Genomic DNA, 144,179 nt, shown 5'->3' on the forward strand with positions numbered 1-144,179 from the left:
TCAATTTTTTTTTCCAAGTCTTTTTCATCAAACATGATGTATCTTGCTGATTTGTGTTTCCTGGGTACATCCCAAAGTCAATAGTATTTCTTGAGTTTAAGAATGCCCTCTTGTGATAGGGCGTACATGTATGATTTATGACACTTTTTGGGTACAGAAAAAAGATTGTAAATGTATGATAATGGTGCTTTCGGAATACATAAAGTAGATCCTAAATTTACGACCTTGGTTCAACTGCAAGAGTTCAGAACTAATTCCTAGGAGATTTGTATTTTCTTTTTTTCATTTGCAGTTGAGTGTTCCGGTAGAAAAGTTTGATGCTTAGGAATAGATTTCTTTTATGGTGAACCCTTTTTTTCTTCTTCTAATAACAATATTTCAACCTGAAACTATGAGTTTCATTTGTTTTCTTTTTTTCCCTTAGAATTCCTTGTACAAGATTTTTATTTAGCTGATTTCATTTCATTCAAGTTTGAAACAATCAGGAATTACTAGCATCATGGAGCAATAGCCCTTAAACCATTGTGAAAGAAAAAATGTGAAAGTTTGCTCACTTATTTCTTTGCCGGCCTTTCACGTCTTTTGACCTTGGTTCAAATCCATCAGACTGGGCCCTTGCATGTGGATTGGGTTTTCAGTGTCTACCTGGCTGCATGGTTTTCCTTCATTTGGGCGTTCCTTCAATGTCTAAAACTGAACATTTCTTCTCGTGTCTTACTTGTCCTGTTTTTGGCAATTTTTGTGTTGTGGATGTATAATCAATAAATAAGTTGCATAAGTTGCAAATGAGAATGGCTTGTAGCCTTATGGTGCAACATTACACCATTGCACTGACTCCAGAATTCCCACCAATCAGAAGGCTACGTATTTTGTACATTATAGATTCTTGAAAAGGTTGTTACAAAACCATAAACCTTTCCGGGAACTACAGGTACTGCAGCTCCATTGTTTTTGCAGAAGTAAACATGTGCGACGATTAGTTGGTGATTGGTGACTGACATTTTATTGTGTAACCCTTTTGCTTGAAGGAACTCTAACAAGCTCAAACATCGACCAACCCAAACCCTCTCTTCTCTTCACCCAAATATTTCTACCTGGGCCTGTGCACATGGTGTGATGACAATAACTGAAGTGTCCTGCTGACCAGTCAAGGCTGTAGTGCATGCCACTAAAGCAAACAATGCCTGCCACCCAATTCCTGCCACCAAAGCCTGACAACTTAATACACTTTTTCCTACCACACAAGCTATCAATGCCTGCCACCCAAATCAACAATTGCTGTCACCCAAGTCAGCAACTTGACTGCCAGGCATACCAAATGTCTAGCCTACCACCCAAGCTATTAGCAAGACTTCGTGTCAACAAGGCTGTCACTTAAAAAAACCTAAGCAACCAAACAGTGCCCACAAGCATAAACTAGTACTTGAGCAAAAATTAACAGGACACCAGTCACAAACAGTATATTGGCTGGTAACCTGTTTCTGCTAAGCAAGATTTTTCTTAGCAATGTACGATTTTCTGTTAAACAGCCTTTAACACAACTGGGCCAAACATGCATGACTCCAAAAACCATAGCTAACATTTACCTATCATGTTCAGCATGCTCGCTCTCAAGAGCAATGCCGGCATTCTATTGGGAGCAATTTCTGCCAACCTCAACCTTAAATGCCAAGTTCCAAATTCTTCAACAAAATGTCATCATAATTGTGAACACATGTTGACTACTTTATTTAGTTTTTTTTGTCACAGCACACATAAACACTGATAATTAGGAAAAATTTCCTGTTTCCTTTTTTTGTCCGTCGTGGTGTGGAACTCAGGGCTGAGGACTTACTGCAATATTTAATGGACGTCATCAAGCAAAACGAAAACAAACCAGTTTCCCTTGACCCATTTACAAATGTAAAAAGTTCCTGGTTTCAATTTAGTATCGGCAAACTGCCCATGTTTTTGTTGCTTCTCTCTTTGTGTCGCTTTGGGGACCGGGAAAAACTGCTCACTGAACATTTGGCACACTAAAAAAAAAAAAAGTTGTTTCGTAGAATCGCTTAAAAACACCGTTAACTCCATAACAACCCAGCTCTTTTGAACTCTAAATGTCTTCATTTTTATCCTTGAAGTAAATTAGATTTAACAGTTATGGGCATTGACCTTGCCTCTCTAACTATAGATTGGCTCAACCCTCCCAAGCTGTCTAATTTTGGCACCTGACTGTGGAGTGGGTGTAACATCCATATTATTACCCGGCAGCTCTGCTTCTTAACTGTCATTCACAAAAATAAGTTGGAAGTGTCCCACGAGGCGTAACAGTATCCGTGGTTATACCACTCACAGCCCTGGGCAACCCCTGCGGCATGTACACCTACGAGTGAGGTACACACCACCACCACCGACCCAGCAAACCACCAGCTCCTATAAAAAGTGCCGTTGTGGAAGAGAGATCTCCAGAAACTATCCCCAAGACTGTTGATTCAGCGTGTCTGGTTTAAATCCCTCAAACCTGTTGCAAGCAGCTGTCCCTGTAGTGACACAGTCAGAAGCGGTGATCACTACCCAATGGTGCGTACCCCATCAAAAGCCAGAACCCATTAGTACTACAGATCTGATTGTGTGATCATCATCTGTGGACACAGGGCTGCTGATCAACAGACACACCGCTCTCTTGTGTTGTGAACTCTGTTACAAGCTTCAGTTTCTTAAGCTTGGCACAGGACCAAGGTGCTTTTTATTCATTCATCTGGAGAAATCTGATTAACATTTTGAAGTCAACTTTTTGCTGATTACTGATGCTACAAATCAAGATGAACGCGATTGTAAAGTGCCTGGCAATAATGTGAGTACATACTTTTCTCAGATCTTAAACAAAAATAATCTATGATTACTTGAGTTGAAACAAAATTGCTTACAATTTTAAGAGAAGATTGCTTTAAATTCCAAGGGAAGATGACCCTTTCTGCTCAAATTGGGCTTTGATTGAATTTTGCAAGATTGCATGAAGTGCAACAGACATATTTGTGTTAAAAGCTTAAGAAGTGTCTGTTGTCTATAGCAAGGTTTGCTTTAGCAAAATGTAATAAACTCTACTGTCAATTGTGAAATTTTCAATTTAAGATGCAAACAATTTATTTGCTTGATTAAAGTTAATTTTACTTCATATCTATGGGAAATGAAAGTGTTTGGTATTCTGAAGAGGAGAAAGCAGTTGTATAGACAATTTAAATTGAATAGCTGAGTTGTCTTTTCCTCTTTCAGTGACAAAAGTGGGTGTCATATATTATTTAATTTGTTTAACTTGATGAAACAAAATCTTGCTTGTGTCGGCCATCATTATGTACAGAAATAGACGGTGCGTGTGCTGGGCAACCCACTCCTTATGGGAATTAGTTCTTTTGAAAGTCACTTCTATTTGTAAAGGATCGATTTCAACGCAGATTGAAATGATCAATTCTAAAAAAGTTGATTCCTGTTTTGTACCCTTTTCATTCTCACAAAGTAATTCCCTCACATTCCCTCACATTCCCTCATTATGTTCACAGAGTTATTTAAAGGGTTCGAGTACAACACAAAATACAAATGTCCACAGGTTTACAATAAACTTACTCGACTTAAAGATAATTGTAGTTCAAAGCTTTCCTTCATATATTACTTGCTGACTTGCTGTAGTATTTGTGAAATTAGTAAATTATTTAAAAACAAATTATTTCAGCATTAACAACTGAGTTTATGGACTCTCCTGATAAAACATTGCTTGGTGGTTTTCACTTCCCCCCCCCTCTTAAATCCTTGATGGCTAATGAAGCTGAAACTTCAGGTAAATTATTCGTACATCTTCATTCACAGTGAGTAGCGATTCATGTCACGGCCAAAAACTTGATCTAAAACAAAGGTATCAAACCCTTTAAAGGAGTTCTGTTGGCTTGGGATAAAATCCATTTGTCCCTTTTTTTCTGACTAGGGACTTTCACTTTAACAAGGCATGGGTTCAGTGACCTTTATGGAACGAAGGTAGCATTGTAAACAAGGGAGGAGTGCACGTTGGGAAGGGGAAATCTCTAGTGTCTGGGTGTCTGAGTAACATGCACCGTTGGTGGAGTATTGTTAATAGACATGCTTCCCGGTGAAGCATGCTGGCAGGGTGTGAGCCAGGATTCAGAAATAGTGAGGAGGGGGGGGGGGGCAGAGGGAGAGATCTGCTGTTATTGAAATTATTGCTCAGCCATGTTTGTGAGTGGAAAGTAGAGTGTCTGATAAGAAGTTTCGAAAGACACCAAGATATTGTTTGCTGATAGCTTTCGGCTTATTAGTGTTATCAGGGTGAGCCAGGATTTTGAAATTGTGAGGGGAGATCTGCTGTAAAGTTCAAAACAGGGTGTTGAAATTATTGCTCAGCCATAATACTCCATTCAATGTAACACAAACCATAGAGCAAGGCTTGCACTATGCACAAACCATGCTGACTTGGTTGTGCCCCCCAATTCCTAAAATTGTTGTATCACACATATCACTGTTTACGATTTATTGATATTGATTGAGGAACTTGGAAATAAATATTGTTGAATTGAAGTTGAATGTAAAGTGAAACGTTCAGTCTGATAAGGGGTTAAAAAGACACTAAATATATTGCTTGCTGAAAGCTTTAGCTTACCGGTAGTATGCTAAATATCAGACCGAGTGGTTGTTTTAATAGGTTACTGCCTCCTTTGCCCCTTATGCTCCTTGAATTGGTCCAATAGAAATTTACAACTTCCTCAAAGAAAGTTTCCACCTACTGCATCTCTTTGGAACTTCTTGCCTGCTGTTCATGTTTCCCTCAATCCTGTACAATTTATACTTTTTTAAGAGAACATCAATTCTTTCGTCTCCCTAAGTTATCTTCATCTTAATGTTTGTATCCCCTTTCCAAAAGTAACTTTGAGCCTTGTCAAACCTGTCATGACTGCTTAATGAGTTTTATAAAGTTTTTGCAAGGTTTTTCAATGACTCACCAGACCTGGGCACTTCCTACCTTGAACAATGTTTGGTTAGCAACGTTGATATCATACAGTTTCATCTGGCAGGTATCACTAACAACAATCCCACTGGCGACAGTCCACATACTGTTAAGCGGTAGAGATTCTATCTGGCCGGTGAAATTTTGGTTATCTGTTGGATAGTTGTGGGGAACACATTGAAGGGTTGTACTTCGTTTAGGGGTCACTTCTCTGTACAAATTCTTTTGACTCACACGGCTGTAAATCAAGTAAAAGTCAGTCAGGAAAAGAGGGAGGTAAACTTTTGTCAATTAGATCAACAACAATATGATGTACAACTTTGGAGGCCTGGTACAGTTTTAAAGGGCAAGGTTACTTCTGAAAAGTAAGTAAAGGGCATATCCGTTAGAGATTTAGATTGTGTCTGAGAGCAGTTTAAGGGAGCGAAGGCAACGGCGGCAATGGCCTCTGATTATTTCTAGATTTAACTCTCAGTGAAAATACTTAGTTGTGTAAATTTACGGGAGCACCATTTGAATGGGATTGTTGTGGACTCTGAGATAAGCTGGAGGAATTTGTTGTGACGTTTGATATACTCTGACCATCTTTTTGTATAAGTGACTGTACCTGAATTTTCAAAATAATTGCTGGGAAAAAGTTTAAAGTGTTGACTTTGAGTCCGATAAATATATTATAATTCTGTTGTACTAAAGTGATACACCCATAACACAATGAGATTAGTCTTCCTTCAAAGAAGCAAAAGAAAAGTTCTCAATTTTGATTCTGGTCTTGTAAAATAAAATTCTGGTCCTCATAAAATGCTGGGGTGGATTTCACAAAGAGTTAAGACCTGTCTTGTCTTAAGTTATGACGAATTACTTGTCCTAACTTAAGACCAGCCTTAAGTTTTTAAATATCTCGTAGGACTTGTCCTAAGTTAGGACTAGTCCTAACTCTTTGTGAAATCGACCCCTGAGCCCATAGTGGTATTGTGGCTTTCCTCCATAAATGGAGCCCTGGATGACAGTGTTACCAAACATATCCCTTGAAATACCTGAAACCTTATCCTTGTGCAATTTTGACCAATATTTTCCCTGTTGTATCTCTGAAGTTGTAAGTTGACTTTTTAACCTTTGGTGTTCTCTCTCTAGCCTTTGATAAATACCATTTTGGTCACATAGCTCACCTTTGCTTCTGTCAATTTAAAAGCCATCTGTTCAGATTGTATTTTGCTACCTCCGGTGATCTGATCGATATTTTCCTCAAGTTGTTCTCACAGAGGATTGTTGTTTCAGGCTTGCTCTTAAGGTTCTGCTGGAACATGACCAGGGGCTCAGTTTCATAAAGCTTGTAGGCATGAAAATTTGCTTAACATGAAATTTCTTCCTTGATAAAAACAGGCTTAAGTAGGATTTGAAACTTTGCATGGTGGAAATACGATATAGAAAGGTTTGCGGTAACATCATGTAATGACTATCTCTAATGAGTTGGGGTGTTTCTGAAAAGAACCGTTGGTTTCAACTCGACGTTTCGATCAGTATGCTCTGATGGTCTTCTGGAGAAAGCTGGACTTTGATGCTGCATGCTGCCTAAAAACAGGCTTACCAACTAAATTTCCATTTGTAGCATATTGCTTGTTACTGGTATTCAGCTGTTGTTTGCTTATCCTTAAATTGATAAGGAAATTTGGTTGGCAATCCTGTTTTTATCAAGGAAGAAATTTCATGCTAAGCAAATGTTCGTGCTTACAGGCTTTATGAAATTGGGCCCAGGTGCTTGGAGGCAATTGGGGCAATTGCTTCCATTGCCTCAGTTAGGTGTCAGTTTTACTTCATTTTTCTTACCAAAAACTTGTATTATTGTTATTGGAGGAAAAACAAATTATAAGATAATACTCTAAAACACGGTTAGTGGTCAAACAAGCAAATATTTCCAAACTTGACCAACATTCCTTGTTTTGTTGTTGTAGTTTTATTTATTTATTTGTTTATTTATTTATAAAATATAGAAATTACAACTAGTTGTTATATAACCCATTTGACAATAACATATCAATGAGCTGAACATTGAGCCCAAGACATTGTGCCAATAATATTCCTGTATTTTTTACATTTTTTTCTCAGCAATTGTAGCTCATGCTCTATGGTCTAAACAGATAAAAACGTTTCAGGTGCCCATGAGATATTCTTTACTTACAAGTTTGAGGGTTAACGAATTCAAGGGTATACCTTCCGGTTTAAAAAGGATATCCTCATGGAAACAAATCAATCCAAAGTACACATTATTTGTCCAAAAACAAACTTCCACTTCGCTGCGTGGCACGCACATCGCTTCAATACCTTTAGGGGGGGGGGGGGTCTGTTGTAAAGAAGCTTTTGTTAGTGTTAGGGCAACATTAGTCAGAAATGTTACAACAACAGGCTGAAACCATTTGTTTCAAGCAAAAATAGATTACCTAGGAAAAAATGAGAAGGGCTGGCGTGTGATTTTCTCACCCGAGAAGCTGATTTCCTTTTTCTTTTTACGTCCATAGAAAAGTGAAAAACACCTTACAAAGTTGATGCTTGCAAGTTGCAACACATTTGTCCTTATAAAAAAAAAATTAAAAAAAACCATTTGTGGACCCCTGGTCCACAAATGGTTTTGTGGAAGTTTGTGGAAGTTTAAAATAACAACAACATTTTGTCTTGGTCACGAGAAGCAATTTTATGCAATATCCAGAAAGAAGTGATAAGTAAACCCAGAACACACAGGGTTGCTGACTGGTGTTCTTTTTGTTTCTCTTTCAAGAATGCTCAAGTTTACTTAAAGACGATGGCCGGAAACCTTTGGTAATTGTCAAAGACCACTCTTCCCACTTGGTGTATCTCAACATATGCACAAAATAACAAACCTGTGAAAATTTGAACTCAATTGGTCATCGAAGTTGCGAGATAATAATGGAAGAAAAAAACACCCTTGTCACAAGAAGATGTGTGCTTTCAGATGCTTGATTTCGAGACCTCAAATTCATGGAAAATTACTTCTTTCTCGAAAACTACGTCACTACAAAGAGAGCCGTTTCTTACAATGTTTTATATTATCAACCTCTCCCTATTACTTGTTACAAAGTAAGGTTTTATGCTAATAATTATTTTGAGTAATTACGAATAGTGTCCACTGCCTTTAGGGAAAAAAACATAACTGCAGACTTAAATACCACAGCAATTTCAAGAGGAAACAAACACCAGTATTTATTATAGACTGCTTTTCATAAAACAACATGAAGGGAACAGCGAACAGCATTATTTAGCAGTTGATCATTTGTGTACCTCTTTACTTGGACACTTTTGAGGCCTGTGACAGTGTCAACAGTCTCCCAGCAGAAAGTTTTGGCAAAGCTGTCATTTTCCTGTAAAAAGAAACTATTAATAGTTCCCACTTGACAGAAACCTGAGTACGTGTTTCTGGTTAACCACAAATATGATTGGCATCTGAAACTGCATGTTAGACTGGTTTAAAACAAGGAAGGGGCTCGCCATAATGCCAGTCTACACTATGTCATAAAACACGCAATTGATTTGATTTTATTTGTGTGGAATTTATGCAGATAAAACGCAGTAACAACAGAAAGGATAACAATGGAAATAAATAAATGAAAGTACAAAAAAAACAAGAGAGAAAACTGCACCAAATTTTCCAAGGATAGCCCCAAAGAAAAATTGTACAAATACAATGTAAAAAAAGATCAATTTACGATTGCCAAAAGCACAAGATTTACATAAAGAATGGATATGCTATCAACAAATTAATGCATACTGAATAGCGCCCAATCAGTGATGTCCACCATCTCTCAAAAAGGCTAATTGCAAAATCATATAGTCTATGACAAACTTTTGATTAGTGGGGCAGAAAGGCAAAACCAGGGCATGGAGGCTGAAGTCCATGTTAAGTTCCAGGTCTGGTGTAATCACATAATAAGGACCTGACTAGACTATGGTTGATCGAAGAAAAACTTAGCAGTACCTTTTGAAGGGGCAGAAAGGCAAAACCAGGGCAATGGAGGCTGGAGTCCATGTTAAGTTCCAGGGGTCGATTTCACAAAGAGTTAGGACTCGTCTTATCTCGAGTTAGGACGAGTAACTCGTCCTAACTTAGGATTAATCTTAAGATCTGCATGCTACAGTGCAGGGTTGGGAGCCGTCCTTAGTCCTAAGATAAGTCTTGAGTTAGGAAGAGTTTTGTGAAATCGACGCCTGGCCTGGTGTAATCACATAATAAGGACCTGGCTAGACTATGGTTGATCTAAAGAAAAACTTGCAAAAAAAAAAAAGGAAAACTTAGCAGTACCTTGAGGATTACTGTGCAAGTGTGTGATTCCTCACTCTACCAATTGAGACAGAGTAGAGACCCCAAGTCAAGGCTATGGGGTCCCTGAGAGTAGTCTTGATAATTTATCTCCACACACTCTATTTCATGTGCTCAGGACAGCCTCATGGAATGGGAACAAGCTGCGTTCCTTCAGTTAACATTCATGACGTGGGGTTGAATTATATGTCAGGATGAATTACATACAAGTGATCAAACTTCAATGCTACTATGTCACGCTGATACTTTGGGGGAGGTGGGAACAGTTATGTGTGTTTTCATAGTGTTAACAGCTATGTGTTCAAGCTGTATATTGGAGGCCTGGATTTTTCCATAGATCTTGCTTTTTCCTTTAAACTTTCTTGAAAGACATGAGATGAACCTAAAGGAAATCTTTTTATCACCTTTCGTTTAGCCTTTGAGAAAGACTTTGCTAGGGTCAGAGCTTTAGGGCATGTATTTTTGGTACCCTTCTCTTTTGGGCATCCAATTATAACTTCCACAGAATCTGTCTTTAAACTGTCTTGACAGATAAGAACTGACCCTCAAAGGAAATGTATTTCTTAATCACCTTTCCTTTAGCCTGAGAGAAAGACTCTGTTGTTAGGGTCAAAACATCAAGCCAATTAACCATTACTTTTCGCGTTTCTTTTGTGATGTCCCGACTTCCAATACAGTATCCACAGAATATGTTGTTAAACTTTCTTGACGGCCACAAAATTATCAAGGAAATGAATTTCTTCACACCTGTAGTTAAAGCCTTCAAGAAACACCTTGATAGGGTTGAAACATCAGGAAATTAACTCCATTAGGCACCTTTTTTTTGTGGCATCTCATTATAACTTTCACAGAATCTGTCGTTAAACTGTCTTGACAGATGTGAACTGACCCTTAAGGAAATGCATTTCTATATCACCTTTCATTGAGCCTGCGAGAGAAAGACTTGTTAGGGTCAAAACATCAGGCCATTAACTATTTGTTTTCATATTATCACAGAATCTGTCGTTAAAGGCAGTGGACACTATTGGTAATTGTCAAGACTAGCCTTCACAGTTGGTGTATCTCAACATATGCATAAAATAACAAACCTGTGAATATTTGAGCTCAATCGGTCATCGAACTTGCAAGATAATAATGAAAGAAAAAAACACCCTTGTCACACGAAGTTGTGTGCGTTTAGATGGTCGATTTCGAGACCTTCAGTTCTAAATCTGAGGTCTCAAAATCAAATTCGTGAAAAATTACTTCTTTCTCAAAAACTACGGCACTTCAGAGGGAGCCGTTTCTCACAATGTTTTATACCATCAATCTCTCCCCATTATTTGTCACCAAAAAAGGTTTAATGCTAATAATTATTTTGAGTAATTACCAATAGAGTCCACTGCCTTTAAACTTTCTGGACAGCCATGAACTGACCTTTAAGTAAATGTATTTCCTTGAAGGCCTGCACCTTTCGTTTAGCCTTTAGATCGAAACGTCAGGTAGTTAACTTACACACCATTCTTTTGCGGCATCCCATTCTCTTGTGGCATCCCAATTTAGTTTCCACAGAACCCTGTCGTTAAACTGTCTTGACAGGTATGAACTGACCCTTATTAAGGATTTTTTTATATACACCTACATTAGTCTTCAAATTGCTAGGGTCAAAACGTCGGGCCATTCAAGATTTTTGTGGCAACCTTCCGTGGTAGGAGCACCCAGAAATACTGTCAAAACTAAATAACGCTGTCAACAATTTAAAAGCATGTAGAGTTATGTTTAACATGGCTCAAGTACCTACTTGAAGTAGTTATTACTTCTAGTAGTTTGACATAAAATGATCTCAGAGTTCTCACACAGCCCCGGTGGTGAACTGATTTCAAAATAAGTACTGTTTATTGCAGTTATTGGTCCTAGTATGTCTTCACGGTATGTCCTGTGTTAACTTGTTTCAGCGATAAAACATTGTAAGATTACCATCAATTGTGTTCAATGCCAGGATGTGACAGCTTGCTGACACATGGCCAAATGTTACCATGTAACTATGGTAACAAAAGTTCCTCCCTTAACATAAGCGTAAACAAAACATGGGTTTTTGACCTGATTGTGTTTTTGTAAGACTCTGAAACCGCCGTATCCATGAAAGTCTTGTTTTGTTTAGGAAGTAGACGAAAAATGGGTCAAGCAAACCATAGCAAACCAAGGAGAGATTCTACTGTCAAAAAAAGGATGAGAGTTTACAACTTGCAGTTCCTGTTGGTGATTTTAAAATTTTATTGAACTAAAAAGTCACAGTAGCTGTTTTCAAAGCTAACAAACCTTGCTGAATGTAACAATAGAGAAAGATGTAACCTATTGTTTTGATCTACTTCAGCAGCTATTTTCATAAAGCCTGATTCTGCCTATTCCACGATCCATTAGGCTCCGCCCACGGCACACGTGTGAGCAAGAACACATGAGCCTCTCCAATGCCATTCTGCACAACTCTGCCGCGCACGCCAAGCATACGCGCACGCATGTCGGACTTTGTAGTGTCGGCTTTTGGTTGTGCTATGGGTTGTGATTGGTCAATACGCAATGTGGGGCGGCGCTTAAAGTCACCTGGAAGTGGTATTTTGTCAAAATAAAGCTTTTGCCACTAATGTGTTTTGATGGGTGGAATATGAATAAACAATAAAGTAAGGTTTTAAAAAATTAGTTTCCATGTTATTTACAAATGCTTGGCGCAAGCATGCCCTAAAAGTTGAAACACTGCCTGATTTTTTTCACATTAGGCAAATGCTCCTACAGGTTCGTAACGTCTTTCAGGTACCTTCGACTTAAAAAATTGTTGGGATGGCGTCATGTTTTAGAAAAAAACGTTTCTCTTTATGTCAAAATGTGTAGTGTATTCCGGATTCTCAAAGCACGACGGCTCAAAGTGTTTGCTGCACAGCGCTGGAAAAGACGTCAGACCAGACAACTTTGCAAACTGACCCCACCTTAAGTTGTTTTCCTGCATCCAGCATCAATACACCTGGTCGACATTGCCAGAAAAATGCAAGAAAAAAACCTTTTTTAAAATGTGCAAACTCACGACTAGGACTTGAATGTACTTGCACGTACATCTGTTCGGTGTTCGATCGAGGCAAAGTCTGCCTCGATTGACATCACAAAAGGGGTAGGCGGAGTCATCCCCATACAACTTTTTTTTTTTTTTTTTCTTAACATATAAATCGTTTAAAACAATTACTTAAACAAATTGTTTATTGTTTAGAAACATATTTAAAACAATTACTTAAAAAAATTGTTTATTGTTCAGAAACATATACACTAATGTTTGAAGAAAACAAAATTATACTTCCAGGTGACTTTAATGGATCGGTCTATTCTGCACCTGGGATCATCCTTGGTCAAACCATGGTCAAACTAACCCCCTCCATTGTTAGCAGAGTTTTGTGTACAAGTTATGTCACTACCTTGTCCTCAGATTATGGAAGCTTTTGCCAATCCCTGTCATGATACACATCCCCAACCCTCTGGTGTCACAGGGCCACTTACATCCTTATCCATCTCCCTTCCTCTACCCCCATACACCCTCCAACCTCTCACCACCCTCTCTCTACCCTCTCACCACCTGCACTAGCTCTATCACAGCCCTATCTTCACCACACTGTCCCCCCCCACCAGCCCCTCTCAAGCTCCCTTCCTGGACCCCCTGGACCCCCCCCCCCTATACACCCCATACTACACCTCAGCCTCTCCAGACCCTATCACTATACCTCTCAGCACCTTCGCTCTATCACAGCACTATCTTCACCACCCTGTCCCCCACCCTGCCCTCACCAATCCCTCTGGGCCCATGCCTCTTACATCCTCCTCATGCTCCCTTCCTCTATACCCTATACCCACAAACCTCTCTATACCATCTCACCACCTGTGCTCTATATCACAGCCCCACCTTGTGTCCCCCCCCCCCCCCCCCCCCCCCCCCCGCACCAATCCCTCTGGGCCCAGGCCGATCTTACATCCTCCTCAAGCTCCATTCCTCTTTACCCTACACTCCACCAACCCCTCTCACCCTCTCACCATGCACCCTTTCAGCACCTGCGCTCTATCACAGCCCTATCTTCAAATCATCATATTATCACTTCCTAAATGTATACTTGGGTGACCTCCAAGTGCCCCCAACAGATAAACAATTTCCTGCCTCACTATTAACAATCGCTCCAGGGACGTCTATAATCAATCACTTCAGCAGGTACTAAATATGAAATGATTGTATGATTATTAACCAGAGAGAGAACATTTTGGTTGCCCCCCTCCCCCACCCTCCCTCAACAAGAATACTAACAATTTGCGAAGAATGTCAACAATGGTCTCAACACAGAGAAAGGATGGTCTCACAGCTCAGTTATTTTAAACCAACTGAATATTGCATAATGGGGACATTTGGATTTTTTGGTCTAAAAGTGCTTCAAAAAAAATAATAATAATGTCATTGTAGGGCAAAACTTGATCATACCCAGACTGTACCTGAGCAGGCATCAATAAGAATGACTCGGCAGTCAAGAATGTACAAACCTTGCTTAATTTGTTTAGGCCTACTTCTTGATAGTCTAGAGTTACTCCACAAATAGAAGTATCATTCATCAAAGGTAACAATATGACTACAACAAAGTCATATCAAGTTTTACTACCAAGGAGAAATTTATCTCCAGGTCTTGAAAGCTGACATGAACTCCTTCATGCTTTGGTAGTTCTATCAACGCCACGTTTAAATACCAAAGGTATGATGTAAAGGTTGTTATGGTCGAGTTACTGCGTCAGACTCAAACTTTGGTGGCTGAGTCATCGAAGTGTGGGTTTGATTCCCAGTTATAACACTTGTGTCCTTGAGCGAGGCACGAAACCATAATTGCTTCCCTTAAACCAGGTCTATAAATACAGGTATATATGTAAATGAGAACGTGAGAGGGCTGAGACAGTATTGTGTTGGATTACCCTTCAGCCCCAAAACGAGCTGGGGGCTGCATGCTCTTTTGTGAGTTGAGAAAGTCCGAGAAAATTGCACTGCGGTATGTGTGCTAAACCATCTTTGTTAACCATTGATAATTATTATCTTCTCCATGTGTTTTTAATGAGACTCTCAGCAAGATGCAAGTCTTCATCCTTGAGAAGTTTGTAAATGGGTTGCGCTTGATGGAAAACAGAAGTTTAATTTGTGATCAGTACTGAGGCTGGGTTAGGAAGTAGGATAGAGTTTAAGAGGTCAACAATCACGGGGATTGGCATTTACTATTGAGCTTTGTTAGATTTAGTTTGTATGACCCTGCAGTTGTCCATGCACCAGGGCTCGAAAGATTTAACAAGTTAAACTATAGTCACAAGTTTAACTTGACCAAAGGTTTATTCATGAGATTTTTCACACTGTGCCCCTTTTCGAATCCACGTCTTTGGCTCTGGATTCGGCTTCAGGCTCGCTCGAACACATTCGCAAAGCGTGCACAAAACTGTAAAAACAACCGCGAGGCCAACATAGCCTGAGCCAAATCTGGAGCCGTGGTTTCGAAAAGGGCCATAGTTTAACGTTGAAAACAATAATATAAACAAAGAAAAAAACAAATAAATACATATAAATATGTAATAAAATAAAATACAATGAATAAATCATTTACTAAGCAAAATATACTTTCTGTTTGCATAACTTTTACTTTCATTGTTTCATTATTTATTTGCACAAAACAAAGGTTTTATAATAACCCATCCTTTGAAAGTCCAATAAAAGTTAAAATAATACTTATTATTTGACACAGTGTTTATCAGACTGGTAAGCCAACTTATTGCAGCAGCATTTTCCTTTTTGTGGTTTCTGACTTGGATCCCATTGTGTGGTAGAAAACTGGGCTTGTGCCAAACCACGCTAGGCCCCAGTTAAATGTTATGGCTCCTTTGATAAATTACACATTGTGTTGTGAATTTGTCAGAGATAAATTATTATGGGCTTAACAACAAGGGTGAGACCCCATGTCCTAAAATAAATCATGGGATTGTTTGGCAAAAAAAGGAAGTTGACATGGAATGCACAGGAATTTCAAACGAGACCCTTTGCCAAGATGATATGCAACTTGCATAAAAACAAGGAAGTGATGCCAATTTTCTTTAAAGGACAATGCTTAAATAGAGTTAACTTTGTCAGTGTACACATAATTTATTAATTATAATATCTTATTGGAAATTACACAGGTGAGTTATGGAAAATTTCTGTTTGTGTTATGCTACCCCTCAATCCAACTATGACATCTTTTTCTAAAATCAAAGGATATTTATCCCCCAAATTTATAGCTTTCATTGAGAAAGTAGCATTCTGTTCTACATCTTTTTACCTTTCTTTGGGTTAAGTTGAAAAACTGTTAAGTGTCAATTTGTCAACTAACAATCAACTGATCTGATTCTTTAAAAATAAATATCTGATCACAGTATTGAACGACAATAATGAAGTCAAGGAGATGTCCTTGAAGTTTTTGCAGTTTTTAAAAATGTCCATCTAAATTCAACATTATTCACAGTTGGTGAAAGCACAACATTTTTCACTGAACTGGTGACTTTGTCTAGTGTTTGTGTTCAAAGCATTGATAGAGTCATAGGCCTACCCTTTTAGATTACCATGATCGAGCAACTCTACCAACTTTTCAACTGTCTGTACTTTTTAAAGCCGCAAAAAGTCCTTGGAATCTTTTTGAGTTTTGCCAAGAAAATGTTGTGAGAGCCAATGGAAGTATTCAGTAAAAGGGATAGAGATCTCTACAAACTCCTCAAAGGTCCTAGGTGTGATGAGGGTGTATGACACCTTTGATAAATTAACAACAAGTCCATGCATGGAGATAAGCTTTATTTTCTACCTCCATGGTCTAAGTTACCTTTTCATCTTCAATCATAACACATGCATATTGTATTTTTTTGGATGAGTTATAAAACTCACGATGCAGTTTGCGGTAACGCCATGTGTGTATATAAACTCTGCTGTGTAGATTTGTTCTTGAGAATTTGTCTCGCTGTTTATTCTGCTGCCGGCAGAGTACATTTGGAAACTCAGGAGACTACTGAGCTCTGAAAGGAATCGTCCTGCTCATTCAGTGCTGCCTTGGGACAAGGTCTCAAGAACAATAAACCCAGCAAAGTATAAAAATACACATGGTGTTACCACAAACTGAAAACGTTTAAAGCCGCAAAACCTATATTGATTTCTTTTTGATCTTTTAGTGTTCAAATATACTTACCACACAACCAACCAGTAACAATTTCACCACGTTTGGTTGTAAGTTGTTCAGGAAACACCGAATAATGATCGATGCTTTTGTTTGGGATTTCCTGAACACCCATGCATTGTGTATGTTTTTTCCCCAATTAGCTGACTGAAGTAAATATTTGGTGTTTGATATATGACCAGGGGTCAGTTTCACAAAGAATAACTTAGGATAGTCCTAGGAGATATTAAGGCTTGTCCTAAGTTAGGAAGAGTAATTTGTCCTAACTCAAGATCCACCCAAGGCTTCCTATTGTGTCTTCCTTTTGGTACTGTGGTACTATAAGCTGCTATTGCTTTTGGAATAACACATTGGTTGCCTTGGGATTTCACATTATGTACATCGGTTGCCATGGGATAATACAACGTTTGCTACAGGTATAAGTATAGTACCTTGTTTGCTGCGTGTTCATGCCACCTTCCTAGTAAAAATGAGACATTTCTTGTCGCGCATTCTAAACCAATCAAAAGATAGAATCCTTATAAGGGGTGTTGTAAAAGTAATGATTCCAAAACCAACATGTACTAGAAGTCATAGTAACACTGTTATGGGAACAATTGATTGAATCGCACATTGTAGTATTTATGCAGTTCTAAGTCATTTCTGGATAATTTATTCCAGTGCCAAGTTTGTCAAAAGACATTGCGTGGTTATTGCTTTTGTCTCGTTTTATTGGTTTTGTACTGTCATGTAGGTGCACAACCCTCAAGTGCAAGTATTGAACGCATATGCTCAGAAAATGACTTTTACTTGAAAGCTTCCAAAACATGTGACCTCATGGGAAATGATTTTCCCCCCTTGTGTCACTCAACTTGTAATTTCTTGGCGCCAGCTACTGCTGTCAAATACTTGTTCTTAGATCCATGTACTTGTAATGACCCACAAAAAAATTGTTATCCAGGGTATAGAAATGGAAATAACAAAAAACAAGGGAAAAGTTTGTTAACTTGAGTTCCATGACCGCGCCGCCCTTTACAGGTGCTTTTTTTGCTGTGTCATTAAAGCTGATGTAATTTCTCACTGATACATGTGGCTGACCTAGGAATATGAGATGATATGGGACAGCTAGTTCATTTCATCCTCAAATGCTACCAGTTTATATTTCTAGGTGGAGGGAAGCAGTTATGTTTAAATATGCAATTATTTTGTAAATGCCTCAATTGAAGGACTTCCTGTGGCCAGTGTCTCGATTCCATGTTCAAGACCAGGGCCGAATGATCACAAAGCTACTTAAGCAGAAAATATTGCTTAACAATTTGCTGCTAAGAAAAACTGAGCAGGTACCTGTCACAAATTGTATTTATGACATGGTAGCTTCACTGGTAAACTTATTTTTGTAAGCATTGTTTTGTTATGCTTAGCAAGTTTTTGTGGTAAAGCAGCTCTATATAAAACTGAACCCTGGCAATTTGGACCCTGCTGGATTCAAACCCACATTCTCACTAATCCGCCGTCTTGAAAAGCTCAAAACAACAAAGATTGAAGCTCCCAAACTGATATTTTGACTATCTTGTCACTATCAGTCAAAATATCAGTTCGGGAGCTCGTAACATTCTGGCATCAATTGGCAGTTCATGTAAACCCAACTTGGATTTGAACTCACAGTCTTCAAAAATTATGATCTGAAATAATCCTGGCCAGTAGGCGAACTCACTTTACCAGAGCCACCTCAGAACAATACTGAATTGCCTGACTCTCGAATTTCAGAAATAGCTAGGTCCTTCTTCTGTAAAAAAATATTTACATCAAGATTGTCTTGTGGTCTACATCAGACAATGCCTTTCGATGAGGAAGTATCTTTATTAGGTGACCTTATACCATTGTGTGATAATAAGCAAGTGCTGGCACCCAAATAAATTTGCAGACTTTTTTCTTTTGATCAGGTGGATTTGGGCCACTGGGATGTTATGTTAACCATGCCAAACTTCATTGATTTATTGGTGTTGGAGCTCTTTCCCTTTTAATGGCATATCATTTGTGGCATTTTGTTGACACTGATACAATAGAATTGCAAGTGGTTTTGCCCCCCCCCTTTCTTGTTCAACTTCTCAAAGAATTAATAGTCACTCCTGTCCTCTATTCTGAAAGCCCCACCCTTTTTTATACCCCTCCCTTGTTGTTTTTCCTAATGTGAACAAACACTGACACTTGCCAGACATATTTAGATTGTTATTACAATTTGAATTGTGCCTCTCTCCCTTTTCATCCAAGATTTATCAATGATACAATCTTTGACCTGGAGAGACTTTTTCCCCCTATGATGGCCCTTCCCCACACCTTATAAAAACACCTCCAAAACATAACATTGCTTCTGAGCTTCCCTTCGGACTTTAAAGGGATAGATTGGGAAGCCCCTTGCCTTTTGAGAATTTTCATTTTCAAAACTACCACATAAAATCAAGAATGTTCCCCCTTTCATCATATCATAAGTTGATAAACAAATTGTACACATGCAATTGCCATACAAATGTAAGATTGTTATGCTTTCCCTCTATTGGGCTGTGTAGCCTACAAAGTCGGGCCTGCCATTCTCTGTGGCTGTAAAACGTTAGCAGGCCCAACACTTCACAGAGGCAATGAAGGTGATTGCCTCCATGCCTCCTGGCCATTGCCTTGGTGCCCTTGAAATGCTCCACTAGAAATTTACAATTTACTATGGGGTGCTTTCTACCAAGGAGAAAATGCTTTGATGCCCTTCTTGCCCTTTTAAAAACGAAGCATACGGGCCTGCGTATGAAGTGACAGGTTTACATGAACTAACCACTCATTCACCAGTTACACCAACAGAGATGACTTCAGGAAAGACATCAGCAAAAATCAAAGCTTGATCAGTTAAATATCATTTTCATCCGTGACTTTTAAGCTCATCATAACACCCCATTGCTGGAGGGCATCCTGGAGATAAATGTTGTGTCCATGTGAATACCTGCCGACATGGAAATGAAGTCACATTAAATTTGTGACCTGAATAGATCACGTTCATACTGAGGATGACGTAGATTGCTAAATATTGTGCATGCAAACTAGGTTATGATTTCCTTGCCAATACTCGTAATGGTTTTACCAGCTATTGAGGGGTTGTTGTGAAGGTCATGTTTATGTCAACAACCTATTTACTGTCTGTTGAGGAGCTCTGTGACTTTCAGTTCAGATACATTTCTGATTGATGATCTTACATTTTTATTTCTGTTAACCCTAGGAAATTAGTTAATTAACATAAAAGTGTTTTTTAAAAGGGTGTATTAAAGAAGAAGAGCTGCTGTGGTCAATAAATGTCCCTGAGTTGAAATTAAATTGAACAAAAGATTTGCTCTGCTCTGCCCTTTTTTGAGGGTCAGATATAGTACCTTGGCAATTGCACGGTTTCCTCATTTTCTAATTTTCAATTTATTTGGCTTGTGTCCCAGTTATCATTCATCAAAATGATTAGTACAAGACCGAACAACTTCTCAGAATTCAGAATATTGTTGTTAAAGCCATTACACACTTTCGGTAAAAAAAAAATAAAAATGCACAGATTTACAAATAATTTACAGGGTTTACAGAAGGTAATGGTGAAAGACTTCTCTTGAAATATTGTTCCATGAAATGCTTTACATTTTGAGAAAACATTAAAACAATATAAATTCTCGATAGCGAGAATTATGGATTTATTATAAACACATGTCATGACACGGCGAAACGTACGGAAACAAGGGTGGGTTTTCCCGTTATTTTCTCCCGACTCCGATGACCGATTGAGCCTAAATTTTCACAGGTTTGTTTTTTTATATATAAGTTGTGATACACGAAGTATGCGACTTGGGACAATACTGTTTACCGAAAGTGTATAATGGCTTTAAGTAATGTTGAGCATTTGTGATTTATTATTGTAATGTGTGTTTTGGATGAAAATGAAAGTTATTTGTCCCTTAGCTGGTACCAAACAGGTTCATAAATCACATTTATTTTGTTTACTTAATGATGTCTTTCTTGGCAAATATTCAAGACTTCATTATCGTCTTGTTTAACTTTTCAGTACGAATGTAGATCTTTGTGTTGCTGCTGTCACCTTTGTCTGTTTCCTGGTATGCAATAACAGTAATGACTGCATATTTACAAAAACAAATATGACCCTGACTATTTTGCTTTTCAGCCATAAGCCATGATCTAATTAACGGCTGTGGCTGTGGCTTGTGTGAAAATGCATTGCAGCATAGGATGCTTGTAACAACATCCTTAGCAACAGCCATAGCTGCATGTGCCAATTCAAACCCAGGGCACGGGGCACACTTATATTAAGCTGAAAATATTGCCTAAAGATTTCCTTCCAAGCACAAATTAACAGGATACCAGTCACAAGTGCAGGCTTGCATGGTATTACACTAGGCCATGGAGGTTGCTCCTGGTCTTGGCCTTGGTGCCCCTCCAAATGTTTCCCATGTTTCCTAAGATTTCTCGCAAAAAGATGATATTCCAGGCCTGTAAAAGTGGCTGTTAACCTTAATCAATTGCGTGCACAGTATTGTTGTGCTCAGCTAATCTTTGTACTTGAGCAGCTCCATGAAATTTGGCACTGGCCTTACATTGATTTCAGTTGCAGAATAATTAAAAAAGACAGCTGCACCTTGACAGGAAAAGAGTTTCAAAATATTTACCTGAAATCTCAGAGAGAAAGTAGAATGAACCCATTGAAGGTTTTGCCAAAGGGTAACACACCCTCTGATAAATAGACATGAGAAAACAAAAAATGATCATGTGTTGACATCTTAAATAATTAAGGATTGTTAATGACTTTTCATACTAAAGTGTATTGTTAAAAAGTAAATTAGCAATTAGCAGTGGGTGTTGTTTCTGGGATTTATCAAGAAAAGTGTTTTTCTGTTGCCAAGGCTTTCAGTTGTCTGCAATGGACGTCGGGAAGCGTTCACCTTCATTAACAGCTTACGGATTTCAAAGCAAGACTACTATATGAGTAGACTAACCGTGTTTGTATCAAATCAAAACTGCTATCGTTGATAAAAATCACCAATAATCTGATTTAGTATTAACAAAACAATATTTTGAAAGTGCGATCTCCCTTTCAACGGACTTCTACGTGTAGTTATATCTCGGTTTACATTGCCAGTTCTGATGCTTTGTTTGTGAAAGGGCAAGGGCTCCTAGTCATTTACTACTTGGGCATAGCCTTGCTCTATGGTATAGGGCACCTCTGAGGAAATGGTAAATTTCCATTGAAAGCAGTACCTTATCGTGTTCGAGTCAGCTATACTAGACATTATTAGTACGCCCTTGAGTCGAAGATTAACCAGGAAACGCTAATTACTGATGTTATCACGAAAATGGCTAAAGGAATGTCCTCTTTCCAGTTGTTGTGATTTACTGAAAAACGATAACTAATAGTTATGACAACACTTCATGCACGCCACATAGACAAGTATGGGGGACTGATTGGGTTACCTTGAGTTTTTCAATAACAGGGGGTTTGATTAGCAATAAGCGCCGCCCAGTTTTAATACGATCCGGAAATGAGGGGCACTTATGTCTGAATCTTATTGCAAAGCGAGGTGATGATGCAACGGGGCAGATGCTCGTCATGGAGGGTTTTTAAAAATTGGTAACCAGGGTAAGGATCCAGGGACGTAAAATGGAGAATATTTATCTATCCTCTTCGCAGATTTTATTGACCTTATGCATGTAATTAACCCCTATACACACTTATTTGTTTTTTAATTTCAACTTTGGTTCAACTGAACAGCTAGGGTGTATTTTAGTTGATGATTTTCCAGTTATCTGTGACAGCCATGCACTTTTAGTTGCCCAATTTTATAAAGTTAGCAGAAGATACTGCTCACAGCAAATTTCTTTGCTAAGCAAAGAATTAGCAGGGCACCAGTCACAGCACCATACACCTGGTGGAATTTCCGAAGAAAAAAAATCATTTAAAAAAATACTAATTTGACGGATGAAGCCCATGCCAGAACATAAGCCTAATAAATGGTTTTAAGCAATAGACATAGACCAAAATCGTGTGTTGATACGGAACCGTAGCAACATAATTAGCAAAATAAGCTGGGGGACCATTACCCATTGAGTTGTGCATTCATTCTGATCTTAATCTGCAAGGTTGTGGGCCAAGCTTTGCAAAAACAGGCTACCAGCTAAAATTCTTTAAAAATATATATTGTTTGTGACTTTGGAAATCTGTTTCTTGTATGTAAATAAAAAATACAAGCAGTTTTCAGTTTTGATAGAAGTTGTTCCCATTGTCACTTTTTACTAAAAATACTGGATGGATGGATTTAACTGATCCAAGTTTAACCCAGGGCATTCCATTTTCTCCTATACCTTACTCCATAATGACTTTACTTCACCAGAAAGGGATGGTAGAATGAGCCAAGTATGCGTGGAAAGTTTGGAAAAGGCTCAACTTATTAGCCTACTATTTAAAAAAAAAAAACCTGTACTTTTCAAGGAGGGGTTTTTGCCTTGATAAACGGTGAAGGTCATGGGCAAATATTTACCGCAAAGTTTATTTTGATCATCTTTGGTTTGTGGTTTTTCTGTAGTAAGTGTTTCTTCCTGTTTGGTTGGGCTTCTTAAAATCTGATATCTTATTGGATCTACTGAAGAAGCATGCAATAGAAGCATGGCTCTTGCGTATCAAAACTTTTGACCAATCAGGGTGAGGATATACAGGCTCTTATGTCAGTGGATAGTGACCACAGACTGTTGAGTGCTGAAGGGCAAGATGAATAAGGCTGAAATGTCAATTGTTCACTGGACGTCATTTCAGCGAGCAACTCTTTTGATGCAACAATAGATGGGCCCAATTTCATAAAGCTGTGAAGCAGAAAATACTGCTTGACAAGTTCTTTGCTTAGCAAAAATTGAGTGGGACACCAGACACAACAATGTAAACTTAATGTATTTTTAGCTGGTAACCTGTTTCTGTTAAGCATATTTTTTTGTGCTTAGCAAGTTTTTGTGCTACGAGCTTTATGAAACTGGGCCCATGCATGCAGACAGACCATTGCTATCATTGATATGACAAATCATTTGCTTGCTGAAATGGCACCCATATTCATATTTCACATTCAAACAAAAGATATATCTCCAGGTACCCATCTTGCACCTTCGGGCACTCTTTTTGCTATGCCAAGTTGCAGTGATCAATTAAATAAACATGTAGGGAACACCTTTTTGCCTGAGGAAGCAAACTGCATCAACATGTATCTCTGCCAGAACTTGCCAATCACTCAAAACTCAAGTTTACCAAGCCCAAATTTCTCCAGCACTCTTCATTTAAGTTAAGTTGTTTTTACAAAAGTCTCAATGTACAGGTTACTGTGCCAAAAGTGTCAGAGTCTGATAACTTCAACTTTGAGGATAAATAAACCAGAATATGCAAACTCATCTGATGTATACTGCTGCATATAGTGTAACACTAGATAACCTATACTTTTTCTAAAATAACCCAGATGTCAGACAAACTTTCCACCTAATTTCCCCAAACTGAATCGGTATTTAACATCTCTTGAATCGGTATTATTTCGAGCAAAATGATTTCAAGTGAAATTTTCTATCTTTTTATACCATGTTGGTTGTGTTCAAATTTGTGGCATTCATATTGCTCTTTACCAATGTTGAGGACAACCTTTGAAAACAGTTATGGTAGATGAATCCACATACAAATTAGAGACCCAGTATGATGCAATTTAGTGTAATATGCCACCAGTAGATGCAGCACCAAACGCATTAAGTGACTACGCAGTGCCCAGCTTGATCTCTCTTACCAATACCAGTAAAATAATTCTGGAAGGCCTATAGCAGTGGATTTGTACGCATGAATAAAAGCCAGGGTGCCAATGTTTTCAGCAGAAGGTAATTTACACCATTTGGGTGACGTCTTTGTGTACTTGCTAGAATACATTGAAGTCAAATTTTCAGGTCAAGATAGGTTCTTGAACTATGTATAGTTAAATGCATACAGTATCTAAATTGAAAATTGCAATTGAAAATTGTAATAAAAAATAGAAAATTCCTGTGTTTATTTTGTTTTTGTGTAAATATTATGCATCCACCGTTCACATACCACAGTCTCAAATCATAAAGAAAAAAAGCCTTGACATTGTTTCTCATGGATTTTTTTCATAGATAGAAGCAAAAAAATCATTTGTGGAATGTGAATGTCACAATGAAACAGGCAAGAAAATAATAATCTTGCTGAGTGATGTCACCTTTAGGCCACATAAAAAAAAAATGTTGATCGTCCTTTTTTTTGCGGATGGGGAGGGAGGGAGTTTTTTTTAAATAGTTTTGTTGACATGCCAAATATGAAATAAAGAATAAAGAAATCATCACAATCACTATAAAACAGAGGGTTTGTGTGTTTTTGATGTTTTCAATATATAGTTTTGTCAAACAAAATTTAATTTTCTGTAAACTTTTTCAAACAACTAAGCACAGTGTTGCCCATGTAACTATTTGAAGAATTGTTCTTGCTTTGCCATCATGAATAAAAACCTTCTTCAAACATCTTTTCAAATCTGTGCATTTTGAAAAAAATATCATTGAAAAGGTTGTTTTTTATGATTAAAAAAGAAAAACAGAAAAATAGGGTCGGGGGTTTTTGAACGGTCGGGCAGGGACAGTCAACAATTTTTTTTTTTATATGGCCTTACATTGGGTCAGGACTTGAGCTATTGAGGATAGTTTAGGACTACCTGTTGTTCGTTTTAGACTGCAAGATCCCAGATCCGGATGGTTATAACTGGTTTCTTGAGACAGAGGAGAGGGGTGTTTGTAATAATAATAACCGTATTTATAACGCGCCTTTTGCCAAAGGATACAAAGCGCCAGGTATTATTACTGCAAGGAGTGGGCGAATTTTGAGATATAAGACCTAATCCTAAAGCACCATGTAATGGTTTACAAGGTGCTATGGCGCAATATGCTGCCAATCCAGCCAGGAACACCGGGGCGAACCCCTTCTCTTTTCGATAAGTGCACTGGGTTCTTTTACATGCATTTACACAACACATGGGACCAACGACTTTACGTCCCAACCGAAGGACGAAGCAATGGTTATGTGTCTTGCTTAAGGACACAAGTGTCACGGCTGGGGATTCGAACCCACACTCTGCTGATCAGAAACACCAGAGTTTGAATTCGGTGCTCTTAACCGCTCGGCCACGACACTCCCAGAGGGTAGGGTGTAGATTAAGGGGAAGGTGTAGACATTGAGAATGGCTTAATGTCATAAGATTTAATGTACAAATTTTAATGGTTTGGCTATGTTCATTTGGATGTGAATCGCATATCGTAACAGGCAACTGAATAATCTTGCTGAGTAATGTCCCCTTTTCATTGGATCAGGACTTTTTGGCTTGGGGTGAATTTACCAGCTATTAGGAATGATTTAGGCTCTACCTCTTGTTTGTTTTAGACTCTCTAGCCTGCTCTCATTGAAGCAAGATTCCAGGACCACTTTTATCCCCAGGTGTGCAAAGTTTGATGGTTTAACTGGTTTCTTGAGGGGGGGGGGGTTGACTGTTCATTGGCTGGACGGCGAATGGTTGTTGATGGAGTGGGTAGATGAGATGCTTTGGACCAGCATTGACAATGGTTTCATGTTGAGGCAGCTGTGTTGAGGTGTTGTTTGCTTTAGGCTCATGGTATGCTGTCATAAGAGTGTGATCTGTTGCTCATTCTCCAAGGTGTACAGTACAAAATACAAAATGTGAGGGTTTGGCTGTTTTCATGTGGGAGCTAAAGGGCTGCTGGTGGGGGTGGGGGGGGTAGACAAGGGCATTTTCTTTAGGCGATTGGAAGCCAATTTGACAACTGCTATTTCCTGTCAAGGTGTATCGGAACCAGTTTGCCAACTGACATTTCCTGTCATGGTGTATGGGGACCCTACATGTATATATGGTTCAACTTTTTAAGGCAGCTATTTGCTCAACTTTCCTTTTGCAAATTTGTGTTCTTTTTAAAAGGACAAAAGACTGAATTTTGGTTTGGATTCTCTTGTTCTACTTGATTGACTACTAATTGTTTGTCATTACTGAGGTTTAAAATACCAACTGAGAAAAATCATCTGCGGTTGGGGTGTCACTTCCTATGGCAATCTCCTTTTATTTGGTGCAACTTCATATGAATTGGACAGAGTTCAATGATTACAAAATAGTACAGGTCGTGTAATATGTTCCACACCCTTGAGAGAACATATTACCCAATCACTTAGGGAACTTCATTGGCTACCAATTAGAGAAAGATTGCTCTTCTCGTTTTTAAATGCTTTAACAAAACTACACCTCATTATATTACCACTTTACTGTCACATTACACTCCTCCACAATTTCTTCGGTCCACACCAGACATCACTCGCTTGAATATTCCCCGAGCAAACAAAGTTCTAGGTCGGAAGGTTTTCAGTGTGGCTGGCCCTATGATTTGGAACAATCTCCCAATTAGGCTAATCTGCCATTAGGGAATTTAATACTCTATCTGCTTTTTGTAAAGTCCAATTAAGACTCACTTTTTCCAAGTTAATTTCTTTCTAGTGCGCTTTGATCTTGATGGAATAGCGCCTTATAAGCTTTAATTGTTATGTTATGCTATGTTCCTACTGGTCCCCTGGTATCTAAACCCCTGAGTCCTCATGAAAGTGGTGACAAAATAACATTATTAAAGCCATTATACACTTTCGGGACAGAAAAAAAAAAGTTCACAGATTTACAAATAACTTACTGGGTTTACAGAAGGTAATGGTGAAAGACTTCTCTTGAAATATTATTCCATGAAATGCTTTACTTTTTGAGAAAAAATTAAAACAGTTTTCAATTCTCGATATCGAGAATTACGGATTTATTTTAAACACATGTCATGACACGGGCGAAACAGGCGGAAACAGGGGTGGGTTTTCCCGTTATCTTCTCCCGACTCCATGACCAATTGAAACTAAATTTTCACAGGTTTTTTATTTTATATATAAGTTGTGATCCGAAGTGTGGGCCTTTGGACAATACTGTTTACCGAAAGTGTCCAATGGCTCGAAAGTCTTTTTGTCTTTTGAAACTGGTGTAAAGTGTAATTTTGCTTGATGTGCTCATTCAGAGTGAAGTTTTAAACATGACATAAATTTTAACGAAAAAATCACTCAAAAGTTTCAGACACAGTGGCATTTTACAACATATCAAGATGAGGATGTGTTTTTCCATTGTATAAAGGACTCTATCTGTTCGAAAATGAGGTCATTGCGAAACTAAATCTTGATCTTGGAGTTCCTCTTTAAGTTTCAAAGCTTGCTAAGCACTTGAAGCAGTTGGGGAACTGTTGGGGGGGGGGGATAAAGGTTACTAACACCATAATTGATATCGAAGTTGGCTACGCACTCTTATAATTTGAAGGGGAAGTACGTCATTCCACGCTCCAAGTAAGACCCTGGATCCAGTCACCCCCTTCCTGAAAACTTTCTTCAGAGACATAACTTTCAGGTGCCAGGTTTCTGGAATTTCACAGTGCTTTAGTGGAAACAGCAAATATCAATTAGGGTTTGACCAGTTGAACTTCGTGTTGATGTGAGTATAGTACACACTTCAGATTTGTTGTGGGGGATGGGGAGCGGGGATAGCAGGACTTACTTCTGCTTAGCTGCAAAGGAGAACTAAAGCTAAGCCTGGTAAGCCATGCACAGTGACAAACAATATGAACATTGTTGTACGTATAATGCTCAAGCTTAGCAAGATTTTTTGGCTTTGTAATTTTAATAAAACTGGTAGGCACAACAACTTTGCGAAGCGCAGAATCATATTGCAGATTGGGCTCTGCTTACTGTGAGAAAAACAAACGTTTATAAATGAAAAAGTCAGCTGTGGAACCTTTCCTAACATGGAGTACAGGTATTAACAGTGACCTCTACTCAACCTTTCATAGGACGACTGCCATAAATGACCCGTTTACTGCAGTGAGTGCCAACTAAAGGTTACTTGTCAAAAATGCACTTCTGTTTTGTCAAAACATTTCAATATTTCATTAGTTCCGTTTACCCCGTTTGAGGTGAAAAACTCATCAGTCTTTATTAAAGTTGTCATTTACGAGATGGTGTGTCAGCAAATATTATCGGGTTCACTGTTTGCACTCTAAGGTTTGCCTATGTTGCACTCTTTACCCAAAAGTAAACAGTTTACCACCAAAATCGTAGCCTTCCACAGCATCAATTTGAAGCAATTTCTCTACCTAAGGCAAAGTCAAGATGCCAGCTGTAGAGGTCAGTCTAGAGCCCTGGATCCTGTAGAGTAGACACTCTCCAGTAATAAAGCCTCTATTCTGATTACTTACCCCCTCCCTTGTGTCACCCCTCTGACAGTGTTGTTTTGTTGTATTAGACACAGAGTTAAAGGCAGGTGATGGATTCAAACGGAAGTCAAGTAATGTAGAGTTTGACATTGATTGTATCAAGACAGTATATGAATATCTTTGCATACCTGTCTGCAGTCACTTGTACAGATGAAACACTCATACAATCCTGCTCCTGAAGAGGCCCCAGCGCCCCCCCCCCCCCCCAACGCCAAATTAAACCCACCATTTATTGAAGGAAAACATCTTTGAAAGTAATGGGCCAGTGAAATTATGACTGAAAACCAGAGCAATCAAGGTTGAAGATGTGAAAGAGTTCCGGCCGGCAGGAAACATTTATGTGCCTTCAACTTGTTTGCTCCCAGCATGGATCATTCTGCCTGCGGCAAATTGACGTTCTGCTTCAAACATTGCAGACCTGGACCTACCCAGAGGCATGTTGCTTCGGTTGCCCTTGATCATACACCTCAGTGCCCCATCAAAACATTCCTCAGACTTTCAATGGCCTTTCCAACAGAAATGCTCTTTGCTGAATGAAAATGGCCTTGCCCCTTCAAGATGAAGTACCCTGCATTACAGGAAGATAAACAAACGCTAAACCTTCCCTTTAAAGTTGTATTGTGAGATTTGTCAGATGAGAGCTGAGTGGGACAGACCAGTATTAAGTACATTCCTGCGGTTAGTGTCTTGGTGGGATTGGAGTCCGATGTCTTGTGGTGAAGCAGATACATTGGTATTTTTTGCTTTTCAAAAAATGTCCGCGGGGTTTGATGTCTCTATAAGTGTCAGGATTGGTAGAGCTGGCAAGAATAGTCACAGGCAGATTGCATGTTTTGTGTGATCATGCAACCATATTGACCCCTTGCACGCGCGTCACACGCGGCGACTGATGCCACGCTCACCATGTAGGTTTACGTGTATTAACGCCGCGTGGCCTAAAATGCGCACTTCACTGCATAACGCACAGCATACTCTATGCTCAGAGTTATATATGAAAACGCACAGTGAAATTGCACACCAGTATAGCGCATTCAAGATTTTTCTGATGATGACGTCAGATGAAATAGGTCAATACTATGAAATAACAAACCTGTGAACATTTGGGCTTAATTTGCTGTGTGAGTCTGGAGAAAGTAGTGAAACACCATGCACAATTTTTTTGCTGCATCATATATGTTTTTATTTTGACATTTTACAAAAAAAACACTGAAATCAGCTGTTGTGTTTTGTAGATTTTCAGATACAGTTTTCTTGAACATAAATTCATTTCAGAGGGGCTGTTTTCACAGGAAAACTAGCACAACTCTGTTTTTGATGAAAAGTTTAACAGTAATGTTTGTAATTAACTGTCATTATTCCCATTGAAATACTAATAACCTCAACCCTAGAGTGCTTTCTTCACCACCCCCCCCCTTTATCCTTCAGTATTAGGGATAGATTATAACTTCCTGCTCCATCACGCTCATGGGAAACCAAAGTTATTTCAAGTCGTGTATGTGATCCGAGCCATTGACGTCAAGATGGTAAACTACCCATGGTGTTCTAGATACTGATTGGTAAATTCCCTGAAGGCTCCAGGTTGCTTTAAACCCCCCCCTCCCCCCTCCCCGGCAGAGGAATATTCCCCCTCAAATGCATCATCCATCACCTGTTTCATTCAGAAGCCTCGACGAGATCATACAACATACTTTGCTCCTTGAGTCTCGTTCCAAGAATTCAGGTGTATTGTAAGAATATGGCAGGGATAACTCTTCACAGGTTCTCATTGATCGTGTATGTTCTCTCTTTCAGAGCCATCAGCGTGGTGTGTACGCGGCGGACCGTCGATGCCGCATCACTCCGTTGCGGGAGTCACATGTTTGCGGGGGCTGGGATAATCACCTCCCCTAACTATCCTGGACAGTATCCTACCGATGCTATGTGTGCCTGGCTGATATCCTCGGAGGAAGGAAATCATGTTTCGTTGACGTTCAGTTCCTTCGAGGTGGAAGAGTCGTCAGGCTGCTAGTAAGTGTAACAATTATAAATCTTCTACTCTTCTATAAAAGTATGTGGAGTATGCGTACCACCCCAAAACAAAAGGGCATATTTAAAAGTGCTCTTTTCTTGTGCAATTGCTTTGTACACACATATCAAAGTATATGCATAGAGGCATTTTCAGTTTGTAGTGTGACAATTTATAAGTTTAAGTTGCAGCACACAGCGTTAAGTCAGCTATCGTAGCGAGCAAGTTTATTTTTTCGCGCAAACTAATTTTTGTTATGCACAACTTAAGGTTTTGCCAAAGTACTACGCAGGCAGCTTGCAGGAGTTTATGGCGTATACCAAGTACTATATTTTATTAATAGTAAATGGCATAACAAGAGCACTGATAATGGAAACAGAAACCACAGTTTTAATTGGCCAGAAGTGTCCCACCGAGAAACAATTGTCCCATTTTATTTCATCTCATTATAATTTCAAAATGATTAATCCCACTAAGTTTTTAACAACAAAGACTTAAATAGATGTAAACATTTAACTCGGGGGATAAAGAATAACTTTTCGGGTTGGTTTAAAAAATGGACAGGCATTCTTTTACTCAATGCTTTTCCTGAGTCATGAAACAAAAAAACATCCAGGCAAGCTTGAACAAGGGAATGTAAGCACCAAACTGGCCACAACCAATCTCTCTCATACAAACATTGGTTTAACGTAAATAGACGACAATATTTATTCTAGTCATTGTGAAATCAGCGGTAAGCTTTGTAGGATTCGAACCCACAACCTTGTGACTGCAATTTAGTCCTGCACTTGGTTGAGAAGTAGCAATGGCTTAAGTCATACCTCCACTAATCCAATCATCATTCTCTGTCTTTCTTTTTCAAGTTACGATTACGTTCAGGTATTTGATGGAGCTGATGATACGGCCACTCTGATTGGACGATTCTGCGGTGATGAAACTCCACGCACCATTACATCCACAGGTTCCAAACTCCTCATTAAGTTCATCAGTGATTCTTCCATTGCTAGACTGGGATTCCACGCAAACTTCAGCACAGGTGAAAGTCTTTTAATGATCAACCACTTTTAGCTATTATTATTATTATTATTCTTTTTTTCCCTTTTTTTTTTTGCACACATTTATTTTATTGCTGCCCTACATGTACACTTATACATTTTACAAAGTTTGTTAATTATATTCAAATTATGAGTAGTTTACAGTATTTACATAGTAACTTATGATCTGAAAACAAATGAAAGTTCACAATGATTAAGATAGTTATATATACATTATTAGGAAGCTTTAAGTAGGATACCAATTAGGTTAAGGTGAAGCAGAGGCTTTTGTGCCTTAACCTTTTGACAGACAAACAACAGAAAATACTATACAGAAGACAGAAGACAGAAAACACACGACAGTAGACTAGACAAACAGAATACACGACAGAGGCTAGAACATGATGGTGAGTTTGTTAACAATATAGTTCAAACCTACGAATAAGCATCATTAAAGGTATTCCTAGCCAATTTTAGCAGAAATCCATTTATTTCAACACCTGGCTCATTCCATTTGAAAAAATTAATGCTCAGTTGATTCAGCATTCACAGTCAAACAAAGTAATTCAGTTTCACCAGTTTAGCATTCACTGTAACAATAAGATCATTCAATTTCATTAGGCAGCGAGACTCATTCAATTTCATAAAAGCCAGAGCCGGTCAACCATTCAATTTCATCTAGTAGAAATTCAAATTAAGAAAGGTCGAAGTGCAGTCTTTACTGCTTATAAATAAAATAGAATGACTGTAACTAATCTGAATGAGATAAACTAATTAACAATTAACTTACACACAATTTGAAATTAGTATCCGGCAGATCACACAAATTCTTTTGAAAACAATGAAAGTGCCAAGTTTCATGAATATCATCGACACAAATTTACCTCCAAGATCTGCCTTCTCTGATAATTAAGACACCGGCATCCAACCAAACCTGTCATGTAATCAATCGTTCATTTTGGCACATCATGATTTGCAATCACGCACATTGGTGGTGAAAAAAAAATCTTCCGAAAAGGCTTACAAAATTAATACAAGTTAATTCATTTCTTGAATTTGAGCTACATGCAATTTATAATTAATAGTGGGCAGATTATTTAAGTTCGTTTGAAAACAATGAAATTGCCAAGTTTCATTAACACCATTGAAAAAAAAAAAATTACCTCCAAGATCTGCCTTCTCGAAATAAATAAGACACCGCCCTCGAACAAGCCTATCTGACCAAACCTGTCATGTAATCAATTGTTCATTTTGGCACATCATGATTTGCAATCACGCACATTGGTGGTGAAAAAAAAACTTCCGAAAAGGCTTACAAAATTAATACAAGTTAATTCATTTCTGGAAGGTTAGAATTTGAGGTACGCAATTTACAGCCGCAGTTGGCTTGTGGCCAATGGTAGAGTGGATATTTCCCATATGTATCTTAACCATACAAGGACAGATGACAATAGCTGGAGGAAAGCTGGCACAACAATCGCTGTTGGTTACTGAGGAAAGTAATTTGTTTGAGTAATTTTATGAGTTGTTTTGCAGATGTAGTAGGCTGAGAAATTGTACAAAGAATTTGTGTCAAAAATTTTAAGATCTGGACACATGTCAAAAAACATTTAGAGGTTCACATCAAGTTTATCTTGAGAGTATGTTGGTTGTCAGTATTAAGATACAAATATTGGATGACATTTGAGTACAATTCAGCAGAATCTGACGTTAAATATTGACCATTTCATTTCACTTGGTTAAGTGATTATGATCTGATATATTGAATGAATAAATGGCATCCTGTTTTTGGTTTATAAACCTCAGAAAATGATCCGTGTCATTTTATAATGTTTAAATAATTTCATGATTCATTTCAACAATAAATTACACAAAATTGCAATATTTTTCAACAGTATGGTATTAAATTAATAAAGACATAGCTGAAGATTTTAAAGATTGGTTGGCTTAAGCACGTTTGGCGCTCATGGCCATGGGGGTGTTGTCGCTTATAAGCTTCTGTGGACCCGAATAACGCGTAGATATGGTCTGATAAATTACCTACAAGTTTTTCCCCTGCATTTCTTTTCAACAGGTTGTTCCAGAAACTTTGACGAACCGTCAGGACAACTGACTTCCCCAAACTACCCTGGCTATTACCCGAGCAATCAAAACTGCATCTATAAGATCACTGTCGCCAACAACAAGTTGATACGACTGCAGTTTCTCGTCTTTGGAATTGAAGGAACTCCATTTTACTGTAGCTATGACAGCTTGGAAATATTTGATGGACCAGTGACAAGTAAGTATCAAGTAGGAATGCTCCCCACTTTTTATTTTTATTTTTTTATGCAAGTCGCCAAGCTGAGTATTTTATATTTTGAGGCGGTCAGATCAGGTAGATGGGTTGGTGGAGTTGACGCATAGTGGAATTTTAATTTCCTTTACTACCACTTTTAGGACTCTGCCGCCGATTTCACAAAACTCTTCCTAACTTAAGACTAATCTTATGACTTAGGACGAGTCCCAACCCCGCACTGTAGCATGCAGACCTTAAGATTAATCCTAAGTTAGGAAGAGTTGCTCGTCCTAACTCGAGATAAGTCGAGTCCTAACTCTTTGTGAAATCGACGGCTGGTTCGGGTCCCACCAGGGGCACTATGTGGATTTGGGTTTTCGGTCCCTATTGATTGTCTGGGTTTTCCCTGGATAATTCTCTGGATAACTGGGGGTTTCCTCCCACATTTAAAATAAACTTTCTTCCTTGTCTTCTTTCCGTTGGTTTATTGGCTATAATAGTATTTAAGTTTGCTTTACTCAGAATCCTTGGCTGCATTAGAAATATTTTTAAAATAAAGAGTGTAAAAAATATACAAAATGGTTTATAAAATAATACTATTTTGATTATGCTATGGACATTCATGTAAAGATAATATGAGTAAATTGCACATTGTCAGCAAATCATTCGCTCAGCTTGAACTTTTGTTGAACTGTTGTGAATGTTTCAACTGGTGCCACAAATTTGACATCACACATGGGGTATTTGTGACTCTTGTATACACTGGCATTTCACCCCTGACTCTTTAGGTGGTCTGGCCAGGAGTTGTGCTAAATCTATGAAGTTCCATTTTACAAAAAGTTTAGATTCTCGCTAGAACCACGGGATGAATCGCGTGGGATAAATCGCGTGGGTTTGTTCTAGTTACGGAGCTCTTCCTGACTGATCAATCGGGCGCGGATCTAGAAATTTTACGTACAAAAACACACACCCCAAAAAAGGGTAACTGGAGGGTTGCAACAGTTATGGGTACAACGCAAGTGAACAATAGTAATTTGTCAGGTCTGTAGCAGGATTCGGGCTATTATCGCATCTTGAAAAATAGATAGTAAAAAGAAATTCAAAATTGAAGAATACATAGTAACAAAAGAATTCAAAAACAAAAAGTTGTCAAGACTAGGAAGGGCTCCTGACCCTACTTGGATATATTTTTTGGGCCCTTTCAAAATACTTTGGTGGGGTTGACACAGAATGCCATTAGCTAGAAAATCATTAATTAATGGTGTGTTTTAATCGTCACAGATTCTAAGCTGATTGGACGATACTGCGGTAACGATCTCCCCGATCCCGTCATGACAACGAGTAACGTGATGTTGCTGAGATTCCTAAGCGACGAGTCCGTCAGTTTTCCTGGATTTCTCTTGGAGTATGAAGAAATTAGTAAGTGACATTGCAGAGGTGACATTCTAACCATGGTATGCATGATATGACCTCCTCCCAAAACTCTGTCCGGGTGGGAGGGGCTGAAAAGTGCTTAGACACTGGACATGCTTAGCAGTATTCTCACTTGGTGTCCGGGTGGGAGGGGCTGAAAAGTGCTTAGACACTGGACATGCTTAGCAGTATTCTCACTTGGTGTCCGGGTGGGAGGGGCTGAAAAGTGCTTAGACACTGGACATGCTTAGCAGTATTCTCACTTGGTGTCTGGATGGGAGGGGCTGAAAAGTGCTTAGACACTGGACATGCTTGGCAGTATTCTCACTTGGTGCATCCCAACATGTGCAAAAAAATAACAAATCTGTAAAAACTTGGGGCTCAATTGGTCATTGAAGTTGCAAAAAAAAAAATGAAAGAAAAAACAACCATGTTGCAAAAATTTGTATGCCTTCAGATTTCTAAGAAAGGCTTCATGCCTGAAGTCTTTCTCAGATTCAAATATTTTAGTGAGAAATAAACTCTGTATCAAAAAGTACGTCACTTCAGAGGGAGTCACTTCTCACAACATTCTATCCTATCAACAGCCCTCCGTTGTTCGTTACCAAGTAGGTTTATGTGAATATCTATCTTTAATAGTTTCCAATCATGTCCAGTACCTTTTATCATATTTATTAGGGCGTTTAAACTTCACAAACTAAACAATAAAATACTTTTTTAAAACTTATGTTAAAACAATAGTGGGATTGTCAATGGGCAAACTACAGCCAATCAGTTCCAGGCAACATCCAGGGGGAAAAAAAACTTTTCAATTTTCTTGGGAATAGTGAGACTTTGTCTTGTGCTACTGCATCTCGTTTTTTACGCACAGAAGTTATGGTTGCCTCCCAAGTTGCCTGACAAAAGTTGTCCTGGTATGTTCTTATTCTATCAAAGTACAAATTCTATATAAAGTTTCTTCAGGATTTGGTGAGAGGCAGAGTACATGCCAAAATCAAGTGGCTTTTTGAAATTCAGGCAAGAGGTGTGACATTGAAACAAATTTACAAAACTCAAGACTTTCTTCTTTTGTTGTTGTAATTAATCCTATCCCTGCTCTTAGGCAATTGATATATTTTCAGCACTTCATCACATTTTAACATATGTGGGTTATAAGTGTGGTCATAAAATTTGTTTTTGTAATTATTTGTGATTTTGTTTACTATATTCGCTGACATTGCATGGCTCTGCATGCCAGATTGGACTTTAAAAGGCAATTATGTTTTCTCCATAGGCTTTTTTGTGAGAGTTCATTCACTTTATAATTGTTACCAACAATTTGAACTAGACCGGCCTGCAATTGTCGAGGCCTTTAATTATAAAAAATGCCTGCAACTGCCTAGGCGAATAAATAAATAAGGGAATCAATGTGTGGTGAAGAGGTTTTCAACTAGTGGTTTAATCCCAACGAGGCCTGGTTCTTGATAATTTTACAGAGACGAAGTCAAAGTAAATTATCAAGAACCAGGTTGGAAACCACTAGTTGAAAACCGATTCAACACACTTTGATTCTCATTCATATACCTTTTCGGTCAAAAAACATCTTTCAACACAACACCCCTCCAGCTATGAAATGGTAAGGCCCTCCGCCGCCCTCGAGTAAACAAATCCTTATAAGGGAATGATGTGGGCGTCGCGTGTTTAGCGTGTAGCACAACTGTCCCGGCCGTTGCTCTCGACCAATAGGAATGAAGAAACTGTCTTATAATCACAGGTGCAAGCTCGCGTTTTTAGCTCACGTCATAGACAAAGGTTTTTACACACCCACGTGACGTGCTATCCGCCAATAGGAATAGCGAAACTTTCCAAGGTATTTATGAATATATATTACTTACAACTTTAACCAATGAGCAGGTTCTACCCTGTAAGGGGCAAACACCACCAAGCCAGTTTCAAACCTGCTACATTGGCTAAAGGAAATAGCAGTGAAGAAAACGGTCTTCGTTAAAGATATGAGAACCTTCTCTGACAAGAGCTGACAGTGTAGTGGACAAGCTTTTACTTTGCGCCCTTTTATGTCGATATGCCTCAGTGGTCTTCTGCACACCAAGAAAGCTTGATTTTTTCTTAAAAGGAATTCACTGGTGTGGATTTTGCAGTGGAGTCTCAGTGTTTTTGTTGATGAGTTGATTTTCAGCATGTAGCATGGTCATGTACTTAAGTGATGGGTTTGAAAATTATTTTGTTGGCTGCGCAAATACTATTCATCGGCAGCTTGTCATTCATCACAGTCATTACAAGAATAAACAACCAAATAAACCACCAAACAGTTGGTGTTTTTCTTAAGTTCTATAGAGTTTGTATTCATTCAGCTACCTTTTCATCTTCCTTGTTTGCTTCTTTGAGTTTGTGGCATTTCTGAAACTTAAAACTTAAAAAGAATCTTGGCAAAGGTACCCCTTATAAAGTCATCTGCTTAAAAAAAAACCAGTAAAATTACACACTACATAGATAAGTTCAAATATTTGGGACAGAGCCCAACTTATAAAATTTCTGAACCATAGACTTGATGCAAACAACGAGGAGTCTTCCTTCACAAAAAGAAAATTAAAAATAGCACCCATCAATTAAATTTTAAGTCATTTAAAGGTGGGACTTCCTGGTTGTGTAACAAGAGTGGCAATGTGTGAAGACATCATACTGAAGTAACATCCCTCTTTAGGACGATCCGTCAATTAAGACGGACTCTGTCAGTATGGGGGGATGAGTCAGAGCCACTGACATCCCTGATGATAACTTGGTTTTATTTAGTCTAGGAAGTCAACCTTGTCTGACTACTCATGTTTACTGGAAAGTACTGCTTTTAAAATGTTCTGCGAAGCAAAAATAAAGTAGGACACCAGCCACAGATGGCACACATGACATGATATTTTTGCAGGCAACCTAATTCTGATAAGCACATTGCTGATTGTGCTTAAGCAGTTCTATAAAATTGGGCCCTGATAATTGTACACAAAAAAAAACAGTTGATTGTATCTGAGCCCTCATTGATAACATAGTTCATACTAAGTTCTGTAAAAAATTACGTTTGAAGACCTCTAAAGTAAAAGTGCCTATTTTTATTGCATCAATCAACCTAAGCATTTATGTGAGCATCCTCAAACTCCATAACATTCTTGAAATGTTGCATACAATGCATATTTCCTGTAGTTATTTTCAGTAAATTTTAAATATTTTAATTGAAGGTTATGTATGACCGAGACAGGTTTGCCACTAATAAACTTATTCACGGTGCAAACTGGCCAGATATTTAGAAGAAAAAAAACACATTATAATTTAAAGGAAAGAAATACTATCCATTGGAGTATTAAGCTTTTAAATTACGATGAAATATATAAAGAATATCTAAGGTTGTAGCGAACTTTATCTGAGATAGGCTAAAGCCAATAAGTCTTTTTTTTTTCAATATAGTATAGTATAGGACATACTCCAACAATAAAGCAACATTGAAGTGCCTCACTAAATTTCAAATTCTTGTGAGGGTTTATAAACTGCGCTATCCCTCGCTATGTTTCCATAGAAACTTTAGGTAGCCATAGAGATAGGAGGAGAAGTGGGGACTCTTCTTCGTCGTCAGAGGAGGAGGAGGATGAGGATGATGGGGAGGAGGAGGATGATGATGATAATGATGATCGTAGAAGGATGGATTATGACTCCTACTCCCTGTGTACGTTGTGTCTTATCTTCATACGACGGATGCATGCTGTCTTGTTTTCGCTTTGTTTGTATGTGGTTTTTTTAGGGGTGGTTGTGTGTGTAAAATTACCAAGCCTAAAATCAATCAATCAGCTCTTTTGATGAATATGGTTTTGATAATTGATTACTTAAAACATTTGAATCAGAGAAACAGTTCATACATGAATCGCTTCTCAGATATTGGGGTTGGTGTCCTCTGTTTTTTTTTTTATTTTTTTAAAGTAGACACAACATTCAGCTTTTAAGCAACCTTTCACATAATTGTATGACTTTTATTGCACCTCTAAAAGTCAGCGTTGACCCTACCTTAAATGAGAAAGCAGCTATGTATGTAGGACCAAATGTTGTAACTCTGATGAGTAGAAAACATTGCCTGGATCATCTGCTAAGAAAAAAATAAGTCGGGAACCAGTTTGTAAACTTTTTATAATACTAGGTATTTTACAGATACATGTTTCTCCTCAGCAACATATTTCTGTTTTACTTTTATAATTAATTAAATTTGGCCCAGAAATTTAGTTGAGCACCCTGAGGATGTTTAATAATGTAGCAAATATTTTCCACATTCTATTTATAATATTTTTCCCCACAGATTTGTTTTCCTTCTTAATTCTTTGTATGAAAGCAGTAGGATAACTCAAGATTCCATTCTAATAACCCAATTTCCTCCCAGTCAAACCAATTCTAACGTCACATCAAATCAAGCAGAGAGATGCAACGGTAGCACAATCAAGTTGTTGACAGTTTCTCTTTTTTTCGCAGTAGAGGAGGCTCAGCATGATATCTTATTTTGGAGTTGTTTTAAAGAGCAGTTGTATCTTTCTTATTATTCTTGGTGGTTGAATATAAGCAGGTGTGTACAAGTATGATGCATTGGGTTGTACTGCAAGGCTACATAGATTTTTCTGTTTTCTCATCTTCTTGTTTTCCCAGTGGCCGTATTAGTCTGCAAACTTTTAGATGAATCTGTAAATATTTTACCTCAAAAGAAGACGTTATAAGAAAAAAAATTGCATTTCGTTTTCAGAAAAGAAATTTACAACTTAAACAAATTATGACTTTTCTGTATAGATTTAAGGAGGAACTTTATTTCACTTCAGAACCACTTAACAGAGATTTCCAGTAATTTACCGGACATTCATCGCCAGTACCAGGTTAATTTATCCCTAGTAGCTTGCAAACTTTTCATTTTATTTTGAAATTCATGTATACATTTTAAAATTATTGTAAACGCATTTTTCTTAAGCATTCTAGCTCAAAGATGAGTGCACTTATCTGGAACTATGGTCTCCACATGTGAACAAAAATAAATAATAAAAGCATCGTGCCAAAATTGTTTATTTCCAAAAATGTTGCCTGTTAGGCCTAATGACACAGGCTGTCAAAATGGGAAAATTGGATGCTTAAAGGTTTACAGACATTGTTCCCGGACAGCATTGTGGGGCCTCCCCCACTGAGCTTAGTTACATGATCCAAGTCTGTTTCTTCTCAGTTGAGATTAGGATTCTGTGTTTCCCCACCTTCCCTTTAAAAGTTTACTATTCTATCAGTCGTACTTGCTTCCAAGTCTGGACGACCCCAGTCCAGTGCAATCTATTTGCACTCTATCCTGTCTAATTCCAATGATTAAAAGGGAAGAAATAACCACCCATCGTAAAACATTTTTTGTCAAATAATGTTTTTGGCTCCATTTGCCTTTTTGGTTTGTAGCCTTCATAATGTATTGTACAATTTTTGAGACACACTTGAGCCTTAAATGGTAATTTTATTGCCTTTTTAATGTTTGTTTTGACTGCTTTAATTCAAATTTTTTTTTTAAAAGGCGGTAAATATTCTTAAAGCTAACCTTCTTCTAGAATTACAGTAAAATTACCAAATCACATTGGTTTTCTTCTGGTAGAGATTCTTTTCATATTTCAGAACTAAACATGTTGTTTTATATTTTCAATCAGCACAGGTAAAATGCAAGTTTTCCCTTAAATTCATGAGAAATATGTAGTGTTTTTAAAACAAATTGTCATCATACAACTTTTTACTTCATAAAAAAAAATAAAAACCAGCTTGTAACTTTATAATAGCTGGTTTTTCCCTATATTTTACAATTCAGTGTTATGGTTTTGTTTCTTATCAAAGAAATTGACAGCTTGACACTCATCAAGTGCAATATCTCACTGTCCCTTTAAGAAGTAAAACCTGCAAATGTGTTTCCTTCACTCGTCTCAACACTCGTCTCGGAAGTTTAACTTTAATCCGAAACCCGCAGGGATCCTTCGAGGTATCTTTTACGTCATGACAGTACCAAACAGAATGAACCCTACTGTGATAACGAATTGTCCAAAGCACTCCTGCCTTTCCTTAACAAGGTACTAGAGTTATGTTGTCGTGTTGGTTTGTTATATACTAAAAGGAGCATGACGAGTGGAATTCGGGTTTGCAAGTAAAGTCAAAACAAAACTTCTCGTCCGAAGCTAATGTGTTTTGAAACTGGACTGAGTCTATTGGTAAATTGGTTGTTTGTTGTTATTTTGTCTGCATTTTGTTGGTTTTTGTCGGGCAGTTTTATAAATAGCACCATAGCTGTCAATTCAATTTGTATTTGAATTCACTGGATGTCAACCGCAGATTGACATTTGATCTCAAATCTTTACAAAAATTTGAAATTGTTTTTACAGTAATCTCCCCAGTGCCACGATGTTTTAATGTGAAAATCTGAAAGCTGTAAAAATAAATGCTGGACATATATAAACAGAATCTATGATTCTGAGGTATTTTTTGAGGGTCTTGCAAACTTCTCCACATTTTCGAGGTAATGTAGTTTTTGCCCAGTCTTTTGACGCCAAATTATGCCCATAGAATTTATAAATGTGATATGTATTTTCTACATGTATTTTCTACATGTTTTGGTTGATTAATATTAAGGGGGTGGCGTGGCCGATTGGTCAAGTGCACTGGACTCCGACTCTGGTGTTTCAGCAGTGTGGGTTCGAGTCCTGGTCTTGACATTGATGTCTGTGAGCAAGACAATTAAGCATTATTGCTTTGTCCTTTGGATGGGACGTAAAGACGTATGTCCAGTGTGCAATGAAATGAGTGTAAAAGAACTTTGATAGATTATTAGTACAAGGTGAAGGTGTCTGCCAGGCAGTGGCTGCTGCAGGATCAGCTACAGAACCTTGTAAACCATTAGAAGGGTTCATAAATTGGTCACTTAATTCAAAATATAGGCCTAACCTCTGCTTTATATCCTGTTGAAAAAGAAAAAATAGGTGATTTGATCTTTCCATATTATGATATGTGTCTGTTATTCCATTAAGAAGACTAATTTGTTATGGCAAGTGCATCACAAAAAGGGGCCATAAACTTGTCAAGTTTTTATCCAACCCCTTCTCTCAGACTAAAAACAGGAGGTGCGCAGAGCTTTATTTTCATCCTTCTTTGGGTTTAGACCATAACCACATACTGACAAATGGGTGTGCATACCCAGATGTTTCCTTAAAATCTTGGGCGTAGGTTCTTAAGTTTAAGTATGCATGTGCCATCAAGTCACTTTTCGCATGTTACATCGGTGATTTGTGTCTAGCCCGGTGTGGTTACTATCCTGTCTGCTGATTGTTTATTTCTGTCTTCGGCTCAGATGACAAATATAAAGGGACTTCTGGCTCTAGGTGGCAGCAAACTTAAAACGGGCAAATCATTGTTCTTCAAAAGGCTAGTTTTCAGGAAGGTTCACATAATGTCAAATCTCTTTACTGATAGTGCAGATCAGTCATGTAAGGTTTGCGGTAAAAAGGAAGATTTGAAACTTTGCATGTTGGAGAAATAATCTTGAAGGTTTGCACTAACACCGAGTGCATAACCCCCCCCCCTTGAGTTGTGGAGGTCTTCTTTCAGACTTAACTTACACTTCTCTTTGCTAAGAATCTACCCCGTTGCAAAACAGAAAGTTGTGGTCTTGATATTATGAACAGTATCATCAGGGTAAATGAGTTTACTAACGCACAAGAATAATTGTAGAATTATGTAGAATTATGAACAGCTTTGTGTAACTGACGACATGATGAAGGTGCATATTTTTGCAACAGAGGATGCAATATCCATTCTCACATGGTTGACACACCCCCTCCTGTTGTTTTTATGGTACATTACAGTTTTCTGCAAGGTAAGACTTTGACCATGCACGGCTTGCAATACGAATCTTGCTTGTTCTTGGTTTGTGGTTTAGCTGACGTCAATTCATACAATGTAATTTGCGCAATCACTGTCTGAAGAATGATGTTGATGGTCTGACGAGGGTTGTTTGTGGTTTCGTTGTGGCAATGTCTTTTATGTGCTTTTGTTGGTTCAGGAAAGAGCCCTAGGTGTAGCAACTCGGACAGGAAAGTCTGTGGTAGCACAATTGAAAAGTATGATTTTAGCTGTTGTTGAGGAAAACAAACGCTGTATAATTTGCTTACTCATTGTCTGCAAAATTATTTTTTTGGGGGGCATCTTTGAAGGTTTTGTTTTATTGCTGTGGAAACTTCTCTAATGAATTTGTGTTGTTCTGACATGGATTAGTCATCCTGGGAAGTCTGTGGTAGCACAAGGAAATGCATGATTCTAGCTGTTCTTGAGTAATAAAAAAACAACGCGGTTTTCCGAGCACAAAGTGTGATTTGAAAAATCATTGTCTGCAAAATTGTGTTTATGGTATAAGGTTTTTTGGGTATCAATATGGAAACTTCTCCAATGAATTTGTGTTGTTCTGACATGAATTAGTCATCGAGGGAAGTATGTAGTAGCACAATGGAAATGTTGAATTGCAGGATTTTTAGCTGTTGTTGAAAAAAAGAAATTTGCACAATCAATATATGCAAAAATATATTTTAAAAGTTTTTTTTGTAGTAACGCTATGGAAACTTCTCTAATGAATTTGTGTTGTTCTGAAGTGAGTTGGTCATCCAGGGAAGTCTGTGGTAGCACAATGGAAATGCAAGATTTTCGCTCGTCGAAGAATAGAAACAGTGGTTTATGAACGCAAAGTGTAATTTGTGCATTCATTTTCTGCAAAATGATGTTTATGGTCCAAGAGTTTTTTTTTGTGGTATTGCTATAGAGATATCTCAAATGAATTTGTGTTGTCCTGAATGGGGTTAGTCATCCAGAGAAGTCTTGTGGTAGCACAATGGAAATGAAGAAAAGAAACGGTGGCTTATGAACACAAAGAGTAATTGTACCTTTGTATGCAAAATGATGTGTACGGTATAACATTGTTTTTGAAGTTTGTTGGTCTCTCGTTATCGTTAGAGGACATATTCTAGCTTCTTCAACAGACTGTGCAAGTCGTGCGCGTGTAACAAAAACAAAATGACATGCTTTAATGGAACCTGATATTCAAGACTTTCACATTACAACAGTTTGAATAACAGATCAAACCAAATTGTTGTGTCACCTTATCATTGCTAAACAAACATTACATAGATCTTTATCAATTTGTAAACAACCTTCAGCAAAGCAGTTACATTTTGATAAGTAACAATTCCAAAGTCTGTTTTCTCTGTTTTGTTAGTTTTTCTTTTTTTTCAGATTTCTAAACTGTAAATGTCCTTTTTTTGTGGGTGAGGTAAATGCCACCGTCATACATACAAGGACAAATTTATATGAACTCTTTCTAAAAATGTGTCGGAGAGAGGATGTGGTGTGTTGTATTACAACGAAAAGATTACCAGGGAACATGGCCAATTTTTGAATGACGTACATGTACAAGCAGAAGGTTACACCCTAACCCTGAATCTTTGACAGGGGAAGTGGTCAAAAAGCGAAGAATTGATGCCAACAATTGTTGCTTTTTTAGAGCACCTGTTCTTCTAAATATAAATGCATGTTAGTGGGGCACGTGGGAGGAATATTTGGTGGAGTTGTGAATTTGATGTAATAGAAAGCATGTTGGTTGGCATACTGTCGTAGTTATGAGAAAGGTAATTATTTAAAGCTAATTATTGCCTGAAATCTAACAAAACTTGAGACATCAATCTAAACTCTCACAACAAAACTGTTTCTTAATTCTTCCAAAAACACTAACATCTACTTTTAAAGAATAATTTAAGGTTTTTTTCTTCCATAAATACCAAACATATCTTGTTTTTATTTGTATTGGATTCATGACTTCTTCATCAGATCCAGATAATGCACCAAGCAACCCGTGCCAGGTCGACAATGGCGGATGCGATCAACTATGTGAGATAAGAAATGGCAAGCCAACCTGCCGATGTCGAACAGGCTTCAAAATGAGCAAGAACAAACTGAACTGCATAGGTAAAGACAATTTTGCTTAACAACTTTGTGCTTAAATAGATGTTTAATATTCATTTTGGTCTTACCCATATACCAATGTGTGTTAGCACTGTATTCTCGGTACTTCCACATTTATGAACAAATAAATTTATAAACTTCTTTATTAAAAAGTTGGTGTACTGAGTATCGGTTCTAACACACATCAGTGTATATTGCTTAAACCAAAATTTGTGCTCAATGCAGGAGACCAGTCAAAGATGGTGCATGTGGCATTTTATTTTGGCCGGTAACCTTATTCTGGTAAGCATAACTTTTGTTATGCTTAGTTTCATTTGGGATGTGCTTACTGCTTAAGCAGCTCTATTAAATTGGTCCTAGGAATAGACTGATTCCGTTTAGCCCTGCCAACCACAACTACGTCTTATCAAAGTTGCCCACATAGAGTAAAGGCAATTCATCCTAGACTTTGTCAAACTTTTTGGCGGGCATTTTGGGTCACTGAATGAAGGGACTTAATAGTTTGGTCTATTGTGTTTTTGTTGATCTGTTTGTTAAATTCAATGCAAGTTATTTACATTGGACATTTAAGAGGAATATCAGTTTCTACCTACACTTTTGAAGAACTAAACAAAGTCTACCAATAGGATCAACCACCCTGATCTACCAAAACACAAGAAGTAAGAGGTCTTTAAAGACACTGGACACTATTGGTAATTGTCAAAGACCAGTCTTTTTTCTTGGTGTTTATCAACATATTTATGCATAAAATAACAAACTTGTGAAAATTTGAACTCAATTGGTCGTCAAAGTTGCGAGATAATAATGGAAGAAAAAAACACCCTTGTCACACGAAGTTGTTTGCTTTCAGATGCTTGATTTCGGGACCTCAAAATCTAATTCTAAGATCTCCAAATCAAATGTCGTTGAAAATTGCTTCTTTTTCCAAAACAAAGTTACTTTAGAGGGTGCCTTTCTCACACTGCTCTATACTATCAACAGCTCTCCAATGCTCGTTACCAAGTTAGGTTTTATACCAAAAATTATTTTGAGTAATTACCAATAGTGTCCACTGCCTTTCAAGAAAGTAAAATGCACTTGTTTTTCAGTCACAGCTAGGTACAGCTGTTTCCTTGGTCATATTATGAAGGTTTAATTTTTTGTGGCTCATATTGTAATTGTTTTTTCCGGTAGTTTTTCTGAATCATTTATTTTATTCCAGGGACAGATTGATTCTATTAAGAAGTGCTTTTATTGGCAAAAAACCCAAGAATGTTCTGAGGTTTTGATAGTGTCTTGTATTACACGTTTAGAACCTTTGATACATTAATGATGTTCAACAATTAACCCCCCTACCCCCCCCCCCTACCAACAATTTTTTTTTAAATGTCCACTCACCCATCCTGTTAGCTAAATAACACTTTGTGATTAAAAGATAGTTTTTCTCTCTAGAGCAGTGCATGATCCCTGGAATTTGCTTGTTGAGAAAAAAGTAAACAGCATAGCAGATATGCATACATTCCCGTTTTTTTTACTTTTCACTTTTTCATAATACTTGTTCTTATCTCTTTTGAAATTTATTGTCAGTCCTTTCATATCAACAGAAGAAAATAACTAGTTTGAATTATGGTGGTATTCATTCCCTCGGTAGTCTCTTTTAAGAGTATTAATATGCAACTACAAGCAACTTAAGTATATAACTTCACAGTCATTCAACATACATGCCTCTGGCACAGGCTTTCAGTTAATCATCAGGGGTATAGTAAATTGAAGGTGTTTATCGGTTTTCCTGCCACTTTAAAAGGTGTTGGGGAAATTGGTGAATTATGCCCATGAGTTCTCCTTAAAGGGTGTATGTACTTTTTGTTGGACAAAAAACACAATGTCTACAGATTTACACTAAACTTACACTGTTTGAAGATAATGATAGTAGAAAGCTTCCCTGAAAATATTACCTGCTGAGGTGCTGTAGTTTTTGAGAAATGAGTAAAACAATGTCATGAAAATAATTTTCGTCTCACTGATCATGAGACCAAAATTATTTTAGCTTGTAAAAACGTATTTTCATGACATTGTTTTACTCGTTTCTCAAAAACTACAGCACCTCAGCAACTAATATTTTAAGGGAAGCTTTCTACTATCATTATCTTCAAACTGTGTGAGTGTAATGTACATTTTGGACATTGTGTTTTGTGTTAGAAAAAGTACCCAAATCCTTTAAAGGGCATGCACAGCATTGGTAAAAGTGAAAATGTATAATATATGTTTACAGACTTACAACGTGCATGGTAGTCTCGGTTCCAAGACATTACCATCTGCATTTGTTTCACATGCACTTTTGCACTTTTACAAAATATTCCATCAGCAGAGGGCGCGTTTACACGATGATAGCCCATAATGACGATACTACCAAAAGAATCAACTGGAAGTCTTATGGAATCAATAGCCATTAGAGATGCTACAATCAAATTCAAATCAAATTCAAGTCGGAATGAATTGATGCCCAGTACATTGTAGAATCGCGTTGACATTGAGGGCGGGCTTGTAAATAAGTTTCGTGGGGAGGAAAAACAAGCTCTTAATGCCTACATTTGTAGTACAAAGATTTCAGAGGTGAAAAAACTTCCATTAAAATATGTTTGTTTGAAATGCAGTTGCTTTTGAGAAATAAGTAAAACTGTTAGTTATGATCTCGTGCTAGTCCAAAACTCAATGTTTGAAAACAGTGGGAACATAAATAGTTTCAGATTCCCGGGACACACAATGACACTTATAGTTTCAATTCTCAAAGTATCAAAAAGGGTTCAGACTAAGATGGCTTCATCATAATAAAAGACTGTTGGGTCATCTTTGATTGTTCAATCTTGATTGATTCAAACAGAGGGGCATCTTTTTCTTTTGAAATACTTCTCCCAGGGCTGTACCTTTATCTTTAATAATGTTCAGACGTTCGGCAATTCTCAGCATACCATCCACCCTGTGTCAGCTTCCTGACCCAAATGTGAAGGTTACGGCTAAATGTGACAGACGCCAGAAGGCGATCAAACGCAACATTTACATTTGACGAGGAAGTGTCTAACCACGCCCTGTTGAAATGAACTTCCATCTTGAACCCGAGAGCCCTTTTATTATCCAAGAAGCATGTGGGTGTTTGAATAAAGATGAATGCTTCAATGTTTGTGATAAAAGTGTTCTTTCCACGCGGTACTGTTTTGTTTGTATGAGACATTTTTTTGTGGAAATAATTTCTGCCTTACTTGATGTCTGTTTTAATGATAAATATGTAAGGAACAACCCAAATTCTAAATTCACCCCCAAATATTTGAAAAATTATTCATGCGGCCAGAGATGCGGTTGGTATCTGCTGTCACTTCACTTAACTGAACCTTTCACATTTGACTTTTATTGTATCTTACTTTATAACTTTGCCTATAAATTACGACGACAAAACCCAATCTATGACCCTACCTTTAAACAAATCTATACATACAAAGTTACGCTAACATCAGAAAATTAGTGTATTTTATAAACTTATTTTTTGTCACTTTTTGAAAACAGACAGAGATGAGTGTAGTGCTGAGGATCGCTGTGCACAGATCTGTGTGAATCTAGAGGGCAGTTACCGGTGCGATTGTCAGAGAGGTTACCGTCTTGCACCTAATGCTTGGGCTTGCATCGGTAAGAATGCGTCCTTTTACTACCTGTAAGATGGTTGGTACTTGGTCAGAAGGTACTTCCCATAATGCAAGTTAGATTTGAATGGTATCTGGTACAATCATCATCATGAGTCGGCTACACAGCAGGGGGACACAAGCTTTTCCCATTCTAACCTGTCTGGTGCTATAGTCTCCGAAAAACACCATGTTTTGTCAAAAGTAAATGCTCAATTTGAATTCCTCTGACTAAGTCACGTGTTGCTACAATGTATGTCACATATCACAGGGTTTAGGCAAGCTCTTGTATTGCATCTCTAGATCACCAAAGTTTTGGTAAAAATGCATCCTTTTTTTACCTGTAAGATGGTTGGTACTTGGTCAGTTAAACTCCTCCAGCGATGATTCAGAGTACAAAATAGTTTAATGGTTTCGCTGTGTTTTTTGCCTTTCTTAGGTGTTTGGGTGTTTTTTGAGTTCAGTGTCCCTTGAAGAATTGAGGATATATTAAAGTTCATTAATTTTTTGGACAGTTACCAACTGCATATGCAAGGGAAAGTGAAGCAAAGCCAAGATCTAAAAGACATTCTTTCCTTTTTGGAGGTAACTGACCGGGACATTGGCAAAAGGCCATACTAAGAGTTAAATAAAAACATCAAATCTTTCCGTGCCAAGAAGTTGAGGTTAAAATGTCATGAGGCCAATCCTTAATTGTAATTTTTAAACAGGAAAATTTATAGTTAAAATTGGTTCTCAAATCTTTAAAGTGGCATAGGAAATTTGAGGCAGTGTATAGACCAATATCATGGTGCAGCCATCTTGAATTTCACCCATTTATATCAATGTTACCAAACCGAGGCTGGAAGAACAAAATAGTCTGGTTTTTTTTATTGCAAATTGATTATAAGCATTCATTATTGTTATTGGATACAAGGAACATGACCAAGACATAAAGGTAAAGGTCTATAGACTATCAGGATCCAACTTGATGCTTTATAAAATAATGTGGTATGTGGTAGGAAACATGGTGCTCAATGTTTACATCCAATACACTCTTAGTTAGAAAGAGCGTGTTTATTTGCTTTGGGGTTTGGGGATGTTTTCCCATCAAACTTGATGTGTAGAATTTTTTGAATGATTTTCTCAGTTGAGCAATTTTTCAGCAATTTTTCCCTTTCTTTGTTTAACAAAGAAGTGTCATAGAAAACTGGAATGCTGTCAAAAATTCCCTCTTAATGCAATGACAAAGTTGCACAGCTATTTTTATAGCTAGATTTTTAGGCGGTGGTCAAAAGTTAGAACCTTTTGGACCAAATGATATTTGCAAGAAAACAGCTCCTTTAAAAACCTAAAAAATCTTAGTAGTGAATATTTAATTTGATCTGTAGTGATTAATAATGTAAGAATTTTCTTTTTGTTCTCAGATATTGACGAGTGCCAGTCTGGTAATGGAGGTTGCCAGGAAGTATGTCGTAATATCATCGGCTCTTATACTTGTGAATGCTCTACACCTGGATCTGAACTCCTTCTGGATGGACATACCTGTGGAAGTAAGTCAACAGATTTTTTTGATTTTATTTTATTTATTTTTATTTATTCATTTTTTTATATATTTTTGTGGGTTGTCAGGCCTAGCAGTTCATTAATTCAGTGACAACTATTTCAATGTTGTTATTCATTACAATAATGCATATAATTTGTTGAAATGCACAGTGATTCACTAGTAATCAGCACATTTTGAGGTGTAAGGTTTAAGCAGAATGCTTTTGTACAACCTGTGAGAAGAGCACAGTTTCAAGCTCTAGTGTTTCTGATCAGCAGAGTGTGGGTTCTAGTCCAGGTTCAACTTGTGTCCTTAAGCAAGACACTTAACTATGGTTGCTTTGTAAAGTTGGGGAGGTAGTGCTTTCTGCTCTACCAGCCAGGGGCCAATTTCATAGAGCTGCTTAAGCAACAAATTTTCTTAAGCACAAAAATAGCTCGCTTATTTTACACATGTTACTGGCCAAAATGTCATGCCATAAACATTGCTTATGACTAGTATTTAGCTGTTGTTTACTTAGCATAACTTTTGAGTGGAGTCTTGGCCGGTAATCTGATTTTACTAAGCAATGAATTTTTTGCTTAACCAAAATTTTGTGCTTAAGCAGCTCTATGAAATTGGGCCCTGGCCTCTGTTGGTTGATACGCAGTTTAAATCCAAGTACAGATGGCATCGGCCCCTGGAAAAATAGTTGATCTGTAGCCCACACCTTGAAGTGTCCTTCTCATCAACTTGTCACAACATCTTTTGAATAAAAAAAAATAGAAAAAGCCTTTCCTCGTAACTTTAAAAAGGATTAAAGGATTATATACTAAAAAAAAAAAAAAATGGACATAAAAAACATATTTTGTTAAGAAGCACTGCGGCTGTTCATAATGTATACCATTTTGAGAAATGCTTTCCCTATAAAGAATGTGGTTTTAGATAAAAGGATTAAGAAAAATGTAAATCTTAGAAACATTCCATGTATGAAATGTTTCTTAGATTGTGTTTTACATTTACAGATTATTTTTAAGGTTTTCAGCAATATCTAAATAATGCTATCACATTGTGAAATTGAACTTTCAAAGGTTAGTTTTTTTTTTTCACTGGCCAAAGGTATACCTCAGGTTTTTGGAATCTTCAAATCGTTTTAATCTTATATAAATGTATAGAAACGAGTAATTACAAGTAGTATCTAGTGCCTTTAAACTGATTGAAAGATTTCAAAACCCCAAAGAATACTTCTGCCTTTAAAGATCGTCTACGTTCCATCCACTTAAAGTAACACCCCTTCAACGTCTGTCCTTTCCCCCACAGTCAAGGCCAATTGTCGAGAGAATAACGGTGGCTGTAATCATATCTGTCATGAGAAATTCAACGGTCGCTATTGCTCCTGTCACCTGGGTTTCCTGTTATCTGAAGATGGATTTAACTGCACAGGTGAGAACGAATTACATTCTTTGACGTACCAGTAAATTTTTCAAAATGCGTTGATTTACAGAAATCTAACACATCAAATCCACTTTTACTAACCTGATACATTTGCCTTGCATGGGGGGTGAACCCTTGTACACATGTATGATTAAGTTAAAAGCCAACTTTCACAAGTTTTATGTTAGGGTAAAATTCACTCAATTTGGTCCGGACTAAATGTATGTGAACCAAAACAGTTTTGGTTACATTTCTTGTTGTCTGTGGAGTTTTTTTAAGGCAACAAATGTTTTCCTACAAAGATTCAGGAAGGGTGAAAGGGGGTGACTTGTGCTTTCAAAGGTATGGCCATTGAGTAATAAATACTCCACAAATTAGTGACCATAACAATTGACTTGGTGAGAAGCACAACCGCTGTTGACTAGTTTTTATTTTGAGAAAGGATTCGCTTTAAAGTATGGTTTGGATATATTTCACCCTAAAAATATTTGATTCATGCATGAATCGTTTCACTGATTTCTGAGGGTCCGGCATGAATCAGTTCACTGATTTCTGAGGGTCCTGCATGAATCGTTTCACTGATTTCTGAGGGTCCTGCATGAATCGTTTCACTGATTTCTGAGGGTCATGCATGAATCGTTTCACTGATTTCTGAGGGTTCTTCAGTAATGCCGCGGCCCGAGTTATAAGATTAATGGCCGGATGTTTTTTATCTTTAGCAAAGTCTTTCTCAAACTATTTCTTTACTAACTGTGAGTTTCATTTGTTTTCTTCTCAGATATTGATGAGTGTCAACAACGTGGTGGACATGGCATCACGAGCAATCACTGTAACCAGCGTTGTATCAATACACCAGGAAGCTACTACTGTGATTGTGATGAAGGATTTGAACTCAGCCCTAATGGTCGTGTGTGCAAAGGTGCGTGGTTAATTCACCCAATGCTGATTGGTAATTGGCAAACCTTAACTTGCATCAAGTTGACCAATCAGCATTTCTGACAAGCCTTTACTGTTTATTTTGGGCCAAAGTTGCGCAAAAACTATTGTTGACTTTAGTCAATGATTATTGCTTTTGTCAATAAGTTCCTGTGTTTGGCATTTTATGTATAATTAAATTTGGTCCTTCTAAATATCGTTTGTTTCACTTTTCTTTTCTTGGACTGTCTTTTTTTTTTTTTTTTTTTTTGTGAGATTCATTTTTTCTTCATAATACTGGTTTCTTTTGCAGTTTTTTAATGAATAAGTGTAATGAATTTAATTTAATTTAGGGTTGTACACAAAAAGATTACTAGAGCGGATTTGAATTTGTGACCTCCAGGAACGTGCCGTTGTCAGATGCAATTGTGTCCGCCATGCAATACTGTCCGCTCCGGACACTTTTGCATATGCAATCGTGTCCGGTGGACATGAACATGACTGTGCGCGGGTAAGCGAGCGTGCATCCACGGAACCTACGTAATTTCAGCGTGAATATTCATGTATTTAATTTTTAACGGCCAAACATTTCCCTATGTCATTTATGACTCGACATGCACTTAGCTTGTAAAAAAATGGCGTATGTGTTCCGTCGACCAAGGGCATTTAATTTACTGCAAGGCAGTTTTGCATGGGGGCGGACACAACTGCATATGCAAATGTGTCCGGGCGGACACTATTGCATTATGCAGCAGCGTCCAAGCGGACACGGTTCCATATGCAAAAATGTCTGGCGGACATTATTGCATATGCAATAATGTCCTCCTGATAGTATTGCATAGAGGACATAATTGCATGCGACACTAGCACTCTACCAACTGAGCTTTCTAGCTCTATGTTGGCTATCTCCTTATTTTAAGGGTGCCAGTCAGGGGCTTGAACGGCGTCTAACTAGTACCTTGAATAAAGATATTGACAAAATATGGAGATCACCAACATATGACTAAAATGGCTCAGTTGCTAAAGTCCTAACACGTTAAGCTGAAGGTCACAGGCTGTAGTAAGTTTTCTTTGTTTCACAAAATTATGTCAAAATTTACCCAGTCACTTTCCCTTACGGTTTATTGCTTGATATTTGACTTAAGTTTACTGCATGTTTTTTTCTTGACCAGACATTGATGAATGTTCCACGGAGCTGAGAAACCAGTGCGACCATAAATGCATCAACTTTCCTGGGGGATTCCGCTGTGAATGCTACCAGGGTTTCTTCCCAGACCACTCTAATCTTCCAGATGTTATGATTTGTAAGGATGTTGATGAATGTAACCCACAACCTGCGGACTGCCATACGTGTACCAACTTTGACGGCAGGTAAAATATATTAATGCGACAGTAATAAATGTATATTTCAGAGAGCTTACTAATTACTGCTTGAGATGCACTATTTAATAATAATAATAACATGCATTTATATAGCGCTTAATACAAGGTTTCTAAGCGCTGAACAGGAAGTGTAAGATAACAAAAAATTACAATTAAGAAACTGAATACTCAGGTCAAAATTCCAGTTGAACCTAGTTAACTGGGGTCAACTGGTTCAACTGGATAGTGACCAAACTCGTCCATTTTCCGTATTAACCAACTGGTTTAGACTAGGTTTAACTGTGTTCAACTAGGTTGAAATTCAGTTGGTTTCTGTCCATTTTCATTTTAACTGTGTTTAACTAGTTTATCAACTGGTTTTCAACTAGTTCCAGTTAAACCCAGTTTAACTAGGTTCAACTGGAATTTTGACCTGGGTAGACTTGATGGATTTAAATAAGTGTGTTTTTAGAGCGGTCTTTCTTTTTTGTACATAGTCTAGTTACTCATTGCATTTATACCCATTCCCCAATAAGGCATGAGTTATAGATTTCCCTTTACTGAACTGTGGTGTACACCACATCATCTGGTGCAGGTTTGGTACCTCTCTGATGTACACCAATTCTGCACCACACAATCACTGAATATGCAATAGCACCAGAAGTACACCACACACAGTCAATACACTTTGAGGAACACCAGCATGGCACCAGAAAATGTTCAACAATGATGAAGTGCACCAGAAGTACACCATGCACACTCACTTGCAAGAATGTTTACTGTAGATTTGGGACACCAGAACTACACCTCACACTCTTAATTAGCGTAGTCAGGTGCATGAAGAGGCAATTGCTTGTGATTAACAAGGGCACTATGCAGTGTGGATTGGGTTTTCAGTTCCTACATGGGAACAATTGCTTACTGGGAAATTCTGTGCTTGAAAGCACCCTGAAAGCACAATGTCTATGAACTGTAAGCACAGAAATCCCCAGTAAGCATGAACCACAAAATTCAGCCCTGATGAGTGCTGGTTCACCCTGGAATAATTCACCTCCCACAGCTAAAACTGAACCTCCCTTATTTTCTTCTCTCCCTTAAGTAAGAATGATTAAAGGCACCCGACACTTTTTGCATAAAAAACTTACTTGTGCGATCAATGGAGAGCTGTTGCTAGTATAAAACATTGTGAGAAAGGGCTACCTCTGAAGGAACGTAGTTTTCAAGAAAGAAGTAATTTTTCACCAAAATATTTGAATTTGATTTCGAGACCTCAGAATTAGATTTTGAGTATCAAGTATCTGAATGCATACAACTTTGTAGGACAAGGGTGTTTTTTCTTCCATTATTATCTCGCAACTTCGACGACCAATCGAGTTCAAATTTTCACAGGTTTGTTATTTTATGCATATGTTGAGATACACCAAGTGAGAATTAGGCTGGTCTTTGACATGTACCAATAGTGTCCAGTGTCGTTAAGTTTGCTTTCCTTAGAGTTCAATTTGCTTTACAACAAAAACTTATTTCTTTTCCTCTAGGTTTGAATGTGAATGCAGGCACGGGTTTTTCAAAAATGACAACAGTACCGGTTGCCTTGACATCAACGAGTGCTTGGAAGTAAATGGAGACTGCCAGCATGTTTGCGTTAACTTACCTGGTAGCCATGAGTGCAGATGTCGTATAGGTTACCAGGGAACAGATTTGACCAATCAGGTGTGTGTAGATATTGATGAATGCGCATCTGATAGCAGGGGACCGTGTGAACATTCGTGCACCAACACAGATGGTAAATATTCTTCCTTAAATCTTTATCCAAAGTAATCTGGGTTCAGAAAGTTTATAAAGACCTAATAAAAGCAGTAACATGCCGTGTGATTTTTAATTTTTAACTTTGAATGATTAAATTGTCTTTTGTTTTTCTATGAGAAAGTGTTTGTATTTACATGTACCATACTAAATTAATTTCATAATAAACAATATAACTGATTCATTTCATATAAAAGTTTTTTTTTTTTTTATATGTATGAAATATTTTCCTTTACATAGAATTTCTCTCTATTTAATGTCTTTCCTCTGATACAAATTTTTCTCTTTCTTGAAAGCTAACTTTTTTTTCCTTTTTTTTTTATACCATAGGTACCTTTGGTTGGTAAAAAGTTTCCAAAAGCTAGAAAAAAAACTCTGAGATGTTTTTATAAAGAGCATGATTATCTGCTTTTTATGAAATGGCTTTCCTATGTATCATATTCTTCCAGTTTACATGTGAAATTTCTCTTTATAAGGCATTGTAGGAATTGTTGACTACAGCTACAGCTTAGGCTGGGTTGCAACATCATCATGCACCCACAACAACAATCTATAGCAACAATCGTAGCCTTAGCCACCAATTCAGATATAGTCTTATGAAATGTCTTCCAACAGGTTCTTTTGAGTGTACATGTGACGAAGGGTTCTACCTTAAAGACAACATGATAAGATGTGAAGACATTGATGAATGTGTCCATGAGAACGGTGGATGTATCCAACGATGCTACAACACTCTCGGCTCATGGGAATGTGGGTAAGATAAGACTTCATCAAATTGCCTTGAAGACTTCACCAAATTGCCTTCCCAGTTGAAGTCAACTTGAAGTCACCCAATTTTAAAGGCCGAAGCGCCATTACCACACAACATTTTGCTTGTGTTTGGCAGATTCAAGAATTAAGACGTAAAGAATATGTACACTAAAATAGCCCAAGTGGCCTTGTTGAGAGTTTGGATTTTCTTAGTCTATGAGATTTGTCAAGAAACATTGGTAAAGATTGAAAAATCTCTATATTTTTGTCAGCCTACAGTGGAATTCTTGTGCTGCATTTATATGCAGCCTGACATGACATACCAAATAAAGAATGTAAGAATTTTGACATTGTAGTCTTGCTCTCTTCTTATCCTGTTGAAAACCAAATAGCGAGCTCTTTGATACACCCCTAGCAGTGTGGTAAAGTGCTATATAAGAACCCAGCATTATTATTAAAGGAACATTACAGTTTTGGCTTTTGCTAACAAAACAGTTACTGGCAGTGTATGAGCGCTTTATGTAAACATAAATTGACAAACCTGTAGAAGTTTGAGATCGATCAGCAATCTGGGTCTGGAGAAAATAATGAAAAACTGATTACAAATTTTGCATTGCATCGATGCCAAAACAAAAATGAATAAAACGCTCACTGAGCGATAAACTCCAAAGCGCGAAATTATATTATATATTTCTCATCAAATATGACATTTCAGACATAAATATTTGAAGGGATGTTTTCTCTTATCATCATCATTAGACCGTGTAAGTTTTATGTAAATCTGTGATCTTCACGATTTTTGTTTCTTACCAATTCTGTAACATTCCTTTAAAAGAGACGGTGATCAAGAGAAATCTAAGGTGAGAATTTTTGATAATTATTTTATTTTCTGTAACCTAGATGTTTTGAGGGATACTTCCAAGAGGAACCTGATGTGGATTATTGCGCAGATATCGACGAATGCACTGTTTTGGGTCCGAAAGCACACCACTGTGACACAGAAGAGGGCGCTGTTTGTCACAATGTCGAGGGCAACTACACGTGTCTGTGTCCGCAGGGCTACATGACACACGATTGGAACAATTGCATAGGTAAAGATTTATTTGATTTGAAACGGTTTATGCAATAAAAGTTACATTTGCAGCCAAGTGACAAGACTTTAAAATAAGTTACAGGTCACAACTAGAAACAAATACTTTTTATCTTTATGACAGATGTCTATATCATGCAGGCTTGTGATTTATCTGGATTTTCACTGTTTTCTAAAAGAGGCAAATTAACTTGCAATCACAGAGATGAAAAGACTTGGCCATTGTTACAACCAGACCTGCACTTTATTTGAAATGATGAAGAGTCTATCAATTAACACCTACAATTTATCATGTTGCTATTCTATTGGCTTTATCTTCATATGTTAAGAGTGAACTTTTATCCATCGTTTCAGGAATTATTTATGTTCATTCATTCTCATCTCCATATATGATATTTGTTGTAAAATTTCACTCATCCATGGGTAAAGAGTGGTCATTTTTATTCACATAATCCTGTCTCTGTTACTTATTGTCTTTTCAGTGGTGTAACTAAAGGGGGGCACAAGTTGTAAACAAATAAATTCTTTTAAACTTCCTCATGTTTGTCATTCCTTTGTAGCGCTCAAGAGTATTGGAGACTTACCATCTGGTCTCTATTTTTTAATAAGATGGGATTGTTTTTTTTAATCAAACATCTGCTGTTTGCTGTCAAAGAAACCCAACACTGAGTGAGAAAAGAGTGTCTTCGATTTGCTAAATACTACATGGAGGCAATACCAAGTTATTGATCTGTATGTTTGCTTTTAGATGTGGACGAGTGCCTGAACGACTTAATGCACGAGTGTCAACAGGTGTGTGCTAACGTGGATGGAGGGTAAGAATGGAGGGAAAAATCTCCTTTCAAAAAAATATTCTTATGCAAGTCGCAAGTCGCAAGACACACAAGGCCTGAAGGCCACTTCACTCTAGGATTTGAAAACTTTAGTAGGATTTGAAATTATGCACGGTGGGAGTACAGTTAGGTGAGGTGTGGAACCATGTTTAAATCTCTTTTGAGTAGTGTTGGTTGAAAAGAACCGGTAGTTGTCAACCATCGGTTCTTTTCAGAAAGAAAGAAAAAGATTTACCCAAGGTGTTATTGCAAACCTTACCTGCATGTAACTGTATGATATTGGTATCTGAGACATGTGCCAGCCATCTTGATTTTCTTCCATTCAAATCAAACTGAGGCTAGGAGGCAGTTCGGTTCATTTTTGTTCACAGCGAATATTATTATTCAATGCTGGATACAGGGAACAGGACCAAGACGGTGGCAGCACAATAAATGTGTTTTTAGGGTAGCCTGGTTCTTCCCAGGGCAGAAACGCGAATATTGTGCCAATAAAAAATAAAAAATAATACTAATAATGTAATTGACAATTTTAACAAAAATTGTGAAGATAGAACAAAGAGAGTCAAACACAAGGGAAACAATGTAAGAGACTGATTTTGCCTCACCTTGGTACGTCCACCTGACAAAATATTCAGCAAAGCTTGTCTTCTTGTCTCCAGATTCCATTGTGAGTGCGACGCAGGATACAGTATGATAAATGAAACACATTGTGATGGTAAGTAAGGAGTCAAGTTTACTGGTAAAACTGTGCAAAATTTACAAACATCGTTTTTTTAGTCCTCTAATCCAATTCTAGCAAATTCAAACCCATACCTTGGAATTCAGGAGATTTTGCCACCCTGTGATCATTTCACAGGTTACTGGAGAAAATACACTTTCACTATTTAGTATTAACCCAGAGTTATTTTGCTTTGTAGTCACCCAGCTTTGTCAAAAAATCAGCTTTTTGGAAAAAGCTGAAAACTGTACTGAGACACATGAAAACAAAATTTAGGGTGCCCTACATGTATGTCTGAAGAATTGATAATTTTTAAATACACTTTTAATCATATCTTAACATCTTGAATAACTTACATCCTGAAACAGATACAAATCAAAAGAAACAAGAAGTTAGAGCCAGTTACTTATTGACACTTCACCAGTGCTAACAAGTAGTCTTAAAGATGTTACCAAGATTTGTACCTCGGTTCTGAAACTCCATCCAATTCTAGGTAAAAAGGATACAGATAAGTGTGGTTTTCCTTTGAGAATTGACACGTCAAATAACCCCCCTGTGGGTACACCACAGTAACGTTTTAAAATGTTCTGACGTACAGGTAGCATGTGTGACCATTCGGGGAGGGATATACTTCCTTTTGACTTATTCCTTGACGTCAATTAAGGTGATAGTGATGTACTTGACAGGTTCAGAAGTTGTCTGAAGTTGTCTTTGAGCCCCTGGATACAAACCAGTCATCTTGTCCACTATAAATTCCCCCCCCCCCCTCCTGCAAAGTCACCTCCTACCAAAGTCAATCCTTAGCAAAGTCACCCTTCCATATACTTGGGCAACTACAAAATGAACTAAAACCTGGAAATGTTATTCAAGGTTTTGTTTTTGGCATACCATTACTTCTCTTATCAAATGTTTTCTATCTAGTTCACCATTTAGTAAGGAACAGATTGTTTTGAATTTTAATGTCATTTGACCTTAAACATCAAGATATAGAAGAGTTTGTGGAACACCATCATGGTGTTACCGCAAACTCTTCTATATCTTATTTCCACCATGCAAAGTTTCAAATCCTACTTAAATATCAAGTTATTAAATTTGACTTGTTTTTGTGTTAATGTTATAAAGTAACTTGACTTTTCTGAAGGAGAAACTAACTTGACTATACTCTACACTTGACTCTGAATTGCACATGGGGGTGCCAGGAAAAAGAGTCAGCTGGGGCTACTGTGTTGGGGGTGCAACTTTCTAGCTGGCAACTATATGCAGAGGGCGACATTGCAGAGGGTGACTTTGCTTAGGGGGTGGGGGCGACTTTGTTGGGGGCACTTTGCTGGAGGAGACATGTCTAGCATCCCCCTGATAACAAACACTCAGTAACCTCCATGAACTTTGTTTTGTTTTTCCTGAGAATCTAGCTGTAAAGAGCTCAAATTGAAAATGTGTCTCAAGAGTTGATATGTGCGTAAACCATCCATGACCTCTGTTTTCCCTGAGACTTTAGCTGTAAAGAGCTAAGAAAATGTGTCTCATGGCTTGCTATGTGCGTAAAGTGCTAACATCTCACCTATCAGGCCCTGGTTTGATTTCTGGCTAAGGCCATTTGTGAATATGGAGTTGTGCCTGGGTTCTCTTCTATGCCAAGGGTTTTTCTCTGAGCCCTCCGGTTTTCCTCCCCTCTATAAAAATCGAAAGCTTTCCATATCTGGTTGTGCTCCGTGGTCTTACATGGGGCATGCCTGCTTCTCGAACACAAATCAAACCAGAGTTTAAGCCCACACTCTGCTGATCAAAAGCACAAGAGCTTTCCATACAACATGATCTACAGCATTTTGCAAAGAAAACCAAAATGTAACTTAATCGCACAATATTTCAAAATAAATTTAACCTTTCAAAAAAATTGTTTGTATCTTTCCAGATATTGATGAATGTACACAAGAGCTCTGTGACCACAATGATTTATGCGTCAACTCTCTTGGAAGCTTCACTTGTGACTGTCGACCCGGGTACTTCCTGATGTCTGATGGGGTTTCTTGCTCTGATGTCAATGAGTGCAACGACAACAATGGAAGATGCTCACAAATCTGCATCAATGACAAAGGAGGGTAAGTTGCAATTGTCTGGGAGGGTGTGATTATATTGGTGTCATGTGTAATTTTTTGTTTTATTTTGTTTTATTTTTGGCTTTCTTGTAATGATTGATTGATTGATTGATTTTATTTCCAAATATCACAATAAATAATCATAAAACATACAATAAAAAGAAACCAAGGGTGATAAGAGGAGGGCACCATGATGAAATGGATTAGTGGTGGTTGTGTCTATGCTGGTAGCATTTACCCCCTGGTTTTTTAGATGCAACCCTACCTTTTTTTGAAAGATTTTGCTCAAAGTTGTTTACGAGTTTTGACAAATATATTTATAGAATTTTAATTGAAATTTAATGTTATGTTTCATTTTTAAATTAGAAATAGGCCTACTTGATTTATTCAGTATTTTTTAGAAAATGTGAGTTAGGTGGTGTAATACATTTTGTCTCAAAAGTATTTCAGACTAAAATATTCAAAATATACTGGTTTCTCAATGTTCATTTATTTATTTTGTTTTTTCTTTGTTTTTATTAAGCTCTCACAGTTTTGGTATCATGACCTGATGTTATAGATATTACAAAATTAAGGCAAACAACCTTTAAAAGTTTGAGGTTTTTCCAACTTTTTATTCGTGTCCATTTCATTTTACTTACAACACATTTTGTGGTCCACATTTTTATTTATTTATTTATTTATTTTTTTGTTGAAAACAAAAGACTACACCCACAACAAAACACCACAACGATAAGAGGAAAGGACAACAATTTAAAATAGAAACCATAGAAATGGACTAAAAACCCTTAAAAAAACAAAATAAAATTGGCACAGAGTGCACAGGTGCACCTGCCAAATAGGATGTGATTAATAGGCCTAATCAGTATAAAAATAATAAAAAATAGTAAAAAACAGTAAACACCTGAATTAAAAAAATATAAAAAAAACCTGAAAGCTAGAAATGATGTTGCTATTAACATTAACAACAAATAATTATTATCACTAAATAATTACTGTAAAAACATAGTGAAATACAACACATATACCTTAACAGAGTATCACAAAAAGCTGTCAGATACCCACTGTTACTTCTTCCTATTTTGATAATCATACATTATTATTATTATAAAATTTCTCTAACATCGTTGCCTACCCAGCCATCGTTGCGAATGTGAGGAGGGTTTTGAGCTTCAACGTAACGGCCGGTCCTGTCGAGACATCAACGAGTGTGAGACAAGCTTTGCCTGCTGCAACCAGATGGAGAACTGTCTGAATCTTGAGGGAAGCTACACCTGTAGCTGTGACTCAGGCTATTACATGGGATCGGATAATTGCACCTGTCTCGGTAGGAGCCCCTTCGTTTTATCCGGATATCCGAAAAGAAGTTTTCAGGGTCTCTGCAGGCCTCAAAGAGCACGTATTAGGCCACAGAAGTCATTTCTTTGTCTTTGAACGTGGGTGCCCTAAATATATTATCATAGGTTTAATGGGAGACTCTTGGGGAAACTTGGTGGCAGCAGACTTACCAGGCATGGCCATTGTTCTCAGAATTGTGCATATGCTCAGAATTTAAAAAAAACAATGGAAATTTATCTGGTAAGTCTGGCACTAAGCGTTCCTAAGTTTCCATTTGAAGTACTCTTTGCAAATTGGGAATGGCCTTACCTCGTCATATTGATTAAAACAAACTTTCAGGCCTGCTATGAATTTGTTTTCATACAGTTTTCCATGTGGTTTATTACTTGATATTTGAAATAAAAAGTTTGGCTAGAGACCAGCCTATGTTCATATTTATAACCCCTCTTGGGCATAGGTTTAGATTTGGATTAGAAATATACATTTGTAGGGGTGTCTGAACATAGATGTGTACCTGTAATACTGCAATAAACTCAAGGTTGAAGTTCCATTTTACTCTGGTGTGTTTTTTTGTCTTCAATGTAGATATAAATGAGTGTGAGAGGGACAATGGAGGCTGTGGCCAGATCTGCACTAATTACCCGGGAGGTTTTAAGTAAGTCTGGTTCCGTCTTAATTTTTATATTTTAATAGATGCTGTTGTGTCAACTCTTCTGATCACAATTACATTCTGGGCCTTATTTGGTGTTAGGTTATGAACAACTTGTCCTTCTACATTGGCCGATTTTACCATCCAGTACATGAAATACACTATGTTAGATTTTAAAATTGTGCTTGCAAGTATGCTGATTTATTCTCTTGATTTTTTTTTTCTTAAAATTTGCTTTAAAGGCAGTGGACACGATTGGTAATTACTCAAAATATAGAATAAAACCGTTCTTGGTTATGAGTAAAACCTTTCTTGGTAAAACAGACTACTGACTATTGACTACTGGAAAGAAAATTTGGCTTGAAATTAGGCTGTATCAAAATTGGCGGCTGCGGCTACAACTTGCGAGGGACATCCTATACTTCAATGCATGATGACCTGGTAGACAGCTGTTTGCATAGCCAGAGCCATTAATTCTGACATAGCTTATTCCATGGATTAGGTTTCGAAATGGTATATTATTTGAAGAGGTTTCCTCAAGATGCATCACTTCCAGAGTATTTACCCATTGATTTTTCTTCTGTCGTCAGTTGTTCTTGCGAAGAGGGTTTTGAAACGCAACCTGATAACGACAAACTCTGCAATGACGTGGACGAATGCCAGCAGGTGATTATTTAGTGGTTTAATTAGAGTATTAAACGACCATCTGTGTTTCCTCTCACAATAAACTGGTTTGGAAGGACGTTTTCCCCAAAGCAGCCTCTGAAGTTTTTTTCTTTTTAATGATTTTTTGTGGCAGAGGGAATTGTTCAGCCTCGTTCATACTTCCTGCTAATGCGAATGCGTAGCAAACTTGACGTGATTTTGCTGTCACAACTATTCTTTTGCAGCGATATTCGCAAATGAGTTGAGCAGAGCTGAACTGCTGCAAATATTTGTTGCGAATTTTGTGGCGTCAACACTCGCTTCGCATTCGCATTCGCAGGAAGTTTGAGCCAAACTTTACTTGGGAGTTGAGTCAATTTCTGTAGGTCATTGGTACAAATCCCGCTAAAATAAATTTAGGTTATTTTACATTAGACAACTTTTTATTTTTCCCTAATTAAGCCCTTGGCTGCCAGCAAAAATATATTTTTACTGCTTATAATATAAAAACCACACTTGTTGTATTTTTTTTCAGGGCAATGGTGGGTGTGATCATGAGTGCACAAACTTAGATGGTGGTTACAACTGCTCGTGTGAAGCAAACTTCAAACTCGGTTTGGACAGGCATTCCTGCCAACGTAAGTAGCTGTCTGTAAATTTGTCAGCCGAGTCATTTTATTTATTTTTCGAGGTGGGGAGGGGGGATGGGGTAGAGAATTGTTTGAAAGTATTGCTGTGCCATGGCCAAGTAGTCTAGTGTTTTAGATTCAAGTTCTCATAGGATTGTGGGTTTTCAGTCTTGGCCAAGTTTCTTTAATGTGCTTAAACTCCTCATAAAGTAGCTAGGCACAAAAAAATTACCAGTATAAGGTTACCAACCAAAACACCTGCTCATTTCTGCTAAGCAGGTAATTAGGCCATGGTCATACTACTGTTGTAATTTACCCATAGTTAAATAGGACTAGAGGGCATACAAAACCAGCCTGACAAGAGCAATTTTTACCTTAATTTTGTATTTTATTTTAGAAATATGTAAGATTTTTTTGTTAACAAAATTGTTGCGACGCTGCTGCTAAAATAAAGGAGTCGAACTGCCTCTAGCTACTGGGAGAGGGAAGGGGGAATTTTGGTGGTCTAGTGGTAAAACATGTGCTCTAGAATGGCAAAGGTCCTAGGTTAGAATTCCACCAAAGTTATTATAAGCCTTTAGATTTCTTTGGATTTTTCTTTCACAGGACTCGGAAAACTACTTAGTATACAGTCATTCACAAACAATTGGTGCAATTTAAAACCAAATAATTTTTTTGTTATGCCACACTCTATTTTAAAATCTTTGAAAAAAACAAATTTGTAATAATATGTCAGTTTGTACTATTCCAGAATAGAATAACTTGAAACCCATCTTACGCTTTTGTTGTAAAAAAAAAAAGAAAATCATAAAATGTATGTGAGATTTTAATTTTGTACTTTGTTCAAATAATTTTCCTTATTGTTGTTATTAGTATTATTATTAGTAGTATCTTTTCATCTCTGAATTTATTGCAATTAAAATTGATCACTTGTAATCGACCAGTAAAATATCGACCAGTAATCTGTTTACAAATAAACGTCAGCATATAGACATCAATGCAGGGCGTCCTTGGTCGTGTTTCCTGGACACTGTTTTAATTGTCAGTACACTCTTTGTTTAAAGCAATCACACAACATCGGTAAACAGTATTGTCCAAAGGCCAACACTTTCTGTACACAACTTATATATAAAATAACAAACCTGTGAAAATTTAGGCTCAATCGGTTATTGGAGTCGGGAGAAAAAACTGGAAAACCCACCCTTGTTTCTGCACGTTTCGCTGTGTCATGACATGTGTTTTAAATAAATCCGTTATTCTCGATATCGAGAACTGATATTGTTTTAATGTTTTCTCAAAAAGTAAAGCATTTCATGGAATGATATTTCAAGGGAAGTCTTTCACCGTTACCTTCTGTAAACCCTGTAAGTTATTTGTAAATCTGTGAAATTTTATATTTTGTTCGGTTCAAAAAGTGTACAATTGCTTTAAATACTTATCATAGGATTATCCTTGAGTAAATGTTGTTGTTGTTGTTGTCGTTGACAGATTGTCCGACATGTGAAAACTTTGAGGAGATGCAGTCGATGATAGATGGGTTACGGTCCACACTAGACACCATGCAGGATGCCATTTTAGATGTCAAAGCTCAAAACACACAACTCTGGGAAAGAGTGAGTATCAATCAATCAATCAATCAATCAATCAATCAATACACGAAGGCTATTAAGGTGTTGGGGTCTCCAAAAGGCTGCAGTCTGCCATAATCAGGCCTTGAACTTACACTCCTGCTAATCAGAAACACCACTGGTGTTCATTTTTTGTATGGATTCCAATTTGTAAAGCGCTATGATCTTGCCTCTTTCGGAATAGCGCTATATAAGCATATATATTATTGTTATTATCAAAGGATATCTCCAACAACATTTTTGTCTTTTTGTTCTTTTCTCGGTTTCTTTAGGTTCGAGTACTTGAAGCCAAGCAGAACGAAAACACCCTTCCATTTGATGGTGTCAATAAACTTCAAGACCCAAATAAAGACCCACCCAGAGCTTTACCCCGCCACAGCCTTTTTCCTGTACACTGAAGAAAACTTCCAGAAATCTTCGAAAACAAAAGTGACCTCAAAATCTTCTGAAGAGTCACTTTCCGAATGATAATCACGCATCTGTTAAAAAGCAGTAACCAAAAGATTGTATATAAAATGCAGGTTATAATTTGGTGCATAATGTTTAACTAACTACAGTGGGACCTTCTAAAAGTAACATTGTTTTTTCGGGTTTGTTAATGGTAAATTTCATAACAACCGAATTGTGGTAAGTGGTGCAGCTTTAAAAATTTCAAATTAATTTTTTCCCCAGGTGCTGTCATTTGTAGGGTGAATTAAGAAGTATTTACTATGAAAGGATTTGAGCATATAGATTTTGACTAAGTTACTTGTACTTTCTAAGAACTACTGAGCCCCCATATGCCCAATGGCTGGTATTCTCAAGTGTTCAACACCTTATAGAAACTGATGACTAAATGTCACAAGTGGAAAATTGGGGGTTATCATGTAAGGTTTTGGGTAGCAAAATGTGTAAATCTCTTTGAAGTAGTTAGTATTGGTTCTGAAAAGAACCGATGGTTGACAACAAGTGGGTTTGCACCTTTTGTTGCACATACAAGGCAAAAACCAACATCCTGCAATCATTGTTCCGTAACACACTTATTGCATTACTATAAATTAATATAATGATACAAGTGTTGTATACTACCTTTTAGTATGACATTCTGTTATTTTCCTAACTAAATGTTGTTCAAACATGCCAAATTGGTTAATTATATGGGTTTCTAAAAAGCTAAGCATCTGCATACAAAGTTAAAAATTTCTTTCAACGTATTACATAACAACTAAAAACTTTATTGTGATTTTCATGAAACAAACATTTCCTTTCGTTAATTTGTGACATGAGGATGAGCCTGCATGTAAACATAAGCATACTTTGTTTTTGTTTTCATAGAGGTTTCATTATGCACAGTCTTGTTTCTAGGGGTGTTTGTGAAATCGTTCTTGAAATTGTCCTACAAAATGTTTATCACAGCCCGTCACTTACAAATTATACACTTTTCAGGCCACAATCAATCTTGTTTTTACTTTTACAAAATAATGTTACATATATAGTTTTGACTACCAAAAATATTTAATTATAAAAAGTGTCTATACAATCACCTGATGAATTTAAGAAGAGTATTTCTTTGTAAATAGTGTAAATTGAGCTGTTGTTTTGTAGTTGGTTGTAGAAAAGGAACACCTATGGTTAGGTTGAGTTTGTCAGAGATAATTCATTTTACAAAAACTATTAATTATTATTATTAAAAATAATAAACAAAAAACTTGTTTTATTAGTACACAACTTTCAGAATAAAATTATCAGGATATTTTTTAATGTGATTTAATGTGAAGCATAACTGCAAAGCTTATATTGGATCCATTGAGAAAGCTACAATTAGAGATTGTTATGAAAGGGTTATACTGTTGCATTTTCGCACTGTTGTCACCTTTTACCTCAAAATGAATACAGTGGAAGGGCCGTTATTTATTATAAGAAAGACAATTATATTTCGACATGACACAATACTAAAATATGATTCGAAAATGACTACAATCTTAGTTGCTGTATTATTTAAATGATAATGGAAATTTAATTTTGTTTTTAACTATTAAAGGCATTGGACACTCCTGGTAACTCAAAATAATTTTAAGCAGAAAACCTTGCTTGTTAACGAGTAATGGGGAGAGGTTGATAGTTAAAGGCAGTGGACACTATTGGTAATTACTCAAAATAATTATCATCATAAAACCTTTCTTGATTACGAGTAATGGGGAGAGGTTGATAATATAAAACATTGTGAGAGACAGCTCCCTCTGAAGTGACGTAGTTTTCGAGAAAGAAGTAATTTTCCACGAATTGGATTTCGAGACCTCAAGTTTAGAACTTGTTTTCGAGAAAGAAGTAATTTTGCACGAATTTGATTTCGAGACCTCAGATTTAGATTTTGAGGTCTCGAAATTAAGCATCTGAAAGCATAAAACTTCGTGTAACAAGGGTGTTTTTATTTCATTCATATCTCGCAACTTCAACGACCAATATTGAGCTCAAATTTTCACAGGTTTGTTATTTTATGAATATGTTGAGATACACCAAGTGGGAAGACTGTTCTTTGACAATTACCAATAGTGTGTCCAGTGTAACTTGTAAATAAATAAGTTTTGAAACTGCTTGTCACAAACGGAGCCCAGCAAGCCAATGGATGACCAACCTTTATTAGGGAATTAGGGCCTTCATTTCACCCTTTCTTTTATTTTATTAATTGCTAAGCTAAATTGAAAAGCTGTGGTTTGATATCTTGATTAGGATTTAGCGAAATTAATTTGTAAAATATGTAAAGCAATAACTTCAGTCATTCAAGGTAAAAACATATCCCATTGTAACCAAATGGCTGAATTGGTTGATTAAAAAGGAACCAACACATCATTCAAATCCATCATTTATTTGAAAATTATATTTAAACGTGAAAGTGAAATCCATCATTTATTTTTATGACTTATAAATGTCATAGTTGAGATAAAGTCATAGTTAGTTATTTTCATCTCAAATATGTTCTTCGTGTAACCCCTAACCAAGAGTTGCTTTTAGCCTTGTTTGGTGTGAAAGTGCATTAATTACAAACAAATGGAAAAAGAAGTCACCTTCTCAGCAAGGTGTTTTATTTCTGTTCATATTTGCCTCTTTATGTTAATCTCTTGAAGAATTGCAAGGATATCTTGGTGCTTTTTGTCATAATTTCGAAACAAATAATTGTTATGGTAAAATCAGATTGTAAATGATCAGTATTACTTTTTGCTAATGAAGAGAGTTGACATTGTTGAACTTGTCTTATATTTTAACTGTTTCTGTTTATTGTTTAGGGGGTGGGGGAGCCTGTGTTAAAATCTCGAGGAATACTTAACACTGATAACTGAATCAGACATGTTTTTTTCTGGTTTTCTTTCAAATCAGTATTGGACGCCTTGGAGTTACTGTATATACAATTTGTTAATTAAATCACCTTTAGGTGGGTTGATAGTAAACTTTTCTCCCGTTTTGTTTTTTTGTGTGTTTGATTATTTCCTTTAACTTTCACTGGGAAATTATAGGTTGACATAATGGTATGGTCATAGATTAGTAAATACTCAAAACATTAGCATGATTAGTAGTCATACAAACTTGCTTGGTATTAAGCACTGCATTCCGTTGCTAGATGAGTAGTATACATTATTTTTAAAAGAAATCCATTTTGAAGACAGTGGACACTATTGGTAATTGTCAAAGACCAGTCTTCTCACTTGGTTTATCTCATTATATACATAAAATAACAAACCTGTGAAAATTTGAGCTCAATCGGTCGTCGAAGTTGCGAGATAATAATGAAAGAAAAAATACCCTTGTCACACGAAGTTGTGTGTGTTTAGATGGTTGTTTTCACGACCTCAAGCTCTAAATCTGAGGTCTCGAAATCAAACTCATGGAAAATTACTTCTGTCTCGAAAACTATGGCACTTCAGAGGGAGCCGTTTCTCACAATGTTTTATACAATCAACCTCTCCCCATTACTCATTACCAAGAAAGGTTTAATGCTAATTATTATTTTGGGTAATTACCAATAGTGTCCACTGACTTCAAAAGACGAAGCAGCGCCCTCACTGAGGTCATAAAGGAAGACCTGCCATTGGCTGAACTTTGTGCGCTCAGACTGGGCCTCTACTATCTTCATCCGCAATGGTAAAGACTGGTACTTGCTTTTTAGAACCAATGATTTCATTGTACGATCATTTCATTTGACAAACGGGAAGTTACGTATAAGCATTCTGTGTGTTGATTGGTCCAAAGTGACGTTTTAGCGGCTGCACTGCGGTCGTCTGCTCATGAATATAGGTGAAAGATTAAGATGGACAGGGATTGACCTAGGCTAAAGGCCACACTCTGGCGTTTTTCCCGAGCCTCGAAGTGTCACATATAAAGATGTTCAAGCTAGGCACACGCGTGAATGTTTCTGCCGTACGTTTGACCTCAACGAAAGCGGTCAACTCGAGGGGTCTATTTTGATACGCACCCAATGTATTTAGCCCTATAGGACTCATCCACTGTGCTAGCTGTACAAGAATATAATACGAAAATGTAAGTCCGCCAGGGCTACCAATATAACGTGAGTCGAGCATGTTTTTCTACGATGTAGGCCTACACACTAAAAATTTACCGGACAGCAACTTAGCCATTATAGGGTTTTTATTTTGTGTTCTGTTTTGTATTTTTTTTTATAATGGGAGAGTGATTTAATTATAAAGTGTTGTCTGGGTAAAAATGCTGCACGTGTGTGTAATATAAATTGAAGTGGCCTAGTAATGATCGATCATCTCAAAGCAATATCAGGTCTAATGGTTAATTATACACAGCTGTTGCCAAGAACCTGCAATATGTCATTTCATAGATTTTGTTTTATTTGTAGTCAAAGCCTCAACTTATTACCCTCAGTATCCCTAAATGTAATTAATTTGTGCTTGAAAATTCAATAGGCCTAGTCTTCGTGCAGGATAACCGCTTCCACGTACCACATACACTTATATTATATTATATGAGATAAAAAATAATTTGTGCAATCATGTAGGCCTTCACGCAATCAATACCAACGGTGTGGACTTCTTTTGGGCTCATGGCTTAATTATTAGATTTTTTTTTATATAAACCTTTGCCAATACAGCGGATCGATTTGCCCGTGCGAAGAAAGACTCCAAAACCACTGCATCTTCGTCATCTGTTATCATCAAACAAAATCACTGTTTACATTGTGGATTTTCATTATGTATAGCAACAGAAGAGTGGTATAAAGAAGCCTTAGATTCAATCTTTTGCCGATATATATAAAAGAGGACGACCAGATTTGAGAACAGTTGACTGAGCAGGTTCCAGACACCTAGCATACGACGAAACTACCGGCAATTTATCTGCCTTCAACAATTATTTAAGCCTATCCTGTGGCACGTCTGCTAGCACAAGCCCTTGCAAGACACTTTCTGTGCTTCCATAAATCTCAAACACACGAGAGAAATCCAAAGGGCAATAGCCACCTACTCTTAGCACCGGCATTTTGACAGCGGTCCGGAAGACGCGATGCATCAATGCAAGCTAGGTCTACCTGTTGCCTGTGTTGTCATGGTTCTACTCCAACTTGTGACGTCGGAGTCGTCTTTGTTTGGACGCTTGCGTAGAGATAACGAAGTAAACGAGGGTGGTAAGTTGTGAATCTTACTTTTTTGTTTGTCATTTCATTACTAAAACAATACAAAGTCGTTTATCTAACAGTTGGTAAGTCATTGCGCATGCGTCACTCACACGGTTGCGCTTCTGCGGCACATCCAAAGTTTCCGCTCAGCCTTCTTCTTGCTCCAGAACAGGGGTTTTTTCAAATGCATTTCTTATCACAACTTTTAGTTTGTTAATTTTTTTTTTTTAATAGCTGTACATTATCTCGCCCTACCTGTTATACTTACACATTTCCCTTGCCCCACTGCACGTGCGCACTAACGCGCGCATGCGTGTACTAGACCTACAGGCCTTTTCGGAACCGGCGGCTTCGGCTTTGGATTCAGCTTCAGGCTCCGTCTTCTCGTCTGAAACCCTCGGCGCGTATATACGAAAAGCTCGCGCAACTGCCAAAACACTCCGCAGGGCCAAGCTATCCTGGGCCGAACTCAAAGCCAAAATCCAGTCGTTTCGAAAAGGATCATAGTGTAGATCTCTGTGGCGTTTGCCTAATAGTGTCTGTGCGTATGCGTGAATGCAGTTATCATTATTTCATATCATTATTTCACTACTTAACGCAGATTTTATTGCATAAACAAAGTTAAAATTCTTTTTCTTCTTTTTTTTCCATACCATTTAGGGATGAAACATGATGGCATGTGTCCCGACCCGGGCAACAGATACGCGAGTTTAACATGCCCGGATGGTTGTCGAATTGAACTTGCTGATTACGACTGTGGGATTTATGAAAAATGCTGCCCTACCCTTTGTAGCGACTCAAGCTTCGCGTGCATGGAAACAGAAACAAATGGAGACTTTGCTTCGATGGGGTTCCGTTGAAACTTAAAGGCACTAGACACTATTGGTAATTACTCTAAATACTTATAAGCATATTAAACACTTACTTGGTAACGAGCAATGAAGAGCTGTTGATAGTACACACATTGCGAGAAACGGCTTCCACTATAAGTAACGTAGTTTTTGAGAATAGGTAATTTCTCACTCATGTAATAAGTGACTTTAAACTGTACTGAAGCCTTTTATTGGCCATCTGAAAGCATACAAATTTGTGGAACAAGGGTGTTTTTTCTTCTATTCTCTATTAATTTCGATGACCAATTGAGCCCATTTCACAGGTGTGTTATTTTATGCATATGTTAAGATACACTATTAGAGAATACTGGTCTTTGACAATTACCAAACGTGTCCAGTGCCAATAACAACCAAGTTGGCCAAGTTGAGTTGGTCGGAGTTAGCCTTTATTTGTAGGTTTAATAAATAGTGTGCCAACCGTATAAGGGACCGTTTGTAATTCTCCAAGAAGCTTTTTTTTTTAAACTAGACATTCAAATGATTTGATATATACATTTACGTCTGTCAACAATGTCTTAATCGAGAATTGTTATGCACTGCTGCCCTGAACTAATGGAGTGTATTAAGGGCCTTGTCACACGAGGTAACTTTTACAGGCAACTTGGAGGCAACCAACCCCAGTGCATGCTACAGGACCACTTTGGTAGCACATGACACATTTTCCGAACATTGTCTTATATTTATACGATAGTCTCGAAAAACATTGAAACGTGAATGTCTTTCCTTCATGGAGATTGCCTGGACCTGGTTGCCTGTAAATTGCCCCGTGTGACATGGCGCTAACACTGTAAAATGTTCCTAGACATGGAGGCCTATCTGTTGTCTCAACGTTATTCAAAGCACATGTATTCTTTTGAAATGGGCGCGATATAAACCCATGAACCATGGTTTCCCTACCAATTTCAACAAAAATCCATTCCGACTCGTTCAGTTCAGTTTGAAAACAAATGATCCGTTGAATACAGTAGAGGCCTATACTTCCATTTCACTTGAAGGCTTGAAATGCCATTAAATGAAATAGAATGGCTGAAACGAGTCTGAATGAGAAAATAAAAATCGTTTGTGCACAAAAACGAATTTGAATGCATTTAAAGCTAAAAAATTACCGCAATATGGTTTGTGGTAGTTTTGTTGTTGCTGAAATTGGCTAGGCAAACCTATGCTAAGGGACTTCAGAGGATCCATGTCGTTGTAACTCCTCTTTGTGCCGTTGTTGTCCATTATTATTGTAAGAAGTTTGTTTTGTTTAAAGTTGTGAATAACTCATGGGTGTTTCTCTCACTGATATAACAATTTAAAGCAGTGCAACTTTGGCAGGTAACTTGGAGTCAACCAACTGTAGTCTATGGTAGTACAAGACCGCTTTTATAGTACACGAGAAACTTTTAAAGCAATGTATTACGATTCACAAGAAAAATATAAGAACAATAAAATGTTCATGGATTCTCTCCTTTGAGATAACCTTAGATTAGGCCTACCTGGAACAGGGCCTAATTACATGGCTCTGCTCACCACGGAATTCTGCGCTTACGTATCATAGAATTGTGTGCTGCAAGGGTTCCGTAAGCGCAGAATACTGTGGTAAGCAGAGCCATGAAATTGGGCCCTGGTTGTCATTCAATACAAAAATTGCCTCGTGTAACATGGCCCTTGCGTCAAATATTAAATGTGTATGACTTTTACACATGGTATCACTGTTGGGAAAAACATTATTTCAGTCTCACCCCAATTATAATACTTTTATAATAATGGTGGAACCTAAACATTATGAGTTTATTGGATATGTAAAAAGTCAGTTGATGTATTGGCTATTAAATTGTTTAATTATTGTTTCAAAGTGTTGGGCTTCGTTTCATGTAAATTATAAAAAAATATACATTATTGATCTTTTCAATTTATTTATTTAAAAATAAACTGATATAGCTCAGAAACAGAGTCTTTTGAAAACAAGTGCAAAAGCCACTTCCAATACTTGATTTATTCTATTGCATAAATCCATACAAAAAACCAGCTCAATGCATGATGGGTCTCTTGAAAACAAACCAATTAACAATTCTGACAACTTATCTTATGTTTCTTTTTCAATTTTGTGTAAGGTTAGCCGCTTGGGTTTTAAGCTTATAGGCTCATCCAAAATATATATAAAAAAACACCCTGAAAGATTTAATTGTCCAGAATGCTTTTTGAGAGAGAAAAAATTACACCATATAGGGCCTACACCTTTTAGAAAAAGGGGACCATTAATAATTGTAGAGAGCCAATGTAAACCAAAATGCTATAACAACCCCATGCAGGGCCACAACATTGGACCATTTTACAACGATCCATAAAAAGTAACGACTTCAAATCTTTGATTTATGGTAAAAGTTGTTGTTCACATAAAATTTAGAAAGGCTCCACGCATGAGTTTCTCCCTTTTTGTGGTACACCCGTATATGATGTATTAAAGTTCGTGGTAAAAAATAAAATAATAATTCATTGTAATTCCTTCATTGCACCTCAACGTGTGTTTATAGTCCCTTATTTGTTTCCTTTGTAGTTTCTTGTTCAAGGTACTATTTACAAAAAGGTATAAGTTGACAGCTATTTTCTGGACTTACAATTAAAGGGAAGGTACACGTTTGGTAATTACTCAAAACAAATATTAACTTATAAGCTGACTTGGTAACGAGCATTGGAGAGCTGTTGATTGTATAAAACATTGTAAGAAACGGCTCCCTCTGAAGTAGCATAGATTTTGAGAAAGAGGTAATTTCTCACTAAAATAATAAAATACTTCTAGACAGAAGACAGAAGTCTTTTATTCCTATCTGAACGCGCACAAATTCGTCAAAAAATTGTGTTTTTTTCTATCTTAATTTTTTCGCAACTTCGATGACCAGTTAAGCTTAAATTTTCACTGGCTTGTTATTTTATGCTTATGTTGGGATACACCAAGTGAGAAGACCGGTCTTTGACATTAATACCAAACGTGTACCCTCCCTTTAAACTTGAGGCGGTTATGTACAATCATGTCTGTTTAATGTTTCCTAACTCATTGAGCCCGTTTCCGAAATCCGAAGCCGTGAATTTTACTGAAATCATGCGATCTTTCCATTGAAACAATATTGAAACCTCCGAATTAGATTTTGGGGTCTCAAAATCAAGCATCTGAAAGCACACAACTTCGTGTGGCAAGGGTGTTTTTTTTTCATAGTTATCTCGCTACTTCAACGACCAATTGAGCTCAAATTTTCACAGGTTTGTTGTTTAATGCATTATGTTGGAATACGCCACGCAAGAAGACTATGGTCTTGGACAATTACCGAAGGTAGCCAGTGTCTTTAAAGCCCTGTTCATACTTCCTGCAATAACGAAACGAATGTTGACGAATAATTGGCAACAGCAGAAATGAGTTCATGTCCTGCGAACAAAAATCGCATGAAAACGGAGATGTGACGTCAAAATTCACTGCATTTAATTCGCATTCACAGGAAGTGTGAACTGGGCTTTTAGATTCCGCGTGTTTGGCTATAAAAAGCACTTGAATGCGTTTGTTATGAGATAAATATGGTGTTATAAATTTGTTTCCAAAGTTAAAACTTGTGGTCTTCCTCTCACTTCCATACAATTTCAAGGCTTATTTGTGTGGAGCATTATATTTTACTTGTTAAACATAATTTCAAGCCATATTCATTTAACAAAAAAACAATTTGTAGGCACTACCCCTTTTGATAACACCGCTGGACTTACACCTTGTGATTATGTTTTATTTTTTACCGAAATATATGGACTTAACTCCTGTAATTTCTTTAATTTTTGGCCCAAAATGGATAAAACTGCGGTACTTACTCCTTGTGATTTTTTTTCAATTTTTGACCAAAATTAGATCAAATTGTTGGACTTACCCCTTTTGATTGTTTCAATTTTGTCCCCAAACAATTTCGATTAAAAAGGTTCTCGTTTGAAACATCCTCCTCCTTAAGCCAACGTTAGTTTTCCATTGGGTACAGAATCACGTAATGACCAGGGCCTCAGTTCATAACCACAAAAGCTTGCTAAGCACAACAAAATGTTGCTTAGCAAAAACATGTTACCAGTCGACATTTCATAAATAGTATATTGTTGCGACTGGTATCCCACTCATTTTTCGCTAAGCAAAGACATTTGCTGAGAAATTTTCACGGGCGCGGCATGATCTATAAGCTATTTTTGAGATAATCACATAATTTTTACACTGTTGGGTTTGGGTAAAATGTTTGGCTGTATTCACCCAAACCAAACAGTGCACCCCTATATTGTGCCCGCCATACCAAGAAAGACTGATATACCTGCCTAAAATTCTCCACACAAAACAATACAAAGACCACAGGAGGATAGTTCCCGCGCAAAAGACAGTGCATGCGTAACTTTTACACATCACACATGTTTAGGGGCCATTTATTCGCTACTCACATACACAAATTCGACCAATCAAAGAGTGTAAGTTAATAGTCGACTGCTGTCAATCATAGTATTGTAATAGTGTCAAAACAGTTTTGTTTCGTAACCAGTGTCTGGAATGTGCTGATCTCGGTACTCTCATCTGCTCAGATTGTTCTGACAATTCTTTTCTCTACTACTTTGTCAAAATGGTCTGGGTGGGGGTCAGAGTTATCCTGTTTTCATAAACACGTTTAAACATACTTTATTGCAAAACAAAATAATTAAACAAATTAAGAAGAAGAAAATACATTATGTATTCTTATCTTCTCCATTTTTTTTAAAAGGTTTTGTTGAAATAAATAAATAAATAAATAAAATAATAAATAGGGCCTAACCCTCTAGAGGTCTGTAATTTGAGGCATTGCATGGCGGGGAATCAATATATATTTGGTTTGCGTTAATACCTTGTGCGTACTGGTCAGCGGGGTGGATTTTTTTATTGTTTTATTTAGAGGTCGTGAGGTATTTAACAAAATGCAATTAAAGCTCTAATAGGGAAAGATCATGAGAAAAGAGTATAATGTTTAAGTCAACATTTTCTGGGTTTTTTTTCTTCCAATTCCAGACCACAGTAATGTTCATGGTAAACAAAATCTCCATAAAAAAAGCCTGAACATATGCTAAGTTGAACTTCATGGCTTACAGGCTTTATGAAATTGGGCACGTAGTTTGGCTGACAACCTTTTTCTGGTAGTCATCAATTTGTTGTGCTTAGCTGCTGTTTATGCTTAAGCAGCTCTATGTGATTGGGCCATGGCATTCAACAACTTTGATTCACTTATTAAAGTATCGCCTCAAACGAGAATATTTTCTACACTAAAATTATTGTTAATATAAAATGTTGTCCCTCTCAGTAGGCTGGAGTTGCTTATTTGGGATGTCGGCCATCCCCCAGAAAAAACCTTTTGTTTCGTAATTTTTTTTAAATCAATGTTGTTAATTTAATTTAGATTTTATTTAGTTTTTATAGTTTTGTTGTTTTTATTTTGTAAAATGAGTAGGTTAGACGGCCTAAGCGTTCAATCCAAACCGGACCCTCTTCAAGGGCATGCTTTTTTATATTATATATATATTTTTATGAAATCATTAATATTTATTTATTTATTTTTTATTTTATTTGTTTTCAGGGGAGGGGGTGGCCCAGTTTTGTTTTCGTCCAGAATGTTGTCCTTTGTATTTCCTATTTCTCCTTTTTGGGGTATAGTTTGTTGTATTGTGGAGTGAACTACCAACTGAGCCATCCATCTTCAATGTTGGAGTTTTCCCAAACTCACTCAATATTGTTGCACGCTGTGGCGGGGCTCCAGGGCATTTTGTACACCCTAGGGCAGGGGGGGGGGGGGAATGGCACCCGATGCGAATACATGGTGTTGTTCAGGAGTCAGACAGAGCCCAGTACACTATCTTGTTTACTGCGTACCGTACGGTTTGGCTAGGGAGCACACCTGGTTTTCTATAAAACCCATCGAGTTTCCCTTGTTGTCTTTCTTGATGTCGCTCAAAAGAAAAATACTTGGCACAGTAAAATACACACACCACGCCTCCTTGCTTAATTTGAATAAAAACTCGTTAGCCTGATCTAGGCTAAGTACCTAAACCTATTAAGAAACACTTCTGTTTGTCAATGCATCTCCTAAATTCCCCTCATTCTTCAAAGCTGGACTAAGCCAATGGAAAGTGCTGTCATGCAAATGACGTTTACGTGTTTCTTATCCATGTTGCAACGCGCTGTTTACAACATAATGGGGTGGGCGAAACCATGTGCTGTAGTTTTACACACGGGCACAGACCGGCCGTAAAAGACGGTTCGGGCCATTCGCAGGCTGGACATCGCTCTACACCCTTGCCGAACAAAACAACACCCGATATTCCTGTTCTTTTTCCAGAAGCCTGGAAAATTAGTTGTAAATATTGATTTTACCGCAAAAACAGTGCTTTTAGCTTTATTTGGGCAGCAGTGTAAATCGACTTCAATTTGTGTGAAATGCTTTTAGTAAGTCGCCACGAAATTGAATTTTGTATGAAGACTACACGAAACTGTCGACATTAATGTTGAGCTTGAGTATAGCAACCTCCACACCGGGCGTATTTCTCCTTGAGCTTCCAGTTGCTTGCTTCGTCAGGTTGGCTTTGTGATAATGACAAAACATTTCGATAGGCTAAGACTGAAAACCGTACCCCTACCACCAGAGTAGACGAACTCAGCCCGCGGGACCACCAGAGCTGCAACGCTCAGCCCAGCGGGAGCAGAGAGCGGCAAACACGGCCTAACAAGTACAACCAATGCAGTCCACAAACCTGAAAGGTAAAGAACCCTATAAACGTTTTCGAATTCCACTGGGTTTTTTTTCAAATTGTTTGTATAACTCAATTTACTGTTGCCATTTCACGATAGCTCAGTGAAAATTTGTATTATTTACGCCCACTTGCTCTGTTACAAGTTTACCCCTCTCAGAACACTGATTTATTGCCTTATTTTGAATTCCATCGTCTATCTAAAATTAAGCAAGGTTAATGAAAGTTGGAAAAATTACGACTCTTGCACTCTCCTTCACCTCAAAACACCGATTTATCAATATTAAAAATGGAAAAAGTCCCGTATTTAAGGCCCATGCCACCACGTTTGCATTTATTATGAAATCAAAACAGCATTTTAAAATCTCATTTAAAACTCAATTGAGTAAATATAGAGATTATAATATTATTCCTTTGTGTAAAAATGAAAAGGTGGTGACAGGATACGAAAAGTTTTCCGGTAGGGAACTGGCGCTAAGAAACCCCACATGTTTTCCGCGCTAGAGCTTCACCATTTAGCCCCGCCCACATCCACCACGTGGCCAGCTCTCTGCACGTGGCTATTTACAATGTGAATGTGTTGCGCGGACTTTTGGGCGCGTGTCCGCGGCTGTGATTGGTACATACAAGCGGAGCGTGATTGACTGGCCTGTTATTTGGTTCATGGTTGCAGCAAAGTGTTGGCAAGGGTCCAATTTCCTAAAAACTTGCCAAGCAAAAAAAAACAAATCAGAAATAGGTTATAAGCCAAATTACATTATGTTTATACATTTATTTTTGTAGTGACTGGTGCCTCACTTAGTTTTGCAGTTATTCTTTGCAGTGTTCCCTGGCATTTTCTTAGTTTTCTCCCCACCCCCAGCCCCCCCCCCAAAAAAAAAATAATTTTAATTTTGCCACATAGGGCCTAATGCCCCTTTCGTATTGTCCAATGTTTTTGGGCGATTTTTTATGAAACTTTCTACATTTTGTCATTCACTTCACAAAGATGTGTTGAGGCAGAAATGTAACACTACAGCCCCCCCCCAAAAAAAAAAAAAAAATACAAAATAAAAAAAAAATAAAAAAAATAAAACAAAATAAATAAAAATAATAATAATAATATAATAATTATAATAATAATAATAAAATAAATAAATAAATAAATAAATAAATAAATAGATAATGATAATACCGGGTCACTGTTGCGGGAAAGGTGTTTTCTAGTGATTCCTTTGAAAACCAGTCATATAACTGTCCGACTTTTGTTTTAATCCAGTTTGTATGAACACTTATTCTTTGTAGTTTTGTTGTTTGTATTTTTGTTGTTGCTCAGCAAATTGCACAAAACCACACCATTGAGAAACAAAAACCTAGATTACCAAAATAGCTACATACACCGAATTGTTTGTCACTTCAATTTACAGGCATCTTGTAAATTCCCCGCATTACTTTGCCAAACTGTATATGCAAATCTCTTTGTTATGCAAATGAGACGATTCCATGTTTCGTATCTTGAATGCAATGCTCTTCCAGTGGGCGAAACCGTCTGGTTTTACACTGGTACATTGGACTGGACACAATTGCTCGCCCACTAAAAAAGATTAAAGAACTCCACCTCTTTCTCGTCTCAAATTAAAAACCTAGTGAACTTAGTTTTCTATAAAAAGGTGATTTTTTTGCTTGTTTTTTTTTTGGCAGCAGTGTTAATGGCTTCAGTGTGTGTAAAATGCTTCAGTACGTCGTCGCCATAGAGTGAGAACTGAACTTTACGAAATGCCTGCCGACATTGATGTTGAGCTAGAGCGACCAGAGGCTCCGGGGAAAGGGTCCCAGCTTTCTTTGAAGAAAGCTGTAGCAACCCTCCGCACCGGGGCTTATTTCTCTGTTGAGCTTCCAGTTGCTTGCTTCTTCAAGTTGGCTTCAATGTGTCACTCTTATTAGTTGGATCCCGATGACAACGGGAAGAAATACCGACTTGCGAAGGCGGTACTGAACAACGGTCCACTGCAAGAGCAGACGACCCAGCCCACAGGACCAGAGCAGACCTGGCTGCTGCAAGGATTGCTGCTGCCGCAGTGTGAAGTAACATTCCTCAAAGGTAAAGATACTGGCCAAATTTAATTTGTGAATTCAATTGTAATAAACTTGATTTCATCATCGACCACAATCAACTTGTTGATATGAGATACCGGTCTTGCAGACAATTTTCGAAAATTTTTCAGGAAAATACTATATTCTTTGCATTGTTTTTTGGGGGGCATGGATATGGACAAATGTTTTCAAAAGTTCATAGGTGATTTTTATGAATTTTGCCACTAAATGTTCACGTGATTAGTTGGCACTACTTTAACATCATCAAAAATTAGAAAGGTTCACAACTTTTTTTGTGAAAAGGCAACTTTATTATTTAAATTGTCAAAAAAATATACAATGTTTTTTTTGACATAGTTATTGTCTTTTATCTCTGAGGTCACTGTTGATGCATATACTATGGTTTATCTCCTTTTAAGGGATAAATAAGTTTTTCCTCTTTTACAAACTGCCCCCTGTTTTCTTCCAGATTTTGAAGGACCAAATTATAAGTGTATTTTATATTTATTTATTTATTTATTTATTCACTTTTTTTTGGGGGGGGGGAGGTAAGGGTGAAACCTAAGACAAATTTAATACAGCAATTTTTTTTTTTGCCATTTGGGCAAAATGCACACAACGAGGCTCATGCTTTTTGAAAACGAATTTTAATTACAATACCAGAAAAATATAGAAAAATACACTGTTATTCTTATCCAAAACTTTGCCAAAATGTTATGCAAATGAGACGATGAGACGATTCTGCAGTTCTTATCCTGAATGCAATACTCTTTTTGACAACAGCTATCTGCGTTCCCCAGCAAGAGCAGACCCACCCAGTCCAGCACCGTCCGGCCCAGCAAGGATGGCTGCCGCTGCGGGAAGTCCACAAACCATTAAAAGGTAAAAACCCTAGGCCTATTTGTGTTTATGAAATCAATTGCCATAATAAAATCCAATTTCATCATCAACTAAATTTTGGAGATGAGACTTTATTATTTGATAACATTCAGAAACATTAAAAACTTTAAAAGTTTGCTATTAAAAGATATATTTTCATACTGTTTTTGTCAACTTGTCTCAAGTAAAATGCACACAACCACGCTTTTGCTTACCTTGAACACATATCTTAATAACAGAACCAAAAAGCATAGAAACATACACCGGTGTTCTTGTTGTCCCTTCAGTTTAATAAACGTTATACTAATGGAGAATTATATAGCGCTTATTCATGTAAACTTGCTCCTGGGTGCTGAACAATTATATAAAAAACCTTTTACTAGTTTCTAGGCATTATTCAAAGCAAGAACTTGCTTTTGTATGAAAAACTCCAAAAACTCTTTGTTATACATATAGATGATTCTGCGTTTCTTATCCTTGATGCAGTGTTCTTTTTGACAACAGCTAGCTAACTATACCCAGTGGGCAAAACCCATGTGGTTTTACATTAATGCAGCGGACTGGACACGAACCTCGCTGTCACTGCTCTCCAAATTTGCTAGCCCACTTAAAAAACACCCGTTCTTTCTGTCTCCATATTAGAAACCTAGTAAACTGTCAATAAGTGATTTTTTTGCTTTATTTTGGCAGCATTGTAAATGGCTTCATTGTATGTGTACAATGCTACAGTGCATCGCCACAGAGTTGAGAACTGAACTTTACAAAACTGCCGACACTGATGTTGAGCTTGAGTGACCAGAGGCTCCGGGGAAAGAGGCCCAGCTTTCTTTGAAGAAAGCTGTAGCAAATCCCTCTGCACCGGGCTTATTTCTCTGTTGAGCTTCCAGTTGCTTGCTTCTTCAAGTTGGCTTCATTTCAATGTGTCACTCTTATTAGTTAAATTCCGGTGACAACGGGAAGAAATACTGATTGGCGAAGACTTTACTGAACATGTTCCACTGCAAGAGCAAACCCACCCAAGCCCGTGGGACCAAAGCAGACCCACCCAGCCCAACGGGGACTGGAGCAAACCCACCCAGCCCGTGGGACCAGAGCAGACGCACCCAGCCAGCTGGGGACTAGAGCAGACGGACCCAGCCTGTGTGACTAGATCTGCAGCAGCCTGGCTCAGCAAGGATGGCTGCTGCCACTTAGTCCACAAACCTGATAGGTAAAGACCCTAGGCCTGATATAATTTGTAAATCTGATCGACTGATAATTAAGTCTGACCACACTTTTGAGATGGGATGTTAGTCTTGTGGAAAAATCACATTGTCGCATTTTGCCCCACTTTCCGTTTTTGAGCATTTTGCTTTTTGTTAAACTTTGCCAAATTAATCACCGGATATGTAATGTGTGGGTTATACCATTAAGTTTATGGAAATTGTTTAAGGATGAAAGTACACCATGATCTTTTGACAATGCTTAATCAGCATGGGATGTGCTCTAATTTCTTTATCGCGCACATTTTGTTGAGATGAGACACTGTTCTTGCAGAGAAAGACACAAAAATATGTTTTTGGAAAATGCTTGTTTCTTTGCAGTGTTGAGAAGCATTTCCAAAATTTGTTTTTAATTTGTTTTAAATTCATAAAGCCATATGCCTCTGCTATACCAACAATATTTATGAAGTTTGCCACAAAATGTTCCCTTCACCAAGCTGTACCGGGTAACATAAAAAAAAGATCAGAGAGACTAAAAAATAAGCTAGTTAAAGGAAATTTGTGATTAATTATATTTTTTTAATTTTCGGCCCCAAGTCATATTTTTACAACATAATTTGAAAATTTTCTGTAAAAATAAGTGATTTTGGTTTTATTTTGGCAGCAGTGTAAATGGCTTCAGTTTGTGTGAGGATTTGCTTCAGAGCAGACACAACCAGTCCTTGGGACCAGAGCAGACCCAACCAGCCCATGGGACCAGAGCAGACCCACCCAGCCCATGGGACCAGAGCAGACCCACCCAGCCCATGGGACCAGAGCAGACCTACCCAGCCCATGGGACCAGAGCAGACCCAACCAGCCCATGGGACCAGAGCAGACCCAACCAGCCCATGTGACCAGAGCAGACCCACCCAGCCCATGGGACCAGAGCAGACCCACCCAGCCCATGGGACCAGAGCAGACCCACCCAGCCCATGGGACCAGAGCAGACCCACCCAGCCCATGGGACCAGAGCAGACCCACCCAGCCCATGGGACCAGAGCAGACCCACCCAGCCCATGGGACCAGAGCAGACCCAACCAGCCTGTGGGTCTAGAGCTGCAGTAGCCCAGCCCAGCAAGAGTGGCTGCTGCCGCTGTGTGTGTGCAGTCCACAAACCTGAAAGGTGAAGACCCCAGGCCTAATATTGTTGTGAATCTCATTGTCATAATAGCATCATTTCCATTGTCAAACACATTGTTGAGATGAGTCATGTACAACATTTTGAGAATTTTATTTAGTAAAATATTTTATTCTTTGCAGTGTGGACAGGCATTTCCATTATGATCAAAACTTTTTAGCATTTTCAGCTGTACTGGTTAACATAAACAAAAATCTGAAAAAATCATAGTTGCTGAATTGGTACCGCATTTGTTTTTCTTTAAAAACAACTTGTCTCAACAAAATGCACACAACCATGCCATTGCTTATTTTGATTTAGATTTTTGTTTTAAAGTACTGAATAGGACAAAAAAAAATATATATAGGCCTTACACTGTTGCTTTTGTCCCTTCAGTTTCCAGGCATCTTGTAATTTTCCTGCATTCTTAAAAGCAAGACTTAATTAAACAGTACAACATCTCTTCGTTATGCAAATGAGATGATTCTGCATTTCTTAAATTTCTTACCTAAATGCAATGCTGTTTTTAACAACAGCTCCTAGCTATATTCAGTTGGCAAATTGCAGGTTGTAGTTTTTCATGGGTACTTCAGGAATGGACAAACGGCTCGCTCTCTGCTGTTAACTTTCTTAAAAATAAGTGATTTTGCTTTATTTTGGCAGCATCGAAATGGCTTCAGTGTGTTTGATTTGCTTCAGTATGTCGCCACAGAGTTGAGAACTGAACTTTACAAAACTGCCGACATTGAGGTTGAGCTCGAGTGACCAGAGGCTCTGGAGAAAGAGGCCCAGCTTTCTCTTGAAGAAAGCTGTAGCAAATCCCTCCGCACCGGGGCTTATTTCTCTGTTGAGCTTCAGTTGCTTGCTTCTTCAGGTTGGCTTCATTTTCTCAATTTCTCAAGTTTTCACCCGATGACAGCGGGAGGACATTCTTTAACGGCGTTACTCAACATTGAGCTAGGATGGCTCCAGTGAAGTCCACAAACCTGAAAGGTAAAGACACCAGGCCTCATGTTGTTTGTGAATTTCTATGCCAGAAATATGGGTGTGATCCTTTAGCTATACGACAATTAATGTTAGGATTGCTTCTGACTGGTACCCAAAGAGAGACCTCTAACAAAGTACTTTATAGCTCAGTTGGTGGAGTACCAGCACATTAATCTGGAGGTCTTTGATTCAAATCCAGCAACTCTGTGCTGGGATATCGGAAAACTCAGGTACCTTGACACTATTCGGTAACCGAAGTACTCGAACTTGAGCAGTACTACGTGTCACCCATTCAGTACTCGGCAGTACTTGATACTCGACTGAAAAATACTTGACTTGAACACGGATGTCTTTCTGAGAGTATAATTTATGCGTAAGTGGTCTTGAAATAATGAGACCAGTACAAGTGAACTTGGGTCAGGCTTTGTTGCATTTGATACTAACACTAAGACGTTGAATTGGGTGTAAATTTCCACAAGATTGCAGGGCTTCTATCTTAAAACTTTCACCGGACCAGAATAAAGTTGCACAACAAAAGTTTTAACGGGATACAACTTTCTTCAGATTTTTTACATGTAAACTGTTTTCATTTGAACAAGCACAATATACAATGTATGACTTATATCTTTGATATTCAACAGAATTGAAAATTAATCACTAGACTTGGAGTCAAACTTAAAGACACTGGACTCTATTAGGGATTGTCAAAGACCAGTCTTTTCAATTGGTGTGTCTCAACTTATGCATAAAAACAAATTGTGAAAATTTGAGCTCCATTGGTTGCCAAAGTTGCAAAAGACTAATGAAAGCAAAAAAACTACCTCGTTGCACAAGTTGTGTGCTCTAAGATGCTTGATTTCGAGACCTCAAAAAGTTATTTTGAGGTCTCAAAATAAAATTCAAACATTTTAGTGACAACTTTCAAATTACGACTTTCTTAAAAACTACGCTACTTCAGAGGGAGCTGTTTCTCACAATGTTTTATACTATCAACTGCTCCCCATTATCCGTTACAAAGTAAGGTTTTATGCTCATAAATATTTTGAGTAATTACTAACAGTGTCCAATAAAGTCAACATTTCTTTCTCCCGTCATAATTAAATTCTTCTTTGTTTTTGCAGGTCTTTTAGATCTTTTCATGGACTCTGTCTGACCAGTGTTAAGTTTTACCTGGTCTGCAACACTCCGCCCAGTGAAGATGGCCATGTGGAACCAGACAATCGAAAGGTGAGTTCCTGTTATGAAGTTCACAGTTAGCCTGAAGTTATAAATTTCATCAGGTTTTTTTCTTGCAAAAATTCATTCATTTTAACAACCGGCTCATTTATTTTTTTTGGAAAATGAATGCCCTGTTGCATCATAATCTATAACAGTTTGTCAGTTTATGGTTCAATAAGAAGGCCGTTTACTTTCAGCAGTTGAAAAGATCGTTCAGTTTTATAAAAGCTAGCAGCAAGAGGCTGAATGGTTTACCATTCAATTTCATCAATGGGCAGATATTTTTCAAATGATTGCATTCAAATGCGTTTCTCCGTGTGTGCTTTCTACTTCATATTTTCTCAAATAGGCCTGAAGGCCAAGTCACACAGGCCCTGACAATGAGAACGGAAATGATACGATAAAAATGCAAGCCCTCGAGTGGTTGAAATGCTCCACGCATAACATACCCGCGCTCATTCAACCAACTGAGGGCGTGCATTTGTATCGTTAATGTTATCGTTTTCGTTCTCGTTCTCGTTCTCGTTATCGGGGCCTGTGTGATTAGGCCTTAAAGGCAGATATTCTGATATTCATTTCTACACTAGTCTTGCATAAAGTCTCTAAAGTAAAGCAATTTTGATTGAAAAGATGGCTGCCCATGGTCAGTTCAGAAGAGTGGATAATTAAGATAGATGATGCTGATCGAAACATTTGATGAACCCTGCCAACTACTTAGATTTAGCAGACACTTGCTATCAGGAGATTTACTGCAAACCTTAGCAGAAATAAAGAGGACAAAAGAAACACCTGGGCAAACAATTCAAGGAATTTTGTTTTGCTTCCAAAGTTTGACAGAAACTTATCAAACTTCATGCTTGACAGCAGGCCTTGAATTACACAGAGGAGGCAATGGAGGTCATGGCCTCCATTGCGTCTGGTCTTGGCCTTGGTGCCCCTTCCAAATGTTTCCCATTTTACACTGAAAGTGCCCTTTGCAAAATAAAATTAAAATGGTCCTGTTCTTAAAAAGATGAAATTCCACGTCAGTGACAGTGAATATGTTGTGTATTGTAGGCTTTAACTTTAATCGTGGAGTAACAAAGCAAAAGGAACAACTGAGACATCCACAGGATGTAAACGAGGTGTAAATACCACGGAAGCGCATTGAATGAAATTTTTTTGAATGTGGCGCGGGAAACCTATACTATTTTTTTTTAAGTGAAAATGAAACTTAAAATATTTGATAAATTTTGCCTAAATAATAATTTATTTTGGGGTTGTCTCTCTCAGGTCAGAGACGACGAGCAACAAGAGAAAACATCTTTGTGCTGAAGACTCTCGAGAGTCTGTGACCAGTAGATGGCAGTTTTATCTATGGATGTGTGGTTTGGGTGTGTGTTATCTGTGGATCTGGAGTCATCGCTGGAGTCATCGCCGGATTCAGGTAAGTAAAACTTGGCAAAATCCGACCTCCACTTGTAACTTTGTTTTTGAAATTCATCTCTTTGATAGATTTTTGAATTTGTTTACTTTTTTTATTTTTTTTATTCTCCTGAGCAACTGTAATTATACAATCTATTATAAATTCAGAGACAAAATGTACTAACACTTCATTTGTTGATGCAGTGCAAGAAAAAAAAAAATTCACAAATTCATGTGTTTAAACGTTGATTTTTTCATTGAACTGAATGTTATCACGTCATTAGTTTGAAACTGCTTAATCAATTAAACTTTATAAAAAGTATTGAAAAACAAAGTTACACCATTAAAGAGCGCTTTAGGGAAAAACCCCAATTTGTGTGTTTTCACATGATTGTTTGAATGATTGTTTTCGTTATAATTTTTCAGTTAAAAACTGCTCAAATTATTTGACATTTTCTTAGAAGTAACGAAAAACAAAGTTACATTATTACACTATAGCGCTTTAGTGGAGGTCGGAAAACGCAGGTTGACCTTAAAGTGTAAAAGAGGAGGTGTGTGAAGTCGGCGAAGGGTAAGAGGAAATCTAACCCGCTCTCTTGCAGAGTCCAACCCCCGTGGTGCCCCCGCCCCAATGTTCGTCGATCTTGTTGATGTGTCCTTGCCAGTAGAGATTTCAAGGTGACCTCATCAGAGTTTCCTCGGCATTTCTTAATTTGCATATTGGTCGAAGCCAGTGATGCTTGTTAGTTAGGAGACTAGTCTCACTGGAAATTTCTGTTGGGTTGATACTTCAAGTCATCAGTTGTTATGTTTATTTAAAATTGTTGTGATTTTATATTAAAAATAGCGCAATGCTTATCAGAACTTAATAACAGGTCAATTTATGTCTTTAGAATTAGGGCAATAAAACAACCCTTCCCAAACCCACAAAATGTCTTAGAGGTAACCATGTCTTTAGAAGGGCTATAGCCCTGGGCAATAAAACATCCCCTCCCAAAACCCACCAAATGTCTTAGAGGTAACCATGTCTTTAGAAGGGCTATAGCCCTGGGCAATAAAACAACCCCTCCCAAAACCCACCAAATGTCTTGGAGGTAACCATGTCTTTAGAAGGGCTATAGCCCTGGGCAATTAAACAACCCCTCCCCAAACCCACCAAATGTCTTAGAGGTAACCATGTCTTTAGAAGGGCTATAGCCCTGGGCAATAAAACAACCCCTCCCAAAACCCACCAAATGTCTTAGATGTAGCCATAAAGTAAATAAAGGTTCAAATGAAAAATTAGGATGGGGGACCTAATACACATACATACAAGTTAAGTTAAAACTCTTTTTAAAAATGCAAAAACAAAATAAGAAAAATGCGTAAAAAATAAGCAAAATGCGAAAAACTTCTCTAAGCTATTTATTTGCGAGCGCTGCGATAAAGACACATCACGGAAAGAAGACAGAAGAAAAGAAAAAGAAAGAGAAAAAAAGGCAGGAGAAGAAGACAAAAGGAGCAGATCATCCAAGGGGAAAAAGACACTACCAATGTTTGGGTTTGTATGGGTGGTAACCCAGTGTACTGTAGGCCTAGAGTATTGAACAAATGTGCCTTTTGAAAAAAATGTAGAGGACTAATGCTCTCTTTCAGCACGATCATTGGCTATGGGTAAAGTATAAAAGATATGACTTGTGTAAGTCTTAGTCTTGATTCTAAGATACTCAATCTTGAAGCAAGATTAAGAGCTACCCAGTCATCAGTAAAGCCACAACTTGAGAAGACTCTCCCTTTGATGTCCCTGATGAGTGACTGGATGTGAGGTCGGGTGTTTGCAGCAGAGGTTAAGTATCCGGGTCTAACAAGCGTTTTTTCCACAGCGACTAACGAGCGTTTCTTTCACAGCAACTAAAAAGCGTTTCTTTCACAGCGTCCAGTCTAGGCCTAGAGTATTAAAAAAATGTGCATTTAAAAAAAAATGTAGAGGACTAATGCTCTCTTTCAGCACGATCATTGGCTATTGGTAAAGTATAAAAGATATGACTGGTGTAAGTCTTAGTCTTGATTCTAAGATACTCAATCTTGAAGCAAGATTAAGAGCTACCCAGTCATCAGTAAAGCCACAACTTGAGAAGACTCTCCCTTCGATGTCCCGATCATTGGCTATGGGTAAAGTACAAAAGATATGACTGGTGTAAGTCTTAGTCTTGATTCTAAGATACTCAATCTTGAAGCAAGATTAAGAGCTACCCAGTCGTCAGTAAAGCCACAACTTGAGAAGACTCTACCTTTGATGTCCCTGATGAGTGACTGGATGTGAGGTCAGGTGTTTGCAGCAGAGGTTAAGTATCCGGGTCTAACAAGCATTTTTTCCACAGCAACTAAAAAGCGTTTCTTTCACAGCGACTAACAAGCGTTTCTTTCACAGCGACTAAAAAGCGTTTCTTTCACAGCGAGTAACAAGCAATTCTTTCACAGCGACTAAAAAGCGTTTCTTTTACAGCGACTAACAAGCGTTTCTTTCACAGCGACTAAAAAGCGTTTCTTTCACAGCGACTAACAAGCAATTCTTTCACAGCGACTAAAAAGCGTTTCTTTTACAGCGACTAACAAGCGTTTCTTTCACAGCGACTAAAAAGCGTTTCTTTCACAGCGACTAACAAGCAATTCTTTCACAGCGACTAAAAAGCGTTTCTTTTACAGCGACTAACAAGCGTTTCTTTCACAGCGACTAAAAAGCGTTTCTTTCACAGCGACTAACAAGCAATTCTTTCACAGCGACTAAAAAGCGTTTCTTTTACAGCGACTAACAAGCGTTTCTTTCACAGCGACTAACGAGCGGATCTTTCACAGTGACTAACGAGCGGATCTTTCACAGTGACTAACAAGCACAGCGACTAACAAGCGGTTCACAGCGACTAACAAGTGTTTCTTTCACAGCGAGTAACGAGCAATTCTTTTACAGCGACTAACAAGTGGTTCACAGTGACTAACAAGCGTTGCTTTTACAGCGACTAACAAGCGTTGCTTTTACAGCGACTAACAAGCGTTTATTTTACAGCGAGTAACGAGCGTTGCTTTTACAGCGACTAACGAGCGTTTCTTTTACAGCGAGTAACGAGCGTTTCTTTTACAGCGAGTAACGAGAGATTCTTTTACAGCGAGTAACGAGAGATTCTTTCACAGCGACTTACAAGTGGTTCTTTTACAGCGAGTAACGAGAGATTCTTTTACAGCGAGTAACGAGAGATTCTTTCACAGCAACTAACGAGTGGTTCTTTTACAGCGAGTAACGAGAGATTCTTTCACAGCGACTAACAAGTGGTTCTTTCACAGCGACTAACGAGCGTTTCTTTCACAGCGACTAACAAGCGTTTTCTTCACAGCGACTAACAAGCGCTTCGTTCACAGCGACTAACAAGCGGTTCACAGCGACTAACAAGCGTTTCTTTCACAGCGAGTAACGAGCAATTCTTTTACAGCAACTAACAAGTGGTTCACAGCGACTAACGAGCGTTGCTTTTACAGCGAGTAACAAGCGTTTCTTTTACAGCGAGTAACGAGAGATTCTTTTACAGCGAGTAACGAGAGATTCTTTCACAGCGACTTACAAGTGGTTCTTTTACAGCGAGTAACGAGAGATTCTTTTACAGCGAGTAACGAGAGATTCTTTCACAGCAACTAACGAGAGGTTCTTTTACAGCGAGTAACGAGAGATTCTTTCACAGCGACTAACAAGTGGTTCTTTCACAGCGACTAACGAGCGTTTCTTTCACAGTGACTAACGAGCGGATCTTTCACAGCGACTAACAAGCGTTTTCTTCACAGCGACTAACAAGCGCTTCGTTCACAGCGACTAACAAGCGCTTCGTTCACAGCGACTAACAAGCGGTTCACAGCGACTAACAAGCGTTTCTTTCACAGCGAGTAACGAGCAATTCTTTTACAGCAACTAACAAGTGGTTCACAGCGACTAACGAGCGTTGCTTTTACAGCGACTAACGAGCGTTTCTTTTACAGCGAGTAACGAGCGTTGCTTCTACAGCAAGTAACGAGCGTTGCTTTTACAGCGAGTAACGAGAGATTCTTTTACAGCGACTAACGAGAGATTCTTTTACAGCGACTAACGAGAGATTCTTTCACAGCGACTAACGAGAGATTCTTTTACAGCGAGTAACGTGAGATTCTTTCACAGCGACTAACGAGTGGTTCTTTCACAGCGACTAACGAGCGTTTCTTTCACACCGAGTAACAAGCGTTTCTTTTACAGCGACTAACAAGTGGTTCACAGCGACTAACAAGTGTTTTTTCTCACAGACTCTAAGGTGAGTGACAATACAATGTTGGAACTCACTTAAATGTCCCGAATGGCGACCTGAGGTCAGCAGGATCAAAGCATCAAAGGTTAAGTATCTGGTAAGGTTTTATGTACAAGGGGAGGGGGGGGGTGTGTTGTGAAAGACTAGTTTTATTTTAGTTTTATTTGACTTTACACTGGCATAAAAGTATACAAATCAATACATAAAATGAGTTGGGTAGATGGCCTTAGCTTTAGACGTTCTTCAGAGGCAACAAATCGGTACAAAAAGATACAAAGAAGAAAATAGTTAAAAATACCAAGCCATTGACTGGCAAGGAGGAACAGGTGACCAGCACCTCTACAAAGCCTTCCTACCACAAAGAATGTCCCCTAAATCTAATAATCAACCCACAGTTAAAAACTAAAAGAGTCTTAAATGCTGAAAAGGAGACATTAGACCTGACTGACAGTGGAAGCTGGTTCCACATGGGGACAATCTGCTGAAAATAAAAAGACTTGTGGGGCTCTGTTTTACAACGAGGAACTAATCATACTTTCCCCATAGACCTAACTTTTATTCCTATAAAGGCATTAACGATGTTTTTGTTTTTCACAGTTCGTTAGCGATTAATCCTGAAGGGGGAATTGTAGCAAATAACTGCACAAACGGCGGCACTGGTGACGAGGGTTTGGTTAAGTATTGAGGTCCCAGGTAATATATATGGTGAACCTGATCTTCACTAAGCTGAGGTGATGCATACCACCACGGACTGTGGTCATGCACAAGATTTGGTAATGTATCAGTTTAGTTATTTGAGGTTAAACTTTACTGGTGAAGAACTACTTCTAAAATGGATCAACTTTTAAATGGAGCAGCTACGCCAATAATTTGGAGAATCATGAACAAATCTAAATCTTAGTTTATTGATAATTAGGAAGGAAAGTGAAACATTCAACAAAACAAAACAAAAAGAAAATGATGAACTTGAATCTCTCCACAAAACAAATCTCTTCAGTAGTAAAGACAGTTTGTAACCAGCAGTACAAATGACTAGTATCATTTGATATTCTACAAAAGCAAGATGGAAAAACCGACCAACCACCGAGGAAAAACAACCTGAAAAACCAGTTTGCTTGATTTCACAAAAATGTGCTGGAACAATCCAAACAAATTGAAAAGCCTTCTTGGAGTAATGTTGGTCCGCTCTTCTTGCAGTTTATCACAAAGATATGTAAATGCTAATTTCAACTAAATCTTCCCTCAGTTGAGCAGTTTCCTTTGGAGTGGTTACCACAACTGGACCTGTTTGGATGAGCATCGTTGGAGGAAACGGGGGAGAGTCGTCTCTTGTGCAGCTGTGACTACACCCTAGACGCCAGACCTGTTTGGATGATCGTTTCGAGAGTGTTGCAAAGAGTCAAAAATAGTCGGCCAGGTAAGTTTGAAAAACAAAAATCATAAAACTTTTCTCGATTGAGAAGTTTCATTCAACAAATTTTGAAAAGCAGTAACTGGTCAGAATGTTCTTTTAAGATTTTAAATCGTTGATTTGAAAAAATACATTCATTTTCATCCTTTAGCTTGCAATAAAGTCATCACACAACAGACAGGTGGAAAACTTTATTAAAATAGCAGGTCAAAAGACGCCCAATTTCATACAGCTGCTTAAACACAAAAAGTAGCTAAGCACAGCAGTATCATGCTTATTAGAATAAGGTTACAAGCCAAACTACCCTTTCACAAGTACAGTGTGTGACTGGTATCCCGTTCTTTGCTGCTAAGCAGAAACAAATGTTAACCAATATTTTCTGCCTGAGCAACTCTGTTAGATTAGGTCCTGATTGGAGCACGGAGGACATTTTTCTTGAATATCAAAGCATTCAGACCAAATCATTTGTCAAACAATTGATGCTTGTGTAAAAATAGTGTATTCGTTTATAGGATTTGAGGCATTGCATGGTGAGGTATTAATGTGTATTTCGTTTGAGGTAACGCCAAGTGTGTTTCTGCTTGCCAGGTAGAGTTTGTTCTTAGAGAACTGTCTTAGAATGAAGCAAGACAGTTCTCTAAGAACAAACTCTACCTGGCAAGTAGATGCACACATGGTGTTACCACAAACCAAATAGTGTATTCATTACAAATAATCTTTCATGAAACCATTTTTTTACCACAGACTGAGAAGATGGCCTCTGGAGATAACCTACACCCAAACTTGAGGCTATATACTGAATGCTTACTGGACTAAGTGGCACCATCATCTACAGAAAGAAGGACTGTGTCCCATGCTACAAGTTGAACTGATGAATTTGATGTCCAGATGTTGATGCTAAGTGACACTGGACTGTGTTCCACCAACTGAAGGTATGTGCCAAGGCAAGCCATATGAATCTCACTTACCAGTTCAATGGGAGACTTTCTGGGACGATAGAGGGCAGCAGACTTACCGGGTAAATCCATTGTTCTCAGAATTATGCGCATGTTCAGAACTACGTAAACAATGGAAATTTACCCGGTATGTCTGCTGCCACCTAGCGTTGGAAAGTCTCCTATTGCTTCAAGCGAGTGGAGTTGTGATGAGCCGAACCAATGCTTTTTTGACTGCCTGCCACCCACGCGGGACCTATTACAAGTCTAGCAAATAATAGATAACTATGTAAAGAAACTTGCAACCAAAAGTTTGATTTTTAACTAGCAGTCAAGTGCGTTTAAGTATCATTTGGGATTCAGCAGCAACAAGCAGCATGAAAGAATAGCAAATTGTCATCACACCTGAAACAAGTCAGCTCTTGCAGTTTACTATATATAGCATGCAAATGCATGGAGATAAATTTGTGCTTACTAAATTTACCCTCAGTGGAGCAGTCTCTTTTGGAGTGGTGACTACAACCGAACCTGTTTGGAGGAGCATCGATGGATAATGCAGGAGTGAAGATTAACAGAATGCGTGGTAAGTTCGAACAAAAATCATTCTAGAATTTTCTGTGAAGAGAAAGGTCATCCCACAAAATAGGCAAAGGAGTTCATGTTTCAGAATAAGCAGTTGACACTTTTAACTCAAAGTGTTTAAAAGATGTATCCTTGTCATCATTTTAGTTTGCAATTATAAACACACTTTACAACCAACTTGTGGAAAACTTATCAAAATTAAAGGTCAAGTTGAAATGAAAACGACACACAACAAGAAAAACAACACCCGGGGTCCTTTCACTAAGAAGGACCTAGTATTTTGAGGCTAGTCCTAAGTTAGGATGAGTAATTTGTCCTTACTGGAGATAAGAATACTAGTCTTAACTCTTTGTGGAATCCACCCAGGGGATGCTGCATGTGTTTTACTCCCCGCTGCTCACTGTTGATTCAGTCCACTGTTGTAGCTGTTACTGAGTAAAGAATTCCCCCTGTCCAAAGACTACTCATCGTGTTGCATATCCCCAAACATCATAGCGCAGACGATGTTGTTTTTGAGCGATTGCCATCTCCAGAATTGTTCATAAAATTATAAGTTCCAACCAATTACTTGAAGAACTGATTGGAGCTGGATAAGAAGTTCCTTGCACATGATTGCACTCGGACTTAACTAGTCCTCAGAACATAATTATTCTCGTATTAAAAAAGTTGCTCAACAATAATCCTTAAATATTGTTTATTTTCTACAGATTGAGAAGATGCCTTTTGGAGATGACACAATACCAATCTTGAGGCTTCAATCGATGCTTTTTGGACTGAGTTCCACCAACTGAAGGATTGTGTCAAGTCCAGCTAGGCTGCAAGTTTAACTGTCGAGGTGAGTAGAGATGTTGATGTTAACTCATTCTTGTTCAATTTTGTGCTACAACCTGGGCCTATATTCATAGGGCTGCTAAGCACAGAAAGTTGCTTAGCATGAAATGTTTGCCTTGATAAAAACGGGATTACGAACAAAATGTCATTTTCAGAATAAGCAAACAACAGCTGAATACAAGTAACAAGCAATATGCAACAAATGGAAATGTTGGTTGATAATCCTGTTTTTATCATGGAAGAAATTTCATGCTAAGCAATTTTTGTTTGCTTAGCAGCTCTATGAAATTGGGCCCTGAAGAACTATGTCAAGTCTGACATATCGATAACTTATCGATATCGATATCGATGACTAACGAGATATGCAGCAGAACAAAGAATATTTAGAATCCCTCAAACAAATCTCTTAAGTAGTAAAGACAGTTGTAACCAGCAGTCAAAATACTTAGCGTTTGAGATTCTGCAACAACGTGCATGAACACCAGCCAACTGTCTTACAATGCCCCCCCCCCCCATCCCCAAGTTGATTTAGAATCCATTAAACCATGGAGGTTCCTCCATGATTAAACAAAGCTTTTAAGAAGTAATGACTTGTTACCCAACAATCAAAGTGTTAGTTAGTATTGTTTAAGATTCTGCAACAAACATGAATACCAAACGACCACCGAAGAGAAGCACCTGATGAACTAGTTTGTAAAATGAACTAGTTTGTAAAATGAGCTAGTTTGTAAAATGAGCTAGTTTGTAAGTCTTTAATGACACGAGAAGAAGAACTGATTGAAGCTGGATGGGAATCCCCTTTCATATTAAACTATTCCTCAGAACAACTGATTCTTGTATTATCCCAATTCGTTATCAAAAATATCTTTTAAAAATCCTTTTTTTCTTCTACAGATTGAGAAGATGCCCTGTGAAGATGACCTACACCCAATCTTGAGGCTAATCATTGCCACTGTATGAGGGAGGACGACGTCAAGTCTAGCCTGGTGTTTCTCTCCTTAACTCTTAAAGTGACTTCAGGATGTTAGCGTAACCAATGTTTTTTGGACTGCGTGCCACCAGCTGAAGGACTATGCCAAATTTAGCAAGGTGACTCTCCGCTATAATTTGAACTTACAAAATGGAAGGTCCCCATGGAAGAAAGACTGTGTCAATCCTAGCCTGATAATGTTCAACTGCTAAACAGATGTATGGATTTTGAGCTCACCAACGTTTTTTGGACTGGTGCCAACAGCTGAAAGACTATGTCAAGTTTACCCAGTCTCTGCTACAAGTTGATATTGATGCTACTTTTGTAACTTGTGCATATTATTGGAAGATTGCCATTTGTTGACTGCAGAAAGACTACGTCAAGTCTCTCCGCTACAAGTACAACTCGCATAGTGATGTTGACGCTACATTTGTAACTAAGACTTTTTTGTGGAAGGTCGCCATAGAAGAAAGACTTTTGAGTTTAATAGTCAGATGATGTTCAACTAATACAATTTGGACAATGATGGCGCCATTTATTTTACTATAATGAAGAGGAGAGGACCATCTTAGTCCGCGCCGAACTTACAGCCATGGCTATGTATGTGGCTGTTGCTATGGCTTCATGTGTTGCTGCTAGTACATGTTGACATGGCAACCAAGCCACATCCACAGTCACTACCTTAGTAACGGCCTTAGATTAGTGTTTACTCAATTGGCTTTTCTTGACTCCATCAAACTCTAATTATGCTACAATTCAGCTCTGTATATTCACATCAATTGATTTGATTAAAATTGGCACGCCTGGCCCTCATGCCAAGCAGTGTTTGTTTATCGTGGTAAAACAAATAAATTAAATTCAAGTACAATACCCATTGGATTTTGATGGTGTCTGAGTAGTTAGGAGTACAACGTTAAAGATATGGTATAGCTTTGGTAAAGAGAAGTAAAGGACTAATACATTTATGATACCAAATTTGTCAGTGTATGTGCGCCATTTATGAAGTGTTTTTCCTTGCCAAGACCGTTTTGGCTACAAATAACGTATAAGTGAAATTGTCAACAGTAAATACAGGGAGACTCGGAAGTGAAATTGTCAACAGTAAATACAGGGAGACTCGGATTTTGTCAAACTTAAACTGCGTGTTACCACTTAATTGCTCAGAAATGCTAGAAATCATTGCAAGGAAAGCTCAGGGTTAGTCGAATAAGCTTATGTATAATAAAACAAATTATGAAGGTACAATGTAGAAAATCTTATGACAAAATTGTGATGTTAATTTTCAAGTATCTAAGTATTTTTAAGGAAATAACTTCCACTTTGTAGGATTGAATCAAAGTTATTCTAGGCTCAATAATTATCATATTCAAAGAAGTGTGGGAAAGTGTACTTGAGCGCAAAATAGACAAATACATGTTTTATTGAAATGTGCGTATTAGTGAAACGCGCATTGAGCAGGGCCCAATTCACTTTGTGTGCTTAAGCATGTAGCTCTATGTATATAGGCCCAGACTCCTGCTGCAATGTCAACACAAACCACGGCAATGATCACATCACCAGGGCTCGGTTTCACAAAGAGCTTAAGATAAGTTCAGTCTTAGTTACTGGGCAATGTGTGATGATGCCATAGTACAAATCACCATGGTGATATTGACAACTTGTCTTTAGTTGAATTTTAGTGTTTTTGTGAAACCGAACTCTGTACTCCTCACCCTAACCCTGCACTTTAACTTTAACCTATAGCACTAATACCATCACAAATATCACTCACTATATAATATTTACCTATTAACACCTCACCCTTGGCACCAACCCACTACCCATGCGCGATTTGAATCAAATAGTAAAGTGTAATTTTGTTAAACATGCATTTTGTCTATGCGCGCTCAAGTACAACTTTGTGGTTCGGTGGAAAATGAATTAATATATTCATTTATTAGTAGTGTTTATTCATCTCAATTTACTTGAATATGATACTGTAGTAAAAACTTGTAAGTGTAAGCATATATAAGCAAAGAAGTATGCATTATTTGCCAATGTTTAATAAGATACGATGTAGATGTGAAATATTTGTTAAATTATGTGAGAAGCCAAGATGTGAAATAAGACGATTGGTAACATGCAAACTATCGTGTATGGTGTTAATTATTGTAATTAAAAAGTATTGGCTTATTTTGGATTTAGTAGAGAAATACATGAATCAAGCTTTTGAGATGACCGATGATAAAGGGCCATGGGAATAATTGGTATACAAATTCTTTTGAAATACACAATTTTTAATAGTTTTTAACACTTATGTATACAGAAGTACATGTTATATTAGAGCCACAAGGGGTATTAAACACTTACAACATCTAAATATAAACCTTATTTAAAATTGTGTGTTTAGTTTTTGTTAGAGTAGTGAATGTGTGCATTTAGCAATCACTGATGCTGTTACTTATTAAATGAAAAGGTACCAGACTATAATTTGTCATCTAGTCTTGGCTTGGTGTAGGGTAGTGCCCGATATTTGGTAGTGACTAAGACCTGATTAAAGACACTGAACACTATTGTTAATTGTCAGAGACCAGTCTTCTCACTTGGTGGGTGAAAATTGGTCATCGAGGTTGCGAGATACTAATGGAAGAAAAAACCCCCCTTGTCATTTGAAGTTGTGTGCTTTCAGATGCTTCATTTCCGGACCTCAAAATCTAATTCTGAGGTCTCAAAAGACTATTTCGAGTAGTTACCAATAGTGTCCACTGCCTTTATTGACAATTACTCCACAGTTGTTGCTGAAGGCAACAACTGTGGAGTAGACACAGTCACTTGATTTAGTACTCGGACTCATATTGATTGAATAAGAGACTGAAACAAAATGGCTGCTCCATTGTGAAAAAAGATCAGGGGCAAGTTTCATGTAGCATGTATTCAGCACACAAACTTGCTAAGCACATCAAAGCATTGCTTAACAGGGACAAGTTACCAAACAAAATTACATTGAGTTCACATTGTTATGACTGGTGCCTCACTAATCTTTTGCATGCAAAGAAAATTGCCAAGCAGTATTTTCTGCTGAACTTTTACCCCATGTTAACTTTTTGGACTAAATTGGATAAAACTGCTGGACTTATCCCACTGTGATTTAATAAACAAATTGCCAAAAATTAATAAAACTGCTCGACTTACTACCCCTTGTGATTTTGCTTTTTTTTGTACACAAATTGTATTAAAATAATTGATGAAACTGATTCAATCACTTTTTGGCCCAAAACTCACGAAATTTCTGGACTTACCCCTTTTGATTTCTTCAATTTGTTGCCAAAAGTTGACAAAATTGCAGGACTTACCCCTTGTGATTTCTTCATTTTTTGACCCAAAATAGACAAAATTGCAGGACTTACCCCTTGTGATTTCTTCATTTTTTGACCCAAAATAGACAAAAATGCTGGACTTACCCCTTGTGATTTCTTCAACTTTTTGCCCAAAATGGACAAATCTGCTGGACTTACCCCTTGTGATTTCTTCAATTTTTTGCCCAGAATGGACAAAATTGCTGGACTTGCCCCTTGTGATTTCTTAATTTTTTTGCCCAAGATGGACAAAATTGCTGTTTGCCAAAAAAGGACAAAACTGCTGGACTTACCCCTTGTGATTTCTTCACTTGTGGCCAAAAATTGACAAAATTGCTGGACTTACCCCCTTGTGATGTTTTCACTTGTTGGCCCAAAATGGACAAAACTGCTGGACTTACCCCTTGTGATTTCTTCATTTTTTGGCCCAAAATGGACAAAATTGCTGATGCAAAAAAAGGACAAAACTGCTGGACTTTCCCCTTGTGATTTCTTCACTTTTTAGCCCAAAATGGACAAAATTGCTGGACTTACCCCCTTGTGATTTCTTCAATTTTTGGCCCAGAATGGACAAAATTGCTGGACTTTCCCCTTGTGATTTCTTCATTTTTTGGCCCAAGATGGACAAAATTGCTGTTTGCCAAAAAATGACAAAACTGCTGGACTTTCCCCTTGTGATTTCTTCATTTTTGGCCCAAAATGGACAAAATTGCTGGACTTACCCCTTGTGATTTCTTCAATTTTTGGCCAAAAATTTACAAATATGCTGGACTTTCCCCTTGTGATTTCTTCCATTTTTGACCCAGAATGGACAAAATTGCTGGACTTACCCTTGTGATTTCTTCCATTTTTGGCCCAAAATTGACAAAATTGCTGGACTTACCCCTTGTGATTTCTTCCATTTTTGGCCCAAAATGGACAAAAATGCTGGACTTTCCCCTTGTGATTTCTTCACCTTTTAGCCCAAAATGGACAAAATTGCTGGACTTACCCCTTGTGATTTCTTCCATTTTTGGCCCAAAATGGACAAAACTGCTGGACTGATTTTTCACTTTTTGGTCCAAAATGGACAAAACTGCTGGACTTTCCCCTTGTGATTTCTTCTATTTTTGACCCAGAATGGACAAAATTGCTGGACTTACCCCTTGTGATTTCTTCATTTTTTTGCCCAAAATGGACAAAAATGCTGGACTGATTTTTCACTTTTTGGTCCAAAATGGACAAAACTGCTGGACTTTCCCCTTGTGATTTCTTCACCTTTTAGCCCAATATGGACAAAACTGATGGACTTACCATTTTGTGATTTCTTCCATTTTTGACCCAGAATGAAGAAAATTGCTGGACTTACCCCTTGTGATTTCTTCATTTTTTGACCCAAAATAGACAAAAATGCTGGACTTACCCCTTGTGATTTCTTCAATTTTTTGCCCAGAACGGACAAAATTTCTGGACTTACCCCTTGTGATTTCTTCATTTTTTGGCCCAAGATGGACAAAATTGCTGTTTGCCAAAAAAGGACAAAACTGCTGGCTTACCCCTTGTGATGTCTTCATTTTTTTGCCCAAAAAGGACAAAACTGCTGGACTTTCCCCTTGTGATTTTTTCACTTTTTAGCCCAAAATGGACAAAACTGCTGGACTTACCCCTTGAGATTTCTTCACTTTTTTGCCCAAAATGGACAAAACTGCTGGACTTACCCCTTGTGATGTTTTCACTTGTTGGCCCAAAATGGACAAAATTGCTGGACTTACCTCTTGTGATTTCTTCAATTTTTGGCCCAAAATTTACAAAAATGCTGGACTTTCCCCTTGTGATTTCTTCACCTTTTAGCCCAATATGGACAAAACTGCTGGAATTACCCCTTGTGATTTCTTCCATTTTTGACCCAGAATGGACAAAACTGCTGGACTTACCCCTTGTGATTTCTTCAATTTTTGGCCCAAAATGGACAAAAATGCTGGACTTACCCTTTGTGATTTCTTCCATTTTTGACCCAGAATGGACAAAATTGCTGGACTTACCCTTGTGATTTCTTCCATTTTTGGCCAAAAATTGACAAAATTGCTGGACTTACCCCTTGTGATGTCTTCAATTTTTGGCCCAAAATGGACAAAAATGCTGGACTTACCCTTTGTGATTTCTTCCATTTTTGACCCAGAATGGACAAAATTGCTGGACTTACCCTTGTGATTTCTTCCATTTTTGGCCCAAAATTGACAAAATTGCTGGACTTACCCCTTGTGATGTCTTCAATTTTTGGCCCAAAATGGACAAAAATGCTGGACTTACCCTTTGTGATTTCTTCCATTTTTGGCCCAAAATGGACAAAACTGCTGGACTGATTTTTCACTTTTTGGTCCAAAATGGACAAAACTGCTGGACTTTCCCCTTGTGATTTCTTCTATTTTTGACCCAGAATGGACAAAATTGCTGGACTTACCCCTTGTGATTTCTTCATTTTTTTGCCCAAAATGGACAAAAATGCTGGACTGATTTTTCACTTTTTGGTCCAAAATGGACAAAACTGCTGGACTTTCCCCTTGTGATTTCTTCACCTTTTAGCCCAATATGGACAAAACTGCTGGACTTACCATTTTGTGATTTCTTCCATTTTTGACCCAGAATGAACAAAATTGCTGGACTTACCCCTTGTGATTTCTTCATTTTTTGACCCAAAATAGACAAAAATGCTGGACTTACCCCTTGTGATTTCTTCAATTTTTTGCCCAGAATGGACAAAATTTCTGGACTTACCCCTTGTGATTTCTTCATTTTTTGGCCCAAGATGGACAAAATTGCTGTTTGCCAAAAAAGGACAAAACTGCTGGACTTACCCCTTGTGATGTCTTCAATTTTTTTGCCCAAAAAGGACAAAACTGCTGGACTTTCCCCTTGTGATTTTTTCACTTTTTAGCCATAAATGGACAAAACTGCTGGACTTACCCCTTGAGATTTCTTCACTTTTTTGCCCAAAATTGACAAAACTGCTGGACTTACCCCTTGTGATGTTTTCACTTGTTGGCCCAAAATGGACATAACTGCTGGACTTACCCCTTGTGATTTCTTCCATTTTTGACCCAAAATGGACAAAAATGCTAAGACTAACCCCTTGTGGTTTCTTCATTTTTGGCCCAAAATGGACAAAATTGCTGTTTGCCAAAAAAGGACAAAACTGCTGGACTTACCCCTTGTGATATCTTCAATTTTTTTGCCCAAAAAGGACAAAACTGCTGGACTTTCCCCTTGTGATTTTTTCACTTTTTAGCCCAAAATGGACAAAATTGCTGGACTTACCCCTGGTGATTTTTTCACTTTTTGGCCCAATATGGACAAAACTGCTGGACTCACCCCCTTGTGATTCCTTCCATTTTTGACACAAAATTGCTGGACTTACCCCTTGTGATTTCTTAAATTTTTGGCCCAAAATGGACAAAATTGGTGGACTTACCCCTTGTGATTTCTTCAATTTTTGGCCCAGTATGGACAAAACTGCTACCCCTAGTGATTTTCATCCTTAAGCATAGCAAAATGCTACAAAAAATGCAGCAGATTGCTTCTCAAAAATCAACATTTTACTAACTTGGTATCACACCAATATACCTTAACATTCAGTGTGCACAACACATGTTCAGTTTTTGGGTTGCAATAATGCACTTTTAATATACATTACTTAAACATTAAGTTAAAAGTACATGCTTCATTGTTATTTTAAATCCAAGGTTTTACATTAATTACTTATGTGGGTTTAGACCTTGTTCATTAATACACGGCAAAGTTGTTTTTGTCTACTAAAGGGTATCTATACCTCTGTGTTTTGGAACCTTGTTTTAACTGTTTATAAATATAGGAGTTCTGGGCCCAGTTTCATAAAACACTAAGATTCATCTTAAGATGTTTCATAAAACACCAAGATTCATCTTAAGATGTTTTGTCAATGACACACATTATGACAGCACACTTTGCTTAACAATGAAGATTGGTTTGATCATTCTTAGGTCTTCATGAAACTGGGCCCTCAGTTCTGTGGGCGGTACTGTTGCGTCTGCATTGTCTGCATTTGGCAAAAATATGCATTCTGTCTATTTTGTGTGCGCTCAAACACTAAAGGTAAGTGACCAGGTAAGTGACTTTAGTTTATTACTCTTTCCTTGCAATCCACTTTAAAAGGTTTCACTCATTCTCAGTCAAAAGGTTTGTCAAGCCAAAACACAAATTGTGCTTCAATAACTATTATATTGACATTTCTGTTAACCCAGTTTGATTGTTTGTTTGTTACTCTTTACAGTTGTATTCCAAACTTCTCTGACACCATCAAAATCCACAAAGAATTGTACATGAATTTAATGAATTTTTAATGAGTTTCCATGACAAACCAACAAATGGTTGGCATGGGGTCAGTTTCATCCATGTGTTCCATGCTACTTGTACAGTATGGTTTTGGATATTGGTGGTTTCAAAGTAGCCCATTTTTAGTAAACGTCAAACCATGGAGGAAGGAATAGAAGGAGCTCGAACGACCCGCAAAACCGCAGAGTAACAAAAGAATACTCTGACAATGCCCCCGTCTGGCCTGTGGAAAAAGATAGGAGACCTCCAGCTGGACGGCCAATTAACGAGTAGGATTAAATCTCTTTGTACAGAACGTGTGGTACCGCCAGTCTGCGCTCTTGCCTGCGTGAAAAGTTGAATCATTGGAGACAAGAATCGTGAATATACACGTTTTCATTTACTGTTTGTGGTGTTTCACGGAAACATCATGGCATATTTTTACATTTTTTGTAACTTTCCGGTCACTAGCGGTGGTTCAAAATTTGGCTATTAGCACACGAGGGTGGTTGGTATTCAATTGTGTTTTTCGATTTGGTGAGCACAAGTGTACACAATTTTTATCAGGTCTCATATCCATACGACATACGACACCATAGTTGAGTGAAGAACCAAGTGCGCACGCGCAAACTCACATACGACAGGTCGCCCATTGTCTGTGTAAGGTATGTGGGTGATTACGAGGTGTCGTTAAACGGCTGCGGTACCACGGGTTCGACTTTTGAAGTCCCTTCGTTCGAGCTCCTTCTCTTCCTTCCTCCATGGTCAAACCAAGGCTGTATCTGATTGAGTGGCAGCGGATGTGGCTTCATCGTTATGGTGAACAGCGTGAGGTCCATGGCAACAGCCACAGCCATAACAGCAGCCACTTATTCAGATTAAGCCTGAGATGGTCCTCTCCTCCAAGTAAAGGGGCCATCATGGTCCTGTTTCAGTTAAACTCTTAAAAAGTCATCAAGCTCTAAACTTGACAAAGTCTTTCTTCAGTCGCTTACAGTTAGTAAAAATACACTCCATCATTTTTGAGCGGTTGAACTTGCAGTAGGGTGTCAACTAACTAGACTTGACACAGTCCTTCAGCTATTGGTGCGCAATTCAAAAAGCCTTGGTTAGCATTGTGAATCCTCAGTTATATGAACAGTTAAACTTGTAGCGGAGAGTTATCTGGCTGTGATGCATCAATATCCATCGTGGTCCAGCTCGTGTAAGAGATGGATAGACTTGACATAGTCGTTCAGCTGGTGGCGCACAATCCAAAAAGCAAATACAGTGAAACCGCAGCGGAGAATCATCTGGAAGGTCCTCAGTTTGTGGCGTAAAGTCTAAAGTGGTGGTTAGCCTCAAAACATCCCTCTGTCACTTGAAGCGGAGAGTCGGTTGTTCTTCAGCTGGTGACCCACAGTCCAAGAAGCGTTGATTAGCCTCAAGACTTGGAGTATGTCATCTCCAAGGTCATCATCTCAATCTGCAGTAGAAAATGTTCATTAATTGATTTTGATTAACTCATTAATATCATTTTTGTTCCGATTCTCCTCCAGCTCCAACCATTGCTTCGACTCAATAAACACAAACAAAACTATCAAGTGTTTGCTTCTCAGATTGTTATTTTTAAATTATTTTAAAAAATGTTTAAAACTAATAAAAGAAAGAAAAAAATTCCACCAGATGGTTGTATGTGTGTTTGTGACAAACTAAAGGATGGGAATGAATGGACTCTTTCAATTCAACCATTTCAAACTTTCAAAGGTACTCAATCTGAAAAACTGGTAAACAACTAATCCTTTTCAAATAGTTATTTGATGGTAATTTTCTTCAAAGAAAATTGGTACATGATATTTTTTTCTAACTTACCAAGTGGTATGTTGTCAACTCCTTGCAATTCTCTTTGAAGAAAGATTTAAAATGATTTTTTCTACTTACCAACAGCTTTTGTCAACTCCTTGCAACTGGAAGTCATCTGGTTGTGGCGCAGGTCTTCATCAGCTTCAGCATACAGTGGTGGTTTTACGCTTCAGAACATCCCTCTGTGACCTTGAAGCGGAGAGTCGGTTATTCTTCAGCTGGTGGCACACAGTCCAAAACGTGTTGATTAGCCTCAAGATTGGTCGAGTGTCATTTCTAAGGTCATCATCTCAATCTGAAGAAGAAAACTTGCAAATGCACAAATTTATTAGTTTTGATTAACTTAATGTAAGTACCATTTGTTCTGAGGAATACCTCAGTTTGTGCATGGGCAAGAAAATTCTGGTCCAGCTCCAATCATTTTTTAAATTCATTGACACCAAACAAAGATTCAAGGTAACATTCTCTGTTTGTGTTTTTTTAATTCCTTTGTTTGAAAAAAATTGAACTTCTAATTCAACTAAGTTTTCCAATAGTTGATTATATTTGATTCGTTGCAAATTAGAGGATGGGAATCGATGGATTTATCAAATCATTTATTTCAAACCTTCAGCGGTGCTCATTCTGAAAAATGTATAAAAGCTGATCCTTTGCTAACTTTTGGGGGGATGGGACTTTCTTTCAAAGAAAAATGTTAAATGATTTTGTTTCTAACCCAGGGATCTGCTAGCTAGACTCCTTGAAGGATGTAGGGAGTCATCTGGCCGTGATGGAGGTCTCCAGCTTGCAGCATAGATTCGTAAGTGGTAGTTCACCTCAATACATCCCTCTGTCACTTGAAGCAGAGAGTCAGTTGTTCTTCGATCAGCTGGTGGCACACAGTCCAAGAAGTGTTGATTAGCCTCAAGATTGGTTGAATGTCAACTCCAAAGTATTTGCTCAATCGGCAGTAGAAAATGTACACACATTAGTTGATGTAGATTATTTTAATACAAGTATATTTTGTTCTATGAATAGTTCAGTCTTTGCTTGCATATGCAAGAAAATTATTCTCCAGCTCCAATCATTTCTTTAATCATTAAAGGTTCACTTCTCTGCTTTTTGTGTCGGAAAACTTAAACTCCCTGTTTAATTAAGCGTTGATTAGCCTCAAGACTGAGAGTATATCATCTTTAAGTGTTGTGTCGTGGCCGAGCGGTTAGGCGCACCAAATTCAAGCTCTACTGATTCTATTCAGCAGAGTGTGGGTTCGACACTTGTGTCCCTGAGCAAGACACTTAACTATTATTGCTTCTCTCCACCCAGGGGTAAATGGGGACCTGTGAGGGTAAAGATGACAGAATTCGAATTTTCAACTGTCAAAGTGTCTGTAAATGTACTTGTTTAAAGTTTTTTAATAAAAGGGCATTTATGAAATGGGAACAAAAGAGTAGTGACAGTGGTAATAATTTGAAGTGCTTTAAGACACCCGTTCGGGAGTGAAAAAGCGCTATATAAACTCAAATTTATTATTATTTGAGGTCTTCATCTCAATCTGGAGTCGAACATTTGCACAACATCCACGGTAATATTTCTGTGTTTGTGTATTTTGAACTAATGCAAACTAAAGGATGGAATGAATGGATTCTTTCAATCATCCATTCATAAGTACCCAGACAGTTTCTCTACTCCTATTGGTGGAGAGCGCGTCATGTGGGGTGTTTAAACGGTTGATAATGACCAGTGTTTATAACCGGCTGGCTTCCGCGTGTCAGGCGCGCAAGATTATCACGCAGAATGCAATTCATAGCTATTAGTAACAGCCTGTAACCTACTTCTAGGCGCTATGCGTAATCTAATTCTAAGAGCGCGCGCGTGTACACACAACTCACATGCAACAGACTCTTCACAACGTTTTCAAACCTCGAATTTTCAACTGTCAAAGTGTCTGTAAATGTACTTGTTTAAAGTTTTTTAATAAAAGGGCGTTTATGAAATGGGAACAAAAGAGTAGTGACTTGTTCTTAAATATCCGTTTAAAACCTTGCAGGGTCGTTGCCGTGCGCTAAAGGCCCTCTTCTTCGGCTCTGGCCTTTAACACAGCAATTCGACTATGCCGGCTTTAAACGGCCTTGTAAGAAGTCGTCGCTACCCTTTTATTCCGTTATTTCAAACCCTTTTGTACGAACCTTCTTTTCAAAGAAGAAAGTTTGAATTAACTTACCAAGTGGTCTGATGTTGGTTCCTTGCACCCCTATCCTCCATCAATACTGCCAACTGGTCTGGTTGTTATCACAACTTAAGAACAGACTGCTCAAAACTGGGGGGAAATTTGGAAGGTACAGACAAATTCATCTATATACATTTACATTGTTCTTTATGCACAAAATAGTTAATGGCCCAACGTTTTTACCCTAGCAGTGTCTTTCTCAAGGGGGAAAATACTCTATTGCTAGGGTTGAAACGTCAGGCCATTAACTATTTGTTTTCATTTGTAGCAAAGGTCCGTTTGATTGGTAGGCATGCAGTTTGCAACAGCTTATTCTACTTTCTCTACTTATCTTGCCAGAAGAGCCGACTTCTATTGCTTCAGGAAGTTTTTTGTAGTTGATTGTACAAAAACACAGACAAATCATCTGGGTCTTAAGTTGTTTCAGCTTGATGTTTGGCTGATCGATCATGCTTGCTGTTGTGGAATTTCAAATGATGCCAGTATTTGGACTGCTGATTACAACTATTGAAAAGTTCAAAATGAATTTTTGATGCATGTTTTGTTTCTCCTGCCAAAGTTATCAATATTCTGATGTACATTTGTTTGTGACCCTTCAAACTTTTCTGAATGAATTATTGATCAAATTTGTAGGTAATTTCTTCACCAGTGACTCATAACTTTAAAAACTGATACATTACCAAATTTGCCTGACCAAAGTCCCCGGTATGCGTCACCTCAGCTCCAGTAAAGATTTCAGCTCACAAACTACTTTATCAACCTCAGGCTGAAAACATGATCTACATTTTGGAGACAAAAATGTTTAGATGGTTTAGCATTTGGGATCATCATATCTAGTCGCATGATACCGGGCCGCGTATATGGACTAGTGCGCCCTCTAGCTCTTTTATATAACTCTACTGGCGCACAGTATCTGACATAGAAAATGCCATTCAAGGGCCCAATTGTTCCTAAAGTCAAAAAGTCCAGGATTTAAAATGCTTCTTTGAAGAGGTGTGTTTTCAGCTGTCGTTTGAAGATTTAGGGATTACTTTGTGTTCTTAGGGCAAGTGGCATTACAAGTCTTTGTTATTAATATTATTGATAACCCCATACTTTACCAATCCACTATGGGTGTGGTCTGGAGCTACCATCTTGGAGTCACATTCCCTACGGGAAGAAAAAATACAGACTGTTAGAAACAAAAACAAGGTAAAACCCTCGTTTGTGTTTCCCCCTTCTATTTTTTAAACGTTGTTTGTACCATAGGCTATTTTGGTTGGTGAGCAGTTAGCAACAAACTTATGTTTTCATGGAAAATAAGTGGGGTGTTTTTATTTATTTTTTATAAAGAGAGAGTCGGTCTGGGGTTCGTTGCCCCCTGTTTGTTGGTGATCAGACTGCAACAACTTTATGTATGGTATGGTGATCAGACTGCAACAAGTTTTTGTACGGGAATGTCTTTTGCACGTAGACACATGGGCTTCGGCCATAGAGAGTGTTGAATGGTAAATCCCACCGGGGCCCAATTTCATAGCGCTGCTAAGCACACACAAATTTGCTTAGCATGAAATTTCTTCCTTGATAAAAACAGGATTACCAAACATTATTTCCATTTGTTGCATATTGCTTATACTTGTATTCAGCTGTTATTTGTTTATCCTCAAAACCACAGTACGTGGAAATTTGTTGGTAGTGTGACTTGAACATAGTTGGTCCACACAGAAAACACACTGAGGTCACAATTGTATTCACACGGTGACATTTCACATTGTGACGACTCCAACACTATGAAAACTGTGTGAATGATGTGTGATTTGAATTTAGCTGGTCCACACAGAAACACACTGAAATCACCTTGACTTCACACAGTGAACATTTCACATAGTGACCACTCCAACACTATGGAAACTGTGTTTTATGCCCCTTCGCTACGCTCATACGCATGAAAAACAGTTTCACCCTAATGACTGACAATAACGCAAAGTACAAAACAATCCATTGTTTTGTTTCATCAGGTTTATTAAAGCATGGGAATGTGCCAGTGGTAGGCCGATTTATAAACGCGCTGCACTTACGTGACAAGTGCAGTGCGGTACACTGACGTGACCAGTTAGCAGGAGGATGGGCGTCTATTGTTATACGACAATAATTTGATTAAATCTACATTGAATGATGTTTGATTTGAACATAGTTGTTCCACACAGAAAACTCACTTAGCTCACACCGTCTTCACACGGTGACCATTTCACATTGTGACCACTCCAACACTATATAAAAACTGAGTGAATGGTGAGTGATTTGAAAATAGTTGGTCCACACAGAAAACACATTGAGATCACAATTGTATTCACACGGTGACCATTTCACATTGTGACCACTCCCAGACTATGAAAACTGTGTGAAAGACGTGTGATTTGAACAAAGTTGGTCAACCCAGAAAACCAATGAGATCACACTGTGTTCACACGGTTACCATTCACATTTTGACCACTCCTAGGCTATGAAAACTGTGTGAATGATGTGTGCTTTGAACAAAATTCTTCACACAGAAAACACACTGAGACCATACTGTGTTCACACGGTGACCATTTCACAAAGGAGTTAAAATGAATGAATTTTTTGTTGAAATTGGCCAGGAAAACTATAGTTTGCTACTTACTGGAAATTTAATGGAATGATGCTAATGGGTTTCATGGGGCCGAGCTAGTTTTCAATAGATTCATTGACGGAACATTTCGTCATCTCAAGATTGTTAACCAAAATAACAGAAAGAACGAAAGACTCAAAACACGTCTTGCCGCTTTCGCTTCTTGTGCAGGAATTATTTAAAATCAAGCGCTGCCAATACAGGTCAGCTCCGCGCCACACCCAAACGACTCAGCGAACTGCAAGTATTCATATAATTGCTTACAATATTTCTAAAAGAGATAAAGTGGGGGTAGAGAGAGATGGCTGGGTCAACCAAAAGAGGTTGGAAACACAAAACACTAAAACAAAGGTTGGAAGAGGGAGAAAGAGTATTTAAATAATAAATAATAAAACAATTCAGCTGAAGTCTTTTATTATGCATCAGGAAAGCACACCAATTTGTGTAAACAAGTCGTATTTTTCTTTCACTATTCTCTTGCTGAATACACCAAGTGAGAATACCGGTCTTTGAAAATTACCAGAGGTGTCCAGTGAGTGTCTTTATTTAGTGAATGAGATAGACTATTTTGAAGACTATTAATTTTCCCGAGTCCTGTGAGATAGACTCTTTCAATTTACGCGTGCACATCAGTTCCGGTAAACAGGTGTTTGTATTGACAAACAATTAAAAATCGCAATTGATGGGCTGTAATCAATAACTCTGCTCGTATATACGTATACAGGCTATATGCTTTTTCACGGGTCATAAACTCTACAAGGTGTTGAAAACCTATTAAGTCTGCTTTACAAAACTAATCGATTTGCTATAGTTATGTAAACCCAACGATTGATTAGTGTACCCATCTGGTCATTACTGTCGCTGCCAATCACTAATAACAATTACTGATTTTCGTTAAATGAATAACACTTACATGCAATTTACGCACGTAGGAATCAAACCTGCAGGAGAACTATCCTGCCACAGGTTGTGTGTGTTTACCCTCATATCATTAAGGGACACGTTGGGACTGGCAACGAAAAGGAACCTTAAGGAATTCCTTAATCCATGGACACTATTCCACTCTCCGGTCGGATACCAGAAGAGTTTGCGTTAATTCCATACTGAATGTCTCCCCTCATCAGCAGATTTCATCCCTTGAAGGTGGTATAAATCACGGGTGCTTGATTAGAGTTCTTCCCGTAGATTTAGAAAAGTTGGAGTTCGTGATGCAGAGGTGTACGATTCTTGTTGCTTGTCTTCTAGTCTTTGTTATAATATCTTTTGGAGCAACGAAGACTTGGTTAAGTCGCGTGCGTAGAGATGGCGGGGAAATTCCAGGAGGTAAGATTTATCTTGAAATTTAGTTGTTTTGAAAAAAATCAAATTCGGAGCAAATGAGTGGCTGTTTATGAATAATTAACAAACGGATTTTCATTTCATTTCACGTGTGTTTAATTTATTATTCACACAATTTCTGCAAGGAATTGCAGACATTACTGAGTTGAAGCAGAAGTTCTCTACCCACCATCTACAGTTCCCTTTTCAGAAGAACCAACTCCCATACTTAAACCTCTGAGTCCCTGAGACTGGTTTCACGAAACGCTAGGAGTAATCCTATCTCGAGTTAGGACGAATTACTCGTCTAACTCGTCCTGATTGGGTTCAATGCGTCCCTAGTTTACGTCTATGGTTGAGGAAATGAACTCGTCCTAAGTCCTAAGAACAATCCCACTTTAGGAAGAGCTTGGTGAAAACGGCGCTTGCGCCTCAAACACTCTTTAGCAAAGAACATCTGACGTCACACACTTCGAGGCTCGTGATACACGTCAGAGATTAGCCTTGAACCTGCGTCAATCCCCGTCCATAATCATATTTGACCTCACCTGGAGATTTGCAGTCAAATCCTACGTAGGCCTTTACATATAAAAATGTAAAACAAATGCATGCTGCTGCATGCAGACGACCAAAAATGCAGCTGCCAAACATCACCTCGGACCAATAAAAAACCCAGATATATAAAGCTTTCATCACAATACAAGTTATCCAATGAAATATTTGTACCCAATCAATAACGGGTTCTGTACTATTCTGCCATTGATTTGCTCTTATGCCGATTTCTAATAATACCCCCCCCCCCAAAACCCCCCCCCCCAAAAAAAAAACACCAAAAAAACCGTTGGAACCAACCTATATACACCTTTTTTTGCGGTGTGGCCGTTTTGAATTATCACACCAATAAAGCCAACTTGAGGCTGGAACGAAAAATATAAGTTGTAGGCGTAACATGAATTTTAGCATCACTTACTGTAATTTGATATAGGAAACATAACCAAGATGGCGAGATGGCGGCAGCATATTATAGGTCTAAGGCCCTTTCGAAACAACGACTTCGGCTTTGGATTCGGCATCAGGCTCCGTCTTCTGGTCGGAAGCCATGAGCGCATACTTAAACAACATGCAGTTGTCAAAACAACCGCGTGGCGCCAAGCTAGTCTGAGCCGAATCTGGAACCGAATCCGTGAATTCGAAAAGGGCCTTAACATGGGACGCTGCATGCCCACCACGAGTGGCAACTTAACTTGTTTTAATTCTCAGGCTTGATTTTTCTTCTCTACAATACAGGAGTGAAAAAGGACGGCATATGTCCTGACGAATCGGACCCTGTGTTTAACAGCATTCTACAAGTAGGCAAATGTCCAAATAGTTGCCGAATAAGTTTAAGAGACTACGACTGCATTGATGCCAAGAAATGCTGCCCCACCCCGTGTAGCGGAAATAGCTTTATGTGCGTGGATCCACAAGGCGGACCCACAACCCAGACGATGGCAACATCCAAAGTCGCCACGACCAAGACAATGACAACATCCAAAGCCACCACGACACAGGCAACGACCACACCCAAAGCCACCACGACCCAGGCGACGACCACACCCAAAGACATAACTACACTTTCAGACAACAACAACAACAACAACAACAACAACAACAACAACAACAACACCTAAAACATGTGAACAATGAACATGCTTTCGGTCATTCGGGTATTTAGTGCATGATGCCAACGGGCAACAGTGCGAAAACCAGGTGCACCACCCTAACTTCGATCCCTAAAAAATACTTTTCACATAAAGCTAAGTATATGTTTACCAATTCTGTCAAAAAAAAGGAAGGTTGACAATTTTATTTTGTTCGGCTATACCCGTCCTTAATTAAAACACGAGGAGACTCTACGCTTTGGTGAGCAAAATTTTGCCATTTTTCGGCACACCTAAACGTGCCAAAGTAGAACTTCAAAAACCCGTGTTCCCCGTCATGACCTTTACTTCTGGGTCAACGTAGTTTTGTCGTAATTGTTTGAAAATTAAACTTTTGCCATGAAATAATATCAAAGATAGATGAAGGTAACATTGTCAGGCGTGATTAGCAAAATGGAATTTCTCTAAAATAAAATTATTCTCGCCCCAAATCTTAAATTCATCTCAATGTTAATTAAGAGGGAAACAATGTATTATATATATTCACGTTGAAACTGTAGGCCTATTTATAAATAATTGTAATAGGTGTTTCATTTTAAAGAGTTTTGTACAAATAGAAGTGTAAATCTTGCTACTGTCACCATTACTCCCGAAGTACAACAGTCTCAATATTTCGTTCACCAAAATGTACACTTTAATTAACGTGCACCAACTGGTTGTGGAATAAATAAATAAAAATAACAATTGCCTGTTTTTAGCCCAGGGCAGAAACCGGAGTGCAGTAAATCAAATTGCAATGCAATCCCGTACAATGCCTCCCGGTACACCCATTTTACATCTCACTGTTGTAAATATAATAAAGCGAAAGAATACCTTTGGCTTTTGGACCTGTTTGATTGTTTAAATCCTATACATGTACATACATTACAATTAACTTGTGAAAATTACACTGTGGTAGCGGTTTGAGAAATTTTCGAAAATCAGGAGTGGTTATGTCCGACCGAGCACGAAGAATAATCCGAATTCGGAATGCAAAATTTGAGAAACGCTTCTGTGAGCAAGGTTTCTCAGATTCAAATTTGGGAATAAAAACTGATATCTTTGTCCAGAAGTACACTACGTCAAAGTAAAAAGTATCTTAAAAATGTTTAAACTATCGAAAGCTGCTGTTCTTTTAAAAAGTATGGTTGATTAACCATTGACTTTAAGAGTGACTACTAAAGGTAGACCTTCCCTTAAAGAGCCAATAAAGGATGATCGCAATATGTCAACTATTACCTTTTTATGGCCAAAAAGACATCGTAGATACCAGTTAATAACCATTTGACTCTCAAAATTTGCATTTAGTAATAAATATCTCGAGTCAAAAATGCACCCGGCCGCGACGGCTTTTTCAGCCGAGAGTCAAAAACGGCTTATCTATTATAATGACCCTGGACGTCAGTGACGAATTTCCCCTATTGGTTTTGAACACAGTTCTCCAGCTTTGTCATTTCCACATAAAATAGCCGCCACTGACGTCACGATTCCTTTGTCGCGCGGTTTGTTTGACCCCACGTTTTTCAGAAATTTGGCTTGGAGCGTTCTGGAGAAAACCCATTTTTACCATGTTTTAACGTGAGGTAAGAGACTCGTTATATTTGTTATGTTTCCTGGATGGACTGCAGCTGTTAGAAAACTGTAATATCTATATATTTGAGATCATCCTTTATTAGCTGTTTAAAGTTTGTACAGGCAAGTAGAGTCGAATTGAGGCGAGTAAATGTAGAAGTATTTCTACCTCCATGGTATCTGGGAATGTGTGTGGACGACGATGTGTTGCCGGTGCGAAATAACAACACTACAACAGCTGGTGTATGATTTTGTGTAGTATCAGGCAGAACACAGGACATACAAATTTTAGTACAAAGGCAAAATATACCTTTGGTTTTTGGAAACGTTCGATTGTTTTCATCCTATATAAAAGTTTCAAATCCTACTTAAATGTAGATGGGCCTGTACGTTACACGTATACAGTGTAAAACTAGCACATGCACATTTCATTTCAAAAGGTGGTCGCCTTTTTTTAATTAAAAAAAAAAAATATTTATTATAGATATCCCCGTCCCCGTAAATCCGGAGCGCAGAACCATTCCCCATTAGCCACCATGAGAAGCTCAGATTTGAATTTTGGAGCATAAAAACTGAAACAATATTACATAACCACGTAAGTATTATTACTTCGTGGTAAAAGGTTTCACAAAATGCTTTATTATTGAGAGCTGGTGTAGGTTTCCTACCAAAGGTGTTTATTGGCATAAAATGTATACCGTAAAAAGTAAATTCGTAATAATTACGGTGCTTTACCTGGCAGCTATGTTGCCAGGTAAAGTGCAGTAGATTTCACAGTGAAAGTTTTGCAAATTGCCCCTTCAAGGCACAACTTACAAAACTTCCACTGTAAAATTTACTGCATTTTACCGTAAAGCCAGTAATAAGAAGTGATTATCATACGTATCACTCCCGTATAGAGCTACATCCCTTTAAAATATATAAACAATAAAAACACCCCCCTCTTATAAACACACGGCGATGGTTAAAACAGACCCTTTATTTGTTTTTTGCATGAATAAAAAGATGGGTTTAGAAGGAGACGGGGAAGAGATGTAAGCTTACTAAAAAGACACTTAATTGAAGGGCTAATTGGAATCCGCCATTACGGTTGTCCACGATCCAGTTTTTTAAAAAGTGCAAATGGAGTATTAATGATTTGCCAGATTTGCATTATTTTTCAAACTGCTGTTTCGGAGTCTGCTTTGGTCCCATTTTATTTTATTTTATTTTTCTTATACGAAATTAAAGCTAACTACTTTATTCGTACATAAGTGTCAATGTGTCTTCATTCCTGCAACTATGTTTTAGTCATGTGATTAGTTTCTAAAACACATACGTCACTTCCTTTAATTAAAAAAACACACACATCCGAAACGAAGGAAATGTTCATCATGCAGAGCGCTGGGTAAAACACATTAAAGGCAGTGGACACTATTGGTAATTGTCAAAGACTAGCCTTCACAGTTGGTGTATCTCAACTAATGCATAAAATAACAAACCTGTAAAAATTTGAGCTCAATCGGTCGTAGAAGTTGCGAGATAATAATGAAAGAAAAAACACCTTTGTCACACGAAGTTGTGTGCGTTTAGATGGTTGATTTCGAGACCTCAAGTTCTAAATCTGAGGTCTTGAAATCAAATTCGTGGAAAATTACTTCTTTCTCGAAAACTATGGCACTTCAGAGGGAGCCGGTTCTCACAATGTTTTATACCATCAACCTCTCCCCATTACTCGTCACCAAGAAAGGTTTCATGCTAATAATTATGCTGACTGACACAATACTACAACGCTGTTGGGTTTGGGTAAATTTGTCTGTAGTGACTGACCAAATCAAACAGTGGGTGCGTTCGTTTAGCTTCCCTGGGTCAACCCCGGTGTGTGGCGGTTTTTTTTTCCAGTACGAACTTGGGTAATTATCTGCTCACGTTTGTCCTGGGAAAAAAACACGCCACACACCGGGGTCGACCCAGGGGAGCTAAACGAACGCACCCAGTGCACACCGATAGTGCCTACCTTCAGTGTAGCAGTCTAGATCGGTAGATCGGTACACCCAAGACCAAGACCAAGAGAAAGACCAAGACCAGCATGTCCAAGGGGGGGGGGGGGGGGGAGGGGGTACCGGTCTCGAGACAGTCTTAGACCGGTCTCGAGATCTACAAACACTGCCCACCATACCTCAAACAGGCAATATGCATAATTTCGTGGAAGCACAAGGTTCCAGTTTACACGCTACTAACCAGCCTCACAACCATAGAACCTGAATGCGTTTGTAAACTTCTGTGTACATATTTCTTTAGATCTTTACTTTAATAAGGTCTTTTTAAAAGAAATTATTGAATAACAACAGTACAAAACAAAAAGAGCAGACAAATGTTTGTTTGAATTTACATTCATTTATAATGCTTTATTACCAAGAAATGAGTGTGTCAGTGGAAACTTCAACCTAAATTATTAGTACAAAGTGAATATAACAAGAATATTTTACGTGTTGTATAAACCCTGGTTTAGAAGACCAATTCATTCATTTTTGAACCAAGAAGTTGAAAATGGTACAATTTCAGAGCAATTGTTTAAATTAGTTAGTATGGTATTTTAACATGTACACACCAACGGCGGATCAAGTGAGCAATTATCTGACAAGAGGGGGTGGTTGGGATGCTGAGACTAACTGACCCCCCCCCAAAAAAAAAAACCAATGCTAAACACCTTGTCCGCAAACGTTTGATGTTTATACTTGAAACTCAGGTGGGTTCTTAGGATCTTTTGCACACTGGCCTGGTTGATTCTAAGGCAAATTTATACTAAATATTACAAATAGGCCTAATCACAATTGTTTTCTAGGAAGTCTTCCAAAATATATTGGATAATACTCCGTTAATGATCAAGACTATTTGTGGTTATACTTGTGGTGATACAGAGTGGTCATAAATATCCCAACACTGCCACTGTGTGGTGATATAGTGTGGCAATAAATATCCCAGTTCCATACTTTTGGGCTTACAAGCCGCCCGGCGTATGGTGATATACAGTGCTAATAAATATCACACCACTGGCACAATGTGGTAATGTAGAGTGGTAATATCCCACCACTGCCACCATATGGTGATATGGAGTGGTAATATCCCACCACTGCCACCATGTGGTGATTTAGGGCAATAATGAAGACCCCACTTCTACCACCATTTGGTGATATAGGGTGATTATACATATTTCACTGCTGCCACCATATGGTGATACACAGTGGCATATTCCACCATTACCACCATGTGGTGACACAGTGATAATAAATATCCTACTGCTGCCACCATGTGATGATACAGTGTTATAGTTATATCGCCCACTACCACCACGTGGTGATAAACAGTGGCATATCCCACCACTATCACCATGTGGTGATAAAGAGTGGTTATGAATATCACACCACTGCCACCATCTGATGATATAAAGTGTTATAAATATCCCACCACTGCCACTATGCGGTGATACACAGTGTTATTTTAATTACCAACTTCATTGTAAGATCTTCAGAACAAAATTTAACCAAAAATGAAGAAATGAAAGACAACTTGCAATACAGAGTTAAGTTTCCTCAAACATAAGTCTACAATGGTGTCAAGGAAATATTTCAAATTGTCCACAGACATGGAACCAATTATTACAGTTAATGAATTTTGCAATCCTTACAACATATCCTGCCCACTAGCTTTAGTAACACCCCTACCGACAAAGTGGTGCAACCCAAGTTATACCGTGGATGATAATGAGGAAAGAGCCCCCCATTTTCTCAGACATAACACACTCCTTCGTCCCCATATCAGGCATTGTAGAATTGAAGGGGGGTACAATTCTTCATTTGCAGATATAAACTATTAGGGAGCCTATAAACCAATAATTTATCTGATCATTTTTTTTAGGGGGAACCTAAACACTTAATAGTGAAATAATTCATCACTGGCCAATAAAAAAAAGACCCAGACTATTTTTCATTCCAGCCTCTGTTTGGTTTACATTGATTTAGGCCATGTCTGAATTGGCCGCTACAGCTACGACTGGATAGCCATATCATGCATTGAAGTACAGGATGTCCTTAGCAACAGCCGTAGCCGAAGCCGCCAATTTGATTCGGCCCTAAAGACACCGGACACTATTGGTAATTGTCAAAGACTAGTCTTCTCACTTGGTGTATCTCATCATATGCGCAAAATAACCAACCTGTGAAAACTCAATTGGTCGTTAAAGTTGCGAGATAATAATGGAAGAAAAATCACCCTTGTCACACGAAGTTGTGTGCTTTCAGATGCTTGATTTCGAGAACTCAAAATCAAATTTTGAGGTATCGAAATCAAAATAAAATATTCATTGGAAAATTACTTCTTTCGTGAAAACTACGTTACTTCAGAGGGAGCCGTTGTTCACAATGTTTTATACTATCAACAACTCTCCATTGACCGTTAACAAGTAAGTTTTTATGCTGACAATTATTTTGAGTAATTAGCATTAGTGTCCAGTGCCTTTGACAGAAAACATATGGCTGCACCCTGGTTAATGGTTTAAAAAACAACCTAACTATAATACCCAAATGGTTTGAAAGAATTCAATGGATACCCTGTTTATAAAAACACACTTCTACTTGGCCCTTTGTAGTAGACTGATCCGTCAGGCTCCATTTCTATTTACATTGACTTCACACAATCAGGATGGCTTTTGAAATTTGTTTTATGAGATATGGCCCAACTCACAAGGCTGTGTGCGAAGGTGAGGGCTACACTCAACTAATTTTGGGCTATCGACCTAAAATTAGCTGTCACCAGGGACATGTTCCCATATACTCCTGGGACTGAGACAGGGTTACCCATCCACAGTCAGCAAGGATGTAGGATTGATTCATCTGTGTGTACATGTACTTACATTTCATTCCAATGTAACACTTGTGTAATTTCTAAAAAGTGTGCATTATTGTAATGAATGTTACTGAATGAATATTAACTATTGTTTTCTTGAAGGGATACTAATTGGGTCAATTAAAAAAAGTTTGGGGTTGATCCAAGAAAAATTTACTCGAGCGGGACTACAACTTCCAACTTCCACATTAACAGGCCGACACTCTACCGACTGAGCTACCTTAAACTAATAACAATCAAAAGTACTGTGCCTAATTTCGTGGCCCTGCTTACCGTAAGCAAAGAATCGGCGCTTAAGGTATTCCATGCTTACGTCAAGTGTTTTTTTACAGGGTAGCATGGAATAATGGCTTGAGCACATGCATACTCCATGTTACTAGGCGTTCTGCGCTTACACAGCTAGCGCAGAAATTCGGTGGCGAATGGGCAGATCGTAAGCGCAGAATTCGGCGCTAAGCAGAACCATGCTCTTGTCCATTTTTCTTCGTTCAACCCACAATAATATTGTTTTCGTCAGCACACTTCTGCTTCTTGGGAAATCCCACTTCAACTGGTGGTTAAGAAATTATTCAGGAACACAGTCGGCACACAATTATTCTGTGATAACATAAATGATGTTTAACGGAACCTATCAAATGTCTATTGGTTCCACTACTAAAGACTAATACCATTTCAGATACGTGTGTTAGGGAGGTGAGGTAGTATAGTATAGCAGAAATACCGCAAAGAACAAGACAAGACCAACCACTTCTGGCCAAATATGTTTCTCAAAATACTTCACGCCTATTTTCAGCCGTACAGCAAAAAAAAACTTGGCTGAGATTTGGACACAAAGAAACCAATGTAGTTCAATATAGTAAAAACAGTTGTGCAAGAAAACTACAATCAGTGCCACAAAAATGAAGGATACAAATCCACCGAAATGAAAAAAGTACAAAGACGTGGACCTGTTTTGTTTCTAAATATAAAGCCTTGAAACCAAGGCTTGTATTCTTAGCATTAAATAATATGCATTATGTTAGTCATTCTGCAGACACAATAGACCTTTATCTCGCTGTCACCATCTTGGTCATGTTCCCTGTTCAGAGATGCCAAGTCCAGAGGCCAGCTATGCGTGAGATTTTTCAAAGCTCACCACCACTCCCCCTCCTCCCCCCCCCCTCCAGTTTTAGAAGGAGTTTCGAATTCGTCGCCCAACTTTTTTTTTTTTTTTTTTAATAAAACAAATTGCAGAAATTTAATTGTTGACCAAAAAATTGTTCCAAAATGCATAAAAAACCTCTTCAGAATAATTAAAACTCACATGAGGTATACAGGAGATGTTGATGGTTAATGTGGAGGTACGATTGTGTCAGATTATTTCCTTCCAATATAAAAATAAATTGACTAAAAATGATCTCCAAAATCCTCTGCTCACTTCTTTTGCCTGTTGTGTCTTCGCTAGTGGAGCGCATTTAACGAATTTGCTAAACGAATCGGGAAAAACTTGTGCGCAATAAGCATTTTGCGCTCTGCCCAATTTTAGCTGAATTTTTGTCCAGCCTCAGTTTGGTTACAATGAGTTGGAATTGAGTAAAATCAAAATGGCCACACCGTGATAAAGGTTTGTACTGTGTTTTGTCCCCCTTGCAATAAATAAAAAAAGGTTTTAAAAAACCTTTGCTCTGCCAAGTAAAATTTGGCAGAGAATTTAACCAACAAAATGATGCCGTTAAAATGGTAACTTTATCTGATTAACTTTTTTTCCTCTAAGCAAACTTAAGTTCTGCTTTAATAGTGAACTGTCAGCTCACTTGAAATTGGCGTGGATTATTTCGTTTTAATAAACAAAATTCTAATTTCAGTATAAGGGAAATATGACAAAAATTTTAATAGAATAAAAATAAAAAGTGTATTTTACAAATAAAATTAGTATAATAATAGTATAAGGTTTCAATACAAAAGTGTACACATTTTAGACACTATATTGTGTATGTGTAAATTGAGTACAAATATTCAAATGAATGAGGCCACCATTGGTAAAGTTAATGTCTGTATCCCAACAGAGGCCAAAGACAGTTTATTATTAGTTTCTTGTCCACCTATCTCTAAGAATTGATGGAGGATCTTTTTTTGTATTAATTATTTTGCATCCCCATTTGGAGTGTCCACTTTAAAAAACGTTTTGTTTGGGATTTAAAATGAAAATGGCCCGGCCGGTTTGACAAAGAGCCAAGATTGACTTCATTGCAATTCAATCGTAGTTGCTAGGTAAAGTGTGATGTCACAAAACCAATTACTATGGTAATACTGACAAATTGTCTTGCGAAGAAATGTTATGAGCCTTTTTGAGATATAGTGCACACAATGCTACGACAGTACTATTTAGATTTGGGTAAATTTGTCTGTATAAACCAGAATCACATGGGGCACTCCTATAGTGTCCACCATGCCTCAAAAAGGTTAAATGCTTTATCAAAGTTGGCTCCTTGACTCTCCAGATTGTAATGACTGCACGATTGACCCACTGCATTTGACATCACCATCGCAATGATCGTGTCTCTGTGTTTAGGGAGTGTCTCAAAAGTCAAAACAGTAGGATTGTTTCTTGTCGGATGGGATAAGGCTCACAGCACATGCAACATGTTTACCAGTGGTGTACACGATCAATTGAGTTTGTGTTTTAAACATGCCACAAACCATGGGTACAAGTTTGACTTCATTGCAACGCAACACTATTTATATATATATATATAAATACAAAACAAAAGGATATTTATAAAACTAAAGAGTTTAAAATATTAGTAAATCTAACACACTGTAGTAGTGGTGACAGCACAATTAATCGAGTAGTTGCGACTCGACTAAGCAATCAATAGTCGCGACTTCAACACTAGTTGCACTAGTCTCCCATGTTTACTCATAATTAAAGTCTAGTGTTCATGCTGCAGCCTAAGAAAAAAACGGAGCCCACCAGAAAACCGAACAATAGGAAAATACAAATTGTGGATATCCGCACAAAAATATCTCACATGTCGGGTATCTTACACTATTACTTACTTAGGGTAACAGTCACCGGTGCACTAACAACATTTAAAGCTAGCTCTGGGCTGTTTTTACGCTAGCTCCGGGCTGCCTAATATTCGTCATCCGTTTTCCTTTTGTACTTGCACAAAAGCTTGCTCAAGACTAGGCCTGGAATAACGAGGAGGCCCTGGTTTAGGTCTCCACCTTCAAAAGCTTCCCAAAGACTTGAAATGCCCTCAGAAAAATTAAAATGGCCTTGCCCTCTGAAAGATAAAATTTAAGGCATGCAAGAGCGCTACGAATAGGTTGAAGGAATTCTTTTTTACTGTGAGCGTAAAAGCTTGCGAGCGTGAAGCCTGCTTAAATACATTTATCTTTATCTTTTTTTTTCTTTTTTTTTTTCTTTTTTTTGGGGGGGGGTGGCGGATAAAAAGCGTATTTTCCAGTGAAAAAAAAAAGGTGATAAATCACACCCCTGTACAATGGAAAGCCTAGAATCCACATTACCGCTGCTACTACTTTCCCGTCTTCTCCATACTGTGACTGAGGTACTCCTGGGCAATCTTCCTGTCCGTCCTCTCATAGGTGGGTATTCTACTCGATGGTTTGGGATCGAGATCAATCACCACGGCTGAGTGCAAATACGACTTTCCGTTAGGCATACAAAGCGCCCCACTGTCACAAAAGAAAATGTACATTCATAAATACCAGGGACAGTTTATCCATTCAGACCAGTCAAGGGAAGATCACATGGCCATGTTAAAACATAGATTCAACACAAATAGAAGTGATTAAACATTACCTTACCTTATCGAGTCAAAAGAGGGGGCTATTAGCTGATTGGCGGAGCGTACATACTTCACAGAACAATTTAAGCTGGTAGGTCGCAATGTTCCGCGCACACAAGTTTGAAACTTTTGAGCAATAGCTTCACACACAAGTTTGAAACTTTTGAGCAATAGCTTTACACACAAGTTTGAAACTTTTGAGCAATAGTTTCACACACAAGTTTGAAACTTTTGAGCAATAGCTTCACACACAAGTTTGAAACTTTTGAGCGATAGTTTGAAATTTAACCGAATAAGTTTTAAACTTGAGCGTGAGGCGCTACTTTAGTTCACCATCAAAACAGTAGAATCTCAAGAGCAATAAATGAAAAAACTACAAACAAAAGACAAACAAAAAAAGGACACCAAAAAGACACAGAACTAGAGAATACCAACCAAAAAGCTAAACACAGCATAATCAGGGTAAAACCCTTATTTAAAAAAGATTTGCCCATTTCTTTTGAAGGTTATCAAGTGACTAATTTCTTGGAGCAAATACCTTTTCTATTTGAAGTGGATTAAAACAAACTCTTTGAAGGCAGTTATCAACAAAAGAGGCAAATCTTGACACTTATTAAACAAATAAATTTTTGATGACAACCTATTTTGTCCACATCCATACAAATGATCAAAAAGCGCACAACACATGTCAAATGATGATGAAATAATACACATTGATGTTTGGGTAAAACCAAGTATCAGTCTTCGAACTTAATGAAGATATTCACATCGATTTAAGAATGATATTTCTTCATGATCTATGATGACAACCTACCCGTCATAGTTTTCATCTACTAGCTGGGCTGCCACCATGATGGAACAATCTTTCACAGTACGTGTGATGAGAAACTCTCGAATCAACTGCACGGCATCTTTGATTGAGACGTTAGACAAGTCCAGTTTCTTCCCGTTGGACCCGTTATTGCTGATGCCAAGATGTACGCCATCAGCGTAGTTGAAGGTTCCTCCGTACGGGAAATCTAGAATGTAATTATGACTGAGGAGTGGAAAGGAAACAGATTTTGACCGTTAGAAAATTTGTTGATGCTTTTAACACACACAGCTTTAAGAATTAGTTGTCAAAGCATAAAATGTTTGTACAACCCCAAATCATTTTAAAATTATCAGTCAGTTTTCCTTGTGGTTTATTTTTTTGATATCTGAAATAAAAGTTGCATCCCCTTAAAGCCATTGGACACTTTCAGTAAACAGTATTGTCCAAAGGCCCACACTTTGTGTATCACAACTGATATAAAATTACAAACCTGTGAAAATTTAGGCTCAATCGGTCATCGGAGCCGGGAGAAAATAGTGGGGAAAACCCACCCTTGTTTCCACACGTTTCGCCATGTCACGACATGTAATAAAATAAATCCGTAATTCTCGACAACGAGAATTGATAATTGAGAATTGATAATTGTTTTAATGTTTGCTCGAAAAGTAAAGCATTTCATGGAATAATATTTCAAGAGAAGTCTTTCACCATTACCTTCTGTAAACCCTGTAAGTTATTTGTAAATGTGTGAACTTTTATTTTTTTTTCTGTTCCGAAAGTGTATAATGGCCTTAAGGTGATCCCCCTGGCTGCCCCTATCAGGTTGTATTGTAAACTTGGGTGTTACCCCTGGCTACACGACACCCCAAACAAAAACATTGACAAAATTGGGAGACCACCGAAATAGGGTTAGATATATTTCAGTTGGTACAATAATTCGGGAGGTCTTTGGTTCAAATCCCACCCTAGTAAAATTTTGCTTGGTTCAACCACAAATTTAAAATGTACCCAGTCAGTTTCCCATGTATTTTATTATTTGATTAACCATAAAATGGGTGGAGAGAACTCCCACATCGTACATGTATGGAGGTCTGAGATGAGTGAAGGCTCCACCCCTGCACCTACCTGTCTTCGGGATGCTCCTCCAAGTACTTTAAGACTTTTAGATACAGTGGGTAGATTTCATCAATCTCTAAGACGGACAGTGACTGGGCAGCGAGCAGTCTCTGAAGAATGCAGTTTTCAATCCCCTCAGCTTTCACACTGGTCTGAAACGAGTCTAACATCAAAATAAAACACTTTACAGTTACTGGTTTGACATCGGTGTATATGGGTAAAAACCAAAATGAATATTCTTTATCCCCGATGCAAATTTAACATCTATTAAACAGTTTGCAGTACCTGCTGCTAAAACATAGAATTCGAACTGCCTCTAGCCACCGGGCAATCTCAGTGGTCTAGTTGGTATGACACTGCTCTAGAATTGCAAAGGTCGTGGGTTCGAATCCCACCCGAGTAATATGCCTGTTATTTTTTTCACAGAATTCGGGTAAGTACTAAGTATACAGTGTTATAACACCCCTTGCAAGTATTCTGCCTGCTCATTGGTTTAGAGTGCGTCACATGACATGTCTTAGTTTCGCTAGACGACGGCCGTGTGATAGTGCGTCGGTTTGCCATGCGCTAGTCCGAAGACTAGCACACGGCGCCGTGCGCTAGTCCGACAGACTAGCACACGGCGTGCAGTACCCAGACGTCCGTTGCGTGTACGAGGATGATAAATTAATAGTCTGTAACCATTTCGGATTGCACGACACTACATGCAACACAGTAAGTAAAAGTGTTTGCAATCTGTATTCGCGTCGTCCGTGGATTGTAGCATTCAGGTCTGTAACTTAATAATAATAGTACAGTATTTAGAAATGTTTGGGGTGTTATAAAACAAATATTGACTGCTTTTACTCGTGCAATGGTTAAAAACTATGACTCCCTTGGTGATCCCCGGAGCGTTCTAAATATTTATGAAGGTTAATAAATATTACTCATCGGAAACCGAAACGAATCTCGTGCCACTAGTAGGAGCAGCCATCATTATCTGCAGCTCCGTTCACTGGTGAACGGAGTGAGCGCGCGCTCTTGACTATTTGGGAACCAGCGAAACTTGTTATAATGCCCGGATAGAGCAATACTGAAGCAATATTCCTGTCTCCGGAACTTTTACTGACACAATATTTTTTTGCCTCTAAAAGCCTGATATCAATAATAATAATAATTATAATAATAAAAAGCATTTATAAGGCGCAATATGAACACAGATTCCTAACAAGATGTACCTAACAATAAAAACATAAGGCTCAATACATGTCCAATAAAAAAATATAGGCTAAATACTAAGTAACCGGAAAATAACTGACATAAAAAGATTCAACAATAAAAACAAAAGTAGATACAAATTTAAAACATCAGAAACAACAGACCTAGATATATATTTATATATACATATAAAAATAGAAATATTAAAAATACAAGAATTTTTTTTAATCAACATAAAAAGATTCAATAATGAAAACAAAAGTAGATACAAATTTAAAGCATTAGAAACAACATACCTAGATATATATATATATACACACATAAAAACGGAAATATTAAAAATACAAGAAAATAATCCATCAATATACATTGAACAAGGAGCAATAGCAAATGAAACAAGCCGGCATCGGCATTCATGCAACTCAACACCCCTTGTGAAACCACCCTGACACTGATACATACTGCAGGCCTATGAGCTTTCTTTTTGAAAGGGGCAAGGGCACCAAGGCATTTTCTCCTTGGTAAAGGGCACCCTATGAGGAAATTAATTTCTACTGGAACATTTCAAGGGCACCAAGGCTATGACCAGGGGGCATAGAGGCAATCGCCTTCCTTGCCTTCAGGAAGTATCAGGCATGATTTTTATTTTCAACAATAGCTACTTTTGTATTTTGCCACTGAAAGGATGTAAGTCTCCTGCTAACCTACCTTTAGTCTTATAGCCACTTTCCTTGCAGAATTGTGCACCTAGGCTCGGCCTGGACGAAACATGGTGTGTGATGCCGTTTTGCACATTGTTTGATAATAAGGTCCTGATTAATACATCCAGAAAGGCCTGTACACATGAGCTGCAAAAACAACAACAACAACATTAATTTTATTAATTGATGGTAACTTTATAAAATAATTTTGTTTTAATGCGAGCTGCCAGACACACAAGGCCTGAAAGCCACTTCAAGGTGTGAGCTTGCACATATATTTTTGATGTAGTTTGATTGTTAACCAAATGCCATTAGTCTGCGACTTTTTATTTGGTGTTGTTTTTTTATATAAAAATAAACCAATTTGGAATTGGTTACAATTATTTTGTCCAGACACCGTTATCACCTACTCCTAGGGCTGAAACAAGGTTCCCCCTTTTTACAGTCCATACGAATGTAAGCTTGGGTATCATCAGTTCGAAGCCTGGCCGGTAGAGCATAAAGCACTACCTCCCCAATTTTACATAGCAAATGTCATGACCGGGATTTGAACCCATACTCTGCTGATAAAACACCAGAGCTTGAATCCGGTGCTCTTAACCGCTCGGCAATGACACGCCACTAATAATAATAATAATAATAATAATAATAATAATAATAATAATAATAATAATAATAATAATAATAATAATAATAAACAGCATTTATAAGGCCCATTATGAATCAAAGATTCCTCAATGCGCCTAACAATAAAAACTAAAATGCAAAAATCAAGACCAACTAAAATAATATAGGCTAAATAATTTTAAACAATGCAGACAAAAGTATATACAAATTTAAAATATTAGAAACAGCAGACCTAGAAAAATTATATAGGGCATAAACCCATAAAATGGAAATTTTTAATTGTAATCCATCAATTTACAACGAAATATGAACAATAAGCAAATGTACAAACGTGCTTAGTGACTAAACAGATTCAATAATGCACACAAAACTAGATTCAAATCTAAAACATTTAGAAACAATAGACCCAGATATATAAACACATAAAAATGGAAATATTAAAAAATAGTTATAATAATAGAAATAAGAACACTTATAGTGCGCCAGTATCCATCAAGTCTCGACCCTCAAGGAACGAACAAAATACAAACTAGAAAATAATAGTATAGCAACATTTCAAAAACAGGATATAAACAACAATCAATACAAAAACAATATATGAAACTAGGCCAAACTACTGGAAGAGATGGGTTTGAGAGCAAGTTTGAAATCACAAAGGGTGAATAGGCGTTGTGTTTTATGTGAAAGCTGATTCCAAAGGGTGTGATCCCTGGCTATACCGCAGTATATGGCTTCTGACTGGTACCCCAAACAAAGCTGTTGACAAAACGGAGGCCACAAACATTGTTACATAAGGCTAGATAGATAGCTCAGTTGGTAAAGCGCCAGCAGCATGATCCAGTGGTAAGAGGTTCTAATCATGCTCAAGTATTTTGTTATCTTTGATCAACCCAAACACTTTCTGCAAAAGAAAGCGTCAGAATAAAAGTGGAAAAAAATAGTTGATGGCCTGACGTTTCGACCATAGCAGAGCCTTTCTCAAAGGCTTTGAGAAAGCCTCTGCTAGGGTCGAAACGTCAGGCCATCAACTATTTTTTGCATTTATACCCTCGGTCCATTTAGCTGGTATGTTGTTTGCAACAGCTAATTCTATTTTCTCAGAATAAAAGTGGGACATAACAGTGTCCAACATACCTTTCAAGAGGGTTTTCTTCAATCATCTCAGTCGAGGTGCCATCCCCAAAGTAGGGCTTCAACTGATTCACCAAATCCTGCTGCTCCTGCAGTGATGGCGTTGATTTCTCAAAGACCTGATAAATTAGAACACCGTCCTGGAATGGAAAAATTTTGCCATTTGAAAAACTGCTCACGTGATAATAAAATAATAGTGGCTCCATATCTGTCACTCAGTGACACTCAAGGTGCTTCAACATTCAGTATTTTCCTGCAAGATATTGTGGAGCTGGATGTATGAGACAAATTCCTTAACATAGCACAAAGTGCTGTGGTGCAATATGCAGCCGATCCGACCAGGCACAACAGGGCGTACCCATTCTCTTTTCAAAAAGTGCACTGGGTTATTTTAATATGCATACCACAACAAATAGGACCAACGACTTGACATCCAAAGGAGATGCAGTAATAATTGTTAAATGTCTTGCTGAGGACACAAGTGTTGATCAGAAACACCAGAGCTTAAAGCCATTGGACACTTTCGGTAAACAGTATTGTCCAAAGGCCCACTCCGGTCATCAGAGTCGGGAGAAAATTACGGGAAAACCCACCCTTGTTTCCGCACGTTTCGCCGTGTCATGATATGTGTTTACTATAACCCGTAATTTTCGTTGTCGAGAATTGATAATTGTTTTAATGTTTTCTCAAAAAGTAAAGCATTTCATGGAATAATATTTCAAGAGAAGTCTTTTACCATTTACTTCTGTAAACCCTGTAAGTTATTTGTAAATCTGTGAACTTTTTTTTGTTTTCCTGTTCCGAAAGTCTTTAATGGCTATAAGTCTGGTGTTTTTCTTTGCTCAGCCAAAACAAGTCACAATGGACGCAAAGTGGTCCCCTTTATTGTGTTCTGCTGTACGGCGATGTTGATATTTGTTGTAAAATGCTAACATAGAGGGCATACACAGTAGACAAAGGCGAAGATCTGGCACAGCGTTTTCCTGATTTTATCTAAATGGCCAGCCACACAACCATGATGGAAGAAAACTATAGACAAAATCAAATAAACTTTCATCAATAATAATAATAAAATTCCCTTACCTTACAAATTCTGAAATTATTCTGGGGGTTTCTAAGTAGCATATTGAGGCAGTATTTCATACGAGGTGGGTCACTGGAATGGAGAAAAGAAGGTTTTGTAAGTCATTAGCATGTGCACTGCTAAGTTGAAATAGCGCCTTCTTGTGTCCTATTAAAAATGTATTTATGTACAGAGAAAATCATGGGCCAAGGCTCATGAATAAATTGCATACCCATAACCCAAAGAGTTTAATGGAATTTTGAAAATATTGTGCTCCCAACAACCCAAAGAGTTTAATGGAATTTTGAAAATATTGTGCTCCTGGGATTTTTGACCTTCAACCAAGAGTTGTTGGGTAGAAAATTTTGATAACAAGCATTGGGCGATGGTGGCAGCAGCAGCAGCCAGTCCTGCTACGATGGGCAGCAACCTCTCGTCAATAACCCCTTGAACTAAGAAACAACGCTGATTGGCTCCCAAGAATAAAAAAAGCTACTTTGTGTGTACAAATATATAGTTGGTAATGCTCAGACCGAACTTAGCTCAAAGTCAAGACGCTGTGACCACAGGTTTTTGCCATGTTAGATATTCAATTTTGCCATCCAGGGTGATCTTGGGCAACATGCACAGCCCGATAGTGTTCTAGGCTAATGGAGTACACACTTGTATGGCGCTTGTTGGATACCTAGTACTTGCATGTGGAGGCGATTCCACCTCAAATGAATCACATTTTGACGCGGCCATCACCCTATACTCAAGACATTATCACAAGATCAAAGAGGAATGAGAGGGGACCAGTGGCTCTTTAATTTGATGCCTCTTTTGCAGGTTTACCGTACTTGAGCGGGCGTGTAAAGTGGATCGCCGGGGAAAATGGTCCGGCGAGATCAATCAACCCTAGGAACAAGGCTGGGCAGCAGTAGCTGCAGCAGCAATAGCAATAGCTGTCGTTAACCCCTGGGGTGATTCAATGGTCTTACCAAGAAAAGAGATCCAGTGGACAGTATTGACTATGATGCTCCCACACACCATTCTGGACCTAAACAGTCAAACAAACACATACGTCAGTGATTAACTTCTAGATCACAGCTGATACAAAAAGCTGCATTGATTTTCCTCATCAGAAAGGTAAATCCCAAATGGATAATTTTCTGATTCAAAACAAAGTATCTTCCATTGAAAAATAAACCAAGTTCCCTTTCCTTAAACCTCTATTTGGTGTTGTTTTGTTATTAAACAATCAAATTGATTGGTCTTCAGTGAAAACAAAACCCAACTTGATTGGTCAATGATTTACTGGCCAGTTTGATTATGTAGCAGAACAGTCAATGTGATTGGTTAGTGAAACTAAACAGCCAAACTGATTGGACATTCGATAAAAAGTCCAATTTGATTATGAAGCAAAACAGACAATGTGATTGGTTGGTTGGTGAAACCAAACAGTCAACTTGATCGGTCATTGATACCCAAAATTATTATTATTATTATTATTTATTCGACCAATACAAGGTACAACAAACAAGTTACAATAGCACAAGACAGAACATTAACGGGAAAAGAAAAAAACAATTATAAAAAAGCAAGAAGAAAGGAAAATAAATACAGAATTAAATAAAGGAATAAGTAAGGTTAAATTAAATTAACTTAAATAAATTATTTGAAAAAGAAAACAAAAGCAAAAAATAAACACAATAAGAGGGCGGCTGAGGGCGGAGCATGCAGGAGGAAAACAAAACCAAATGGGAACGACAACCAGAAGGGATAAAAAACAAAGACAAATCATGCGGGTCAGGGGTAACAAAAGTAAACCAAATTACTGTTGCTCGGAAGCATGCTGCCCCACGCATGACCAACAAACACAATGAACTCAGAAACAACAAAAGGGAAGGGAAACCAAAAGGGGATCGTTCACGACCTGCATGCAAACAAATGTTTGATTATGTTTGAAAATGTTTGATTATATAACAGTGGAATTGGTTGGTGGTAAAACCAAAGAACCACCACCATTGGTCGTTGATAAAATAATAATACAATATAATAATAGTATCTTATATAGCGCACGTATCTACCAACAAGGTACTCAAGCACTGAGTATATACAAACTTTCAGAAAGATAGGTTATTGCAGTGATGAATACTTGGACCTACATGTAATTATGAAGTACCTTATAAGGGTGTACAAGGTGCTTCGGCGCATTCAGCAGCCGCAGCCACAGCCAGGAACACCTGGTTAATTGTCTTGCTTAAGGAAACAAGTGTCATGTCTGGGGATTCGAACCCACACTCTGCCCAGCTCTTAACCGCTCAGCAACAACATTTGCACGCCAAATTTGTTATACAGGCAATTTGATTGGTGGATAAAAAGAAAGAACCAATTTGATTGGGTGTTTATTGATACCTTATGGTGTTGATGCAGACACACACGGCAGACTGAATACTTAATGGCAAGATCATCTGGAATATGGTGAGAAACGGGAAGAAAACCTTTCTTCGGCTGAAACAAGAGATATGAAAATGAACAGACTCATTAAAAAGTTCAGGCTCTGGCAGATTTTGTATAATCCCAGAAATATGCAAATATAATGAATGATTATTGAAACCAATGATTTGAATATTTGGATTGTTAAAACAGGCCTGGAATTAAATGGAGGCCACAGAGGCCATGAAATCCATTGCCCTGGTCTTGACCTTGGTGCCCCTTTACCATAGACTTCCGGATTTGCCAAAGTGCCCTTTGCCCCCCCCCCAAAAAAAAGAAAAGAATGTGAAGCGTACTCATACAAACCATTATAAAATAGAATAGAAATGCAAAATTAAAGTACCTTTATTTCAATACTAAATGTGGGATTATCAGACGTTTTCTCTGGACTTGGCAAGAAGCAGAAATCTGGAAAGCTGAGAACGTATGACTTGTTGACATCGATCTGGGAACCGCGACGTTTCTCGGGGCGCTGATGCCCAAACCTCTGGATGGCGGCCTCAAGGAATTTTCTTGTGGTTGGGATCATTTTCTGGAAAGAATTGCCAAAAAAGAAGAAGTTGATTTACGTGACGCATGCTCAAACACTATCATACAAGTGCTATTATGGAATACCAGAAAAATAATAGTCCCATATTGGATGCAAATGCACTATCTTTTTTCCCTATTCAATGAGCACATTACAAGTTTGATAACAAATTTCCATTCAAGCAAACTTGACGCATAGCTGAAACTTGGAAATTTAATGTGTTTGTCCATTGTCAAATATTTTTCGAATCTTGCTGAAAAGAAACAGGGTACCAACTCAAAAGTCATGTCATTCACATCGATGTGAATGTTGCCCCATTTTGATTTCAAAAAAGCAATATTTTCTGCTTTGGGCCCAACGTATAACTGGAATGCGTTGACTATTTAAATTGAAGTTTGTTTAGCCGATTTGTTTTTAAAGACAGTGGACACTATTGGTAAATGTCATACACCAGTCTTCTCACTTGGTGTATCTCAACATATGCATGAAATAACAAACCTGTGAAAATTTGAGCTCAATCGGTCGTAGAAGTTGCGAGATAATAATGAAAGAAAAAACACCTTTGTCACACGAAGTTGTGTGCGTTTAGATGGTTAATTTCGAGACCTCAAGTTCTAAACTTGAGGTCTCGAAATCAATTTCATTGAAAATTACTCCTTTCTCGAAAACTACGTCACTTCAGAGGGAGCTGTTTCTCACAATGTTTTATACCATCAACCTCTCCCATTACTCGTAATCAAGAAAGGTTTTATGATGATAATTATTTGAGTAATTGCCAATAGTGTCCACTGCCTTTAACTTCACATGTGTTTGTACAACAACAACCTTTAGGGCTTATCACACTGAATGAATTACATTGATCTGTCATCATGGTAATTGTTGTTGCGTACACAGCGTGTGAGCACAGATGCTCAGAAATCGTTAACATCAGGCAATATCTGGCAACAATAAAAAATTCCTGATGAATATTGCGTAATGTCAAAAAAATAAAATAAAATACATACTATGATCCGTAGATCTGTTGCCCCACATCTGGGGTACACAATAAAATTAATATAAATTTAACATAGTATGGTACACAAAGCAATAATGAAAGCAGATAATTATTCAACCAATAATAAATAATAAATATCTAATAAGAATAACAAATAAATAAGTAAAAAATAGCAGATAAGGGAAGAATAAACAATAAAAGGAAGTAAATAAATAAATAAAAGTAAACTTGCGGATAAATTAAAACGACTTAAAATATTGCACGAGTGAATGGGCTAAATAAACCAAACTATTAAATAGTATCATCCTATGAGGCAACTTTAGTTCCTTGAACAAATAGATTTTGTATTGCTTAAAGGAGAGTCATAGACTAGGTATTTGTCAGCATGATGCTGATTTATATAGGCAGAATTATAGAGCAAGCTAGTCCAAACACTGAGACCATTTCATGAACTGACTCCGTGGTAGTGCAGTTAATTACGATCCTATAGACGATGTGACCTATGTTTACATTCAAACCGCCCTCTGTTGACAAAACACTACATACGTCATGTTTCGCCGGGCAAAGAGTTGCGTAGTCATAGTAAGATTGCGTACACTTTCTAGCTGGCTGCCAAAACACAAAGGTTTTGCCCGGCGGTATGCGCGCGAATCATGTTATGGTTTTCCTGTGACGTCAGAGGTCACATCGTCTATAAGCTAAGGTAGTAGTCCCATCAAATTTTCTATACATTCTTTTCAGAACTAAGAAGTCTCCCGAACAATCCGATAAATCTACTCCACGGTAGTAGAATATAGAAAGACAGTTCTCTGAAGAACTAACTCTACCTGGCAAGTAGATACACACATGGTGTTACCGCAAACCAAATAATTATAATTGATACCTCACCATGCAATGCCTCAAATCCTATACAGAATTATAAAGAAAGGTACAAGGTGTCACATTTGAAAGTTTCAGCTGGATACATGCATGTTATCAACTAGTAAAAAAACTGTCGCAGAATTCTCACGAATCCATCCCTGTTTAGCGAAGTGATCGCGGGTATCAACTGCATCTTTTATCGTGTAATCTATAGCAACAAGTTAAAGGAAAATTAAGGGTTAAGAATACGTACTGGGAGGCAGATGAACTTTGACCCCAGTATTGGCTGGATCAATGTCTTGACATAATCATGGCAGAGGGTCCAATCTTCATCGCAAACCTGAAATAAAAAATATATATTAAAAAAATTTAAAAAATAAATTTAATTCAAATCATTTTGACTCTAAGCTGGTTGAATGATGAAACCCATCATTTAAGGTAAAATACATAATTGTATTTCATAATCCAGAAAAGACTGAAAATACTATGTTTTTTATGTAGTTTCGCTTTATCTTGACACCATTCTTTAAACAAATGATTTGATTCATATCCATTGTTTCAGACTTACAAGTTCTGGCTCTTTTTTCCCTGAAAAAAAAATATCGCAAAATAAAAAAATATAAATACGACTTTCTTAACAGGAGATTGGAAGCACTAGCAAAGCGAGGACCCAGGTATATGAGACAAGCAGCACGGTTTTAGAGTAACAGGTGTATTTTGATTAAATTGGCCTCATGTAACTGTATGTATATACCAACATGTAAAGTAATCTGGGCTTGGACTTTCTTAACAGTAAGCCCAAATGGCCATTAAGGGATTTAAAGAGGTTGGAATGGCAGGGAGACGCACAAAAGATGTGTGAATGGTATCACAATATAAAAGGATTAGTTCCATTGTGTGCTTTTACTTAAAACCATGAAAAGAAAACATTCCAACTCCTCATATGAATGAGCAAGCACAATCTCTTTAAATTGTATACCCTATTTTTTTTTTTTTTTTTTTTGGGGGGGGGAGATGGTGTGTGGACAGGGGGGGGGGGTGGACAGAGGGGGGGGGCTGACCTTTTGAGAGGAGTCTCTGGCATCCGTCTTCCTCAATTTCAGTATCCTTCTAATCTATAAAAACAAAACACAACCCAAAGTTGTTGTTAGAGAAGTAGAAGTACATATTACTACTTCATTCCATTTCCAAAATAATTTCATAATCAAAAAGTAAACAAATAATCTTTTTAGTGTCCATCGTCAGCAACTTACTATACCCATAGCACCAAGAGTACTAAAGCCATAGCAACATCAGCGTCTACTCTTGGTACGTAGACATTTATTTGGGTGTCATAAAACAAATATTCATTGTTTTTACTTGTGCTATGATAAGAATGTCTGATTGTGTTTCATAAGTAATGTCATAGTCGTTTTGACCATTACTTAAAACCGGTTTCAATTGCTACCACTAATACATCAGAAAGATGACCAGACATGTTTTAACATGGGCTACTAAAACTTCCTAGCAAGCCAATTGTCCCAATTCACTTGACGTCATCATCAGCTTAATCTTGGATGCGCCATTTTGGTGGTGAATGTCAACATGTGTTATTCAGAGAAGTGCGCATTTTAGGCAACGTGGCGTTTACACTTCATTTACATGTACATCTATTGACCACCAACATGGTGAGCGTGGCATCAGTCGTCGCGTGTGACGCGCGTGCAAGGGTTCAATAGCACAGTGCGTTACACATACCTTTGGGTTAAAGATGACAAACGAACTGCTTCCTTCAGCTCTGTAATGCCAGTTGTCTATATTGAGCACTGGTCCCACATCAGGACCTGCCATTTCTTACAGTGTTACCTTAACATGTCTACAAAGAATAAACAAGGTAAGACTATTATTGTGGTTTTTACTGGTTAATACACATCCTGGAATTCTTCAATAAGTGGCCAGGGGTGGATTTTACAAAAAGTTAAGACTTATCTCGAGTTAGGACGGGTAACTCTTCCTAACTTATAGGACTAGCCTTAAGTTTTTAACATCTCCTAGGGCTTTGTTAGGACTACTAGTCCTAACTCTTTGTGAAATTGACTCCAGGTAGTTCCAACTCTCAGTAAAATTTGACAATCAGGCATGGCTTGCATTCAGAGCGAAAATCAACAAGATCGTAGGGCTTGTTGAAGTTCAATATTTTCAGGGGACCAGAATTTATTTCACGTGACCAGAATCAAAATGAGTTGAACAAGTCATAAGAGAAGATCTATCTCATTTTTCGTTTTGTGTGGTAAGTCACTGAGAGTCATTGCTTAGTTGCTGATCATTTGGTAAGCCCTATGATTAATAGTCAGGTCGTAGTAGTTCCACAAAACAAATGTAAGAAATACAGAGAAGTATTGCAATATATGCAATAGTCATGTATTTTTTAACTTAGAGGGCGATATTTGCAATCAAAGTGGTACGACCTGCTAATAAGAACTTAGTGTTTTAGATGTATAGATGGTGGGCTGAAATGGCGACTAATTAAAAGACTGATGTGAAAAGAGAGCCATAACAGCCCAACAAGTTTGGTATTATAGGTCCAAGATGGGGTACTCATTAGTATAGTAATAGTTGTTACTGGTTATTACTACTTCGTGGTTAAGAATCTTGTTTTTCTAACTTTAAAATTTAACATTTTATTAACAAAAAACAGAGTGAAGGTGATTTGGATATCATTACCTAAGGTTCAATAATTTGTTAAACTTAGCAGTCAGCAATCCAAGGCAAATTCCCTATGGGAAGGTCAACTAAAAGTGTTCGCTTTAATTTAAGCCTTTCCTACTCAAAACACCATTTAGGAAATATTTTGAAGAAAAATTGACAAAAACTTACCAGATCCCGGAGCGAATTCCCAGGTTCATATTTTGAACCTGTCGCATCGCTTTGCAAATGCATTATTTTGTTGTTGGGCTAAACCATTCTGTAAAAGGGGTGTTACAATGTTGCAGTGCTGCAGTGCATGCGCGCCATTATGAGTGAACGGCGTGCAATGCAAACGGACAGCGCCGGGATCTGGTAAGTTTTTGTCTATTTTTCTTCGAAATATTTCCTAAATGGTGTTTTGAGTATTATGGCAGGCTGCATTAGACATTGCGGATTAAGTTCGTACCCTCAGAATTTGTGTCATGATTTTTGAAAGTGGTAAAAATGGGGCAAATCTGGTGACTAGCTGTCGAAATTGTACGTGTTGGACCAGATTAACCATTTTCGCTCGAACCTAGCTCGTAACCCTCCGGCCTGGCGGCCGTCGGGAGGAGGGTTACGTTATCGCAACTATGTCATGATTTGATTGGGGTAATCTTTTTTTAAATGTCCGCGCTCAGTAACGTAGTCTTGAAATCAACTCTTGAGGGATTCGTAGCCTAGCAGAAAAGTGTTTGTATGGCACCACCACTTTTTTAATAGATGAAATAGTACTAGAATTTACTTCATTGAGATATCCCTTTGTGTGAAAATGAGTGAAAGAGTGGTGGCACCATACAGAAAGTTATCCGAAGAAATTTTGGGATAACTTTCCGTATGGCGCCACCACTTTTTCACTCATTTTTACAAAAAGGGATATATCAATCAGGTAAATTAGATACTATATTATTTTATTTCGAATGAAAAAGTGGTGGCGCCATACGGAAACTTTTCCAAATTTTGAAAAACATTATTTGATTGAATTAGCCTAGGACCTGTTTCCTGTTGTGTTATAATTTTTTTTTTTAAGGTAAATTAATTATTTTATTGAAACATTTTTGCTGCCTGGTCTGGTGAGTTTTCAAGGGGAAGGTGCCAAAGAGTCCGGTAATGCGACATTCGGTCACCCCTCACACACTCCCACTGCTAGACTCTAGAGTATTTATGGGGCTACCCCCCTCCCCCAACCCCACCCCACCCCCCGGCCCCCACAGCAAACTGAACTGACAGAATGCACGAATTTATGTGTACAGCATGCAATCCAGTGTGACACACGGTGACACTGTTAGTGTCAGTCCGGAAACTGGACCGCACCTAAAACTAACAAAACAAAAACTCTCCCAAATTGGGACTCGGCATTTTCTGAAACATGTGAGAGTTAACACTTGTTTTTACTCCTTGCTTTAATAAAGAACGTATATCTAAGACATCTCCGCAGTAATAGAAAAACCCACCCCAAAACAAACAGTCTTACCGTGAGATTCAACGATGATGTTGCTAGCCATTCGATCGACAACATGAATGATCACTCGTGTCGTACATTAGACTGGTCCCCCGTCTTTTACGAGCACGCATCGGAGTGTGGCGTCTGGGCTCTATTTCATAAAGCCACAAAAAAAAACTTGCTAAGCACATAAAAGTGCTGTTTAGCATAACTAATTACTTTAAGTTTTTTTTATTGTTTTGACTTATGCTCAACTCAATTTTGCTAAGCAAAGCCAAAGAAAATTGTAAAGCAGCATTTTCTGCTTGAGTGAAATTGACCCCTGATGTCATGTCCAATGACAACAATGGGCATAATAGAAAATTGTTTGCTCATGGCACGGGCTAGGTAGACTGTAGGTTTGTGACCTCCATGGTGTGCGACGCTGTGAGTTTGTTGTCTAGACCTGTGTATAATTTTAGGCGAATATAGAGGGGACACTCTACCTCCTGCCTCACGACATCTCATGGGAAGTTGAGGTCACCCCTTAAGAAGTGAGACAATAATGGAGACAACTAAAAGGTTGACCGCATCATCATGTGATGGTCCTGTACCATCAGATTTCTTGTTGCAATATAATCCTGCTGATTGGATGAAACAACTTCAACTCATTCCAAAGTACAGAGTTAAGGTTTGTGAAGTTTATTGAGATTCATAAGAAAGCTGGAAAAAAGTACTTTATCTTGTCTTATTTTGTTAATGTTTTAAAACCCTCAACTCAATCAAAATGTTATGCCATTCTTGACAAATTAGAACTATTGTTGCCAATCACTGGTTACTACTACCTACTAGCCAAAAAAGACCGGAAAACTTTCTGATACTGATCTGACACCACTTTTCCACTAGTTTTCTCAATAGAAAAGGAATAATTTCAAACCAATGATTTGTGGTGGAGGCACTGGCAGGATGGTGAAGCTGTTCTGAGTCTTTCTCAAAAACACAAACGAAGTAGATGAACAAAACGAGGCTAACATTTAAGCAAAAAAACAAATACTGATAGTGATAAACATCTTTTTTTTTTAAACAAAGGATACTCTCATCAGCAGACTTCGTGTATTTTGTTGTTGTCTGTCAATAGAAGAAACCCCCAAGTAAATAGGGGACTTTTCTGCAGTGTCATCTATGTATTTTTGTAAAATAAGTCAAAGATAAAATGAAGTTCTTCTGAAGTTGAGCAGCTCCACATTGTTGGAAGTGTCTGCGATTCAAGACTTAATTGCCAAAAGAGATAATACACATTTTATTTGGCAAGTTTTACAAATAGTTAGTTCTTATCATCCACCATTCTAAAGTTTCAAACATCACTTCAACGTTTTAAATATCCCTTCAAGTTTGCTACTCAAAAACATTTGAGTAGAAACCTTGAAAATCTTAAGGGCCATAATGAAGTGATACATTTTTTCAATGAAACAATAATTATTTCCTTTGTGACAAACATTTTCAAATTCTCCTTTGATTATTATTATTTACAGCTAGTCCATGGAGTCACCCCTATCCAGAGATGGTACCTTCCTAACGTCCCAGCAAATTTTGAAATCCACATCAAACGAGATGACCTGACAGGATGTGAACTTTCCGGTAACAAGGTAAAGAAATTCAATGAAACTGCAGGGAACGATTTGGTCGAGCAATTTTGTGCACACTGACCTCGTGGACTAACGCGGTAGGCCATTTATGGGAGTCAAATTGTTGACTCCCATAAATGGCCAACTGTGTTAGTTCGAAAAGTAAAAGGAAAACCACGCAATTTTGAGGCAAACTTGTGCGGATCATTGTATTCGACTTTGAAAACATCTTTCTAACCATATGCATTTCATAACCAACGGTTACAAACGCTTTTTATAGACCAACTCGTCCAATCCAAGGCAACGTGTTCCTTTAATATTGAGTAGCAAAAGAAGATTTTTTGAGCAGCAATCGAAACATTTTGTGTAGCATTTTGCTTTGCTATACAAGGGAAAATTGTTCACACTGCACTGAAAAGATTTGATTATATTTGTTGTGCCAGTGAAACCATCATAGAGGTTAATTTGATTGTTTACATGAACATTTAGTTCTCGCAATGAAACTTTTGAATGCCTTACTGAAATGTAAAGTAACCTGCAAAGAAAATGCAATCTTTGCAACTGATAATAGTTGGCAAATAAACGACATTAAAGGCAGTGGACACTATTGGTAATTACTTAAAATAATTATTAGCATAAAACCTTTCTTGGTGACGAGTAATGGGGAGAGGTTGATGGTATAAAACCTTGTAAGAAACAGCTCCCTCTGAAGTTTAGAACTTGAGGTCTCGAAATCAACCATCTAAACGCACAGAACTTCGTGTAACAAGGGTGTTTTTTCTTTCATTATTATCTCGTAAGTTCGATGACCGATTGAGCTCAAATTTTCACAGGTTTATTATTTTATGCATATGTTGAGATACACCAACTGTGAAGGCTAGTCTTTGACAATTACCAATAGTGTCCACTGGCTTTAAAACTTAAATTAAAACTTGAATTGGTGGGGGGGGGGGGGATTTTCTCACAACGTTCTGGTAACTAGGAGTTTTATGACACTGAAAGATTTGTTGTTTGTTGTGACAGTGGAACCATAGTTTGGGTTAATTTATAATATTGTTTACTGATATGTCAAGCACCCTGTAAGATGCAATCTTTGCAACTGACAACAGTTAACAAAATAACACAAAATTTAAAACTTAAACTTGGGGGTAATTTTTTCACAACTATTTCTCAGTACATTAGATACTGGTAGGCCTATATATTAAGTTGATCAGATGGTTCATTTTTTTTTTTGGGGGGGGGGGGTTGTTGTTATTGAATTGTCATCATTTTCTATTCCTTCAATGAGTAAATGTTCTTGTTTTCCCCTTGCAGGCTCGTAAGCTTGAGTTCCTCCTTGCTGATGCCATCAATCAAGGCTGTACCTCCGTCATCACATGTGGATCTTC

The 144,179-nt window shown here is 37.9% G+C and overlaps 5 protein-coding genes and 4 long non-coding RNA genes across 11 annotated transcripts in view; 7 read left to right on the top strand and 2 right to left on the bottom strand.

Annotated features, from left to right (window-relative positions):
* The first annotated feature begins 2,196 nt into the window (after positions 1-2,196).
* Positions 2,197-68,784, top strand: LOC117306873 (fibrillin-2-like). Its single transcript, XM_033791434.1, has 23 exons — positions 2,197-2,833; positions 30,713-30,928; positions 31,790-31,962; positions 34,035-34,241; positions 35,520-35,657; positions 45,543-45,680; positions 49,215-49,334; positions 50,734-50,859; positions 52,152-52,274; positions 53,044-53,184; positions 54,353-54,551; positions 56,078-56,325; positions 56,961-57,099; positions 57,996-58,186; positions 58,934-59,000; positions 59,678-59,733; positions 61,649-61,835; positions 62,972-63,159; positions 63,756-63,825; positions 64,410-64,485; positions 65,000-65,102; positions 66,582-66,706; positions 66,994-68,784. The coding sequence occupies exons 1-23, from the start codon at positions 2,787-2,789 to the stop codon at positions 67,117-67,119; spliced, it is 3,204 nt and encodes a 1,067-aa protein (XP_033647325.1). The 5' UTR covers positions 2,197-2,786; the 3' UTR covers positions 67,120-68,784.
* A 3,242-nt stretch (positions 68,785-72,026) lies between these two features.
* On the top strand, positions 72,027-73,200 carry LOC117303883. Its single transcript, XM_033788319.1, has 2 exons — positions 72,027-72,344; positions 72,996-73,200. Exons 1-2 carry the CDS (start codon positions 72,224-72,226, stop codon positions 73,193-73,195), a joined length of 321 nt encoding a protein of 106 aa, XP_033644210.1. The 5' UTR covers positions 72,027-72,223; the 3' UTR covers positions 73,196-73,200.
* Positions 73,201-79,415: 6,215 nt separating this feature from the next.
* LOC117307385 lies at positions 79,416-82,892 on the top strand. 2 transcript variants are annotated; one of them, XR_004521085.1, is made up of 3 exons: positions 79,416-79,997; positions 81,668-82,067; positions 82,844-82,892. It is a non-coding gene; the product is annotated as an uncharacterized LOC117307385 (long non-coding RNA). The 2 variants fall into 2 exon arrangements; XR_004521084.1 differs by having other exon boundaries at positions 81,671-82,067.
* A 2,306-nt stretch (positions 82,893-85,198) lies between these two features.
* LOC117307067 lies at positions 85,199-88,850 on the top strand. The gene is made up of 4 exons (XR_004521020.1): positions 85,199-85,306; positions 85,964-86,293; positions 87,409-87,514; positions 88,778-88,850. It is a non-coding gene; the product is annotated as an uncharacterized LOC117307067 (long non-coding RNA).
* Positions 88,851-93,353: 4,503 nt separating this feature from the next.
* Positions 93,354-99,665, top strand: LOC117307461. The gene is made up of 5 exons (XR_004521101.1): positions 93,354-94,627; positions 95,366-95,553; positions 96,047-96,139; positions 96,846-96,973; positions 97,864-99,665. It is a non-coding gene; the product is annotated as an uncharacterized LOC117307461 (long non-coding RNA).
* A 6,730-nt stretch (positions 99,666-106,395) lies between these two features.
* LOC117307397 lies at positions 106,396-110,496 on the bottom strand. 2 transcript variants are annotated; one of them, XR_004521088.1, is made up of 5 exons: positions 110,332-110,496; positions 109,646-109,741; positions 108,158-108,380; positions 107,521-107,737; positions 106,396-107,065 (listed from the first exon to the last, which is right to left on the bottom strand). It is a non-coding gene; the product is annotated as an uncharacterized LOC117307397 (long non-coding RNA). The 2 variants fall into 2 exon arrangements; XR_004521087.1 differs by having other exon boundaries at positions 107,521-107,750.
* A 2,765-nt stretch (positions 110,497-113,261) lies between these two features.
* On the top strand, positions 113,262-116,492 carry LOC117307219 (rho GTPase-activating protein gacF-like). The gene is made up of 2 exons (XM_033791906.1): positions 113,262-113,603; positions 114,885-116,492. The coding sequence occupies exons 1-2, from the start codon at positions 113,489-113,491 to the stop codon at positions 115,265-115,267; spliced, it is 498 nt and encodes a 165-aa protein (XP_033647797.1). The 5' UTR covers positions 113,262-113,488; the 3' UTR covers positions 115,268-116,492.
* Positions 116,493-123,279: 6,787 nt separating this feature from the next.
* LOC117306833 (inositol-pentakisphosphate 2-kinase-like) lies at positions 123,280-141,303 on the bottom strand. Its single transcript, XM_033791373.1, has 13 exons — positions 141,218-141,303; positions 138,775-138,892; positions 138,099-138,152; positions 137,291-137,377; positions 134,997-135,185; positions 134,573-134,668; positions 133,156-133,214; positions 132,196-132,268; positions 131,116-131,252; positions 129,362-129,501; positions 127,466-127,619; positions 126,341-126,562; positions 123,280-125,413 (listed from the first exon to the last, which is right to left on the bottom strand). The coding sequence occupies exons 2-13, from the start codon at positions 138,865-138,867 to the stop codon at positions 125,254-125,256; spliced, it is 1,464 nt and encodes a 487-aa protein (XP_033647264.1). The 5' UTR covers positions 138,868-138,892; positions 141,218-141,303; the 3' UTR covers positions 123,280-125,253.
* A 274-nt stretch (positions 141,304-141,577) lies between these two features.
* Positions 141,578-144,179, top strand: part of LOC117306834 (putative D-cysteine desulfhydrase 1, mitochondrial) — a 7,872-nt gene continuing 5,270 nt past the window's right edge. The window contains exons 1-3 of the mRNA XM_033791375.1: positions 141,578-141,857; positions 142,699-142,812; positions 144,106-144,179. The exon at positions 144,106-144,179 is cut by the window's right edge and continues 85 nt beyond it. Of these exons, the coding sequence (XP_033647266.1) occupies positions 141,732-141,857; positions 142,699-142,812; positions 144,106-144,179 (314 nt within the window). The 5' untranslated portion in view covers positions 141,578-141,731. The remainder of the gene's footprint in view (positions 141,858-142,698; positions 142,813-144,105) is intronic.

Source organism: Asterias rubens, chromosome 2 (assembly GCF_902459465.1).
Source record: "Asterias rubens chromosome 2, eAstRub1.3, whole genome shotgun sequence".
Taxonomy (NCBI): domain Eukaryota; kingdom Metazoa; phylum Echinodermata; class Asteroidea; order Forcipulatida; family Asteriidae; genus Asterias; species Asterias rubens.

What these genes read in the sequence shown, in the direction of transcription:
- LOC117307219 (XM_033791906.1), top strand. Translation starts at nt 113,489, where the DNA reads ATGCAGAGGTGTACGATTCTTGTTGCTTGTCTTCTAGTCTTTGTTATA. An exon ending in TGGCGGGGAAATTCCAGGAG is followed by an intron (nt 113,604 to 114,884) that starts GTAAGATTTATC and finishes TCTACAATACAG; the next exon opens with GAGTGAAAAAGGACGGCATA.
- LOC117306833 (XM_033791373.1), bottom strand. Translation starts at nt 138,867, where the DNA reads ATGGCAGGTCCTGATGTGGGACCAGTGCTCAATATAGACAACTGGCAT. An exon ending in GTCTGCATCAACACCATAAG is followed by an intron (nt 133,215 to 134,572) that starts GTATCAATAAAC and finishes TTGACTGTTTAG; the next exon opens with GTCCAGAATGGTGTGTGGGA. An exon ending in ATAATTTCAGAATTTGTAAG is followed by an intron (nt 131,253 to 132,195) that starts GTAAGGGAATTT and finishes TTTCCATTCCAG; the next exon opens with GACGGTGTTCTAATTTATCA.
- LOC117303883 (XM_033788319.1), top strand. Translation starts at nt 72,224, where the DNA reads ATGCATCAATGCAAGCTAGGTCTACCTGTTGCCTGTGTTGTCATGGTT. An exon ending in TAACGAAGTAAACGAGGGTG is followed by an intron (nt 72,345 to 72,995) that starts GTAAGTTGTGAA and finishes CATACCATTTAG; the next exon opens with GGATGAAACATGATGGCATG.
- LOC117306873 (XM_033791434.1), top strand. Translation starts at nt 2,787, where the DNA reads ATGCTACAAATCAAGATGAACGCGATTGTAAAGTGCCTGGCAATAAT. An exon ending in ATTTGATGGACCAGTGACAA is followed by an intron (nt 34,242 to 35,519) that starts GTAAGTATCAAG and finishes TAATCGTCACAG; the next exon opens with ATTCTAAGCTGATTGGACGA. An exon ending in TGTGCTAACGTGGATGGAGG is followed by an intron (nt 59,001 to 59,677) that starts GTAAGAATGGAG and finishes TCTTGTCTCCAG; the next exon opens with ATTCCATTGTGAGTGCGACG.